Source organism: Vigna umbellata, chromosome 5, assembly GCF_029865625.1.
Source record: "Vigna umbellata cultivar VRB3 chromosome 5, Vumbellata_1.0, whole genome shotgun sequence".
Taxonomy (NCBI): domain Eukaryota; kingdom Viridiplantae; phylum Streptophyta; class Magnoliopsida; order Fabales; family Fabaceae; genus Vigna; species Vigna umbellata.
Window position 1 is genome coordinate 22,795,501 of NC_142169.1, and position 144,179 is coordinate 22,939,679.

Consider the following 144,179-nt stretch of genomic DNA (forward strand, 5'->3'; position numbering starts at 1 on the left):
AACTTTAGTTAATATTCGGAGCTGAGTTCACTTCACAGACATTTCTTAATGTTTTGTGTTGTACAAAATCATCTTAAAATCTCTTGGCTATAATACAAATAAATAAACAAGCAAGCACGGCAGAGTGGATAATAACAAAAATCCAGGGGCACAAATGCAAAACCAAACTTTAGAATATTTTCTTTTCCTTTTAAATTAATTGTGATGTCGGCTAGAAATTATGAGTGGCCCTCAAATACAATTACAGTACAAAAATAAAGAATCAAGAATTGACACGTGCTATGTGGAGAACTCGGGTACAATTGGATCTTTGGCACGTGGCAGCAATCAATAGGTGTTGAGTGTAGCTACGTATATTTCCTCCATGCAACCGATGACATCACACCTAATTTTTTAATCAGTGATTACGCCACGTGTGCGGTTCCACTTACCCACGCCTCACGTTGCTATTAGCCTAGTCTACTCATTTTTCATTTTAATACAATGTCAACATCGTTAAACTATATATTATATTATCAACAATTTTTAGTCACCTCTTTTTATAATGTATAGAAACAAAATATATGTTCACACACAATTTATTCAAATGTATTTTGTGTTATGTGGAAAATACGAAACTATTGTGAAGAAAACTGAAGAGTTTCTAGGACTTAGCCTACGACTTAAAAAATGTGCTAACCCTTGGAAGGGTTAATAGACTTTATATTATGATAATGAAAATATTTTGTAGGTGTTAGCATTTGATGTAATTGTAGAGTGAAAGTGATTGAAGGGTAGAGCAGTGATGTGGGTCATGTCACTCAATAACAAACAAAAATAGGTACGTGATTTGAAGGGAACTTGGGTGTATTAATGGCGACAATGGAACTTGTTTGGTTCAAGTTGGTGATCAATAAAACTAACCTTTTTTATTTTTTTATATATTTATTTCACTATAAGAAGGTTTCACATGTGGATATGGAGGACATTTTCAGATTGGACTGGGTTTTATCTTTAAAAATATCAAAACAATTTTTGTGAAGAGTCAAATACATGAGGATTGGAATATTCAAAAGGTTGGAAAAAAAGGATATGTAATTTTAACATTATGTTTTACTTAATGTGTATTGAAAACAACTATTTTTATTGCCTTTTATTACTTTTTTTTTAAAATAGTTAATTATTTACTTATTTTATTTTGAGGAAAATTTTCTTTACCTTTTTCACTTTAGATCATTGCAAATCTCATTCGACCCTTCGACCAGTCCACTTTAGTTTGACAATGATATTTCCTCTTTGTGAAAAGATGGGCCCAAGGCCATATGTTGATAATGAGAGAACATGGTATATTTTTTGTGGCAACGTTATTTTTCATTAATTTATAATCCATTTCAGAAAAAACAAAATACTATTATTTACGATAAGCGCAGAATAAAAGAAAATAGAAAAAAAAACTATCATTGAGGAAAAATTTTAGTGACATTCACAATATAAAACATGGTCAAATAGAAGTTAATGAGGCTAAATATAGCTGTTCAAAATGAATATATTAAACGTAACTATTGAAATTAATGAAATCTCAAGTGCAATGAATTGGTTAGAATTTAGAAAACACACTCGATTAAAATAATGATCATGGACATGCAACAATTCCTTTTGGTTAAATTCATACACGGGAATTTTTTGGTTTGACACAACATGGTTGCAGAATTGGTTCTCTTTGTCAGAAAAATGTTATGGTTGTGAACGTGATAACCATTTTTGACAAATTAAGGATATATGCAAAGAGGAATGCATTTAGCGGCGGGGAGAGTGGTATAGCAATTCCTTCACGATCACAACCTTGTTAAAAAGGCCTCGATATTGGGCAACTACAAGTACTTATTCCAGTAAGGAGCGTTCTTTCTGCACTCCCAATTTTTCTTCTGCACCTCCAAATTTAATTGTAATGAATGACAAATAGGTTCCTTATATATATAAGGTTTAATAGGTTCGGAGGTTCCTATATTTGCGGGTTCGTTTCAGTTGGGTCCTCTAATTTTAAAGTGATCAATTGGGTCCCTAATTTGGTAAATGTGATTCAATAATAGGATCTCCGTTAAATGTAGTTAACGTACGTTAACTTTGTTATGAAGTAGAAGCTGAGGCATCCAGGTGGCATCCTTCGTGGATTTTTATCATTTTTAGAAATTATTAACCAATGTTTCTCATTAATGTTCTGAAACTGGGAATCACCACCAAGGCAAGAGAAGCAACCAAGAACCCTACGGTGTTCAAGAATTTCCTGGTTTTGGTGACAGATAATGTTCAAGAGAAGCAACCAAGAACCATGAAGTTAACATCGCCGTCGCCACCGGAAAGCTTGTCCAGATCTGGCGCTCTCCGACCTTCCGCCGCGAGTACTTCCCCTTCGAGCTGGTACGCACCTTCGCCGAGTTCGACGCGAAAGTAACCACCCTCGATTGGAGCCTGGACTCCAAGTACCTCATCGTCGGGTCCAAGGATTTAACCGCGAGAATCTTGTGCTTGAAGAAATTGAATAGTGGTGGAAAGAAAAAACCCTTTTTGCTCCTAGGGCACAGGGATTCGGTTGTAGGTTCGTTCTTCGGTGTCAATTCGAAAACTAGTAGAGTTTGTAAGGCTTATACGATTACTAGGGATTGTTACTTATTTAGCTGGGGTTTTACTTCTGATAGTGGTGGTGAGGCTGAGGGTTCGGAGCCGCCCTCGCCAGGGACGCCGGAGAGGGACGCGGAAAGGAATTTGGAGGTTGTTGAGAATGATGGTGTGAAGAAGAGGAAGAAAATTGATGTTGAGGATGGTGATGAGGGTTACCTGAGTAAGGGAAAGTGGGAGTTATTGAGGAAGGATGGGTTTATGCAGGGATGGGCAAAAGTGACAGCATGTGATTATCATACGGGTTGTATCAGATGTGGTGTTTGTTGGATTTTCTAATGGTGTGTTTGGGTTGTATCAGATGCCAGATTTTGTGTGCATTCATTTGCTATCTATTTCAAAGGAGAAAATTACCACAGCTGTGTTTAACGAGCTTGGGAACTGGCTGACATTTGGCTGCGCCAAATTGGGGCAGCTGCTGGTGTGGGAGTGGCGTTCTGAGAGCTACATTTTGAAGCAGCAGAGTCATTACTTTGATGTTAACTGTGTGAATGGAAGGGAAAATAAAAATGATAAAAATCCACGAAGGATGCCACCTGGATGCCTCAGCTTCCACTTCATAACAAAGTTAACGTACGTTAACTACATTTAACGGAGATCCTATTATTGAATCACATTTACCAAATTAGGGACCCAATTGATCACTTTAAAAATGGGAGGACCCAACTGAAACGAACCCGCAAATATAGGGACCTCCGAACCTATTAAACCTATATATAACTGTTTTCATAATGAAAATGTTTAAAAGATCTTATTAAATCGTGTTTTTTAATATGTTTATTGAGTTAAATAAACATAAATGTTAATTAAAATTATTTTAATAAATGTTCAACGAATTCAGCAGTGGTTAGGTTCAGTAGTTATAATAATATTTTTAATTTGTATTGAAAAATTATTAATCAATAAATTTTAGAAGGTAGTTATGAGTTTTCCGTAACATGCATCCTGATTTCAAATTTCAAAACACATCTTTTCTCGCAACGATGTAATGTTGTTGGTGGCTTGAAGTATGATTTCCACACCTTTAAATAGATTTTGTATAAATCATTACTTTTGCTGTTCACACATTCAATCAAAAGTTTCTGAGAAAAGAAAAATCTACTTCAGAAGTTTTGTATCGATTCACTTTCAGGTCATTTGGGTTTACAATTTTATATATCTTTTTGGCAATATATACGATTTTATGTATCTATTATCGATAAATAACTTACATAGGTTATTTTTATTTTAACTTTAATGGTTTTAATGCTTTAACAATTATCAAAATTCATTCACTTATTATTGATTTTTAAATACTTAAATAAAAAAATATGATGACATATTATTGAAGTCCATGTCTTCACATTAAACTAGTAAAAGGTTGTCCATTTTAATTATTTTTATAATATTTAAATCTTTCATTTAAGTATTAATTCAAATTTTTTCTTTTAAGATTATTATAATTACTTTTTAACAATTATGTGTGTAGGGTTTTATTGCAAACTTTTTTTTTTATCTTGAATCATGTTTACTATATTTAGATTCAAATTGAATTATGGAGGTTTGTTCCGATACTGAATGAGGTTATGCTGAGATGTCCAATACACAATGAGGTTAAGTACTATATTGTCTGGCTCGACTCCACCACAATGGATAAAATGTAATGAGGAACTACAAAAGGGAAGTTCAATACAGTCCACAAAAGGAAGATTCAATACAATTCCCACACAGTACCAGGTAAATAAATAAATAAATTGTAATGTTATCGTGTTTCCTTGTTTTTTAATGTTCTACAAGATTTTATCTATATCTTACTCTTCCGACCATTTTCATAAATTATTTTCTTTATGTTTTTTTTATTTTATTTGTGATATTACCGGAATTGGTAGCTTGAAAACTCTTGTTGGTTAGGATTACTTAATAAAAAAATTTATATCTATATTGATATATTGAGTATGAATGATTACCGAGTATTTGTTGGAGAATACTAGTTGTATTTATAAGATAAATATAGATTGTGGATTGAGATTATCATTTTAGTTATATAATAATGGAGTAGTTAATAATAACTATAATACCAAACTATAAATATTAATTATGATATGTAAATATTGCTTTGAGTTGTTTCAGAGTGAATAAACTTAATAGGTCTTGTTGGATCATTCTCTTTAGTATGTCTATTGATTCAAGTAGAAAAAAATTTGCATTATTGTTTTTAGTATTTCAATATTGTATCTTATTACATCATGAAATTTTTTTCCGAAAATGTTTTCCATAATTTTGTGGACATCTTTTGTAGAAGAACAACTAAAGTAATGCAAAACATTTGGACATTTTTAATGTTGCAAAATCCTAAACATATGTTTATCTTATTCTTCTATCACTATATTTTTTTTATTTGTATTTACTTTATTTTGATACTAATTTTTATGATACAGTTATGTTTTGAGAATATTTTGCAAAAAGAGAACAATGTTATCTACGAAGATGATAAAAATTCAAGATTAAAATTTTTATGAATGAGTAGAGACATTGTATTTTGTGTTTGTGTTTGTGTTTGTGTTTTTGTTTTAAAAATCCCAATGGTGAGCCTTGTTTTTTTTTGGAGATATATGAATTTAAATAAAATGTCAAAATAATATTTACATCCCACAATGTCCTTTAATTGAAAACAATAAATCATATTTACTTTCTTTGGTTGGTTGAATTTGTTTTGATTTTTTTGTGCGTAATATGATGTGTCTTGGTACTTTTGTTTATAGAACAATACTTTGTTTCATAATTTAATAAGCAAAAGAAGTGAATTGTTTCCTTCTATCTTTAATATTTGGTGAAGAAAGAGTTATTTAAGTTCATGCATAGTTTGATCATAAGATTCAAGGTGAATAATTGAATTAAAACTTTTGAAAGATATTAAGTATTTAGGAATTTTCATTTATCCTCTTAAATTAAAGTAAGTGTACAATTATAATGTACTAAAAAATATTGATTAATCAAATAATCTTTGCTACTAATAAGGTTGCAAGTGAATAATTTGAAAACAAATACTTTTGCTATCATTATAGGTAGAAATATCATGAAAAAGTATTTATCTTCAATATAAATTTGATTTATTTTGGTTTAGAGTTTTTTTTTAAATTTTTTTTTTAAAAAAAGACAACTCCCAGTCTATTTACTATTTATGTATATGGTTTATATGACAATGAATAAATAACTCTCAAAGTCAATTATTTTTTAAGATTCAACTTCATTTTCAAGATTCAGTACGCGGAACATTCATATTAAATTTATAAAATTTATTTGTTTTCATGTACTAAAATAAAATATTTTATTAATTATTCTCAAAATATATAATATTAATAATCGTTATTTTATTTATATACGAATTATTTATTTTGATTAATTCAATTATGACATTTTATTAAAAATTATATAAATGACTTAAACAGTGAAAAAATAATATATTTTTTTTAAATTTTAAATTTATATATTAATTTTTTTCACGGTACAAACACTTTTAATATATATTCAAGAGTTTCTGTAATTAATGTTGTGGTTCTTGAGTATTTTATATTAATAGATTTTGGTTTTTGTCATACCTGATCATGCTGTGCTAGGTCACTATAGATCGAAAATAAGGGAGAAAAATTGCACATTGAGTTTGAGAATGTCTAAATATAAGATTAAAATCAATTTAAAATTCTTAAAAATGTTATATCTATTTGAAATTACACTAACTAATGGAAATAAAATATATAGATAACAAAACTTTTATAAGAATTATATTAAAAGATGTAGTAATACAAACTCTAACATAAAAAAGAAATAAGGTATAGTGCAAAAGTAGTAATATGTGTTTGTATTATGTAATAAGCTCGCGCATTCAGACTTTTATGTATGTCTTCTACTTTTACGTTTCACAAGTGAAGACAATATCTAACTGACTTAACTATATTAATGATGGACAAAACAGAGCAGTTGAAAAGAGCAAATATAGCACAACTATATTATGGAGGTCTCTCTAAATTGAAATGCCTTGACTAATAGCTCTAACTAATTTTCACGAGAGAAAAAGTGCAAAACCACAAAAAAGAAATAAAAATCAACATTATGAAAAACACATCCAGAAAATAAGGGGCTTCCGACTATGTCTGGCTCTTCTTCATAGGTTCTTCTTTTTCATCAATCACAATGTTCTTGATGTGTGATATTTTGGGCCAAAACTCTCCGACATTGGGTTCATACTTTTTATATAAGTTAGCACAACCTCTAATTTTCAAACTTTCAAGTGCAGTGAGGTAATGAATGTTATCTGACATAGATACCAAATTTGGACAATTTATTAAACCAAGTGCTTTGAGATCAGTCAGAGTTGTTAACCAATCTGGAAGGGTTTCAATATTGTGACAATTTGAAACAAACAAGCACTGTAAGGATTTGGCAGCTTCCTGAAGCCATTTAGGCAGGGCCACCAGCTGTGATAAACTGTTAAATCCAATAAATTTTAACTTCAGTTTGGGTCTTTCTTTTTCATGATCGCCCTTCCACAAGTCCAAGTCCAAATCACCGCAGTCTGCAACAATCAATGTTTCTAATTCAGGAAAATTTTGACCATCCAGCCACAATGACTTTAGACTCTGACAGTTCCGAACTACCAATGTTTTAAGAGCATGGAATTTCACCCCTCCAAAGACGGACTCCACATTATGGCATGAATCAATGACCAAGTATTCAAGCGATCCCAATTGTGCGATCTCGTTCAAAGGCAAAATAGTTTGCTTTGTGCTAAAGTCCAAAGAACGGAGACTGATTAGTTTTCTTAATCCTTTGGGCAATATTTCCAGCTTCTTGCATCTCTTAATTGACAACACTTGCAAACTTTGGAGCTTGCAAATAGAGTCTGGGAGTCTCTTAATGTTGAGATTTTCGCTTATGTCCAAATATCTCAAATGTTTCATCTTAGCAATGGCACGGGGCAAAGTCTTGCATGTCGAACCATGTAAATCCAAAACTCGCAAGCATTTGAACTTTGACAGACACGTATTTAGTAAAGCTTCATCCTTGGCAGCTGCTGCACCATTTGAAAACAGTACGGATCTCACAACTGCTGATTTTTTGGTGACTAAATTTCCGAACAAACTGCTTTCGGCAAAAGACAGATGACGAACATTATCTGGAATATTTTGAATTTTGAAATTCACATGTAGACACTCATCCGTAGCAACAAATAGGGCAAGATCATGCACCAAATCATGTATTCTAAACCTAAACTTAGTGCCAAAGGTTTCAAAATCTTGGAGAAAGGATCTTGACAAGAGTTCATGCAAATATTGATTTGCCACATCTTCAAGTGTCCTACTCGTTTTTGGTAGTGCAATGAGTCCAAGTGATCCCCAAATCGCAGCTATTTCATAACTAGGGAATGAATAATCCTTTGGGTAAAGGGAAAACAATGCAAAACATTGCCTCAAATAGGATGGCAAGAGATCATAACTCAGTTTAAGGGCAGGTAAAATGTCATCCTTTTTCTGAGGCAAATTCCAGATTTCACTGTCACTCACATATTCCCATTCACTGTCCTCAAATTTCGAGAATAGTAAACTACCTAATGTTCTCACTGCCAATGGAACCCCTCTGCATTTTTTCACAATTTCTCTGCCAATATTCACTAAGTGAGGATGTTTTTCTTCCTCTCCTTCTTTAAATGCCCACTTCACAAACACAGACAATGACTCCTGCTCAGAAAGACCTTCTAAAATGTGAGAGGGAACTGTACCCATCATAGAAGCAATGGAATGACTACGTGTGGTCACTACAACTTTACTTCCTGCTCCGCTTACTTGGATTAAATTCCTCAACTCAACCCATTTAACACGGTCTTCGTTCCATACGTCGTCCAATACGAGTAAGAACTTTTGACCGGAAAGTGTTCTTTTCAATTGCTTTTGCAGTTGCTCCAGATCCAACATGTTCAAATTCTGTTGGTGAGGAGGAACATCTTCATCATTGGCAGAATTGATGATTTTGATAATAAGTTGCTTAATGTCAAAGTCATCTGAAACACACACCCACATCTTCAATGGGAAGCACTCCTGGATCCTGTTGTCATTGAACACAAACTTTGCAAGCGTAGTCTTTCCCAAGCCTCCAATCCCCACAATGGGGATAACAGACAGACTTGTATCATCATCATTAGGATTCTGCTGCATCAAAAGCTCTATGATCTTTTCTTTGTCGTTTTTTCTTCCTATCACATCTGAATCACTGACACGGGAGTGTGTCATATCTCTCCGATAAACAACACGTGTGTCAACATCAATTATTTGAAGACTAAACTTATGCCTATGCGCTGCAACCTTGTCTAGTCTTTTGTTGATATATTTAATTTGTTGTGTCATCTTGTAGCGAAAAAGAAGTGGATTAGAAGTGGATAAGAAGTGACTTACCTTATCTTTGGTGTTACCATGAGCTTTGACCACTTTGTTTTGCAGTGTTTGACACTCAAATTCATCCAAAACATCTTCGGCTTCGGAGAAGACAGTTTTAAGATGAGTGAGCCATTCGCGGAGTTGATGGTTGTGATCTTGCTTTTGCTGAGCATCTAACAGAACAGCCTTGACTAAAGAGAGAGTCTTTCTAAGGTTTCGAAGATCGTGGTATAAACCCACCACTCGAGAAGCTTCTTGAAAAGCATGAGAAGCAAGCTTTGCTATGAGTGACTCTGCTATGCTGAACAGAAATAATTCGGCCATAGTTGTTTCCAGAACTACTCGACAACTAATGCCATTTGTTGCATTATTTTCAGCAGCGGCTAAAAAGAAATGAGAGGGCAAATGAGAAATATCTTGATATTAGTCTGGGCTTTTTTGCGGTTGTGTCCACAAATTTTTATAGTATACACCAGTGTAAAAAAGGTTTCCTGTTTTTTTTGACTTTTAAGGTCCTTTCCAACGTCAATGAATGAACATTAAATTAAGTTAGTGATATTTTATTGGTTGTTATATTTGAAAAATAAGATGATTATAAAAAAATTGTTAAAAATATATCTGATGTTTTATGGCGTCCAACTCAATCCTCTTCACGTGAATATCCAGAGGGTAAATATGATGTATCTATGAGCAAGTTAACATAAATTTTGTGAATACGAAGGAGTTGATTGAAATTCAAAGACTAAAAGTTAAGAAGTTAATTTTTAAGTCTAACTCAATTTCACAAAATTGATTTGTAAAATAAGATTTATATTTCATTTATATATTATAATTTGGTCTTGTCTCTAATAGATCTCGGCCTTCCAACTATGATTAATGTATGTTTGGCCTGTATTCTGATTTGTCTCATGAATCTGTTTAGATGCCATCTATCTAGGTGCTGATACACGTTTCTGTGAGAGATGGAATATGCATGAACTTTGACTGTCAATATTCATTGAACCTGTCGGTTTTGTAGGAGTAATAGTATGTTTATTACAAAATTTTGAGCTATAGCATAGAAAACGTTTAAAGGAGGAATAAATAATTGGAAGGAAATGACATAGATGTTAGAATTGGCCATGCCGTGTTGCTCCTCAAATTTTAAAATCTAGGACCACATACTCTTTACGGTACAAGTCTAATTGATATGGAGTGCAGAATTTTATTCCTTTTGGGCCATAATCCCATACTTTAGACATTCTTTTGTTCAATTATTTTAATCTATCACTGTATCTTGAATACCAGCCGTGATTTCTAACTATTTTTTTGTTTTGCTATAATAAATTTGTTATGGATCATGATCCTAGGAAATATTAACGAAGTAGGTTCAAGTTACAATGTACTGTGTTGTTTACTCAAGACTATACTTTTCAAATATTAAATGACCTTTCTTTCATTGCTTTATTCTATATTACAAGACATATAACCATCACTTTATAGTGCTGCAGTAAGCTTTTCAGTGTATTTTATCTAGATCGTGAACATTTTTTTTAACCTGCAGATTTTCTTAAATTTTTTTAAATGCTGCAGTGTTTTGTGTACTGTTGTTTGGAGTTGATGTAATGCATTATATTATACAAAATAAGAGTAGATTATGAATTATATATAAACGATCAAGTACTATAGAATATTATTTGTATATACATTAAAGTCATCAATTCTAGCTATTGATTTTCTTATATCTTATGAATTGGTGCTTCTGTTTCATTTAAGGTGCTTCTATTTCATTTAAGTGTCCTTTTTGGTTTTAATTAGTGGTTTAAAAGGGTATGGTATGAACGTTACGGTGCTGGTCATTTTATTTAAGGCTGAAATAATTTAACTACTGGGAAAATATATTTGGGGTGGGTGGGACATTCGAAGCTAGTGGTTTATTCATCTTGAAAGTCTTTCTTCCTTAATTCAGGGTGCTTGTAATTATTTCCAGCTCTTCTCCATTGTATGAGTTTTGGACTGATGCATTGAAATAGTTTATGGCTTAAGAAATAATCACATAGGATTGAGTAAATAACTAGTTACTGCACCAATAAATATGGTGAAATATATCGTCAAGAATAACTACATTTGTTGTATATAACAACTTCCATACTACACATACTCTTGATTGGATAACCACTTACTGCACCAAAAGTAATATGATCCTCTATTCTGCACCAAAACTTGTGAAATCAGCTTTTGACCTACACTTGTGTAATTTGTGTTTCCTTTGTGCAAGATGCACATAATTAATTGCTTTAGTTATTCTACTTTGCTATGATATGATTTAAGTCTTATTCAAGTGCAAGATTGGATGACCACTTACTTTTTATTAATGATTTCGTCAGTTGTACAAAACTAGTTTAATTCATAACCACATATTGCTCAAGGTATAACTATTTACTGCACCGTATTGTCAAGTTTTTTTTATATGAAAACAACATGATATAAAACTTAGAACATAACATACATTACATAACCACTTAATATAGCAACTGATCTATGAAGCTGCCTTTAGTATTTTATAAATTTTACTACAAAACACATGCATGTAAAGATGGACAATATTCCCCTGACAATAAAGATAAATCTGAAATACAAAACAGGAAATTATGAAAGTCCTAAAATTTTTCAACATTTAATGTTCTTGTTTGATCCACTGTCTTCAAGTTTTTCATTGTTGTCAACCGGTGGAATGAATTTGTTAAGGATGTCATCAATGGAACGTGTCGAAGGCTTGTTGGTAACAACTTGTAGTGATACACGTACTAACTCATCAATTGGAAGCACCTGCAAATACTGACAGTATCAGTGAAAGTTGTCAAAACAAGTTAACAACAGGAATCAAAACATGGCAATATTATTAAATTTAGATGGCCATACAAGCTATCAACAGGAATCAAAACACATAAACCAGAATCAATTGAAACAACACAACATATATACTTCCAATTTCCAATCCACAAATATAGCTCAATTATTATCTCTGCAGAACTTAAAAGCATCAAACATAAATTTAAGCAGCCCATCCTCTTGCTTCCTTTTACTCATTTCATAACTCAAAACACCTAGTAGTTATACAATGGTTATTAGTCAATTCTTACCACATCTACAAGTCTAATAAAAGTTACGCTTAACCATGTTTTAACTTTTATAATTTATGCACTATCAACACCACCTAAACACCACCACTCTTATCTTAGTACATCCTGAACTTGTTTCTATAAAAAGATTCACATACTAGATATTGAAGTAATAATTAAGAAAAAGAAGTTTAAAAATAGCACTAATGAAGTCAGGAAAGTTCAAGCCATTAGAGAAACGACCGGTGGCTCTTCCTGTTAGGTAGTCAATGCCATAAGGAGGAGCATCAGCTCCAGCTATAGTTGACAAATAATTGTTGTTGACATTATCTACAAGCGAGTCCCCAAACACTAGACTATGACCAATATCTAAACATTGACATTAGACTATGATCAATTCCACCTTCAAACCAAAATATTTAGTACAAATTTCAATAACATTGTGTGTGACAGTGTGGATGCTTTTTCATCCTTTTGAAAGCTTTAACTATTTTTAAGTATGAAATGCTTCTTATTCTGTTGAAAGCTTTAACTATTTTTCAGCCTTGGCACTGCCCATAAAACATCATCTTGAAGCTATATAAAGTAAATTCTTATTCATCATTACTCGTTATTGTTAAATTTATATTTCCCAGTTCATACATGTAATCTAATTTATAACACCACAAAACATGAAACCATTCTTCCAGGTCATAATAATCTCAAATACTAATACCCAACTACAATTCTTGTAATATTCATTATCTCCATTATCAAAAATCTTTTTTTTTAAAACAAACTATCATTCCAATCCCAAGTACAACCAAGAACATAGAAGAAATGATCATAGTGCTATCATCCAAGCAATTAAACATTCAAATCAAAGTATCTCTTCGTACCTTTTTCGATTTCTTCCCTTACTCCAAAATCATACTTTCCCTTTTCATCTTTGTCTCCCAATTCTAACATCTCCTCTCTGATATACCCCCACTCCCTCTCTCGGTGTTTCTCACTACCTCAACTACCAATAGCAGGTATTGCAAACTAAACCTAGAGTGAACTTAAAAAAAACGTACAAAGAAAATAAAATCACCAAAATTGGCATGCTCCAAAACCAGGTAGCAAAGATTTTCACGTCCATGCTGATAGAAATCTCCAATTTTACCATCATTCAAAATGTTAGCCTACTAATAACACCAATTTATCTTAAAATGTTTTTTTTGGCCAAGGTCTCTTTAAAATTCAAGAAACCACAAGATGCACATGTCCTTTAAAAATCAAATGGTCTAGCAAAATTAGGCAGATATAGTGTTTGCAATTGGGAGACATATGGCACAATCATCAAGCATTATTAATTTGTGTCAAGTTCATGGAACAAAGCTGCATTCTTGGTATCTTTATGAAGGTAAAAACCTTCCATCAACCGGTCCAGCATGTACCCTGCCCTTGGTAAAAACCTTCTATCAATAGGTCCGACATGTAAGCTGCCTTTTTATTTGTCCTCTAGTAAAGTGAATTTCGATTTTGAAAGCCTTCATCCAAATCTCCTCTTACGGATAATTTGAAACCATTCAATTTCCACCAAATTATTTGTCCATATGGACAATGAAAGAGGGAGGGACAGGTCCGACATGTAAGTTGCCTTTTTATTTGTCCTCTAGTAAAGTGAATTTCGATTTTGAAAGCCTTCATCCAAATCTCCTCTTATGGATAATTTGAAACCATTCAATTTCCACCAAATTATTTGTCCATATGGACAATGAAAGAGGGGAGGGACAGCCACATTTCAAACCTTGAATCACTATTTCTTGAACCATCTATTAGATGAAGACCGAGGAATGGTGCTTATCTATCAAAAGAAAAATTATGTCAACCAGCTTAACCTCCAATCCCCCAAAAATCACACAAACTTTTATTTTAGGAAATCATCTTTCAAATTAAAATAAACATAGTCATGGTCACCTTCATCTTCCTTACCTCTCTTAGTGCATAGCACAGTAAAACAAATCAATCGAATGTTAAGGGAACACAATTTATCAAACCTTCTAATCCTGAACTATCTTGTCTGGATCTTAAACTGATCATGGCCAATGCAGCATCATAGATAACATTCATATTACGTGCCAGTCAAATAAAGTAAATTCTAGCCAAAGTAGGCAGATATAGAATGTTTGCAATTGGGACACATATCCCACACTGTTCAAGGATTATTAATCTGTATCAAGATCACAGAACAAAGCTGCCTTCTTGTTATCTCTATGAGGGTTAGAAGCTTTGCTAATTGGTGTTACCAAAACTGTGATGGTAAAAACCTTCTATCAACAGGTCCAGCATGTAAGCTGCCTTTTTTTGTGCTCTAGTAAAGTGAATTTCGATTTTGAAAGCCTTCATTCAAATCTTCTCTCATGGATAACTTGAAACCATTCAATTTCCACCAAATTATTTGTCCATATAGACAATGAGAGGGGGGAGGGACAACCACGTTTCAAACCATGAATCACTATTTGTTCAACCATCTATTAGATGAACACCCAGTAATGATGCTTATCTATCAAAAAATATTATGTCAACCAGCTTAACATCCAATCCCCAAAAAATAAGACAAGCTTTAATTTTAGGAAATCATCTTTCAAATTAAAATAAACATAGTCATGGTCACCTTCAACTTCCTTACCTCCCTTAGTGCAAAGGTCAGTAAAATAAATAAATCGAATGTTAAGGGAACACCAATTATCAAACATTCTAATCCTCAACTCTCTTGTCTGGCTTTTAAACTGATCATGGCCAATGCAGAATCACAGATAACATCCATATTACATGCCAGTCAGATAAATTAAATTCTAGCAAAAGTAGGCCGATATAGAATGTTTGCAATAGGGACACATATGTCACACTGTTCAAGGATTATTAATCTGTGTCAAGTTCACGGAACAAAGCTGCCTTCTTGTTATCTCTAATACGGTTAGAAGGTTTGCTAATTGGTGTTACCCAAACTATGAAGGTAAAAACCTTTTATCAACAGGTCCAGCATGTAAGCTGCCTTTTTTTTGGGCACTAGTAAAAGGAATTTCGATTTTGAAAGCCTTCATCCAAATCTTCCCACATGGATAATTTGAAACCATTCAATTTCCACCAAATTATTTGTCCATACGGACAATGAGAGGGGAGGGAAAGCCACATTTCAAACCATGAAGCACTATTTGTTCAACCATCTATTAGATGAACACCCAAGAATGATGCTTATCTATCAAAATATTATGTCAACCAGCTTAACATCCAATCCCAAAAAATAAGACAAGATTTTATATTAGGAAATCATCTTTCAAATTAAAATAAACATAGTCATTGTCAGCTTCAGCTTCCTTAGCTCTCTTAGTGCAGACGACAGTAAAACAAATCAATCGAATGTTAAGGGAACACCAATTATACAACCTTCTAATCCTCAACTCTCTTGTCTGGATCTTAATCTGATCATGGCCAATGCAGCATAACAGATAACATCCATATTACATGCCAGTCAGATAAATTAAATTCTAGCAACAGTATGCAGATATAGAATTTTTGCATTTGGGACACATAAGCCACACTGTTCAAGGATTATTAATCTGTGTCAACTTCATGGAACAAGGCTGTCTTGTTATCCCTATGAGGGTTAGAAGGTTTGCTAATTGGTGTTACCAAAACTGTGAAGTTAAAAACTTTCTATCAACAGGTCGAGTGTGTAAGCTGCCTTTTTTTTTTGTGCTCTAGTAAAGTGAATTTCGATTTTGAAAGCCTTTATCCAAATCTTCTCTCATTTATAATTTGAAACCATTCAATTTCCACTAAATTATTTGTCCATATGGACAATGAGAGTTGGGAGGGACAGCCACATTTCAAATCTTGAATCACTATTTGTTTAACCATCTATTAGATGAACACCCAGGAATGATGCTTATCTATCAAAAAAATATTATGTCAACCAGCTTACCATCCAATCCCCCAAAAATAAGACAAGCTTTTATTTTAGAAAATAATCTTTCAAATTAAAATAAACATAGTCATGGTCACCTTCCGTTTCCTTACCTTTCTTAGTGTAGAGGACAGTAAAACAAATCAATCAGAATGTTAAGGGAACACAAATTATCAAACCTTCTAATCCTCAACTCCTATGTCTGGATCTTAAACTGATCATGGACAATGCAGCATCACAGATAACATCCATATTACGTGCCAGTCAGATAAATTAAATTGTAGCAAAAGTAGGCAAAATATAGAATGTTTGCAATTGGGACACATATGCCACGCTGTTCAAGGATTATTAATCTGTGTCATGTTCATGGAACAAAGCTGCCTTCTTGTTATCTCTGAGGGTTAGAAGGTTTGCTAATTGGTGTTACCCAAACTGTGAAGGTAAAAAGCTTTTATCAACAGGTCCAGCATGTAAGCTGCCTTTTTTTTGTGCTCTAGGAAAGTGAATTTCGATTTTGAAAGCCTTCATCCAAATCTTCTCACATGGATAATTTGAAACCATTCAATTTCCACCAAATTGTTTGTCCATAAGGACAATGAGAGGGGGCAGGGACAGCCACATTTCAAACCTCGAATCACTATTTGTTAAAGCATCTACTAGATGAACACCAAGGACTGATGCTTATCTATCAAAAAATATTATGTCAACCCGCTTAACATCCAATCCCCAAAAATAAGAAAAGCTTTTATGTTAGGAAATCATCTTTTAAATTAAAATAAACATAGTCATGGTCACCTTCAGCTTCCTTACCTCTCTTAGTGCAGAGTATAGTAAAACAAATCAATCGAATGTTAAGGGAACACCAATTATCAAATCTTCTAATCCTCCACTCTCTTGTCTGGATCTTAAACGGATCATGGCCAATGCATCATCACATATAACACCCATATTACGTGTCAGTCAGATAAATTAAAATCTAGCAAAAGTATGCAGATATAGAATGTTTGCAATTGGGACACATATGTCACACTGTTCAAGGACTATTAATCTGTGTCAAGATCACGGAACAAAGCTGCCCTCTTGTTATCTCTATGAGGGTTAGAAGGTTTGCTAAATGTTGTTACCCAAACTGTGATGGTAAAAACCTTCTATCAATAGGTCCATCATGTAAGCTGCCTTTTTTTTTGCTCTAGTAGAGTGAATTTCGATTTTGAAAGCCTTCATTCGAATCTTCTCTCATTGATAATATGAAACCATTCAATTTCCACCAAATTATTTGTCCATATGGACAATAATGGGAGGGGGGAAGGACAGCCACATTTCAAACCTTGAATCACTATTTGTTCAATCATCTATTAGATGATCACCCAAGAATGATGCTTATCTATCAAAAAATATTATGTCAACCAGCTTAACATCCAATCCCCCAAAAATAAGACAAGCTATTAATTTAGGAAATCATCTTTCAAATTAAAATAAACATAGTCATGGTCACCTGCAGCTTCCTTGCCTCTCGTAGTGCAGAGGACAGTAAAACAATTTTAATCAAATGTTAAGGGAACACTAATTATCAAACCTTCTAATCCTCAACTCTCTTGTCTGGATCTTAAACTGATCATGACCAATGCAGCATCACAAATAACATCCATATTACGAGCCAGTCAGATAAATTAAATTCTACCAAAACTAGGCAGATATATAGAATGGGTGCAATTGGGACACATATGCCACATTGCTCAACGATTATTAATCTGTGTCAAGTTCATGGAACAAGGCTGTCTTCTTGTTATCTCTATGAGGGCTAAAAGGTTTGCTAATTGGTGTTACCCAAACTCTGAAGGTAAAAAGCTTCTATCAACAGGTCCAGCATGTAAGCTGCTTTTTTTTGTGCTCTAGAAAAGTGAATTTCGATTTTGAACCCCTTTATCCAAATCTTACCTCATTGATAATTTGAAACCATTTAATTTCAATCAAATGTTAACGTAAAACCACTTATCAAACCTTCTAATCCTCAATTTTCTTGTCTGGATCTTAAACTGATCATGGCCAATGCGGCATCGTATATTACATCCATATTACGTGTCAGTCAGATAAATTCAAGGATTATTAATCTGTGTCAAGTTGATGGAACAAAGTTGCCTTCTTGTTATCTCTATGAGGGTTAGAAGGTTTGCTAATTGGTGTTACCCAAACTGTGAAGGTAAAAACCTTCTATCAACAGGTCCAGCCATGCTGCCTTATTTTTGTGCACTAGTAAAGTGAATTTCAATTTTGAAAGCCTCCATCTAAATCTTCCCTCATTGATAATTTGAAACCATTCAATTTCCACGAAATTATTCGTTCATATGGACAATAAGAGGGGGCAGGGAAAACAACATTTCAAACCTTGAATCACTATTTGTTTAACCATCTAATAGATGAACACCCAGGAATGATGCTTATCTATCAAAAAATATTACGTCCACCCGCTTACCATCCAATCCCCCAAAAATAAGACAAGCTTTTATTTTAGAAAATAATCTTTCAAATTAAAATAAACATAGTCATGGTCACCTTCAGCTTCCTTACCATTCTGAGTGCAGAGGACAGTAAAACAAATCAATCGAATGTGAACACAACACCAATGATCAAACCTTCAAATCCTCAACTCCTATGCCTGGATCTTAAACTGATCATGGCCAATGCAGCATTATATATTACATCCATATTACGTGTCAGTTAGATAAATTAAATTTTAGCAAAAGTAGGCAGATATAAAATGTTTGCAATTGGGACACATATGCCACACTGTTCAAGGATTATTAATCTGTCATGTTCATGGAACAAACCTGCCTTCTTGTTATCTCTGAGGGTTAGAAGGTTTGCTAATTGGTTTTACCCAAACTGTGAAGGTAAAAACCATTTATCAAAAGGTCCAACATGTAAACTACCTTCTTTTTGTGCTCTAGGAAAGTGAATTTCGATTTTGAAAGCTTTCATCCAAATCTTCTCACATGGATAATTTGAAACCATTCACTTTCCACCAAATTATTTGTCCATACGGACAATGAGAGGGGGCAGGGAGAGCCACATTTCAAACCTCGAATCACTATTTGTTCAAGGATCTATTAGATGAACACCAAGGAATGATGCTTATCTATCAAAAAATATTATGTCAACCAGCTTAACATCCAATCCCCAAAAACAAGACAAGCTTTTATGTTAGGAAATCATATTTGAAATTGAAATAAACATAGTCATGGTCACCTTGAGATTCCTTACCTTTCTTAGTGCAAAGGACAGTAAAACAAATCAATCGAATGTGAAGGGAACACCAATGATCAAAGCTTATAATCCTCAACTCCTATGTCTGGATCTTAAACTGATCATGGCCAATGCAACATCACAGATAACATCCATATTACGTGCCAGTCAGTAAAATTAAATTCTAGCAAAAGTAGGCAGATATAGAATGTTTGCAATTGGGACACATATGCCACACTGTTCAAGGATTATTAATCTGTGTCATGTTCATGGAACAAAGCTGCCTTCTTGTTATCTCTATGAGGGTTAGAAGGTTTGCTAATTGGTGTTACCCAAACTGTCAAGGTAAAAAGCTTTTATCAACAGGTCCAGCATGTAAGCTGCCTTTTTTTTCTGCTCTAGGAAAGTGAATTTCGATTTTGAAACCTTCATCCAAATCTTCTCACATGGATAATTTGAAACCATTCAATTTCCACAAAATTGATTGTCCATACGGACAATGAGAGGGGCAGGGACAGCCACATTTCAAACCTCGAATCACTATTTGTTCAAGGATCTATTAGATGAACACCAAGGAATGATGCTTATCTATCAAAAAATATTATGTCAACCAGCTTAACATCCAATCCCCAAAAATAAGACAAGCTTTTATGTTAGGAAATCATATTTGAAATTAAAATAAACATAGTCATGGTCACCTTCACCTTCCTTACCTCACTTAGTGCACAGGACAGTAAAACAAATCGATCGGATGTTAAGGGAACACCAATGATCAAACCTTCTAATCCTCCACTCTCTTGTCTGGATCTTAAACTGATCATGGCCAATGCAGCATCACAGATAAAATGCATATTACGTGTCAGTCAGATAAATTAAAATCTAGCAACAGTATGCAGATATAGAATGTTTGCAATTGGGAGACATATGCCACACTATTCAAGGATTATTAATCTGTGTCAAGATCATGGAACAAAGCTGTCTTCTTGTTATGTCTATGAGGGTTAGAAAATTGGTGTTACCAAAACTGTGATGGTAAAAACCTTCTATCAACAGGTCCAGCATGTAAGCTGCCTTTTTTTTGTGCTCTAGGAAAGTGAATTTCGATTTTGAAATCCTTCATCCAAATCTTCTCACATGGATAATTTGAAACCATTCAATTTCCACCAAATTATTTGTTCATATGGACAATGAGAGGGGGATGGACAACCACCTTTCAAACCATGAATAACTATATGTTTAACCATCTATTTGATGAACACCCAGGAATGATGCTTATCTATCAAAAAATATTATGTCCACCAGCTTACCATCCAATCCCCAAAAAATAAGACAAGCTTTTATTTTAGAAAATAATCTTTACAATTAAAATAAACATAGTCATGGTCACCTTGAGATTCCTTACCTTTCTTAGTGCAGAGGACAGTAAAACAAATCAATCGAATGTGAACGGAACACCAATGATCAAACCTTCTAATCCTCAACTCCTATGTCTGGATCTTAAACTGATCATTGCCAATGCAGCATCACAGATAACATCCATATTACGTGCCAGTCAGATAAATTAAATTCTAGCAAAAGTAGGCAGATATAGAATGTTTGCAATTGGGACACATATGTCACGCTGTTCAAGGATTATTAATCTGTGTCATGTTCATGGAACAAAGCTGCCTTCTTGATATCTCTATGAGGGTTAGAAGGTTTGCTAATTGGTGTTACCCAAACTGTGAAGGTAAAAAGCTTTTATCAACAGGTCCAGCATGTAAGCTGCCTTTTTTTTGTGCTCTAGGAAAGTGAATTTCGATTTTGAAAGCCTTCATCCAAATCTTCTCACATGGATAATTTGAAACCATTCAATTTCCACCAAATTGTTTGTCCATAAGGACAATGAGAGGGGGGAGGGACAGCCACATTTCAAACCTCGAATCACTATTTGTTCAAGCATCTACTAGATGAACACCAAGGAATGATGCTTATCTATCAAAAAATATTATGTCAACCAGCTTAACATCCAATCCCCAAAAATAAGACAAGCTTTTATGTTAGGAAATCATATTTGAAATTAAAATAAACATAGTCATGGTCACCTTCAGGTTCCTTACCTCTCTTAGTGCACAAGACAGTAAAACAAATCAAATGAATGTTAAGGGAACACCAATTATCAAACCTTCTAATCCTCCACTCTCTTGTCTGGATCTTAGACTGATCATGGCCAATGCAGCATCACAGATAACATCCATATTACGTGTCAGTCAGATAAATTAAAATCTAGCAACAGTATGCAGATATAGAATGTTTGCAATTGGGACACATATGCCACACTGTTCAAGGATTATTAATCTGTGTCAAGATCATGGATTAAAGCTGCCTTCTTGTTATCTCTCTGAGGGTTAGAAGGTTTGCTAATTGGTGTTACCAAAACTGTGATGGTAAAAACCTTCTATCAATAGGTCCAGCATGTAAGCTGCCTTTTTTTTGTGCTCTAGTAAAGTGAATTTCGATTTTGAAAGCCTTCATTCAATTTCTCTCATTGATAATTTGAAACCATTCAATTTCCACCAAATTATTTGTCCATATGGACAATGAGAGCGGGGAGGGACAACCACATTTCAAACCTTTAATCACTATTTGATCAACCATCTATTAGATGAACACCCAAGAATGATGCTTATCTATCAAAAAATATTATGTCAACCAGCTTAACATCCAAAATCCCAAAAATAAGACAAGCTTTTATTTTAGGAAATCATATTTGAAATTAAAATAAACATAGTCATGGTCACCTTCAGCTTCCTTACCTCTCTTAGTGCACAGGACAGTAAAACAAATCAATCGAATGTTAAGGGAACACCAATTATCAAACCTTCTAATCCTCCACTCTCTTGTCTGGATCTTAAACTGATCATGGCCAATGCAGCATCACAGATAACATCCATATTACGTGTCAGTCAGACAAATTAAAATCTAGCAACAATATGCAGATATGGAATGTTTGCAATTGGGACACATATGCCACACTGTTCAAGGATTATTAATCTGTGTCAAGCTCATGGAACAAAGCTGCCTTCTTGTTATCTCTATGAGGGTTAGAAAGTTTGCTAATTGGTGTTACCCAAACTGTGAAGGTAAAAACCTTTTACCAACCGGTCCAGCATGTAAGCTGCCTTTTTTTTGTGCTCTAGTAAAGTGAATTTCGATTTTGAAAGCCTTCATCCAAATCTTCTCTCATTGATAATTTGAAACCATTCAATTTCCACCAAATCATTTGTCCATATGGACAATGAAAGGGGGGAGGGAAAGCCACATTTCAAAACTTGAATCACTATTTGTTCAACCGTCTGTTAGATGAACACCCAGGAATGATGCTTATCTATCAAAAAATATTATGTCAACCAGCTTAACATCCAATCCCCCAAAAACCAAACAAGCTTTTATTTTAGGAAAACATCTTTCAAATTATAATAAACATAGTCATGGTCACCTTAAGCTTCCTTACCTCTCTTACTATCACTACTGCAGCTAGCTACTCACTTCTGCAAGAAAATAGAAAACAAAGCACCTTAGGGGATATAAGCTCAGCGGTAGCAATCTTAGCTAGATTCGCCATGAAAGCAGAATCAAGTCTCTTGTGTCAAGAGACCGAACGCCGAATGCCATCACTTGGAAAACTCCAGCCATGTTCCCAAACTGCTGAAAGACCAGAAAAGAGAATTAAAATAAATTAAAGAAAGGAATAATCGAGTAAAACCTAAGCAACGAATGCAAAACAAGATAGAGAGAAAGATAGAGTAAAAATGCACCTCACGTCCACCACGCGACAGGACGGCACAGCATTCAAAAACACAAAGAGAATTCCTGAGAAAGACACAAAGAATTGTGAGGATGAAATAGGAGACGAAATTGAAGAAACGCAACGAAAAAAAGAAGTGATTACAGTGGGGCAATGTTATTGAGAGAGGACATGGAGGCCTCTCTGTCGGAGGAAGAGCCATCGGCGAGCATGGAGAGAAGAACATGCACAGCCTCTGCAAGAAAGAGATTAATTGATGATTGATTGAGATTAAAAGAAGTGTGAACGAATGTTCGGAGAAGGAGAAGGAGAACGTACTGGATGCGGGAGTCGAAGTTGAGGAAGCCATGGAATTGGAAGGGTCGACAATCGCGAATGCGAGAGCAACATATATACAGAGAGGAGTGGTATGGTGTGGAGACGTACCTCTAGACGGCAGGACACAGACAATGCTGCGCTGGTTATGTCATGCCTTCCGGAAATTAAATATAGTACTCCTCTCTTCCTTTTCCCATTTAATATTATGGGTTCCGTCCCATCAACTATCAACACAAGAACATTTCTTTACTTCTTTTGTTAGAATTTAAGATGCACTCCTCCTCTTCCCGCCAAAAACAAAATTTTCTAACAGCTAAAATGATTGGAAACTGTCTTTTAACGGCACAACAACCTATGTTACAATTAATTACAATTAATAATAATGTTTATAACATCTTTATTTTAATCAATTTTAAATAATTATGACAAAAATATTTATACTCAAAACCAATCAAAAGTTATTGTTAATATCAATTTAAAACAACTTTCATAAATCTAAAACCTATTATAGATAATAATTTGTAATTAAATAATAATGAATTTGAATATTCAACACTTATTTACTCAAAAATTCTCTTTATAACTAACTTTCTTTAAAGTAAACCAAGAAACTCAGGATACATGTTTTTTTTTCCCAACCGTGTAAGTCAATAAATTTATTATTTGTGAAAATTTGTAATTACATGTCAAAAAGCAATAATATATTATTTATTTTTAACTTTTTGTTTTTGAAAGTGCTGATTTATATGATATTTTTAAATAAAATAGAGAGAGGAGTGTTATTCATAAGATTTTTCAATCATTCAAAATACCCTAAATCTCAATGAAAAACATTCAAAATAAAATTAATAACATTTCTTTCGGTTCAAAAGCTTTTACAGTGTTATATCAGAAACTCGAGTAAAACCCTAAATTTTTCCCTTGTAAACAATGAAACCCTAAATTTATTTTCTTTCCCCATACTACTACAAAATAAAAAAGGAAAGGTAAAAATTAAATATGAAACAAATTATATACAAATTAATGATATGAAACAAATTAAATACAAATTTCTAACATACCATGAAACGTTTTAAACAAGAACATTATAGTATTCATACCTCAAAATCAAGCATAGGAGGACCACTTTCGGACAACAAAGAGGCATTTAGCAGATTGTGGAGACTGCATGTACCCAAAAAAGCTATATCTTGATCTTTTTTATACCTGACATAAATAGATATGAATGTGAATCCATCTGATAATACTAGTTGATATTTTAAGTGTCTTCATATTTTAATCTAGTGAGAAATCACACATTAAATAGAAAAGAAAACGAATTAAATATGCACAATACATAACTAAAATATAAAATGCTTTAAAGACCATACTTACAAGTCCAATATTGTAGGGATAAGCCCTGGTAGGGCAGTCTTTAACTGTGCCCGTGTTATGAGACCTACCATCTGCCCCAGTGCTTCTACAGATGCCACACGAACCTAAAACGAAATAAGTTTAAATAAGAAAAAGATCAAAAACAATCAAGTAAAAAAGTCATAAATTATACACTAAAATACTCATCTATGTTCATCAACCACACAAACAGAACATGTTCAGAAACTTAACTTTTATAGATGTATCAGCAAAAAAGGATCCAGAAAATTATAAAGACTCCTATAAGGAGCAGAATGCAAGAACAAAAGTAAAGAAAAATAGTAGTGACCTTAAGGTCTCTTGAAGCTGCCCAAACTCTCAACAAAAGCTCAAAAGCTGAAATTAGAAATGACCTGCACTACATAAAGAATTAGAGATATTTCTCACCTGCAGATAAGAAATAAAGGGAACAAGATGTGTTGAATCAGAAAATAAACAAGAAGACTGTATATTGATCTCACATGACATCAGCATCTTGAGGAAAATGTGAAGGAAAGTCTATACTATATTGCCAAGACGCTTGACACCAACACTTAAATGCTGAAAAAAAATTATAAATTATGAGTTAACTGGATCAGATTACCAGTAACAATAACATCTTTGAGCAATGTTAGCCAAATTTCATCCTCCCCCGTTCACCTACCATAAAAAAATGAAAGCTCAACACAAAAGGATCATAAATTTTAAAAATTTATATTTTAAAACAATTTAAAAATATTTCAATGATGTATCGGCCATAATATAACACATTACCAACTAAACCTAGAGTGAACTTTAGAAAAACGTACAAAGAAAATAAAATCACCAAAATTGGCATGCTCCAAAACCAGGTAGCCAAGATTTTCACGTCCATGCTGATAGAAATCTCCAATTTTAACATCCATTCAAAATGTTAGCCTACTAATAACACCAATTTATCTTACAATGTTTTCCTTTGGCCAATGTCTCTTTAAAATTCCAGAAACCAAAAGATCCACATGTCCTTTAAAAATCAAATGGTCTAAAACTACAAAAGTTCCAACAAACCTTGCCAAATGAATCAAAATCCCAAACTCAAACCATCATACAACTTACAACTTCTCTTTAGCTCCTTCCTCGTTAACTTCTGAATTCTAGCAGTAATCATGATTTCTCACATGAGTCAAATAACCAGTTCGGACACCATAGGCCTAGCCATAAACATTTTCTTTGATAGAAATGTTCTTTAATACCTTCTGTACCAACCAACAATATAAGAATGATATAAACATAGACAAAGAATAAATTAGCCCTCCTTATTCCTTAATTTTGTTAGTTCCAACTATGTATGTAGTAACACTTTTGAAGTTCATAGTGATCATATTGACCAAACTCCAGCTTATGCACTGACTTACTTTAATCATCTGACGACAGCTGGCATCAGTGTGTCTAAAATCATCAACAGGTCCAGCATGTGATGCCTTTTTTTCCGGGTCCTCTAGTAAAGTGAATTTCAATTTTGACAACCTTCATCCAAATCTTCTCTCCGGGCAAATTTGAAACCATTCAATTTCCAGCAAATTATTTGTCCATGTGGAAAATAAATTGGGGGAGGGACAGCTTCATTTCGAACCTTGAATCACTTTTTGTTCAACCATCTATTAAATGAAGACACAGGAATTATGCTTATCTCTCAAAAAAAATTATGTCAACAAGCTTAACATCCAATCCCACAAAAATCAGACAAGCTATTTTTTTTAGGAAATCATCTTTCAAATTAAAATCAAAATAGTCACGGTCACCTTAAGCTTCCTTATCATCTATTAAATCATCTAACAAATTAAAATCACACAATAAAACAAATCAATCAAATGTGAACATAACACCAATTATCAACCCTTCTAATCCTCAACATTCTTGTCTGGATCTTATATTGACCATGGTCAATGCAGCATCAAAGATAACATCCATATTACGTGCCAGTCAGCTAAATTAATTTCTAGCAAAATTAGGCAGATATAGTGTTTGCAATTGGGAGACATATGCCACAATCATCAAGCATTATTAATTTGTGTCAAGTTCATGGAACAAAGCTGCGTTCTTGGTATCTTTATGAGGGTTAGAAGGATTGGTAACTGGTCTTACCCAAATTGTGAAGGTAAAAACCTTCCATCAACCGGTCCAGCATGTGAATTTCAATTTTGACAAGTTTCATCCATATCTTCCCTCATGACAAACATGAAACCATTCCATTACAAGCAAATTATTTGTCCAAGTGGAAAATGAAAGGGGGGAGGGACAACTACATTTCAAACCTTGAATCACTATTTTTTTCAACCATCTATTAGATGAAAACCCAGGAATGGTGCCTATAAATCAAAAAAATATTATGTCAACCAGCTTAACATCCAATCCTCCAAATATCAAAAAAGCTTTTATTTTAGGAAATCATCTTTCAAATTAAAATAAACATAGTCAAGGTCACCTTAGGCTTCCTTACCTCTCTTACTGCAAAGGACAGTAAAACATATCAATCAAATGTTAAGGCAACACCAATTATCAAACCTACTAATCCTCGACTGTCTTGTCTGGATAAAAAATTGACCATGGCCAATGCAGCAACACAGATAACATCCATATTAAGTGCCAGTCAGATAAATTAAATTCTAGCAAAAGTAGGCAGATATAGAATGTTTGCAATTGGGACACATGCCACACTGTTCGAGGATTATTAATCTGTGTCAAGTTCATGGAACAAAACTGCCTTCTTGTTATCTTTATGAGGGTTAGAAGGTTTGCTAATTGGTGTTACCCAAACATTGAAGGTAAAAACCATCTATCAACATGTCCAGCATGTAAGCTGCCTTTTTTTTTTCCTCTAGTAAAGTGAATTTCGATTTTGAAAGCCTTCATCGAAATCTTCTCTCATGGATAATTTGAAACAATTCAATTTACACCAAATTATTTGTCCATATGGACAATGAAAGGGGGAGGGACAGCCACATTTCAAACCTTGGATCACACTATTTGTTGAACCATCTATTAGATGAAGATCGAGGAATGGTGCTTATCTATCAAAAGAAAAACTATGTCAACCAGCTTAACATCCAATCCCCAAAAATAAGACAAGCTTTTAATTTAGGAAATCATCTTTCAAATTAAAATAAACATAGTCATGGTCACCTTAAGCTTCCTTACCTCTCTTAGTGCAGAGGACAGTAAAACAAATCAATCGAATGTTAAGGGAACACCAATTATCAAACCTACTAATCCTCGACACTCTTGTCTGGATCAACAATTGACCATGGCAAATCCAGCAACACAGATAACATCCATATTAAGTCAGTCAGATAAATTAAATTCTAGCAAAACTAGGCAGATATAGAAGGTTTGCAATTGGGAGACATATGCCACACTGATCGAGGATTATTTATGTGTCAAGTTCATGGAACAAAGTTGCCTTCTTGTTATCTCTATGAGGGTTAGAAGGTTTGCTAATTGGTGTTACCCAAACTGTGAAGGTAAAAACCTTCTATCAACCGGTCCAACATGTAAGCTGCCTTTTATTTTGTTCTCTAAGATTTTGAAAGCCTTAACCCAAATCTTCTCTCAGGGATAATATGAAACCATTCAATTTCCACCAAATTATTTGTCCATATGGACAATAATGGGAGGGGGGAGGGACAGCCACATTTCAAACCTTGAATCACTATTTGATCAACCATTTATAAGATGAACACCCAAGAATGATGCTTATCTATCAAAAAATATTATGTCAACCAGCCTAACATCCAATCCCCCAAAAATAAGACAAGCTTTTATTTTTGGAAATCATGTTTCAAATTAAAATAAACATTGTCATGGTCAACTTCAGCTTCCTTACCTCTCTTAGTGCAGAGGACAGTAAAACCAATCAATAGAGTGTTAAGGGAAAACCAATTATCAAACCTTCTAATCCTCAATTTTCTTGTCTGGATCTTAAACTGATCATCGCCAATGCAGCATCACAAATAACATGCATATTACATGCCAGTCAGATAAATTAAATTCTAGCAAAAGTAGGGCGATATAAAATGTTTCCAATTGGGACAAATGCCTCACTGTTCAATGATTATTAATCTGTGTCGAGTTGATGGAACAAAGTTGCCTTCTTGTTATCTCTATGAGGGTTAGAAGGTTTGGTAATTGGTGTTACCCAAACTGTGAAGGTAAAAACCTTCTATCAACAGGTCCAGCCATGCTGCCTTTTTTTTGTGCTCTAGTAAAGTAAATTTTGATTTTGAAAGCCTTCATCTAAATCTATCCTCATTGATAATTTGAAACCATTCAATTTCCACCAAATTATTTGTTCATATGGACAATGAGAGGGGGAGGGACAACCACCTTTCAAACCATGAATAACTATTTGTTTAACCATCTATTTGATGAACACCCATGAATGATGCTTATCTATCAAAAAATATTATGTCCACCAGCTTACCATCCAATCCCCCAAAAATAAGACAAGCTTTTGTTTTAGAAAATAATCTTTACAATTAAAATAAACATAGTCATGGTCACCTTGAGATTCCTTACCTTTCTTAGTGCAGAGGACAATAAAACAAATCAATCGAATGTGAACGGAACACCAATGATCAAACCTTCTAATCCTCAACTCCTATGTCTGGATCTTAAACTGATCATTGCCAATGCAGCATCACAGATAACATCCATATTACGTGCCAGTCAGATAAATTAAATTCTAGCAAAAGTAGGCAGATATAGAATGTTTGCAATTGGGACACATATGCCACACTGTTCAAGGATTATTAATCTGTGTCATGTTCATGGAACAAAGCTGCCTTCTTGTTATCTCTATGAGGGTTAGAAGGTTTGCTAATTGGTGTTACCCAAACTGTGAAGGTAAAAAGCTTTTATCAACAGGTCCAGCATGTAAGCTGCCTTTTTTTTGTGCTCTAGGAAACTGAATTTCGATTTTGAAAGCCTTCATCCAAATCTTCTCACATGGATAATTTGAAACCATTCAATTTCCACCAAATTGTTTGTCCATAAGGACAATGAGAGGGAGGAGGGACAACCACATTTCAAACCTCGAATCACTATTTGTTCAAGCATCTACTAGATGAACACCAAGGAATGATGCTTATCTATCAAAAAATATTATGTCAACCAGCTTAACATCCAATCCCCAAAAATAAGAAAAGCTTTTATGTTAGGAAAACATCTTTTAAATTAAAATAAACATAGTCATGCTCACCTTCAGCTTCCTTACCTCTCTTAGTGCAGAGTATAGTAAAACAAATCAATCGAATGTTAAGGGAACACCAATTATACAACCTTCTAATCCACAACTCTCTTGTCTGGATCTTAATCTGATCATGGCCAATGCAGCATAACAGATAACATCCATATTACATGCCAGTCAGATAAATTAAATTCTAGCAACAGTATGCAGATATAGAATTTTTGCATTTGGGACACATAAGCCACACTGTTCAAGGATTATTAATCTGTGTCAACTTCATGGAACAAGGCTGTCTTGTTATCTCTATGAGGGTTAGAAGGTTTGCTAATTGGTGTTACCAAAACTGTGAAGTTAAAAACCTTCTATCAACCGGTCGAGTATGTAAGCTGCCTTTTTTTCTGTGCTCTAGTAAAGTGAATTTCGATTTTGAAAGCCTTTATCCAAATCTTCTCTCCTTTATAATTTGAAACCATTCAATTTCCACAAAATTATTTGTCCATATGGACAATGAGAGTTGGGACGGACAGCAACATTTCAAATCTTGAATTACTATTTGTTTAACCATCTATTAGATGACACCCAGGAATGATGCTTATCTATCAAAAAATATTTTGTCAACCAGCTTACCATCCAATCCCCCAAAAATAAGACAAGCTTTTATTTTAGAAAATAATCTTTCAAATTAAAATAATCTTTCAAATTAAAATAAACATAGTCATGGTCACCTTCCGCTTCCTTACCTTTCTTAGTGCAGAGGACAGTAAAACAAATCAATCACAATGTTAAGGGAACACCAATTATCAAACCTTCTAATCCTCAACTCCTATGTCTGGATCTTAAACTGATCATGGCCAATGCAGCATCACAAATAACATCTATATTACGTGCCAATAAGATAAATTAAATTCTAGCAAAAGTAGGCAGATATAGAATGTTTGCAATTGGGACACATATGTCACGCTGTTCAAGGATTATTAATCTGTGTCATGTTCATGGAACAAAGCTGCCTTCTTGATATCTCTATGAGGGTTAGAAGGTTTGCTAATTGGTGTTACCCAAACTGTGAAGGTAAAAAGCTTTTATCAACAGGTCCAGCATGTAAGCTGCCTTTTTTTTGTGCTCTAGGAAAGTGAATTTCGATTTTGAAAGCCTTCATCCAAATCTTCTCACATGGATAATTTGAAACCATTCAATTTCCACCAAATTGTTTGTCCATAAGGACAATGAGAGGGGGGAGGGACAGCCACATTTCAAACCTCGAATCACTATTTGTTCAAGCATCTACTAGATGAACACCAAGGAATGATGCTTATCTATCAAAAAATATTATGTCAACCAGCTTAACATCCAATCCCCAAAAATAAGACAAGCTTTTATGTTAGGAAATCATATTTGAAATTAAAATAAACATAGTCATGGTCACCTTCAGGTTCCTTACCTCTCTTAGTGCACAAGACAGTAAAACAAATCAAATGAATGTTAAGGGAACACCAATTATCAAACCTTCTAATCCTCCACTCTCTTGTCTGGATCTTAGACTGATCATGGCCAATGCAGCATCACAGATAACATCCATATTACGTGTCAGTCAGATAAATTAAAATCTAGCAACAGTATGCAGATATAGAATGTTTGCAATTGGGACACATATGCCACACTGTTCAAGGATTATTAATCTGTGTCAAGATCATGGATTAAAGCTGCCTTCTTGTTATCTCTCTGAGGGTTAGAAGGTTTGCTAATTGGTGTTACCAAAACTGTGATGGTAAAAACCTTCTATCAATAGGTCCAGCATGTAAGCTGCCTTTTTTTTGTGCTCTAGTAAAGTGAATTTCGATTTTGAAAGCCTTCATTCAATTTCTCTCATTGATAATTTGAAACCATTCAATTTCCACCAAATTATTTGTCCATATGGACAATGAGAGCGGGGAGGGACAACCACATTTCAAACCTTTAATCACTATTTGATCAACCATCTATTAGATGAACACCCAAGAATGATGCTTATCTATCAAAAAATATTATGTCAACCAGCTTAACATCCAAAATCCCAAAAATAAGACAAGCTTTTATTTTAGGAAATCATATTTGAAATTAAAATAAACATAGTCATGGTCACCTTCAGCTTTTTTACCTCTCTTAGTGCACAGGACAGTAAAACAAATCAATCGAATGTTAAGGGAACACCAATTATCAAACCTTCTAATCCTCCACTCTCTTGTCTGGATCTTAAACTGATCATGGCCAATGCAGCATCACAGATAACATCCATATTACGTGTCAGTCAGACAAATTAAAATCTAGCAACAATATGCAGATATGGAATGTTTGCAATTGGGACACATATGCCACACTGTTCAAGGATTATTAATCTGTGTCAAGCTCATGGAACAAAGCTGCCTTCTTGTTATCTCTATGAGGGTTAGAAAGTTTGCTAATTGGTGTTACCCAAACTGTGAAGGTAAAAACCTTTTACCAACCGGTCCAGCATGTAAGCTGCCTTTTTTTTGTGCTCTAGTAAAGTGAATTTCGATTTTGAAAGCCTTCATCCAAATCTTCTCTCATTGATAATTTGAAACCATTCAATTTCCACCAAATCATTTGTCCATATGGACAATGAAAGGGGGGAGGGAAAGCCACATTTCAAACCTTGAATCACTATTTGTTCAACCGTCTGTTAGATGAACACCCAGGAATGATGCTTATCTATCAAAAAATATTATGTCAACCAGCTTAACATCCAATCCCCCAAAAACCAAACAAGCTTTTATTTTAGGAAAACATCTTTCAAATTATAATAAACATAGTCATGGTCACCTTAAGCTTCCTTACCTCTCTTACTATCACTACTGCAGCTAGCTACTCACTTCTGCAAGAAAATAGAAAACAAAGCACCTTAGGGGATATAAGCTCAGCGGTAGCAATCTTAGCTAGATTCGCCATGAAAGCAGAATCAAGTCTCTTGTGTCAAGAGACCGAACGCCGAATGCCATCACTTGGAAAACTCCAGCCATGTTCCCAAACTGCTGAAAGACCAGAAAAGAGAATTAAAATAAATTAAAGAAAGGAATAATCGAGTAAAACCTAAGCAACGAATGCAAAACAAGATAGAGAGAAAGATAGAGTAAAAATGCACCTCACGTCCACCACGCGACAGGACGGCACAGCATTCAAAAACACAAAGAGAATTCCTGAGAAAGACACAAAGAATTGTGAGGATGAAATAGGAGACGAAATTGAAGAAACGCAACGAAAAAAAGAAGTGATTACAGTGGGGCAATGTTCTTGAGAGAGGACATGGAGGCCTCTCTGTCGGAGGAAGAGCCATCGGCGAGCATGGAGAGAAGAACATGCACAGCCTCTGCAAGAAAGAGATTAATTGATGATTGATTGAGATTAAAAGAAGTGTGAACGAATGTTCGGAGAAGGAGAAGGAGAACGTACTGGATGCGGGAGTCGAAGTTGAGGAAGCCATGGAATTGGAAGGGTCGACAATCGCGAATGCGAGAGCAACATATATACAGAGAGGAGTGGTATGGTGTGGAGACGTACCTCTAGACGGCAGGACACAGACAATGCTGCGCTGGTTATGTCATGCCTTCCGGAAATTAAATATAGTACTCCTCTCTTCCTTTTCCCATTTAATATTATGGGTTCCGTCCCATCAACTATCAACACAAGAACATTTCTTTACTTCTTTTGTTAGAATTTAAGATGCACTCCTCCTCTTCCCGCCAAAAACAAAATTTTCTAACAGCTAAAATGATTGGAAACTGTCTTTTAACGGCACAACAACCTATGTTACAATTAATTACAATTAATAATAATGTTTATAACATCTTTATTTTAATCAATTTTAAATAATTATGACAAAAATATTTATACTCAAAACCAATCAAAAGTTATTGTTAATATCAATTTAAAACAACTTTCATAAATCTAAAACCTATTATAGATAATAATTTGTAATTAAATAATAATGAATTTGAATATTCAACACTTATTTACTCAAAAATTCTCTTTATAACTAACTTTCTTTAAAGTAAACCAAGAAACTCAGGATACATGTTTTTTTTTCCCAACCGTGTAAGTCAATAAATTTATTATTTGTGAAAATTTGTAATTACATGTCAAAAAGCAATAATATATTATTTATTTTTAACTTTTTGTTTTTGAAAGTGCTGATTTATATGATATTTTTAAATAAAATAGAGAGAGGAGTGTTATTCATAAGATTTTTCAATCATTCAAAATACCCTAAATCTCAATGAAAAACATTCAAAATAAAATTAATAACATTTCTTTCGGTTCAAAAGCTTTTACAGTGTTATATCAGAAACTCGAGTAAAACCCTAAATTTTTCCCTTGTAAACAATGAAACCCTAAATTTATTTTCTTTCCCCATACTACTACAAAATAAAAAAGGAAAGGTAAAAATTAAATATGAAACAAATTATATACAAATTAATGATATGAAACAAATTAAATACAAATTTCTAACATACCATGAAACGTTTTAAACAAGAACATTATAGTATTCATACCTCAAAATCAAGCATAGGAGGACCACTTTCGGACAACAAAGAGGCATTTAGCAGATTGTGGAGACTGCATGTACCCAAAAAAGCTATATCTTGATCTTTTTTATACCTGACATAAATAGATATGAATGTGAATCCATCTGATAATACTAGTTGATATTTTAAGTGTCTTCATATTTTAATCTAGTGAGAAATCACACATTAAATAGAAAAGAAAACGAATTAAATATGCACAATACATAACTAAAATATAAAATGCTTTAAAGACCATACTTACAAGTCCAATATTGTAGGGATAAGCCCTGGTAGGGCAGTCTTTAACTGTGCCCGTGTTATGAGACCTACCATCTGCCCCAGTGCTTCTACAGATGCCACACGAACCTAAAACGAAATAAGTTTAAATAAGAAAAAGATCAAAAACAATCAAGTAAAAAAGTCATAAATTATACACTAAAATACTCATCTATGTTCATCAACCACACAAACAGAACATGTTCAGAAACTTAACTTTTATAGATGTATCAGCAAAAAAGGATCCAGAAAATTATAAAGACTCCTATAAGGAGCAGAATGCAAGAACAAAAGTAAAGAAAAATAGTAGTGACCTTAAGGTCTCTTGAAGCTGCCCAAACTCTCAACAAAAGCTCAAAAGCTGAAATTAGAAATGACCTGCACTACATAAAGAATTAGAGATATTTCTCACCTGCAGATAAGAAATAAAGGGAACAAGATGTGTTGAATCAGAAAATAAACAAGAAGACTGTATATTGATCTCACATGACATCAGCATCTTGAGGAAAATGTGAAGGAAAGTCTATACTATATTGCCAAGACGCTTGACACCAACACTTAAATGCTGAAAAAAAATTATAAATTATGAGTTAACTGGATCAGATTACCAGTAACAATAACATCTTTGAGCAATGTTAGCCAAATTTCATCCTCCCCCGTTCACCTACCATAAAAAAATGAAAGCTCAACACAAAAGGATCATAAATTTTAAAAATTTATATTTTAAAACAATTTAAAAATATTTCAATGATGTATCGGCCATAATATAACACATTACCAACTAAACCTAGAGTGAACTTTAGAAAAACGTACAAAGAAAATAAAATCACCAAAATTGGCATGCTCCAAAACCAGGTAGCCAAGATTTTCACGTCCATGCTGATAGAAATCTCCAATTTTAACATCCATTCAAAATGTTAGCCTACTAATAACACCAATTTATCTTAAAATGTTTTCCTTTGGCCAATGTCTCTTTAAAATTCCAGAAACCACAAGTTGCACATGTCCTTTAAAAATCTAAAATTGTTCATCACAACTATAGTTAATACATTATGGTTTTCCAATTTTACATTTATCGGTATTACTCTATGCCTTAACATGTCATGGAATTTATAAAAAGGTGAATTCATATGCAATTCACTTAGGCTGGACCTGTGAGATATAAACTGCCCTTGTCAGCAATCTCAACAAATTCAAGAAATTCACCTACGATGCATACTAAGCACGTACATGATATGTATTCAATATGGTGATACGATTGTTCTAATAATAAATAAGATACGTTTAAGTTTAGTATGTATATCTAGATATTAATAATGAATCCTAAAACATAATAAACATATAATTTCAATTCCATCAAAATTAAGAACATACTTAATGGACATTGCTAAAATAAATAAATAAATTATAAATATTGTCATCATAAATCACTTCCAATTATTTACAAAAAGGAATAGTACTACTAATCTCATTTGGTTCTTGAAATCAACCATAAAGAGGACAGTCACCATTTTTTGTACACAAACGGACAGTGCTTCCATGGTTCCATATTGTATGTTTATATAACAACCAGCGTAGTTGTATTAGATTTTCGCACAAAATTTATAAGCCTTGATACTTGACAAATAGGTATCAATGAAGTATCCAAGAGTATCAAAATTGGTTACATATACGTGAAGCCAATCAAAGTACTATCCAGTGCTTCATAAAAGTCATCAAAGATAGAAGAAACATATCCATCAATAAAGTAACAGAAAAATCACCATACCATTTGAAAAAATCGGGCAATGCATTTCTCGTACATTTCCAAGAATTGGCAAAATTTGGGAAAGTACACCTTTCCAACGTGGAATGAACTGCATGGCTGTATCAGATTCATATGGAAGAAAAACTCATCAGCGTTTACAATTGAATAACGATCATTAGAAGCAAATTCTGCAAGGATTTGAACCATAGCCTGTACTGCTGAATTGGTCCCAGATAAATGAAGAAAAATTTCTTCCATCATCTGCAACACCAATCCAGGGGAAAGGTAGATCAAAGACATGAGATCAAAAATCCAGGGAAAACTAGGAGATGTGCAAAAAAGAGTTTATATAAAATATATATGGAAGGCAGTGGTACATCCCCTGAAAGTAAAATGGATGGGAGATATTATTTTAGCTTGATAGAAAAATACTTCAATAATTCCAAGTACAAGGATAAAGCAAAACTATGGAGTATGGACAACAGTTCTTAACTTATGATTCAACTGGTAAAAAAGAAACTGTACTAGAGTAGGGTTGCATGCAACTGATCTTTCTTTCTCTTGGTCATACTTGTTTCAATGGCTCTGTAAACCTATCTTTCCATTCTTTATCGAACTAAATTTTTTAATACAAACAAAAACCAATTTCAATAGTTAAAAAGAAAAAGAAGATATCTTACGAGATCAGGTAAATGTGAGCCTATTGCAACAAGTAGGCTTGTTGCTGCTCGTTGCCAGTCAGAGTTTAGTTCCTGCAGAAAACAACCACTGTGAATTAAATAAAGCATTAGTTGAAACTTAGCAACTCTGGTAAAGCCATAAGCTCGAATATTCTAAGATGACCATGATATCAAGAAAATAACACACAAGGGAGGATCCAATAAGAGTATAATAGACTTAGGATATGTTTAGATAAACTTCTCCATAAACATTTTTCTGTCCTATAAGCGTCTACAGCGAAGCTTATACAAACAAGCCCGTACCATCATTTCAAATAAAGGAAAGACCAGAAATATGAGGAGTACTCATCTAATAAAGGTCTCAAATACTACGAGAAAAAGAAAATCTATGTCGCATAATCATGTGGTACTAATGGTGACTTTGGTTGTGAAGAAATGAAGAGGGTGAAATTAATGTAAGCTGTTTAGCAGGAGAGAAAGATGGAGAAATAATTTTAAAACAGCGAAATCCACTTTTTATTTCTCACTTATCTCTACACATCTCTCTCGCCACGTCTCTTTTATATTTTCTTCAACCAAACACATGTAACTTTATTTCTCAGGTATTTTCAATCATCTTTTTCATTTCCATCTTTTCCATTTCCATCTGACTCGTTTCTCTCTGCCCCTCAAAAACAAGGCATAAAAGCTGACACTAGTAGTTTATTTATAAACCCAACACAACAAAACACCGCAATAAGACAATATTGTTTTATATTGGAATAAGTCCAATATAAGATAAAAACTCTAACAAATAATACCAAATCTAAAACCCTGATTTCAAAAATACAACCTATTTACTGCAACCCATTTTACATTACACGGTCATAAAGTTTGTAGTTCTAAGAAAATGTTTGCCTATGATCAATCAAACTGTATTTCATTGCCTAGAGTATTTCTTGGAAAAAAAATTATTTCCATCACGGGCACTCTCTCCCTTTATGAAAAATGAAACAGAATTGCACCATGTCAAACCTCAAACGGTTAGGAACAGAAAATCAGGCTGCACAATCCAGCATATTACTTTGCATACCCATATAAACCAAATGGTCTAAAAGTACAAAAATTCCAACAAACCTTGCCAAATTAATCAAAATCCCACACTCAAACCATCATACAACTTACAACTTCTCTTTAGCTCCTTCCTCGTTAACTTCTGAATTCTAGCCGTAATCATCTGATTTCTCACATGAGTCAAATAACAAGTTCGGACACCATAGGCTTAGCCATAAACATTTTCTTTGATATGTGTCAAGTTCATGGAACAAAGCTGCGTTCTTGGTATCTTTATGAGGGTTAGAAGGAGTGAAAACGCACCCGACGTCCACCACGCGACACGACGGCACAGCAATCAAGAACAAGAAGAGGATTCCTGAGAAAGACACAAAGAATTGTGAGGATGAAATAGGAAGCGAAATTGAAGAAACGCAACGAAAAAAAGAAGTGACTACAGTGCGGCAATGTTCTTGAGAGGACATGGAGGCCTCTCTGACGGAGGAAGAGCCATCGGCGAGCATGGAGAGAAGAACCTGCACAGCCTCTGCAAGAAAGAGATTAATTGATGATTGATTGAGATTAAAAGAAGAGTGAATTTAACGAATGTATGAACCTATGTTTGTCTTAGGGTTGTGAATGTACTGTTCTTCGCCATTCTTTTGATAAAATGTACCGCCATGATGTTATTATAATATTAGTGTTGTAACTTTCTTAAAGAAAATTTGCATTTGGTTTGTATTGTAATCTGAAATGCCTGAAGGGTGCGGTTGTGCTATTTCATTAACCTGGAATGAAACATACATAAGCATATGCATGGTTATGATCAACATATTTGGGTAATGCTAGGACCATAGGTATTGTGTGTGTGCTGGACTGAATGGATTTAATCTCTCTGGGAGCATGTGTTTGGTATTGAAATGTGTAATATTATGTCTGCTTTAAAACCATTATTTGTTATACTGATCGTACCACTTTAGTCATTATCTTCTAGAGTTGAATTGCTTGGATTAGATACCTTAAGTGTTTGATATGGGAGGTGGTATGATAGTTTTATCAAACAGGTGCATGACCATGACTTTGGGTGTAGAATTTGTTAAAGAAATATATTGGAATTGTTTAATATTTTAATCAAGCTGTAGGAACCTTTCTCTGTGGGGTTAGTAAAGTAATGATGATTGGTTTGGACCGTTTAAATAATAGTTCTAGTATATGTTAATAGTTGAATTTAGAACTTTGGGTGTGGAATTTGTTAAAGAAATATATTGGAATTGTTTAATATTTTAATCAAGCTGCAGGAACCTTTCTCTTTGGGGTTAGTAAAGTAATGATGATTGGTTAGGACCGTTTAAATAATAATTCTGGTATATGTTAATAGTTGAATTTAAAACTAATTAGTGGCATGGTGTCGTGAAAGTAGTGGGTGTTAGTGTTACTAGTATATCTATCTATCCTAGTATTACTTCATACTTATACACTTGTGGCAAAGAATTTTCTTTATAATGGGTGGTACAACATCAACATTTCCAACATTTCACGATGGCTATCCAACACTTTTAGTTTCCAAAACAGATTGTATGGATATATGCCACCTCTCCCCAAGGCCTTTTCTATTATTTTACCTGATATTGTGCAACTTTTTATATATCTTCTGTGATTTCCATGTGAACATAAACCTTTATTCCTATTCATTATTCATATTATATATTTGCAACTATGGCCAACATTCAATTTCTTGATTGACAGCTACTATTGTCCTGTTTTGCTTGCTAAGAAAGTAAGTGGCAACTTTGTTTCATAATGATTTAGTTGCATATGAAAGTACAAATACCTTGGTCATTTTTTATCTGAGTACCTTTGAAACAGATTCTTTCCTTGAATCTTCTAGTTAACACAAGAAGCTTTGTTTGTTTTGCTTTTTTATGTTGTGTTCTTATAAGTGCAAGTTTATCTAAATAGAGTCTATACCTTAATTGAAAGGTTACCTTATTTTGAAATAAGATTGATTTATGTTGTGTGGTAGGGACTATGGTAGAAACTTTTGAAGATAACAGGTACAAGTTTGGGTCTAAGATATCGGCACTTAGATTAGTGGATATTATTGGGCTTGGATCTAGGCCTAAATTGGAGAAGAAACTTAAGTTTGCAGCAGATGTTTCTTCTGGAATCATTTTTGGAAGGAAGCTTGTGAATTCTCCTGCCAATGTGCTAACGCCAGGTTCAAATTAAACTAATGTTTATATGTTGCAGATAGGTCAATTTGACTAAATTACTTACCAAGCTCTATAAAGAATGTAAAATAAAGCAAAGTTTTGAAAAAATTTAAAATTAATTCATATATCTCAACTTTAATCTTGTATTTTTTTTCATGGGTTTGGTTTGACCCCAATGTTTTTTATTTTTTTTTTCTCATTTTCTTTTAATAATATTTGTCATTTATATATCTCATTTTTTGTTTTAATACAGTGATGCCATTTATAATAAAAAAACTCAAGACTTGACTGTGGAACTTTGGCAATTAAAAGGTTCTTGCATATTGAAAGGTAATACAAGGTGGACCATGCATACACATGCACACAGGGTTGTTAAATTCTACTGTTAACTACTTACAATTTTATGTTTCAACTCTATAACAGAGTAAATGAAATAACAATATAAGTCAATACTAGATGCAATGGCCGTGATAATATATGTGCATGTTTTTGTAGTTTAATAGACATGACAAAGATATTAATGAAAGCTCTAAGGAAGACGAACCACAATGACTGGGTAGGTGAGTAGACGTAAATGACGGTAGCTCAAAACGTGTCTTTGTCGGTGGCGGTTCCAATCAAAGCTTCCAACGCTGCCAGTCACCGAAACGGACACCACTTCGTCACGTGGAACTCTAGCAGACCACGCTTGTACCGACACGTTTCTGGGAAGAGGCGAGTTAGCTGGGTAGGAGGGAGGGACTCACTCTAGGGTTCGCTTTCTTTCTCTAAGCTTGGGTTCTCTCTCTCACCTTGCCTCAGATTCAAATTCTGAAGAGAGAAAATGAATCTCTTTACTTTCAAACCTTTCCCTCAATTCTCTTTCCACGTCATTCCCATTTAAAAAAAAATCCACGTGGACCACTCACATTTTGACACGTGTTCCGTGTCAAAATGTTGTCAAAACTTATTAAAATATCATTATCCATACGAGAATGGTGTTATATGTTTAATTGATATTTAATTAATTTTTTTGTTTTGTTTTATATTTATTTAACATATAAATTGAATACGTAACATATATAATATATGTTTAAATGTTTTGGATTAATTAAATATTAATTAAACATATTAAGAATTTTATGTAAATATTTATATATTTTTAATGTTTTAGTAGTAATATAATTTTAATAAATTAAAGAGTAGCCACAACATCTTTAATCAATTAAAATTGTATATAAAGTTTTGCTACATGAGAAACATTAGTTGTAACTAATTATATTTAATATGATAAAATCTATCCACATGAATTTTTTCATATTTATATAATTAATTAGGATAAAATATTAAATTATATTTCTTAATTTACCCACAGGAATTAAGAAAAAAAACTTAATTTGATAGTTTTATCATTAAGATAATTAGTCTAATTGAGTAAGACTTTAGCCCGCAGACAAGTTTTATGTTAATAAACTCATTGGTAAAGACATGTTTGCATTGGTAAAACATAACATTTATTTTAGTCTCAAATTATATAATAAGCATGTAATGTTGAATTTGCAGTTTCTCAATCTGTGAACTTTTCTAATATCAAGTGTGATATTCTTGAGTTGAAAGGAGATAATTATAAGGTTTGGAAGGAAAGAGTTCTTCTTCATTTAGGCTGGATGGACATTGATTATGCTATTAGAAAACCAGAACCACCGGGTATTATTGAGACTAGCACTTCAGATGCCATTGATCTTTATGAAAAATGGGAGAGGTCAAATCGTCTCTCCGTAACGTTCATAAAAACCAACATTTCCGCTGGGATTCGGGGTTCAGTTGACCAGTATGAGAATGTCAAAGATTTACTAAGGGCTATTAATGAGCAGTTTACGACATCTGATAAATCTCCATTTGCTTTTGTCTGTTATGAATCTAATTTGACTAGTTTTAATCATAACACATGGTGGTTTGATTCTGGTTCTACAATCCATGTTTCTAATACCTTACAGGGTATGCAAAACCTAAGGAGACCAGTGGAAAGTGAGCAATACATCTACTCAGGGAGTAAGATGAGTTCACATGTGGAGGCCATTGGAACGTGCAGCTTAGTTTTAAGTAGTGGTTTTGTTTTGTATTTGTAAAAGACATTTTATGTTCCTTGTTTTTCGAAGAATTTGATTTATGTTTCAAGACTTATACCTTTGGGCTTTTCTTTTAATTTTTCAGATTCTGGTTTTAGCTTAATGAATAAATCTAAAGTTGTTGGTTTTGGTGAATTGTGTGATGGTCTTTATTCCATTGTTTTACAAAACAATATCGCTTATGATTATATGCACGTTACTATTGGGTTAAAAAGATGTGTTATGAATGAGGATTCTTCTATTTTATGACACTGTAGATTGGGACATATTTTCATTGAGAGAATTAAGCGATTAGTAAATGAAGGAGTACTTAGTACTTTGGATTTTACTGATTTTGAGACTTGCGTGGATTGCATAAAGGGTAAGCAAACTAACAAGTCTAAAAGAGGTGCTAAGAGGAGTTCAAGTTTACTAGAAATTATTCATACAGATGTTTGTTGTCCAGATATGGACGCAAGTAGTCTAAAATACTTCATCACCTTTATAGATGACTACTCACGTTATATGTATCTCTACTTACTTCGTTCTAAGGATGAAGCTTTGGATGCCTTAAAAATTTTTAAGGTTGAAGTTGAGCTACAATGCGGAAAGCAAATCAAGATTGTGAGGTCAAATAGAGGTGGAGAGTATTATGGTAGATACACGGAGAATGGACAAGCACCTGGTCCGTTTGCGAAGTTTCTTCAAGAACATGGAATTGTTGCCCAATACACTATGCCTGGTTCTCCATATCAGAATGGTGTGGCAGAAAGAAGGAACAGAACTTTAATGGACATGGTGAGAAGTATGAGGAGTAGTTCAAAACTTCCTCAATTCTTGTGGACTGAAGCCCTGAAGACGGTTGTGTATATATTAAACCTAGTCCCAACCAAGGTCGTCTTAAAGACACCGTTTGAGTTATTCAAAGGTTGGAAACCAAGTTTGCAACATATACACGTTTGGGGATGTTCGTCTGAAGTGAGAATTTATAATTCACAAGAGAAGAAACTAGACCCTAGGACTATTAGTGGGTATTTCATTGGATATGCTGAAAAGTCTAAGGGATATAGATTCTATTGTCCATCGCATAACACTAGGATTGTGGAGTCAAGAAATGCAAAATTTCTTGAGAATGACTTAGTTAGTGGGAGTGATCAGTTTCCAAACATTGGGAATGAAAGGGATCACTATGAAGCTCAACCCTCTAGCTCAAGTGACAGATTGGTTGTTATTCACACCCTCAAACACAAATGGGTGTTAGACAAACAATAATTGAAGCTTCACAACCTATTGAAAATGACCTTACAGATCAAGTTGCTAATGAGGAACAACAAGATAATGTTGAACAACCTATTGAACAGTTGCTTGAGCAACAATTTCCTCAAGAAAATGAAGAGGCAACATTAAGAAGATCTACTAGAGTTAAAAGGCCAGCAATTCCTAGTGATTATGTAGTGTATTGGAGCTGCAAATGATCCTGAAACGTTTTCACAAGCCATGAGTTCTAAAGAATCAAACCTATGGTATGACGCCACCATGAAAGATGAGATGGATTCTATGGCATCGAACAAAGTCTGGGATCTCGTTCAGTTGCCTAATGGTGTAAAATCCATTGGATGTAGATGGGTCTTTCAAACCAAGAAAGACTCAAAAGGAAACATTGAGAGACATAAGGCAAGACTTGTTGTCAAAGGGTTCACTCAGAGAGAAGGAATTGACTACACAGAGACCTTTTCTCCTGTATCTAAGAAAGATTCCTTCCGAGTAATTATGGCATTAGTAGCTCATTTTGATTTTGAGTTACATCAAATGGATGTGAAAACAACATTCCTTAATGGTCATCTAGAAGAAGAGGTTTATATGAAACAACCTGAAGGATTCCCTTCTAAAGACAATTAGCACTTAGTTTGCAAGCTTAATAAATCCATCTATGGACTAAAACAAGCCTCCCGCCAATGGTATCTAAAATTTCATGATGTTATCACTTCATTTGGTTTTGAAGAAAACGTCATGGATCAATGTATATACCAAAAGGTCAGTGGGAGTAAGATTTGTTTCCTTCTATTATATGTGGATGATATTTTGCTTGCAACCAACGATAAGGGCTTGCTATATGAAGTGAAACAATTTCTCTCCAAGAACTTTGACATGAAGGATATGGGAGAGGCATCTTATGTCATTGGCATTAAGATCCATAGAGAAAGATCTCGAGGCATTTTGGGTTTGTCTCAAGAGACTTATATCAACAAAGTTTTAGAGAGGTTTAACATGAAGGATTGTTCACCAAGTGTAGCTCCCATCGTGAAGGGTGATAAACTCAATTTGAATCAATGTCCAAAAAATGGTTTTGAGCGGGAACACATGAAGAATATTCCATATGCTTTAGCTATTGGAAGTCTTATGTATGCTCAGGTTTGCACTAGACCTGACATTGCATATGTCGTTGGAGTTTTGGAAAGATATCAGAGTAATCCAAGTGTTGACCACTAGAAAGCTACAAAGAAGGTAATGAGATATCTTCAAGGGACAAAAGATTACATGCTTATATATAGACGAACTAAATGTTTGGAAGTGATTGGCTACTCCGATTCAGACTATGTTGGCTGCGTTGATTCACAAAAATCAACATCTGGTTATATTTTTATGTTAGCTGATGGAGCTGTATCTTGGAGAAGTGCCAAGCAGACATTAACTGCTACTTCTACTATGGAAGCTGAGTTCGTTTCTTTTTTTGAGGCTACCTCGCATGGTGTATGGTTAAAGAGTTTCATTTCTGGGCTTAGAGTTGTGGAATCTATTTCTAGGCCATTAAAGTTGTACTGTGACAACTCTGTTGCAGTGTTTATGGCTAAGAACAATAAAAGTAGATGTCGAAGTAAGCACATTGACATCAAATACTTAGCCATCAGAGAACGTGTTAAGGAAAAAAAAAGTGGTCATTGAACACATAAGCACTAAGTTTATGATTGCTGATCCTTTAACTAAAGGCATGCCAGCAAAGAATTTTAAGGATCATGTAGTGCAAATGGGACTTGGTTCTACGATGTAATTTCATTATCAGTACATTTATTCTTTTCAATGAAACTCTTATTCAGTTTGATGTTTTTCTCATATGTTTTTGTGCACATTTATTTTGAGAAGATATCATTTAGTTTTGATCTAGCATAAACATATGGTTTATGCATTAAGTTGAGAGCTAATGTTGAGAAAAATATATATTTTGGTACATGGAAGATAACACTCACTATCAGAGGACCTATCGCCAGGACTCGTATATATTCTGTCACTTGTTGTCGTTAATAATTGGATAAATTTAAATATAAAATAAATATTATAGCATTTTTAGTTCCTATTTTTAAGGAACATAAAGTAGTTCATTAAGCCATTATTTTTATCCTTTTAACTGCATAGAGGTTATGGAGCAGTTATTAGTTTTGTTTAAACGTAAAGCCTATTTATTTTAAACCTGTGATGGATAAGGGAATGAGTTACTCTCAGTTTTGATCCTCTGTTTCTCATCTGAATGTGTTACTGTGATGTTAATATAACATGTTTAGATCAATTTTATACTCTGCTATTTTATCATAGAGATATTGTATTTTGTGTTTATTTTTTATATTTTTTTTAAAAGTCCCAATGGTAGGCATTGTTTCTGTTTTTGGAGATATGAATTTAAATAAAATGTCAAAATAATATTTACATCCCACAATGTCCTTTAATTGAAAACAATAAATCATATTTACTTTCTTTGGTTCGTTGAATTTGTTTTGATTTTTTTTTTGTGCGTAATATGATGTGTCTTGGTACTTTTGTTTATAGAACATTACATTGTCTCATAATTTAGTAAGCAAAAGAAGTTATTTGTTTCGTTCTATCTTTAATATTTGGTGAAGAAAGAGTTATTAAGTTCATGCATACTTTGATCATAAGATTCAAGGTGAATAATTGAATTAAAACTTTTGAAAGATATTAAGTAATTAGGAATTTTCATTTATCCACTTAAATTAAAGTAAGTGTACTTATAATGTACTAAAAAATATTGATTAAACAAATAATCTTTACTACTAATAAGGTTGAAAGTCAATAATTTGAAAACAAAAAGGTTATTTTTGTTATCATTATAGATAGAAATATCATGAAAAAATATTTACCTTCAATGTAAATTTGATTTCTTTTGATTTAGAGTTTTCTTTAAAGTTTAAAAAAAGACAACTCCCTGTCTACTATTTATGTATGGTTTATATGACAATGAATAAATAATTCTCAAAGTCAATTATTGTTTAAGATTGAACTTCATTTTCAAGATTCAGTGCGGAATATTCCAATTAAATTTATAAAATTTATTTGTTTTCATGTACTAAAATAAAATATTTTATTAATTATTCTCAAAATATATAATATTATTAATCGTTATTTTATTTATATACGAACTATTTATTTTGATTAATTCAATTATTACATTTTGTTAAAAATTATATAAATAACGTAAACAGTGAAAAATAATAATTTTTTTAAAATTTTAAATTTATATATTTATTTTTTTCACGGTACAAACACTTTTAATATTATATTCAAGAGTTTCTGTAATTAATGTTGTGGTTCTTAAGTATTTTATTTCAATGGATTTTGGTTTTTGTCATACCTGATCATGCTATGCTAGGTCTCTAGAGATCGAAAATAAGGGAGAAAAATTGCACATTGAGTTTGAGAATGTCTAAAATATAAGATTAAAATCAATTTAAAATTCTTAAAAATGTTATATCTATTTGAAATTACATTAACTAATGGGAATAAAATGTATTAGTTCAAACTCTAACATAAAAAAAGCGATAAGGTATAGTCCAAAAGTAGTAATATGTGTTTGTATTATGTAATAAGCTCGCACATTGAGACATTTATGTATGTATTCTACTTTTACGTTTCACAAGTGAAGACAATATCTAACTGACTTAACTATATTAATGATCGACAAAGCAAAGCAGTTGAAAAGAGCAAATATAGTACAACTATATTATGGAGGTCTCTCTAAATTGAAATGCAAAGAGAGAAAAAGTGGAAAAACCACAAAAAAGAAATAAAAATCAACATTATGAAAAACACATCCAGAAAATAATAAATAGAGAAAATAAGGGGCTTCCGACTATGTCGGCCTCTTCCTCTGATTCTTCTTAGGTTCTTCTGGTTCATCAATCACAATGTTTTTTATGTGTGATATTTTGGACCAAAACTCTCCAACATTGGGTTCATATTTTGTATATAAGTTAGCACAACCTTCAATCCTCAAACTTTCAAGTGCAGTGTGGTGATGAATGTTATCTGCCAGAGATAAAAGATTTGGACAATTTATTAAACCAAGTGCTTTGAGATCAGTCAGAGTTGTTAACCAATCTGGAAGTGTTTCGATATTGTCACAATTTAAAACATACAAGCACTGCAAGGATTTGGCAGCTTCCTGAAGCCATTTAGGCAGGGCCACCAGCTGTGATAAACTGTTAAATCCAATAAATTTTAACTTCAGCTTCGGGCTTTCTTTTTCATGATCGCCCTTCCACAGTTCCAAGTCCAAATTACCGCAGTCCGTAACAACCAATGTTTCTAATTCAGGAAAATTTTTACCATCCAGCGACATTGACTTTAAACTCTGACAGTTCAGAATGCGCAATGTTTTAAGAGAAGGGAATTTCACACCTCCAAAGATGGACTTCACATTATGGCATGATTCAATGTACAAGTATCCAAGCGACCCCAATTGGGCGATCTCATTCACAGGCAAAATAGTTTGCTTTGTGCTAAACTCCAAATGACGGATATTGATTAATTGTCTTAATCCTTTGGGCAATACTTCCAGCTCCATGCATCCCTTAATTAACAACACTTGCAAACTTTGGAGCTTGCAAATAGAGTTCGGGAGTCTCTTAATGTTGATATTTTCCTTCCAATCACATCTGAATCACTGACACGAGAGTGTGTCATATCTCTCCGATAAACAACACGTGTGTCAACATCAATTATTTGAAGACTAAACTTATGCCTATGCGCTGCAACCTTGTCTAGTCTTTTGTTGATATATTTAATTTGTTGTGTCATCTTGTAGCGAAAAAGAAGTGGATTAGAAGTGGAGAAGAAGTGACTTACCTTGTCTTTGGTGTTACCATGAGCTTTGACCACTTTGTTTTGCAGTGTTTGACACTCAAGTTCATCCAAAACATCTTCGGCTTCGGAGAAGACAGTTTTAAGGTGAGTGAGCCATTCGCGGAGTTGATGGTTGTGATCTTGCTTTTGCTGAGCATCTAACAGAACAGCCTTGACTAAAGAGAGAGTCTTTCTAAGGTTTCGAAGATCGTGGTATAAACCCACCACTCGATAAGCTTCTTGAAAAGCATGAGAAGCAAGCTTTGCTATGAGTGACTCTGCTATGCTGAAGAGAAATAATTCGGCCATAGTTGTTTGAAATACAAACGGAAGAGATGAGATTCCAGAACTACTCGACAACTAATGCCATTTGTTACATTATTTTCAGCAGCGGTTAAAAAGAAATAAGAGGGCAAATGATAAATACCCGCCAATAGAAATGGTTAAACAAAAGACTTTTGATATTGGTTTATTTTTAATTAGAAAATTTTTTAAATAGAAATAAAATATGCGAATAAATGAATATTGAGTAAAAGGAGTTAGTTTCTTTGACTACTCTGAACGTATTTTCTAATCCAACTCAAAACGAAACAAAAAAATAAAATAGACAAATTGTAACTTCACTCCAACGACATTTAAAGGCTAGCTGAATACTCTTTGTTTTGACTGATTCTTAAGAGCTTCAAGTCTTACCGGTCCTTTTCTCAAGTGAGATAAAATCTAAGTTAGGTGAGAATAAATGTTAGAGTAACCCATTGAATTCACTATTAATACGTTGTGTTGGGCTTTTATCTTTTTTTATGAACTAATCATGCTCTATATATGTTATTGTATAGTATGATATCTAGGCCGAATGGTTAGCATCCAAGATCGATCGGTTTATCTACAGTAGTCGTGCTCGTCAACCAGGTCAAATCAGGTTAAATGATGTTGGGTCACAATGCTCATCAACCAGGTCAAACCATGTTAAAAGGTGTTCGGTCACAATCGGGACAACATTTAAGTTATTGGACTAATAATGCAGCAGAAGATAAAATAATGAAAGATATCTGATCAAATATATTCATAAAGCTGTTTATGAGCAACTAACCGAATTTTAAGGTAAATCTGTTTAAGGTAAGTATGGTTATATTTTATTAGGCTTGTGATAACCTATAAATACAGGGTCAAGGCTAAAAGTTAGATACGTTCTACTCACACTCAAAAATACTCTACAGTGATGACAAAATCACTTTCTTAAGGGTTAAGGCTCCATAACCTAAGCCTAACTTGAGTGCTTTCTGCAGGTACATCCCCTTGCATCAAAGGACAAGTGAGTAGGAAAGCGAGCGACATAAACGTCCAAAGGCGACAAAGACACGTCAACAAGGTTAGTCTCTCAGTCCTACAAATCCCTGTCCAACACCTTTTAACCTGGTTTGACTTAGTTGACGAGCGTTGTGACCCAACATCATTTAACCTGGTTTGACCTGGTTGACGAGTGCTGCTATATTAAATAAACCGATCGGTCTTGGATACTAACCGTTCGGCCTAGATATCATACTATACTGATATAATCCTCATTTCATGCTTAATTTGTGCGTTAAGTTGCTAATTATGCTTTACCTTCCGTTAATAATGTTAGATGTTGGTCTATCCATTCAACCAAATGGCTCATCATCAAGACCGATTGATCCACTTGTTAACCAAACAAGGAGTCCATACTATACACTTATATTCCAGATTCAAAAACACTTTCCAGCAAAGTCATTCTGAAATATAAAAAAAATTCTAAACAAGTTTTCCGAAAGATATTTTTCGGATCCAAAAATACTAAATACTATCCAGAAGACTCATTTTGGAAACTCTTTTATATTCCAGATCAAGAAATAACTATTGGAATAGTGATTTCAAAATATAAAAAAAAAAATATTTTAGAATGGACGTTTCAGAAAATATTTTTGGATTTAAAAATACCTTTCGAAACATCCTAGAAGTATTTATTTTTTTAAATAACCCAAACAACCACTTTTCCATGGTTAATTTTCTGTTAAATTTCCTTTCTTCTACAATCATTCACCTCACATCACACGTCGAGTGGGGATTTCGCTTTCAATCTTGCACATTTATGTGTAAAAGAAGAAAATGAAGCGAAAGGGAGGAAGGTGCTAGACATTTCGCAACACAAAGAAGGAAAGGTAATTTGAAATTAGTAATTTAGAGTTTTTAATATTTTTAATAAAAGGTAAAATGAGGATATTATAATTTATAGGGATGCAGGAAGAAAAAAGTGAGAGTGTAGGATGTAGTAACCCAGAGGCCACATATGGATTGAATCTAATGGTCCAATTATGAGCACATAAACCAACTCAACTCAAACCTAAGGTCCTATTTTAACTTTTCCCCACAAACTGCAACACTAATTGATTCAGCCAAATAAACATGCTCTCTCTCTCTCAACCCTCTCCACTTCAATATTTTTTATATAAGTTAGCACAACCTTCAATCCTAAAACTTCCCAAGTGCAGTGAGGTGATGAATATTATCTGATATAGACAATCTATATAACGAAGCGCTTTCAGATTAGTCAGAGTTGGTAACCGATCTGGAAGTGTTTCAATATTGTGACAATTTGAAACAAGCAAGTATTGTAAGGATTTGGCAGTTTTCCAAAGCCATTTAGGCAGGGCCATCAGCTGTGATAAAATTGTAAATCCAATAAATTTTAACTTCAGCTTGGGGCTTTCTTCTTCATGATCGCCCCCAACAACCAATGTTTCGAATTTAGGAAAATTTTGACCAACAATGACTTTAGACTCTGACAGTCCTGAACGCACAATATTTTAAGAGAAGGGACTTTCACCCATCCAAAGATGTTCAAGTATTCAAGCGATCCCAATTTGACTATCTCATTCATATGCAAAACAGTTTGCTTTGTGATAAATTCAGAAAAACAGATACTGATTAGTGTTCTTAATTCTTTGGGCAATACTTTCAGCTTCATTCATAGGTTAATTGACCAACACTTGAAAACTTTGGAGCTTGCTAATAGAGTCAGGGAGATTTTTGCTAATGTCCAAATATCTCAAATGTTTCAACTTGACAATGCTACAGGGCAAAGTCCCCAATGTCAAACCACTTAAATCCAAAACTCGCAAGCATTTGAACTTTGACAGACACTTATTCAGTAAAGCTTTACAGTTGGGATATGCTGTACCAGTTGGAAACATTACGGTTCTCACAGCTGCTGATTTTTTTTATGACTAAATTGTCAAACAAATTGCTTTCAGCAAAAGACAGATATCAAATATTTTCTGGAATATTTTGAATGTTGGAACTTACATGTAGACACTCATCTTTTTCAACAAAAAGAGTTAGATCGATCATGCACCAAATCATGTATTCTAAAAGTATCAACAATGCCAACATTTTCAGAATCTTGGAGAAAAGATCTTGACTGGAGTTCATGCAAATATTGGTTGGCCATATCTGCAAGTGTCCTATTCGTTTTTGGTAGTGCAATGAGTCCAAGTGACCCCCAAATCGAAGCTATTTCATTACTAACGAATTCATAATCCTTTGGGTAAAGTGAAAACAATGCAAAACATTGCCTCAAATATGATGGAAAGAGATCATAACTCAGTTTAAGGGCAGGCAAATGTCATCTTTTTTCTGAGGCAAATTCAGGATTTTACTATCACTCACATATTCTCATTCACTGTCCTCAAATTTCGAGAATAGTAAACTACCTAATGTTCTCACTGCCAATGGAACCCCTCTACATTTTTTCACAATTTTCTCTGTTATTTTTTGATTTCGTGTTCGAAACAGTTGGTTCTCTTAAAAGGATGAAGTTTTAACTCGCGTAAGTACGTTAATATTATCAGAAGAAACAAAAACAATAAGTCAAAACATACCAAACTCACCAATAAAGTATAGGAAAACATTTTCGCAACAGTGACTAATAACTAACCTTTGATCTTGCTCGCACTCATCTTCAAAAACGCATATTCAAGCAAAAATGAAAATGAAAGTGCAAAGAAATAGTGGGAGTGAGTTAAGTTTTTGCAAATGTTTACAAGTCATATGAAGTCGGAAATAGCGTAATTTCGATGTCTTATAGATAATTGACTGTTGGAATCTAGGGCTTTAGAAGTAAATTGTTACAACTCTGCCAGCGAAAAATTTTAATGTTTTCAAGAGAATATGACGCTAGAATTCTCCACTTTCTGGCGTCTTCTTGCTCAGTAGGCAACCTAAAGGTCTTTGTTCAGATGTTGAAATTTTCACACAGGACATATGACGTTGAAATTACTCCTTTCGACGTCTACTTTTCAATGGGCTACCCAAAAGTCTTTGTTTTTAGGTTGAAATTTTCACACAGGACATATGATGACGTCAGAATTCTCCATTTTCCAATGTCAATTTTCTCATAGGACAAAACAAAAGAAAATGACACTTGAACAACCATTTTTGACAACATTTAGACACGCGCACACGTGTCAAAATCTGAGTGGTCCAGTTGGAAAAATTAAATGAAAATGGACCACTCAGATTTTGACACGTGTGCGCGTGTCTAAATGTTGTCAAAAATGGTTGTTCAAGTATCATTTTCCCAAAGCAAAAGGCAATAAATTCTTATAATTGCATTTACATCGTTCGAAAGTCATATGATATGCAAATATATAACGTCTAGAAGACTATTTTCTGACGTCTAATGTGTTAGGCTCAAAAATATCACTTTCACATTCTTTACATTTCTTATCTCTTAAAGTTTTCCTATTTAACGTATTGAGAGTCATTTTTTAAGTTTTCCTGTAAATATCTCTTCTAGTCAGTTTTTAGAAAACTTGTGTCATCCAAACCAAATTTGTTGTCTCTAGATGTCAAACTACACCTTCATCTTAACAAAACATATGCATTAATATACGAAATGAATAGTTTTTTATGAAGATGGGTGTTGTTTGGAATATGGAGACAAGAAAATCCTGTTTAGATGATAGAAATGTTATGAAAGTTTACTAGACATCTCTAGAAAAATTTTGAAAATTGCTTACAATATGGTCAATAAGGATACTTTAAAATACAAAAAGTGATCGAAATTTAACCTTTCGACATTGAAATGGTTCAAAGATTTCCTTCATGATTACAAAACTTTTATACATACGCGAAAAGTATACAAACAAGAAAAAAATAGATTTTGTAAACATGAAAAAGATGTTTGAAATCTAGTGATAAATTGTTTGAAATCCATACCTAGTAATTTTCGGTCTTTGAATTTCAATCACTCCTTCAAGGTTCACAAGGTCTATGTGTAAATATCATGAATCTACGAGCAAGAAAAACATAGGTTTTGTGAACATGAAAGAGTTGGTTGAAATCCAAAAACAAAAACTCAATGATTTAGAAGTTACAAAGGTTTCAAAAGCTCTTTAGGAAATGATAACTTTGGTGAATCAGGTGGGTTGGTGGAAGATATTTATCTTGTTTTAGACATCATTTATTCCGACATTATATTGGTCTAGATACAATAAGAGTTGATTCAAGCAACAATACAACATCTGAAAAGGGGAAAGTCCAATGTTGATTGATGTTAGAATGACCCTTTTCCAACGTTAAACGTCATATGACCTCAAAATGTGGTATTTTATGACGTCTAAATTGGACAATTATTTACAACAATGTCACTTAACATTTTTAACATTGACTTTTTCCTTATTGACGTTAAACTGTATATGCTAAAATCCTTTTTTGTACTAATGTCGAGAAACTTAATAAGTCTTGTTGGACCTATGTCTATTGACGGTAGAAAAAAAATTGCATAATTTTTTTAGTATTTCAATATTATATATTATCTTTCCATCTTATTACATCATGAAATTTTTTCCGAAAATGTTTTCCATAATTTTGTGGACATCTTTTGTACTTATCTTGAAGAACAACTAAAGTAATCCAAAACATCTGGACCACTACAATAAAAGCGTGTATTACCGAAGGTTAATTACCGACGGCCTTCGGTAATGTATTAGTGAAATTAAATACCGAAGGCTTTTGCTCTTCGGTAATGTCTCTGATGCTTTAACTTCAAAATTTGAGCATTTGTTCTTCAAATTTCCCAAAAGTAGAACAACCTCCCTACCTTTTGTCGAACTCACTCCTTGACTTAGGGTTGCGACTTTGGTGGCGGTCAGCCGGTTCGATGCTGTGGTTTGATGGCGCGAGTTTGGTGGTGTGGACGCTGACGGAGGTTCGTTGTTGGGTGGCGCTCTTCCATTCCCTACTCTTTGTTCGAAGCGGTTTTTTGGTTTAAAGCGTGAGGTTGTCGTCCTAAGGCGGTTTGAAGCGGTTGTTGTTGTGGACGCTGACGGCGGTTTGTTGGTGGCTGGTTTGCGGCTAGGGTTTGGGTTTTGGTCGTTGTGAGTGTTGCGACAGGGGTGGGGGTTGTTGGGGGTTGGCGTGTCGAGGGTGTTGCAGTGAAGTGGTGTTGGTTTGGCGAATTGGTTTGGGATTGGGCCGCAGATGTTGTCGGAGATGTCAAGGCGGAGAAGGAGGCGGAGGTTTTTGTGGGGATCGAGGAAGCGGAGGTACACTAGTGGGAGAGAGAATCAATTGGATCACAAAGGTCGAGGGAAGGGAGGAGAGGCCCACCACTCTGCCGTTTGGGGAGCACTCGGCGCCGAGCCACGCGGAGGACAAGCGTCGACTTTGGTCCAGTTGGAGAGAAGGTTGCCGTGGGTGTCGGTTTGGAGGCGAAATTGGGTAAGAGCGAGTATATCATTTTGCCTTGCAGTCTCTACAACACAGAAGATGGTGAAGACCAATGCCAATGGCAACAATGTGTTTGTGACCAGAAGAAAGTGCTCATTATTTGGTTTGGTCACAGCTCCTACTTTTTCCATGTTGAGGAGAAAAGAAGGGTCCTCTACTTTAAGTCATAAACAAGCAAAGTTTTGCTGATTTAGTTACTCTGTTAGGTTTTGAAATTGTGCATTGTGTTTTATATGTTAAATAAAACATCATAGACTATTGGCCAGAGTTACACAGACTATGCAAGCAAAGTCAAGTTCAAGCTTATACCTTTTATTTATTAGTTGATCTCCCGAAGTTTAGTCAGTCATCAAAATCTGGTTGTAGTGGAAAGTTTAGGCAAAAGAGAGTGTCAATTCTCAAAATCTAAGTGTATATCTTTGTCTCCTCTTTTCTTTTTTATACAACATCTTTGAACTATAATGTGACCCTTACTATATACTTGTGATTTTATCCACTGTGTAGTGCATTATTGGCCTTTTCCATTTTCTGCAGTTCATAATTGATAACAGTCTACTATTTCAGTTGTAACTATGGGCATAAATAATTGTCATCACTTGCAACTTGTTTTACTTGATACGCACTTGATGCCTTTGTATAATATTGAAATTACAAGGGATGGAAAGGGAAAGCCATGTATGGTGTTGGGTAGCACTGGAGATGATAAAAAGAAAGGAAAACAGGTTTGCTTTACTTGGTGTCAATTTCTGTCCATTTGGAATTACACTATCACCTCTATGTTTCTGAAATATTTTGTTTATTGCTTTCATATTATGTGTATGTTAACCATTTCTTTCAATTAAAGTTTGTTTTAAGTATTTTATATGAACTTGTTGTTATTTTTATTTTCTAAATTGTTGTGGTAGAAATAAACCAAATACAAAAATGATGGCCATAGTGACTCAGTACTTGGTCTTGCATGGAACAAAGAGTACAACTTTATTACATTTCAAATTGTGTTTTACTGTTATTTCTTTTCTGTTGAGTGTTTTCTACATCATAAAGTTTTCATGTAGTAATTTCTTTTAACTCTCTTCATTGGCATTTATTCTTATTGCATAGGAATATAATTGCAAGTACCAGTGCTGACAAGAAAGTGAAGATTTGGAATGTCGTCAATGGGAAGTGTGAAATTACGATGGGCCATCACACAAATGAGGCAAGAATTAAACTTTTATTGATCTGTACTATTTTAAACTTTTGATTCAATCACTTTTATAAATCTCCCATCATGTTTAAATTATAGTGTTTTTAAATTATAGTGTCTTTAAAAAATTAAACATTTTTTTTTACAATTCTGTATTTCTCGACTTAATAACTTTTTATATAATATCATATTATAGATATATTGCTAATATTTATGTTACCAATTTGTTTTATATGTTAAATAAAATATGTCTCTTTCTTCAGGTTGAAGCAATTAAGAATATATCAGAGTATGTGGTTCAACTGAGGAGGGTTGGAAAAAAGGGTCACAGTATGTTTTGCTACCGTTACTTCTCATATTGGTTGAACAAATATACCTTTGATGTACATTTCCAACAGTATGGTAATTTTCTCCCAATACCTATGACTTCTACTTACATTTATACTTTATGGTTTGCAGGTGTGTGGCACCTTGATCAAAGTCTGCTTCATCATGCCGCTTGAACTTCGATAGTCTTTATTATTAGTTCTCGTTTACATTTGCTCTTAGAATTTAAATGTTTTTCCTATGTACTGAGATGTAAAAACTTGTAGTGTTGTAGTGTTGTGGCAACAAGTATCTTATGTAAAAGACTACAAACATATTATGCAATATAATTTGATATCTCCTTTTCAATCATCCATCTCCAATAGAAATATCAGTGGTTAGTTTGACTTGATGTCATGAAAAATTTCATAATCTAAACTAGTGGAATAAAATTAGGCCTCTGCACTTCGGTAATTACCGAAGGCCTCTACACTTCGGTAATTACCGAAGGCCTCTATCCTTCGGTAATTACCGAAGGACACAGGCCGTCGGTAATGGTTAGCGACAAACGATTTACCGACGGTCAACTGATCGTCGTTAATCCGTCGGTAATAAACATTACCGACGACTTTAGGCATTACCGACAGCTTTAGGCTGCTTTTGACGGTTTCGGGCCGTTGGTAATGCCCTCTTTTTTGGTAGTAGACATTTTTAATGTTGCAAAATCCTAAACATATGTTTATCTTATTTTTCTATCACTTTGTATTTACCTTATTTGTTTTTATATTTTGATACTAATTTTTATGATACAGTTGTGTTTTGAGAATATTTTGCAAAAAGAGAACAATGTTGTCTGCGAAGATGATCACAAACAAGAGACTTGAAGATTAATTTTTTTACGAATGAGTAGAGATATTGTATTTTGTGTTTATTTTTTATTTTTTTTAGAAGTCCCAATGGTGTGCATTGTTTCTGTTTTTGAATATATGAATTTAAATAAAATGTCAAAATAATATTTATATCCCACAATGTCCTTTAATTGAAAACAATAAATCATATTTACTTTCTTTAATTTTTTTGTGTGCGTAATATGATGTGTTTTGGTACTTTAGTTTATAGAACAATACTTTGTCTCATAATTTAATTAGCAAAAGAAGTGAATTGTTTGTTCTATCTTTAATATTTAGTGAAGAAAGAGTTATTTAAGTTCATGTACTTTGATCCTAGGATTTAAGGTGAATAATTGAATTAAAACTTTTGAAAGATATTAAGTTTTTAGGAATTTTCATTTATCCACTTAAATTAAAGTAAGTGTACTTATAATGTACTAAAACATATTGATTAAACAAATAACCTTTGCTACTAATAAGGTTGCAAGTCAATAATTTGAAAACAAAAAGGTTATTTTTGCTATCATTATAGGTAGAAATATCATGAAAAAATATTTATCTTCAATATAAATTTGATTTCTTTTGATTTAGAGTTTTCTTTAAAGTTAAAAAAAAAAAAAAAAAGACAACTCCCTGTCTACTATTTATGTATGGTTTATATGACAATGAATAAATAACTCTCAGACAATTATTGTTTAAGATTGAACTTCATTTTCAAGATTCAGTACGCGGAATATTCATTAAATTTATAAAATTTATTTGTTTTCATGTACTAAAATAAAATATTTTATTAATTATTCTCAGAATATATAATATTATTAATTTTTATTTTATTTATATACGAATTATTTATTTTGATTAATTCAATTATTACATTTTATTAAAAATTATATAAATAACTTAAACAGTTAAAAAATAATAATTTTTTAAAAATTTTAAATTTATATATTAATTTTTTTACGGTACAAACACTTTTAATATTATATTCAAGAGTTTTTGTAGTTAATGTTGTTGTTCTTAAGTATTTTATTTGGTTTTTGTCATACCTGAAATGCTAGGTCACCAGAGATCGAAAATAAGGGAGAAAAATTGCATTGAGTTTGAGAATGTCTAAATATAAGATTAAAATCAATTTAAAATTCTTAAATATGTTATATCTATTTGAAATTACACTAACTAATGGAAATAAAATGTAAAATATAAAATATCTAGACAACAAAACTCTTAGAAAATTTATATTCAAAGTTGCATTAAAGCAAAAGGAAAATATCTTTTTAACAACTTTTCTTTATAACTATTTTACAATAACCTATGTGGTGGCTTGTGATTGGTTCGTTTTAAATGTAAAGATCAATATAACACGCATAATTTATCGTCAAAAAGTTGTTAAAAAAAGTTGTTAACATATCATGATCCATAAACAAACTCTAACATAAGAAAAAAATAGCGATAAGGTATAGTGCAAAAGTCTTATAACATTTGGACTTCTATATGTATTTTATTTTTACGTTTCACCCGTGAAAAGAATGTCTTATAAAAGGATCATCATATTTTAACAATTTTTTGACAATAGATTTTGTATCACTATTTTATTAGTCTGTATATTTGAAATTGACTAATCACAAACTAACATTTGTTGTAAAAAAGTTGTAAAAAAAATTGTTAAAAAATATTTTCCTAAATAAAATACTGAAGTATGTCAATATTAATGATAGATAAAGCAAAGCAGTTAAAAAGAGCAAATATAACACTATTGCACAACTATATCATGGAGGTCTCTCTAAATTGAAATGCCTTAACTACTAGCTCCAACTAATAAAACTGGAAATCGACTACGTCCGGCTATTCTTCTAATTCTTCTTAAGTTCTTCTGGTTCATCAATCACAATGTTTTTGATGTGTGATATTTTGGGCCAAAACTCTCCAACATTGGGTTCATACTTTTTATATAAGTTAGCACAACCTTCAATCCTCAAACTTTCAAGTGCAGTGTGGTGATGAATGTTATCTGCCAGAGATACCAGATTTGGACAATTTATTAAACCAAGTGCTTTGAGATCAGTCAGAGTTGTTAACCAATCTGGAAGTGTTTCGATATTGTCACAATTTAAAACATACAAGCGCTGCAAGGATTTGCTAGCTTCCTGAAGCCATTTAGGCAGGGCCACCATCTGTGATAAACCGAAAAATAATACAAGTTTTAGCTTCAGCTTCGGGCTTTCTTCTTTATGGTGGCCCTTACACAGTTCCAAGTCTAAGTTACCGCAGTCCTTAACAAGCAATGTTTCTAATTCAGGAAAATTTTGACCATCCAGAGACAATGACTTTAGACTTTGACAATCCCCAACGCATAATGTTTTAAGAGAAGGGAATCTCACACCTCCAAAGATGGACTCCACATTATGGCATGATTCAATGCTCAAGAATTCAAGCGACCCCAATTGGGCGATCTCATTCACAGGCAAAATAGTTTGCTTTGTACTAAACTCCAAAGAACGGATACTGATTAGTTTTCTTAATCCTTTGGGCAATATTTCCAGCTTCATACATCTCTTAATAGACAACACTTGCAAACTTTGGAGCTTGCAAATAGAGTCTGGGAGTCTCCTAATGTTGAGATTTTCGCTAATGTCCAAATATCTCAAATGTTTCATCTTAGCAATGGCACGGGGCAAAGTCTTGCATGTCGAACCACGTAAATCCAAAACTCGCAAGCATTTGAACTTTGTCAGACACGTATTTAGTAAAGCTTCATCGATGGCAGCTGCTGCACCATTTGAAAACAGTACGGATCTCACAAGTGTTGATTTTTTGGTGACAAAATTTCTGAACAAACTGCTTTCGGCAAAAGACAGATGTCGAACATTATCTGGAATATTTTGAATTTTGAAACTCACATGTAGACACTCATCCGACGCAACAAATAGGGCGAGATCATGCACCAAATCATGTATTCTAAACCTAAACTTATTGCCAAAGTTTTCAAAATCTTGGAGAAAGGATCTTGACAGGAGTTCATGCAAATATTGATTGGCCACATCTTCAAGTGTCCTATTTGTTTTTGGTAGTGCAATGAGTCCAAGTGATCCCCAAATCGCAGCTATTTCATAACTAGGGAATAAATAATCCTTTGGGTAAAGGGAAAACAATGCAAAACATTGCTTCAAGTAGGATGGCAAGAGATCATAACTCAGTTTAAGGGCAGGTAAAATGTCATCTTTTTTCTGAGGCAAATTCCAAATTTCACTGGCACTCACATATTCCCATTCACTGTCCTCAAATTTCGAAAATAGTAAACTACCTAATGTTCTCACTGCCAATGGAACCCCTCTGCATTTTTTCACAATTTCTCTGCCAATATTTACTAAGTGAGGATGTTTTTCTTCCTCTCCTTCTTTAAATGCCCACTTCACAAACAGAGACAATGACTCCTCTTTGGAAAGACCTTCTAAAATGAGAGAGGGAACTGTACCCATCATGGAAGCAATCGAATGACTACGTGTGGTCACTACAACTTTACTTCCTGCTCCACTTACTTGGATTAAATTCCTCAACTCAACCCATTTAACACGGTCTTCGTTCCATACGTCGTCCAATACGAGTAAGAATTTTTGACCGGAAAGTTTTCTTTTCAATTGGATTTGCAGTTGCTCCATATCCAACATGTTCAAATTCTGTTGGTGAGGAGGAACATCTACATCATTGGCAGAATTGATGATTTTGATAATAAGTTGCTTAATGTCAAACTCATCAGAAACACACACCCACATCTTCAATGGGAAGCATTCCTGGATCCTGTTGTCATTGAACACAAACTTTGCAAGTGTAGTCTTTCCCAAGCCTCCAATCCCCACAATGGGGATAACAGATAGACTTGTATCATCATCATTAGGATTCTGCTGCATCAAAAGTTCTATCATCTTTTCTTTATCGTTTTTCCTTCCAATCACATCTGAATCACTGACACGAGAGTGTGTCATATCTCTCCGATAAACAACACGTGTGTCAACATCAATTATTTGAAGACTAAACTTATGCCTATGCGCTGCAACCTTGTCTAGTCTTTTGTTGATATATTTAATTTGTTGTGTCATCTTGTAGCGAAAAAGAAGTGGATTAGAAGTGGAGAAGAAGTGACTTACCTTGTCTTTGGTGTTACCATGAGCTTTGACCACTTTGTTTTGCAGTGTTTGACACTCAAATTCATCCAAAACATCTTCGGCTTCGGAGAAGACAGTTTTAAGGTGAGTGAGCCATTCGCGGAGTTGATGGTTGTGATCTTGCTTTTGCTGAGCATCTAACAGAACAGCCTTGACTAAAGAGAGAGTCTTTCTAAGGTTTCGAAGATCGTGGTATAAACCCACCACTCGAGAAGCTTCTTGAAAAGCATGAGAAGCAAGCTTTGCTATGAGTGACTCTGCTATGCTGAAGAGAAATAATTCGGCCATAGTTGTTTCCAGAACTACACGACAACTATTCCATTTGTTGCATTATTTTCAGCAGCGGTTAAAAAGAAATAAGAGGGCAAATGAGAAATATCTTGATATTATCTGGGCTTTTTGCAGTTGTCCGCAAACTTTTATAGTATCCACTGGTGTAGAAAAGGTTTCCTGTTTTTTTTTGACTTTTAAGGTCCTTTCCAATATCAAATAATGTTGGTGATATAATATTTTATTGGCACGTATATTTGTAACAGTAATACAAACTAATTATTACTGTTATAAAAAAGTTGTTAAGTCGTTAAAAATACATTTTTCTAGTTGGAAAACCAAGTAAACTGACGTTTTACGGCGTTCAACGCAATCCTCTTCAAGCTCGATATCCAGAGGGTGATGTCTGTAAAATGGGAAGAGGATATTTGACGTTCGAAAATAGGATCACCGACGTTAATTTTGTTGAGCCCCACTTTCACGTTTAGCGAAATTCTTTTTCTAGAATGACGTTGCAAGGGAATTGACTTCGTGATGTTCCATTCAACGAAGTCATTTTGTATGTTCTTTCAGGCAATTGTATTTACCTACACATCATCATTTTTTGAATTTCTAATTTTACCCATGTTTATTTTCTTTAAAGTTTTCTCGTTATGTTTATGGACACAAAGGGACGACGTGTATTTTTATATAGTTTAATATGCATGTTAAAAAATATGATTCAATAAGATTTTTTTTAATTTTTTTTATAATTTGATTATATCATTATTTATTATTTTATTATTATTTATTATATCATTATTATTCTCTAAATAACTATTATTTTAATAAAAATATTTATGTTGATCTTACTCTCACTTATATATTAAAGAATCTTTTGTTTGATGGATATTTCTTGTCTCAACAAAAACAAGTTCTTTCTACATAAAAAAATAATTAAATCACAATTAGAATCTTACCACATATTGATAAGATCATGTTGAATATATTAAGGTACGAAGGGGTGAGAAATGATTTTTCTTATTGTTGTTTTCGGAGAAATAATGTATAAATTCATAAAATTAATTTTGTAATAAAATTGATGAGTGTTTTTTCAGAAATGATATTATGAAAATATGTTCCAAAATGTTTATTTGAGGAAAATATTTCGAAAAGTGTTTTCTAATAATATATTTTCTATTTCCAATTCCGGAATATGAATTTTATGCCTACACCTCCTCCATTAGAAAAGTCTTACCTACGTGTTGTCAACCGAATGCACTGCTGCAAGTCAAGGTGAAGAAAACACAACTGTAAACTGTGCATAGAGGGTGGAATTGGTGAAGCTCCAAAGTGAAGAAAAATGGAGATAAAAAAAAAATTAGGCTTAAATTAAATAACCATAAGATTAATTTTAATAACTCACATAATTGATGGGTGAAGGAAGACATTTGAGGGGGTGCAAGAAGCAACTGATCTTCTTCCATTCAAACAAGCCCAAAATCTCCATCAAGCCCAAATAAATACTCCATTAACCAAGACATTGTGCTGATGTAATGTACTTAAGCAACAAAACACCAATTAAATAATAGAGCATTAAATATAGGAACAAAAATTCTTCCAACTTGCAAGAATGTGTAGAAGAAGTTTTTTTTAAAAAAAAAAAACAAGAAAAAGGTACTAAGATTTTTATTTTTCCTTCTAAAAGCATCTTCACATGTACTGTACAAAGATTTTAAACATACAAGAATTCTTATTATTGAGAAAAGGTACACAAAATCTTCAAGTGGAAAATAATAGTTATAATAAGTTAAGAAAAATCATACAACAATGCTCTCAAATAATTAAAAAAAGGGACACACAAGAATATTACAACTAGAAAAACCTTTCTTTCTCTTCATATTTTCAACATTCAAAATTGAAAAAAAAATCACCTTTATTATGAGTTATAATTTAAAAATCAATATGATCATTGACATTAACTTTATTTAAATTTATTATGTATCAAAATCTAAATTTATTATGTGTCAAAAACTTAATTACATTTTATTTAAAAAATATTTCATGTCAAAATAAAAATAATTTCAAAATAAAAAAAAATTGACATATTATATTACGACATTTTTAAATTGTAATAAAGTCAATTTAATAAAATAAATGATATTGAAGTTTTTACAAAATTAGAAAACAAATACGACAGCTGCATATGACCAAATTATTAATTATGCGTGTACATGATATGATATGGGCGAGAAAAACGTAACAAAGCAAGGTGGAGCATGTCTTGACTTTATTTGGTATCCACATGGTTTCACACCCTTAGTAGCCTCATGGACAGGCGCAGCCCATGCTGCTTTTATACCTCTTATACTCATGCTATCCTGCCAATAAAACACAAATAATCAAATCGCAAATAAGAAAAATAAAATTTTAAAATAATTTTTCTGGCAAATAGATAGTTAAATAAATACTTTTGTTTCGGAGTTTTGTGATATTGTCATATATATATATATATATATATATACACACACGAGTTGAGCTACTTTCTATATTGTTTCCGTTTTGTTGTTTAGTTTTACGTCATTCAAAGTCTGTTTAGTTTTACGTCATTCAATGTTATTATGTATATTATATCCATGTTTTTGTTAAAGTTAAACTTAAAATTTTATATATACAACATGGATTTTTACTTTTTTTTTAACCTAAAGTCAAATCCAGTAATACATTAATTTATATAAAGAGGTTGATTCATCATTATCATTATTAATTTGATCATGTTATAATGGATCGACCATGTAGTTTGGTCATGGTGGTCGGTAACTCATTATTACCATTATCAATGTGACCATAGTGTAATCGGTCAACCATATTGTTTGGTAAGGATGGCCAGTCACTCATCATTATCATTATTAATCTAACCATGTTGTAATCAGTTGGTCAGGGTGGTTGACCACTCATCGTTACCATTGTTAACAACTATTTTATAATTGATCAATCAGAGTGGACAACTCGGACGAGTTGGCCAAAGGAGCTCTACGCGATAATGGTCAATCTTGAAACTTGGTTTGGAGGAGCTTGGTTTGGAGGAGCTTGGTCTAGAGAAACTTGACCTAAATGAGCTCAGCTTGGAGGAGCATACGGTACACAGGTTCCCAAGCGCGAGCATTAAATAATGTGCGAATGGGGGTTTGGATTAGACCGTTAGATACACGACATTCATGTATGATGAAGTTGTAACCTGATTGAGAGGGGTCCATAGTTAAAGTCGTGCCTAAGCATTGATTATGCATTTTCTTATACGTTGATTAGATGGACTTCAACCATTTTTAAGATGAGTGATTTGTCAAGGGTTGACCGAGACTGTGCGATAAAGATTAGACAACCAACCTAATGAAGTAGAAAGGTTGATGGATGTTGGATGAGACCGTGCGGTAGAGATTGAACGATCAATGTACTAAAGTCGTAAGGCTAATGGATGTTGGATGAGACCATGTAGCAGAGCTCAGATGGCCAATATACCGATGCCGAAAGGCTAATGGACGGTGGATGAGACAGTGTGCTAGAGACCAGGCAACCAACTTATTAAAGCCAGAAGGCTGGTGGACATTGACTAAGACCATGCGACAGATACTTGACAACCAACATATTGAAGTTGAAAGGCTGATGGATGTTGGTTGAAACCATGCAATAGAGCTCGGACGGAAAACATGTTGAAGCCAAAAGGTTGATGGACAATGGCTAAGACCTTGAAGTAGAGATTGGATGACTTTGAACGAACGCTTCCTTAGCTGAGTTGTTGAGGTTGAACACTTGAGACTACACGTGTTTCTTTTAGAACTCTTCCTTAACCAACTTGTTGCGATTGGATTCAGCGACATGGGTTATTTGCATAACTCTTCCATGACCGTCTTGGTGCTCCATCGGTAGGGGTTTACTTGGGTGAATTTTCCTTGATCTACTTGTTGAAGGGTGCGGCAAGGGTTCATCTGGGCAAACTCTTCATTGACCAACCTGTTGTGATTGGATCGAGTGGCAGGGGTTCTTTGCAAAACTCTTCCTTGACCGTCTCAGTGCTTCATTGGTAGGGGTTCACTTGGGTGAACCCTTCCTTGGCCAATCTCCTGAAGGGTGTGATAGGGGTTCACTTGGTTGAACTTTTCCTTGACCGACCTGTTGATAAGCTTAATAGGTCGAGCTGTTGAAACCAAAAGAAGCTAAGATATTAACGCTGAATGAGGTTGTGTTGAGACTAGTCAACCAAGCGGATGAGACCGAACTACTGAGATGTAGATGAGGCTAAACGACCGAGCTCTCAAGATGAAAAGGTTGACAGGTTGAGGCTGAAACAGGCCAAGATGTAGATGAGGTCGGATAGACGTGTTGTCAAGACTTAAGAGTTGACAGGTTGAGACTTAAACAGGCCAATATGTAAATGAGGTCGGACGACCGGGTTGTCGAGACTTAAGAGTCAATAGGTTAAGGTTGAAGCAGGCCAAGATGTTGATGAGGTGAGATGGCAGGGCTGTCAAAACTGAAAAGTCAACAAGTTGAGGCAGAAATAGACCATGACATAGATGAGGTTGGATAACCAGGATGTCAGAACTTAAGAGTTGACATGTGGAGGTGAAAATAGGCCAAAATGCTGATGAGGCCAGACGGTTGAGCTGTCAAGACTAGAAAGTTGACATGTTGAGGCTAAGAGAGGCCAAGATGTTGATGAGGCCTAGTGACCGATCTATTAAGGCTGAAAACTCGACAAGTTAAGACTGAAACAAGCTAAGATGATGATGAGGTTGGACAGTAAGATTACAAAAGTCAAAATGAGGCTAAGATATTGACATTGAATAAGGTTAAGATAGATTGACAGAGACCGTACATGAGAGGTTGATGGTCAATCGTGTTGAAGCTGAAAGAGACTTAGAAGAAGCCAAAAGAGGTTATGATATTGAGGTTGACTAAGACCTTATAGGATATGCCGAATGGCCAACATGTTGAAGCCGAAAGAAGTTGAGTAGAAGAAGGTCCTTGATCGGGCTTATGGTTGTCGTAGACCAAACGATTTGTGTTGCAGACTGGACAGGTGGAGCCATTCCTTAGGTTGCTTTTGTTTTGCTGCTCAGTTTCCACATCATCTAAAGTCCACTTGGATGATACCTGGAGAAGGTACTCCGATGCTAAAGTCAGTAGATGATCATTCGGTTAGCTATCAATATTGTGATGTATATTATGTGCATGTTATGTTAAAGTCATAACTTTTATATATAGTAATTTTTGTGGACTTTTACCTTTTTGTCGGTCTAATCACGATAAAATCATATCTGAACTTGCATTAATAGGTTGATTCGTCATTACTATTGTTAATCAGAGCATGTTATAACTAGTCAATCATGTTGTTTAAGTAAGGTGGTTAGCCACTTGTCATTATTATTGTTAATCTGACCATGCTGTAATCGATCGATCATATTGTTTGATCAAAATTGTCTGACACTTGTTGTTACGTTGTTAACGGCCATTTAGTCACTCCTTGTTACTATTGTTAACAACCATTCTATGGCTGGTTCATAGTGGATGGCCAGAACAAATTAGCCAAGAAACTATGTTCGAAAATTATTGGCGAAACTTGATTTCAAGAAACTCAGTTTGGAAAAGCTCAATTTAGTGAAACTCGAACCTAAAAAAATTCAATCTAAAAAAACTTAACCTATAGAAAAACTTTACCAAACAAACTTCGTACAACTTTATTTTTTACTCTTTAAAGAGTAAATAGTGTACAGAGGTACTGTTATACATGTGATAATTTAGCGTTTTATTTTATACAGTATAAAACCTATATTTTTTTCGTTAAAATCTTTGACAAAACCATTCATTCATAAAAAAATGGTTGGTCTGAATAGACTTAGTCTGTTCAAAGAAAGTTCTAAATTTAAATTTCACAAATAAAAAAAATATAATTAAGAAGAAATGTTCATTAAAAGTAATCAATAAAACTTTTCAGTCATTAATTATAAGCAAAATTAATAAATGTTTTTCACCAATATAATTATTAAATTATGATGTTTAATAACATAACTTAGCTATATATGGATAGTCACGAGGCTGTAAGGATAAAGTAGAAACTTATGCTAATTGCTTCTTATTTTTAAGACTTACTCCTTTGATTGTCTTGCTTGAAAAGTTTTTGTTTATTTTTATTTTAGAGTTTTAATTTTTAAAAAAATGACTTAATTAGTGTTTTATAAATGATATGTTAAAAATATATTATGCATTAGTTTGTGTTTTTTTTTTTAATTTTCTAACTTTTCAATTTTTTTTTAATTTTTTTTACATATTAGATCTTGTGGTGTGGTGTGGTGTGATACATGACACAACGACAAGATAGTAGCATGCTATTGGTTTGTATTCCATTCAATTCCCACATATATGTTTTTGATTAAATTCAATCCAATTTTATTTTTTAAATTTAACAATGTTATTTCTTTCCAGTTTTTATTAAATTACTTTTGCTAATAACAATATTAACAATAATTAAAATTTAATCTGTAGATATTAATTATTTAAATTATGTATAATTTTTTTATTTTTTAATTATATTGTATTAATTATCTTTTTTAATTATTTTTATTATAAATTTTAACATTTTTAAGATAAATATTTTTATATATTTTATTTTATTTTAAGTCAAACATTATTATCATATAAATATTATGATATTTATTTGTCACGTCTCATTTATTACTGTGCTGAGTCACCACTGTGCTTCCATAAATGCACCCACGCCCCACGTGCAGTGCCATTAAAGCACACTCACATTCTCTGACTCCTCTCTGCCATGTGTCAAATTAGAATGTTCTAAATTTGATAGTGGGAGTCAGGTGTCAGCGCAAGAGAGAACGTCCGTTTGACTTGGGAAGAGAATTGAGTTTTCTGAAACACTCTTCCCCTTCTCTGCGTGCACCTTCATCCTCCTCAGAAAAATCAAACCTCCATTTTCTCCTTCTTCTCTCTAGAACCCTACTTCTTCTCTCTTCGGTAACTTACCACCCTTTACTCCGTTCACGTTTCAGCACCGTAGAAACGTTCCCTGCACTGTGAGCTTCATCTTAGACCGAACAACTTCCCGTTCTGCAACCGGTAAGTTCCCCAACCTAGACGCTCGTTTCTGGATTTCCTGCAAACCCAGAATCAGTTGCATGCAAGGGTGTAAACTAAGTTCTTTCGTTTTCTTTTGGTTAATTTTAGTCGAAGAGTTTAAGAGAAACGTTGGGAATAGAAAGCCACTTTTGGACGAGTCAAGACCACTCACTTTTAGAACGATTACTACTGATCCGGGTAAGGGAAGCTTATCAAATTTAATTCTTGAGTATATTGTGTTGCATGGTTGATCTGTGATGTTGTACTGTGTTGGATGCATGTTCTGTGAAATTATTGAGTATGATTTATGATATTGGATTTTTGGTATATGATTATGATCCGAATTGATGTATGGAAATGATGAAATGTTCTATGGTTTGATTTAAATTAAAAATGAGCTGTATGATGAGATGATGCATGAAAAAGTATGGATTGGTACTACGATATGAGTAAATTGATGTATGAAAGTTTATACTGAAAAATGTTTCTACTGTAAGTGAATTTGAATATGTAAGTCTATGAAAATGAACGTTCGTTATCGAAACGGTCTTTGACCGTTCGGTATTCTCGGTAAATTCTTTGAAATAGTTGGATCCTTTCATTTGGAAAGGATTCTATTTGAGGACGAACGCCCTCTTATATATAGCTTTACGTTTGAGCGTTCGGCCAAACGTAAATATCTTGAGAGTTGTGTGAGAGATTTTAGAAGCCTGAAAATATATATTCAAACACTTAGTCATATTGTTAAAAATGTAACTTCACCATTATAACTTGTGAAAAATCCTATTTCAAATATATTGAATCAGTGATGGGTCTCAACCCCAAAGCGTACGTCTTAAGTGGCGCTCGGTCTTATACCGAACGCTCGTCCCAAAAGCGTAAGTGATAAGTAGCGCTCGGTCCTATACTGCACGCTCGTTCTTTCCGTAATTATCAAGGAGCTGGAATAGCGTTCGTCCTGAATTAGAATAGCGTTCGTCCATGAACTTAAATAGCGTTCGTCCCTAATTTTAGTAAATTCTCGTAAACGCGTTCGGTCATTCACTGGCAATCGTTATTCCGACTAAATTGTACTTAGTACATTTTAGCACTCGTATTTTTATATACATTCAGTTGAATGGAATCTGAAATCGTGTCAAGTGAATTATTCTAAGTGTAAGTCGAATTGTTCTAGAATCAGTTCATTTAACTGATTCAAATTGTAATAATGTTCGTCATGAAAGATGGGTCAGCTTTATCCCTTTGGAAAAGAAGTTCCTTCAGTCTTGCTCTTGACGTTCGTCCTCGATATGAAGAGGACTGAACGCTCGTCTTTTAAGGAAGTGGAACAAAGAATGAAAATGTTAATAAGAGAAAGTATTGAGATGTGCGAACACTATAAGAACTGAAATTATGATTGTGGTTTTTGAACGAGCGTTCCAGGGAGGAACGACTCTTGAATGGAAATTGAGATTTGTAAAGTATGAACGTGGTAAGCTTAGATGGTGGTTCATCCTCATATTCCGTGAGTGCTCGTTCTCAAGTAGAGAGGAGTATGTCATGTGTGGGAATGGCAGGAGGTCTAGTCCATAACTGTAACTTGGACAGAACAGACTAACCTCAGGTGACGACTGATGAGCATCCCAGTTATTCCACCTGTGTGCACGAACGCCTTAGCTACACAGGATTCATACAGTCCGGACGGTCGGTCTAGTATCAAGATTTGTATTGAATTAATGAATGAATTGAAGTATGTATTGTGACTTATTTGATGTGTAATTGATATGATATGAAATGTATGTTTTACTTGAATTAAATTCAATAAGTTTACCCTTGCGTTTCCATTGTGTTGTCTGTATATGTATGTTTGTCTTGTCAATGCAATGATCATCCATGTGGATGTGAGCAGAGGGAGATGCTTCTCTGGAGCAAGCGCTTGAAGAGGAAATCATAGCTGAGGAGAATCTCGTAGAGGTCGAGGTGAAGGCCGAACAGTAGGACGTTCGGTTATTGGTTAGTGTAGTTAGGCTAGCGGGCCATTTTTGGAGCGAACGCTCTTTTGATTTGTGTAAATGCTTAGACGTTCGGTATTTAATTTTTGTAAACCGTTCGTACTCAGTAGTTTGTGAACGCTCGTAAACTCATGTATATATGTGTAAGGCCGTTCGGCCACTTGCGAACCTTTATTCCGTTAATTATAAAACTGTTTTGCCATATTAATACATGTGATTATTCTAAGTATATAGTTGATGACTGTATAATTTTGGGATGTTACATTATTAAATAAATTAATGTTTTATTTAAAAAATATTAAGTATTTAAAACTATAATATTAGTAATTTGTATTTTTATAAAATTAAAAATAATTAATTTAAATAAAATACAATAGAAAAATGTTACTTTTTGATGTGTTTAAGTGGTTTTACATTTAAATGATACACCCCCGTAAGTTGGAATGAGTGGATCTCAATCATAAGGTGAGGTAAAAAGATAATAATAAGGGTAAGTTCTTTGAGAGCTGGAAGACTTGGAGTTCGTTATTTGGGAGAAGGCACTAGTGTAAAAAGAAAAAGTTTATAATGTTATCATAACCACTTACAAGTAGTAAATTTGAAGTTAAAAAAGTATGTGAAATGTTTATAAATATTTCGTCTAAATTTAAGACTAATACTAAAATCAAATTGACATTTATTTTGTTTTGGGTAAATCCAACTTTAATCTTTCTTTTAAAATTTCATAATCAGCGTTATAGTTTTTATTTTTCTTTTTAATTTAATTAATCTTAAATTTTGTAAATTTCAAATTGTCGTAACTTTTGGTATGAACTACAAACAAAAATAGTTCAAAAATAAAAGTTGTTCGGAAATGAGGCGACGAACGCGCTAACCATCGTTTAAGATTTTTTTTTTTTGAAACGTTCTAAAATTTTTAAAATTTCATAGTTTAAGGTATACTTTTATTTTATTTTATTAATATTTTTTTTTCATTTTGTATATACTTTACATCTTTATTTTAGATACCCATTCTATTTCCAAATTTCTAAAAGTTTTTGTAGTGTATTCTTATATTATATATTGAATTTTTATTGTTTCAGTGGAAAAAAATATGAATAAAAAAATTAACAACAAAATAAACACACAACTTGACGTCCGTTATTCATGCAACATTTATTTCAAATACAATAAGGAAAATGACACTTGAACAACCATTTTTGACAACATTTAGACACGCGCACACGTGTCAAAATCTGAGTGGTCCAGTTGGAAAAATTAAATGAAAATGGACCGCTCAGATTTTGACACGTGTGCGCGTGTCTAAATGTTGTCAAAAATGGTTGTTCAAGTATCATTTTCCATACAATAAAGATCTGACTTCTCTCGCTGTTACGTTTGACTTTTAACAAATATCAAAAACTTAAAATAACCTACTTTAAAAACAGTCAGTGAAGAGACAGAGTTTTGTTTCAAAACAAATTAGGCGACGTGAAGATTGGGGGATTTTGGAAAGAAATTTGAAGAGAAACGCACTGCATTGGTGTCTGGTGTAGTAAAGTGAGTAGGGTTCTGTTTGGTGCACTGGGAAGAAGTGGAACTGCTGTGGATTTTCAATTTGGGATTGCAATGGCGAGGGTTGGTTTGTGCACTGTGTAGAAGGATAAGCGCACTACATGTGGTATTTGGGTCATCGATTGGCGAGGGTGTAACTGCAATCCCCTAAATTTTTCTGTTGTTATTTGGTTTTTAGATCTTTTTATTTTATCCTCAGTACTATTTGTCTTAAAATAGATATCCAGAAAGATTATTGAGTAGTTTGAAATGGGTGTGATTTTTGTTATCAGGTGATGCCTTAATGTTGTCATTTTTGCCCCAAGCAAAGATGCACCCATGTTTGTTGTTGGTGTCAACGACAAAGAATACAAACCAGAGCTTCACATTCTTTTCAACGCTACAGAGTTTTATAGATGAACAGAGACAGAACAGGCCCACCCCGTCATCTCTCTTGGATATATGTTTCAGGAGTATCCTAAAAAATGGAAACTTTTTTCTCCCCCAGCCAAAAAAGTATTAATTTTATAGCTGCACATTTTAAAAAAGTATTAATGATGGTTTTGCTTTTGAATAATTTTATAAGTATTTCGTTTAATTAAAAATAATCTTTTATACAATCCAATACAAAAAGGTTTCTAATATATAAAAAAAATAATTTTTTGTGTATATTCTAGACTACTAGAAAGCAGGGGAAAGACAAGAGTTCTATTTACAGACCAACATGTAGTATTTACTTCGTGTATGAAAGACTTATATTTGCTCCCTTAAAATCTTAGCAAAAGCACGTTGGCGTGTGTTAAAACCTACTAACAAGTTGTCTCTCACTCTTATATGTGCAATTATGCTGCGCTGTTTTTATTCATAAATCCAGTTTATGTTGTAAAAAAATAATTTTGAATATTTTTCTTTTGGTATCTATCTGTTAATAGAATTTTAGTTTAGAACTTTTTTTAATAATTGTGCAAATCCAGTAATAATACTTGTTTTCTAGATTATATATCACTGTTATATACGTTTACATTTTTATTTACTTATATTAAGTTTGAGTATAAGCTAATAATTTCTAAAAATTTGAAATCAAATAAGGAACAATCGAATTTTTTTAGATATGAAAGACCTTGTTTGCAACATGTAAAAATGCTTGAATAGAATAAGTTAGTTTCGGGAAACTTGTCTGCTTTCCAAAAATCAATAAACTCCATATTTTTTTTGTTAATATTTGTTTTATGGGGATGTAATAAAAGCAAATACTTGTAATGAAATTGCATTGTTAGTTGTCTTCGGAATAGATTACTTGAAGAGATTCAAATTTGCTAAAGTTACTTGTTCGAGATGTTAAATTGCTTACCAAAGTCAACTTGAGCATTTGTGTAAGGCAAAGTATTTGGCATATGTGAATAGACTATTAATAGAGGGATAAAAGTCATGTATAAAATCAATTCCTTTTGTATGGTTATTGTTTATTGCTGTGAAAGTTAAAATGAGTAAGACATTATTATGACAATTGTGTAGTAGGTGGTTAGAGAGGGGAGAAGGATTTCAAGTTACTTCTGTTTTTATTTTATTTACAAAGTTATATGTTTGTTTATGTTTGAGGGTTATGGTTGATGGAAAAATGTTTAAGTTGTTTAAAGAAGATGTCCATTGTCATATTAGGATATTATTTAAAACCGATATTAGCACAGAGAATGTTTATAAAGAACTTGAAAAACGTTTGAAGGATACTGAAGGGGTTGATATTTGCATATTATACATACAGTTATGATTGAGTGAGTTTTTGTTGCCAAATAGATTTAGAAAAGTTCATGTTGGATTATTTGAACTATTAGATGATTTATCATGTAATGAAAAGTATATATGGAGGAATGTTATTTATTAATATTTGGTTTCTAGTTTGTGTGATGTTGCATTGTGTGTAAGGAAGAAAGAAAATAGATCACATTGTCATGTTGTAAGTTGTGTATGTGTTTATACTCAAGGTAAATTTGTATGTTTCTTAGGAAATTGAATATGATATAATTTTGTTTGTGTTAGTTATTTTACACTTCTTATTGTCTATAAAATAGATTTGGGCAATGAAGCATGTTTTATTTGGTCACAAGTTGGCAAAAAGGAAAAATAGTTTTCCTACAATTCTTCATTGGATTCATGTTAAAATTGGTGAAGTAGGAGTTGAAAAATATTTTCTTATTAATGAGGTGAGATAATTGTTGCTTCTGATTAATTACTTTTTTATGGATTGTTTGTTGATTTGAATATGATGTTTTTGTTTATTTTGTTTTGAAAAAATTATTATGGATATGTTTGTATCAAATGAAGAGATGTCTAGTGACATTGTTAAAGAAACATTCAATGACACTTTCAGTGCACCTCATAAATTTTCCCTCTTCATTTATGTTAGGTTTCTTTTTATCCATCATAATAACTCTTATTTTTATTATAAAAATGTCACCTATCAATTTATTATGACAAGTGGACTCACTCATTGTAATATATCTTCATTTATTTATCTTTTTTTTATCAGTAAAGAAAGCAAGATGGAGCATGTCTTGACTTTATTTGACATCCAAACAAATCAATATTCTTATATCATACTTATTATTATACTACTAAATAAAATATATAATATATAGTTTAATACAATTATTGATTATAATCCATTTATTAATTAAAAGAAAACTTATACCATTTAATAAAACAGTACTAACATAATGTGATACAGTCTCAAATTCAACAAAAAGAAACATGAAATCTAATCAAAATGTGAAAATATTAGATTAATTCTAATAAAAATCACACTAATATTTATTTATAATTACTATATATATATATATATATATATATATTATTAATGAGAAATAAATAATTGTAAGAATTTAAATATAAATTTAAGTCATACATTAAGAAAAAAGAAAAAAAAATATAATAAAAATATCCATAAACTTATTATTCATAAATTCATTATTTTAAACTTTCAAAGAGATTTTATTTAATTTTTATTCAAATTTAGATAAAAAAATTTACAATAAAATTAAATAACTATCTCATTATTTTAAAATACGTTTAGCTAGTAAAAAAAATTAAATATGTTTATTCAATGATTTTAACATGATATATTATTATGTATTTTTTCTATATAAGCAAATAACTATATTTATTAAAGCCTATTATAGAATTTATGTTAATTTGATTAAAATATTAGTATATAGTTATTCGATAAATTGAAAACATTTATATTTGTGAGAGATTAGGAGTTAACTTAATTTTTTTCTCATATTTAAAATGAATATTTTTTTCCTAAAAAAACTCATGAGTAAATTTTGACTCACACTACCTTTATGTATATTTTGATGTTATGAACTTTTTGAATAAAAAGACATTTTAGTTTTATGAGTTTTTTAATTTTAACCCGTGTAATGAAAACAAAAACATATAATTAGACTACCTTGATAAGTGTAATTATATTTATACCTAATTAATATATAAAATTTTGATAAAAAATAAGTACAAGTGCATAGAATAGTCAAATGAATGGGTTAATTTCTGATCCGGCGGCCATCCCGTCCAGTTTGTAAAACAAATTGGATAAGTAAGTGCAGATAATATTTAATGGGAGATTGTTTGGCTGTTTCTTGAAAACGTGTTTGTGTTTTGGAAGCTTTTTGTCAATTAGCATCTAACGTTTGGGAGAGGTGAATGATGATAGCTACTCTGAAAGCGATTTTAGGTTTAGCCAAAACCAAAACTCATGTCATGTTTCATCATTAATTATCCACCCACTTTCATTGCCACTTTCTCACCAGAATAATCCTAACCTCTCTTTATGCGCTCTTCCAGTACACATTAGATACATGCTTCAAGACTTTGACTAAAGAATCTTTCCAGGAGGAGCCTTAGATTTCAATCATGCAACTTTATGTCCAAATCTTTCTTACACAAAACTATAAGGAATCTTTCAAATCAAATACTAAACAAAATCTCTAATATCTTATAACTTATTTCAGATTATTTCAATATTTTTTATACTATTTTAAAATTTTTAACTAGGGTTTCATTTTCTTTTAAAACCTACTTTTACTTATTTATCAAATATCGTTAAGAAGGTGATTATATTAGTATGTTGTTGATATATGTTAACATGTTATATAGCATTTTAGAGAGACATACATCAGTATCGTAAACTATAATAATTGTATACGAATATAAAGGAATGGTTATTTAAAATTATTCTACATGAAAAAGTTATATTTTTTATTTTATTCATTGGCTGATACTGTATTGACATTCTTCATAAAATGTTTTGGATCATCCAAAATGCTAAAGACATAATAAAGTTGCACAATTTGTAAAAGGTATGTTGAGTTATTACTATAAGGAAAAAACAATAAAAAGTTGAGATTTTTTGTCTTTGCTCCACCTCCACCAATCTTTTTGGTTATTTAAATTTAAGTGCCCTATTGACTATCGGCAAAATCCTAGAATCAAAAGCGTATATATCCACCTGAAATAGTGTTTTTACAACTTCTAAAAATTAATAAACTATTATTAAGCACTCAACATCATTGAAATGTTTTAGCAAAATTAAAGTGAATAAAGTAAAAAGCACTCCAAATGAAAAGTGGAAAGTTGATTAGAATAATACCACTGAAAGAAAATTTATGTGTATCTTTGGAGCATTTGGGTGGCTTTAAGACCAACTATTATGATTTATTATATAAACATGTAATGTTATAATTGTCGTTTTTCTACAATTGGAATTATTTATTAATTTTATCCTCTAAAATACGCTGCTCATTTTAGATGATTTGGATTCAGCCAGCATAATAGTGAATTTTTTATGATACTATTTTTTAATAGTGAATTTTTTATGATACTATTTTTTATAATTATGTTATTAATATTCAGTAGCTATCTTAACTAACTTTATTGAAGCGTATTATTCAAATCAACAATTTATTAATTTTATATATACTATTTAGTTAATAAGACATATAAAAATTAAAAATACAATGCTATCATTGATCACTAAGAAAAAAAACAATTAAAGTATTTTACACATCCATATATAATTTATACACAAATAATATCAGCAGATATTTCCATGTATTCCCTTTAAAGTGAATTACTTGTTTTAAAAGAATATAAAATACAAAAATAAACTAGCAATTTTTTTTCAAACCTACGTATTTGAAGGCAAAGAATACGTTGAGATATGCTAAAAAAAAATACATAGTTTAGAAATGGAGATAAAAAATAATTATAACTACTTTTTTTTATTAGTTCACACTACGACATTTTTTTAGATAAACCAGTGACAGAGTGAGTCACTTGATACCAAGGTGAACTATACTTGAGATGCTACAAGATAAGATAAAATAAACAGAGACATGTTAATTTCAGCTAATGTTTAATTTTACAGTGACTAAACTATATGAAATTGAACTTGGAATCTGCTACGATTTATAGAATAAAATACATGGTTAGTTTATGGTTTCGTATTTCTCAGTACTTATCTTTTCGGATAAACATTCCCATATTCCAAATAATATTCCTATATGCCAAACTCTAATTGCAAACTTAACAGAGTTTGGCTGCTGGCACAAAATCTAACCTGCGTATAATACAAGGCACTGTAAATCTGGACTATGGTGAAATGTTAACCCTAACTATATAACATGACTGTCATGAGACAATAGTTATATAGTAGAAAAATGGTAGCACCATATCTCCCAAAACTCTCTTTTGAATACACTTTTTTATGTGATAGATAAAATCCAAATGATCCTAACTTAACATCTAGAGAGTATATATATGACATTTTTCAGTAACAAGACGTGAGAGAATAATGCTGGAATAAAAGTGTCTTTCGGAAAGAGATGACTCCATCTACAGAACTGAAAGAGCAAATGAGTTTGGGTTGCTTTCTTTGTGGGTCAACTGATATAAAAGATCAAAGAAATTGGTCACGCATGCTCACACTGATCGAGAATTTGTTCATTTGACTCATTCTGCCGACTTAATTGAAGAAGAAATTGAATTGTTCTCTGTTTCAGACAAAGAAAAAAGGACTAATTAAACTTTGGTCAACTGAAGGGAAATTAATTAAAGGAATTCCTCTCCCTGTCATATAATATGCACCAGCTTCTAATAACACCAAAACAAGATAAAGTTTCCTTACAAAACCTTAAAAACCATGATATATTAACAACTTTTTTAACAACCTTTTTATAATATAATGTTATTATTTTATTGATATGTATATTTAAAATGGATCAATTACAAATTATCACAAAAACTATTATAAAAAAATTATGAAAAAAAATTGTTAAAAAGACCTTTTCCAAACCTTAATTATAGCCAAGTGTACAGTGAGATTTTAGTTTTAACGACTAGAGAATACTTGTACACACCACAGCTTTTCCACGATCAGAAATTTGTGGATAATATATTTATAGAAAACGTTTTGCGGAAAAAGTGACAGCTCTCTGTTACAAAATATGATATCATAGGTAATACATATAACGAAGTATTTAAGTTGTAAAGTTAAGTTATTTATAACCATATCCATTATAATGATTTTTTTTAATTACTAATGGTTATTATTAACGACAACTATAACTATGGGAAACTTAAATTTATTGACAAATTTTTTTTATGGATTTTACAATTTATTTTACTTATAGATACTTCTGTCCGTGTATTAGACTTGTCGATAAAAATTTTGTTAATAACTTAACATTATAATTATCGATGGTATTTTTGGTCGTTAAATCTATCAAAACTTGGGCGACACAATTTTCTCTAAATTGATGAAGTATTTTGTATTTAAGAGGAGATGAGTGAAAAGAAGAAGATAATAAGGAGAGAGAAGGAGGAGTTTGAGGTGGAGAAGGAGGATTAGGGGGTGACATGACGGTGGCTCAATAATGACATATAGGCACACCAAGAAGGATCGTCAGTGACAAAGAGATAGACAACCATTGCAAGAGTTAGAAAAGGAAGAGAAAGAGGATGAGAATGAGTTGGAGGTGATGATGGTGGCGCGCCAACAACAATGGCCTTGCGCGGAGGATAGGAGGAAGTTGAAGAAAAAAAAGAAAAAAAATGAAGAGGAGGAGGAAGAGGAAAAAAGAGATTTAATCACATTTTTTAGAACAAATGTTATCAATGATATGAATATATCGATAATTACTAATTAAAGTTTACTAACTATCAATTTACCAATAAAATTTTTATTGTCAATAATTTTACCAGTAAACAAGATTTATTGACGAATTTGTGTTAACACCAACAAATTGTACTTATCAATAATATGTGATTTTCTTGTAGTGATGTACTAAGAGGTTCAAAAGTGATGATAAATAGAGAATTAATACGTATATACAAAGTACATGTTATAAAGTTAGTATGGAAGGAGTAACTTAATTTCTAGAGTTTCTTTGGTGATAATTGAATTAGAATAAGTTACCTTTTAGATTTAATACCACTTTTTGGTTTCTATTTTTGTTAACTTTGTTCAATATGAGATTCATTTTTTTTAGTGTCCAATGCGGTCCTAATTTTCGTAATTTATATTCAATTTGGTTCTTTTTCATGATGTCGTCTAAATCATAAATGTATAAATATTGTATGTCATATGTTAGTCTATGATTTTTTTATTTTTTAATTTACAAAAATTTGTTCACATGTCAAGTCCATATTTTGTTATGTGGCAATTTTAGTGTCAAGTTAATGTTAGTATCATGTGTCAAGTCACTATCAATGTCACCTATCAGTGTCTTATATTCAATATAGTCTCAATTTTCGTTAATTTCGTTCAATTTAATCTCAATTTTTGTTAATTTTATTCAATTTTTTTTCTCTTTAAATTGAGATTAAATTTCACATTTTTATTAAATACTTCTTCTTTCATTAATTTTAAACCAATTCTAACTACATTATTAGAATATAATTATTAGATTTATGTTTGATATTTTTTTTACATGTAAAAAATAGGGTTAAAGTTAGTTTAAAAATAATGCATGATACTTCTTTTAATTTAGAAATAACATAATTTTCATTATAATTTTAAAAATAAATTATAATTTTTCTTTTAATTTTAGAAATAAATTATAATTTTCCTTCTAATTTTAAAAGAAATGAAGAATTTTCCTTATAATTTTAAAAATAATAAAGAAATTTACTTCTGGTTTTAAAAATAATGAAGAATTTTACTTATAATTTTAAAAATAATGAAGAACTTTCCTTCTAATTTTAAAAATAATGAAAAAAGTTTTCTTTTAATTTTAAAAAAAAAATTCATCTAATTTTAAAATAATGAAGATTTTTCCTTCTAAAATTTAAAATTGGGATTGAATTTATCAAAATTAACCATATTTGAGACTAAATTGAAGGCAAAAAAAGAAAATTTGGACTGAATTAAACACAAGACATTGATACGTGATACTAACACCAACACGTGACATTAATACTAACTTGACATGTGACATTGATACTAACTTGACAGATGACACTGACATTGTCATGTGACACTATTAACTTGACATGTGAATAACTTATTTAAAATTAAAAAAATATATATAGAAAATACTAAAAAAAATATAGGTTAACACCCTCAATGATCCTCATATATACATAAGAATCTCAATTCGGTCATATAGTTTGAAGTTCTCTCAAATTAGATCTTCAATTTTGAAACTGTAAGAAACAACATGAAGACATGCTGACTAGGATGATTTTATTAATTGTTTCTATCATTTTCGTACTTTTTTCTTGAGATCGATAGCAATTTTTTTTATTAGATAGTGTGGTAAAACAGTGATGAAATAAGAATCAACAATGATAAATTTGAATTTCTTTTAGATTTTTTTATTGTTTTTCAAACTATAACATTGTTTTGGTTTCTACAAATGTTCTGGATTCGAAAAGACTTTTGAACTTTGGAATATTTTTAACTCTAAGAGTTATATTAAATGTATAAGTTAGGATTTTAATTCTTTAGTTATTTATTTAGGAAAAGTCGTAATTTGGTTAAAATTTTATTTGTTTCTTTCATTATTTTTTTAAGATCCATTCACATATTTTTCTAAAGTAATTTTTTTTTTCAAACTCTATATATACAAATTAAATTCTTGGATATTACAAGAAATTCCATAATTATTGACATGAAAATAAATATGTTAGTAACAATAAATTTAGTTTTGATTTTATCGACAAATTTTAAAATTTTAATTACAATAAAAATTTTAAAATATATATATGTTTAAAATAGGTATTTTTAAAATTTAAATTATAAAAATAAAATTATTTTCAATATTATGACATATAAATTCTAAAAAATCATTATATTATGACATATAAATGAAATTTGTTGATCAGCGAGCTAACCTAAATAGGAAAATATTTTTTGTGATGCTCCAAATATGGTTAAATTAATTTTGATGATGTTTAAATGTTCCTGATGAAATTAACTAATTGTTAAATCTTTTAAAATGCATGTATTATAGGAATTAGGTTTTAACTGGTTCTTAAATAAGGTAATTATGTATGTCAAGAAAGGTTAGCTTTTTGTTTTAATTGATTACGTTAATTATATAATTGATAAAAATTATTAGAAATGTGTTTCCATATAAATGAGTGTGATTTGTTTTCCAAAGTACGAAACAACATTAATTTGTGTAGAAAGAACATCCTACGAGCATTCTTGGAGAGCAAGAATATCAATGAGGTGAAATCAAGACTACAAACATACAATAATAAGTGGAAAGAGCTAAGGAGTGACTGTTTCTAGTTTTCCATGTAAAATATGCATTAGGGGTGTATATGTTTCTTTTACTTTTTGTGTAAATTTTGATTAATATTGTATCATTGTTGTGTAGGCAAGGTTCATTGGGTAAGTGTGTAGCCTCACTATAAGAAGTTGTTCTTGTTTGATTGGAGATTTAGATTACATAGGAGATATTGTAATCATGTAATCTCAACTTTCATAAAGTGAATGAGTAGTAGAGTAAAGTGAATGAGTAGTAGAGTTCAGGATGGCTACACAAAAATGAAACAATCCTTATCTCAAGGAACACCTTAGTGAAACACACATTCCACATGATTCCCTCCTTGGAAATCACTACCTCATCACTTTCATACCATGATTTAACAAACTCATATTCACAACAATATCATTATTCACTAAAATACTATAGTACTTGTAAACATACATAAAGTACATTGTGAATTCTATCTCAAACAGACATGGAATAAGAAATTTCAAGCATACTAGCACTCAGAAGTTGCACTGAAAGTTAGGCTTCTGATAAGTGTGAAAAAAGAGTTGTTTTTATACTTATAAATGAGCTCAATCTTGTAATTTTTCATGTTGTTCCTCATTGAAAAGTTGTAATAGGTAGTAGATTGTTATGTAAAATATTGTACAGGAAATGATAATTATTTAGACTTTGTCCGCCAATTTTCGCAAAGCGAAAGCCAAAATTCGCACTGCCAGAAGAAGGAAATTCGCATAGCGCACAGTACCTGTGCGCTGAGCGAATAACATCAGTTAAAGTGCAGCAGTTAAGAAAATTCGCATAGCGCACTAATACATGTGCGCTTAGCGAATTAATGAATTTAAGTGGCTTTAAAAGACGTGACAGAGCGACAGAAACATCTTCTTCGGATAGAAGTTCCGGACAGAAGAAAGAAACGAAAAAATCTCAGGAACTTTCGGAGACTACTTCAAGGCATGAAGACACCATTGTTGCAAGGGATTGCTTCAAATGTGTACGTTTTAGATGACTAGGAGTAGTTAAATTTCTCTTTCGTTGGGATTGGATGTAATGAACTCACTGTGATGCAATTTTCCTGTTCAATATATCGTTCTTCGTTCATATGCTCTTTCTTGAATTTATTATCATTGTATGAAAATATAATGTTATTTGAATGTCTTTGATTACTGGAAAGTAACTTTGAACATGAACGAACGTAGATAGAGCACTTAAGTGATTTGGGATCTAGGGATAGACTCAATAACTTGATCATTCGTAACATCGGACTTAATGCAAATTGTATATTAAATTGACTAAGGGATTATCATTTTAATATATTAATTTAGAACTAGTTGCTAAGGAATTAGGACTAGTATGCCTTGATGTGAATGTTTGAATGAAGTAATGAAATATTGAACAGAGTTTTATATTCATATGATTCATGAAACCCAATTCCAACGAAGTTTCTTTTAAATATAAATTTCTTGCACACCAACTGTTTGATAAAATACCAAAAATAGTTTCTTGTGTTGTTTTGTGCATTTTGATGTCTAATTGAGTTATAAAAGGAAGAATTGTCATGTGTTGCACAAGTCCCTTGGGAGACGATACTTTTACTTATTCACTGTATTACTTGGAACGATTTGGTATACTTGCCAAAAAGTTATCAAGTTTTTGGCGCCGTTGCCGGGGACTTGTGTTCCAACACAAGGTAATTTGGGCATTTATGTCTCTTTTAGACTTTGTTGTGAATTTTCCTTTTTAATGTTGTTGTGTATGCAGTTGGCTTTAGTTTTTTAAGACTTTCCATTGATTTAGTTTGAACTTAATGCCTGTCTCGGGGTACGCTTTAGAGCTTGATGTTGTTATTGAAAGTTCTTAGGAATGAGATTTCAGTAGCGAAACTAACTAAATCAAACCAAATATGCAAATCACCAGGGATGGGGTTGTGTGTTTGGATTCACTGTTTTGAAACTTAAGACAAGTTTGATGGACTTCTTACACCAAGGGATTGGGTGAGGGTTTGTCATACTTAGGTAGGCACAACAAGAGGGATCTGAGTGTCCTAACTTCAGAAAACAGGGAAAGTGAAATTCTTTGCCAATTGTATGTCTCTTTTGTTTGAATTTCTTTTATGCAGTTTGCCTACATATGTTTCTAGTTGTTGGAAGATCTAGGGATGGGATTTCAACAGCTGAAAGGGGAGTACTAAGTGATCTTGCAACAAGAGGAATCTGAGTGAGGTTATTTAGGAAATCCATTTCAATCATTTTGCATATTGGAATTGATGTTTGTTGGTGTGCTCACGTTCTGCAATTTTTTTTTTCTTCTTTTCCTTATTTCTTTGTTTGTGTTTTTATTTTATTTTTCTATTTCACTTCTCTATATGATACTTTTTGCAAGTGCTTTATATGCAGATGATGATTATGCAGGTGTAGATGAAGTTATCTTCAATGTTTAGTTATGTTATTTATGTTTTGTAATATGTTTTGAATTATGTGTTAGTTGTAAAGACATGTGAATTTTTGATTTAATGGTTATGCATTGTCTCATTAAGTTATGTGATTCTTGAGGATGATGACATGTATGTTTGTGGTTACTGTGCTTCAAAATTTTTATCTGTGTGTATGAATATGACCAGATCTGTGAGTGTTGAGAGCATATATATTGATTGAGAGATATTGAGTTGTCTAGATATGGAATTGGCTTTTGCATGATTTTGATTCTACGTATATACACACACTTTTTGGTTAAGGATGAAAAATGCCCTGTTTATTATTGATTATATAGCTACTTGGCCAGATAGCCAACCTTTAGACACTGTGATACATTTGTGAACCCTTTTGAGCCTTGAAATTTTTTTTCCTTCCACCTTGAGCCTATTAGATGATATCCTACCTTACACCTTAGAAGAGAACATGTATTATGCTTTAAAAGATGTTAAGGTTGAATTCAAGTTTCTGGGAAGAAAAGTTCAATTAAAAAAATATGATAAAAAAAGCTCAAAATGAAAAAGAAGGTTGAGCTGTGAAAGAAAATACTATGTGATGAATGATATATTTTGGGATTTGAGTACTGGATTGGGAATTGAAGTTGTTCTCTTCTTAATTGGTGTCTTTGAATCCAAGAAAAACCATGATTCTTTTTCTAGCCAAGCCAAGCCTTAACCTGAAAAGACCTTTGGACTTAACCAATAGTGTGTGAAGTGTGTGAATCAAATGAAATGCAAAAGCTGATGAAGTTCTATGTCAATTATACTGTCATGTGAGGACTAATACTTGAGTGTGAGTAATGATAAATGCTGATCTGGTTGTTCATATTCTATGCACAGATGATTTTGTGAGTGATGCACCATGTCATACTTGTTTGAAATATTTGGGAATGCATGTGATTATTCTGATGTGCAGAGCCATTTTATCAAAATGTCAAATGTCTGTTGTGATGTTCATTTTCTTATGTGATTTCATGAGGGCATGAAATAGTTCAAGTTTGGGGGAGTTGATAAGTGTGAAAAAAGAGTTGTTTTTATACTTATAAATGAGCTCAATCTTGTAATTTTTCATGTTGTTCCTCATTGAAAAGTTGTAATAGGTAGTAGATTGTTATGTAAAATATTGTACAGGAAATGATAATTATTTAGACTTTGTCCGCCAATTTTCGCAAAGCGAAAGCCAAAATTCGCACTGCCAGAAGAAGGAAATTCGCATAGCGCACAGTACCTGTGCGCTGAGCGAATAACATCAGTTAAAGTGCAGCAGTTAAGAAAATTCGCATAGCGCACTAATACATGTGCGCTTAGCGAATTAATGAATTTAAGTGGCTTTAAAAGACGTGACAGAGCGACAGAAACATCTTCTTCGGATAGAAGTTCCGGACAGAAGAAAGAAACGAAAAAATCTCAGGAACTTTCGGAGACTACTTCAAGGCATGAAGACACCATTGTTGCAAGGGATTGCTTCAAATGTGTACGTTTTAGATGACTAGGAGTAGTTAAATTTCTCTTTCGTTGGGATTGGATGTAATGAACTCACTGTGATGCAATTTTCCTGTTCAATATATCGTTCTTCGTTCATATGCTCTTTCTTGAATTTATTATCATTGTATGAAAATATAATGTTATTTGAATGTCTTTGATTACTGGAAAGTAACTTTGAACATGAACGAACGTAGATAGAGCACTTAAGTGATTTGGGATATAGGGATAGACTCAATAACTTGATCATTCGTAACATCGGACTTAATGCAAATTGTATATTAAATTGACTAAGGGATTATCATTTTAATATATTAATTTAGAACTAGTTGCTAAGGAATTAGGACTAGTATGCCTTGATGTGAATGTTTGAATGAAGTAATGAAATATTGAACAGAGTTTTATATTCATATGATTCATGAAACCCAATTCCAACGAAGTTTCTTTTAAATATAAATTTCTTGCACACCAACTGTTTGATAAAATACCAAAAATAGTTTCTTGTGTTGTTTTGTGCATTTTGATGTCTAATTGAGTTATAAAAGGAAGAATTGTCATGTGTTGCACAAGTCCCTTGGAAGACGATACTTTTACTTATTCACTGTATTACTTGGAACGATTTGGTATACTTGCCAAAAAGTTATCAGCTTCTCATAAAAGGTGGCGCTTGACGACATTCTTGGCCACTCAGTGCCATTCTTCTTGTAAAAAGTCACGCTTACCAACACCTTCTGTCACTTAGTGTCTAGGAACAAAATGCTCCAGACTTACCGTGAAAGACGGTGCTCGATGATGTTCTTCTACCGCTCAATGCTAAAGCATTCACATTTTATTGTGCTTAACCGTAGAAAACTTACGCTTAATGTTATGGAGATAAAATGCTCGTAGACCTACACAATAATGACGTTCAACATCAACCTATCACTGCTCAACGCAATATTAAATATCAAAAATAAATTTCTATGATTTGAAAAAAAAACAAAAACATGTTTAAATGATCATATTAGTATTTCTTTCTCAATACTTTGGTTAAAAACAGTAAATGTTAGTGCATAAGTGACTCAAATGATAGAATCGTAAATTCCTAAATCAACACAATATCAATTAAGAACATCCAACACAAACTAAATTCAATAGATCAAACATCATCATACCACTCAATCATACAAAACAACATTTTAATATATAACTTAAAAACAAATGCAGTTGGCTTCTCTTACTCGACCAATCGATCACAAGACCCTAACTAGCGAAACTCCTCCCAACTTGTAGGATATTTTATCTACACATAGAAACATTACAAGGATGATCAGGACATACTATTATGATCAAGAGAGACTCATTTAAAAGACTAAAAAGACACATATAAGTGAAAGAAGACTCACATGCAACAGAAAATAAAATAAAAAACAAGAAAAAGAGTTGAAATTCTACTTACACAAACAAAAAACGGTCCATATTGAAGAGTTCGCGACAAAGATTAATTTCTACTATTCTTCTATTAAACGAGCAGGAAAAAAAAACTCTAAACAAACAATTTTTAAAGATAATATATTTTAAAATAATATTATTATTTATAACAAACTATTTATATTAAAATATTTTAACATTAAAATAATCTAATCTTATTATTTTTAAATCATAATCTATGTTAAAATGTCAATTTTGTAATCTTTACATCAATTATATATTTAATGTTTTTTTTAATGTTAGATCTAGTTCAACTAACTTGTACATTACTCCATGGGGCTGGTTTTGAAATATTGTGAATTACGGTTTCTTAAGCGTTGAAAATCTTGACAGCAGAAATTTTCATAAATGATAAATCATATAATCATCTATATTATATCTTTGCTGTCACTTGTCAATAACGTGCCATGTCCGTTAAGTTTTTTTTGTCAGTTAAAAATTTATTTAACTTTATTGATATTGTTTGGTACACGAATATATTTTCTATCTATACACTAGTTCAAAAATAAATACCTATTTTAAAAATGTTAGTTTTGTATTTTTTATATTTGTTTACTTATTCCAAAACATATATTCGGTAATATTTTATTATTATTATTTTCTTTTCTCCCACTTATATGTTTGGAGTTTATTAGTTTGTTTTTATATAAGATTAATTTTTTTTTATCTCATAAGATATTGATAGTGGTATATAATAAATAATTTTCTGATATTTTTATATGTCATTTTTATTTTGACAGTCATACTGTTTTATATTTTATTATTATTAGACTTTTATATTTTGATGTTAATAGATGATTCCTTACACTTATTTTTTACTCATTGCATAAATTAATATGGTGAAAAACTACGATGTTTATTTAAAAGTGCGATATATTTATTTTATTGTAAATTTGGCTAAAATATTTTAAGATATAGTTTAAGACGAATAATATAATATAATATAAAATTAAAATTATAAAGATAATTTAAATAATGGATAGTTAACTAAAAAATTTCAAAAAATTTATAATTAATTTAAACTATTAAATACATCAAAAAGTCTTTTTATTAATAAAAGTTACATAAAACAAAGATCGTTTTTTACATGTTTATTTTTATCCTTTTATATTTAACAATTATTTTCATAAATAAATTTATTAATCATTCATAATTGAATAAGTAAGCTTAAAATTTTTCAGTTACTTAAACTAGGTTTATCAATCAAATACGGAAGAGATGTAAAAATCATGCTTCTACGATTGAATTTTGAATCCTATAGAATTTAATTAGAACTAAACTAATAAAGTAAACTTAAATGCAATTAAATTGTTATATGAATGAAATTGCGTATGAGATGGAGCATTTAAAAACTTGGCCATCACGATTGACCACCACTTTTTAGATAATAAAGAAATAATGAACGAATTAGAGATATGTGGCAACAGAACAAAAAAAATGAATGACTTTTGAGACTATGAGAAATACAAATATGAACTCATTAATTATAAGCTTTTAATTAAATTTATTTTCTGAAAAAAAAATTCACAAAAATTCACAATAATAACCTTTATTATAACTCCACTATTTAAAATTATGATTAAATTAAATATATGTTTAATAACATCTAAAATTACAAGGTTTATTTAATTGAATTTTTCAAATTAAATATCATCACAATGTAACATATCAATTTTTATAATGTTTAATTATTATATAATATATTACTTTTTTAATAAAACACAATAGTTGATTCAAGAAAAAAAAATATAATTGTCATTTTAATTATCCAAAATAATATATAATAGTAAAATATATCTATATGCATTGTCTTACACTACAAGAAAATATATATTACACTACAAGAAAATATATTACACCGAACCAAAAGTGTACTATAAATTTTACAAACTAAGAAGGAACAACAAAACGTCATATTCTAAGCTTTAGCTCCGCCACCAGGTGGCTCTTGCTCACTAGAGACATCCCCTAAGCTCACACCATTACGGTGATCTTTGCAAAAGAAAAAACAGACACATACACGAACAAACAAAGACATCAGAGTAAGTTAAAGTACCAAAAGAACATACATATATTTTAAAACATTAATATCACATTCATAATATAAATCAAACAATATAGAAATAATCCCATCAACCCTAAACTCCAATCATCTAGATATATGTATTGATGTCAGACTCATAAGGAACATGCCCCATGTGTGGTGAAACAACTTTCCCAAACCATAATACCATACCATCAAACTTCCATACACCAAGGTTAATCCGTTGAACATTCATATAAAATCTGATGTTATAGAATGACTAGAAGAATTTACGTTATTCCTATAATCATTCCTTTTGGTTGCTCTTTCTTATGTCAACATTTGAGTTCAGTTTCCAATAATCACAAACATTTAGAATTTCATTATACTTCCATATAATCATAGTAAAAACAAGAAGATCATATGAACACATAGATATATTGAATAAGAAGATTACATCATAGTGAGTTCATTACATCCAATTCCAATGAAAGAGAAACCTAGCTACTTCTAGTCATCTAAAACATACATGTTTGACACAATTTAGTGAAGAATGATGTCTTATGTCTTAAAACAGCCTCCTTGGAGTTCCTGAATATTTTTCGTATTTTTCTTCAAACCAGAACTTCCTATTTTTTGTCTTTCTCAAACTAAAAATCAATCCAAAAATATATAATTTGCTCAGTGCACATATATGCATACGCTGAGCGAAAACTTAACTGTTCCTCTCTTAACTAATCCCACTCTTTGAGTGAGTCATAATGGTGCGTTGAGCGAGTTGTCTTCCTTATACCTAAGCACATGATGATTGGCTTAGCGAAAACCTGCTGACAGAACTCCAATGATGTATAAGGTTCCTGTACAAAGAACTACACAAGCTTTCCTAATAACTATTACATCTTTTCTATGAGGAAAACACATAATTCATGAATAGTCACAACTTTGAGCTAATTAATAAGTATGACCACCAAATCAGTAGCTCTTTGACTTTGAATTTGCCTAAATAGTACATGCTCGCTCAACGAGTCTACATAATACTATAAAAATAGGATTCTGCAGATTTATGTCATACCAAACCTGTAAGACCAATCTACCAAACCAAAACAATCATTAATTACATAAAACACGAATCATTGAATCAATTCACCTAAGATTTACTACTCATTTGTTCAAATGACCAACAATTCAATACATTCAAATCAAATTACTATCCAAAAACGAATACAACATATTTCACACATTATAAACCAGATTTTAGGGAACTAAGTGGCTAACTAAGTCTTAATTGCCTCAAAGTAAACACCAAACAATCACTTTTCTCATAAGACCCTTCCTTCAAGATTTCACTTGTTAAAACCCTTCTTTCTTGGCTAAAACTAATCCCTACACTGTTCTATTGGCAAACCAAAACTCTAAAAGCTCATATACCATATTCTAATAAAATCTCATAAGATTTTGTTGAACTAAAAAGCTACACAAGTCTTAAATGGCCTAAAAACCAACCCTAAAGAATAGTTTTCTCTCCAAAACCACTTCTCAAGAAAATCACTATTAAAACCCAAAATTAAACTCAAGACTAGCGAAAACTTTCACCTTCCATTAATTCAAGGCTAAAGAATAGTTTTTAACCAATTACCACCTCAAATTACAACATCTCAAGTGGTCAAAATAGATAATATACAACAAGCATTCATTGCAATCATCTCCCAATATCAAAGATCACACATATAGGTCAAGTCCAAGCAATTGCACTACAACACAACAAAATATCCACAAGTTAAATCTCTTTAATCAAACTTTGACATACCAAATTCAGATTATCAAAGTATTAACATAATAAAAAAATGTATTTTACTTCTCTTACCGGTTAACAACTGAATGATCCTAAAAGAACCTAAAACTGCCTCCTCAACCCAAATAACTCATATGTACCTACAAACCACAAAATCATGATCAGGATACACAATTAGAACAACTTATTAGGAGAGAACTTAAAGGAAAGCTTAGATGACACATCAGTGGAAAACTACTCATATGCATTGGAAAATGTGAAAAGTAGAGAGAAAAAAGTAGAAACTAATTACTCTTTTACAAGAACTATTCGATTAGATTAGAATACTTGGCGCATTGATTACTTTGGCGCCCTCTGATCTTCAAACAAATGACTCAATAGGTAAAATACTTAGAGATAATGAAGAGTGATAAAAGAAGTTATTTTTAAAGAAATGATGTGACTTGAAATAATAAAACTTGTCTTATAAAATTTATATTTACCTTTGTACTTTTAACATTAAAATATTCGAGTATTATTACTTTGGCCACACTATTAGTTCTAAAAACGATTTTGTGGGTTAGATGTGTCATCAATATTTTTAATATAATATTAAGATTATTCACATATAAAAAGAATTATAAAATTAAAAATACTTTGTACAATAATTAACATATTGAATATGTTTAATAATACTTTTCTATTCTTTATATTAATAATGATGATTAAATTTTTATTTAATGCATTTTTTTTATTTTTTAAAATATTTAAAGTGGTTTCTTATGTTATATTAACTTTATCATTATTTAGAGAATATTAAATTAATATTTATTAATGCAATAATTTACCGTGTGTATTGCTTAGTTTTAAAAGTAAAATAAAAAGAATAACATTAAAACTTATTTAATATAAGAATCACATTAATGTTTTTGTTATAAATAAAGATGAAACATTAAATTATTATTAGTACTAGATAAAGAACACCATCAAACCTAATTAAATAATATCACGTACATTAAAAAGTAAAAAATGAAATTTTATCCTGTTTCTCATATATATATATATATATATATATATATATATATATATATATATATATATATATATATATATATATATATATATAAGAAAAAGTTGTACAGGAATTTTGTATTCATAAAATATGAATATAAGAAATATACAATACTTTAAACAATGTCAAAGTTAATTTCTAAAAAAATAAACTACATTATCAGTATATTATTAACATAATTTTTCTAAAAACTGAATTTAATATTAATATTTTATTTCCATAATTTTTTTAGAAACTGATTTTGATAATAACAGTAACTGATTTTGTTATATTTTATTTTTTAATCTTTTTATAAGATTATTTATATCTTTATTGCAATATACTTAATTAAAATTATCTACTATAATAAAATATTTTTTTATCACATATTTAATTACTAAGATATACTTTATTTAACTAGTAAACTCAATCAGTTGTAGCTAAACATTCAACCATAATCGTATCACAAAGAATTTAATCTAAAATAGCCCTACAAAAAATATAAATAAGAAAAATCAATATAATCAATTAAATTTGAGGCATTAGTTAAGAATATAACTTAAAGTTTAACCCTTTTAAAAAATAAAAAAGGTGACATATGCAAGAAAAAGTCCTTCCTTATTTTAGTACTAAACGAATCTCATGCCAAGTAACAAGTTGCATAGTCTAGTTCCAATATATCTTCTATGGTTTTTCAAATTTTATCCCCTTTTTTTTTTTTCAATTTTAATTTTGTTAAATGACAACAGAAGTACTTTGGCTTGATTGTTGGTCCCAACCAACCTACAAAAATTCAATCAATAAATTAATATATTGAATTCTTATAATTTTAAAATATTAGATAATTCCTTTAAATCTTTTAAAAGATTTCAGTTAAATACCTTCAAATTTTGTTATCACTAACAACATTTTTAACTAGCATTTTGGTTATAATATTTATGAAATTAATTTAATATAATTTACTTTTTATTTATTTTTAATGTATTACTTATCTCATTTGAAAATTTAATATGGTTCCATATTTTAAATTTATTTAATAATGTAAAAAGTGATCACATATCAATATTCTTTTTTGTTTTCTTTACAATTAAACTTTTTGGTTTTTAGTTGGAGGTGAAAAAAAAAGTGAAGAGTCACTGGATGAGGTATATGTGAAGAAGAGAAGTACTGAAGGTACTAGAAGGTGAAGAAAGAAGAAAACAAAAATAATCAAAAATAAAAACAAAAAAGTAAAATCAAAGCAGCAATATTCGATCATTTTCTAAATGTTATTAGTATCAATTTAATTGAAGACACCGCATTAAATGTTTTCAAATAAAATAAAAAATCAACTGAAAATAAAAAAAATTGAAAAATTACATTAAATTAACTTTACAAATATTGAGATTAAAATATTAATTAAATTTTAAAAATATATTATTAAATAGATAACTTTTAATATTTGCAAATTAATACCACAAAACATTTTTATAATTCTTTTAAAATATCATGAGTGTCAATTACATAACTCCACAGTATAATTATAATCATAATCTTACTTTTGTAATGGAAGATCATCATAATGGAAGATCATTATTGCTGTATCTCTAAAGTAGGTCATCTTATTTTAAGGGAGTGAAATTCAATTACTTAAAGATAAATTTTTAGTTCACTGGAAATCTCAAATTAGAAAATGATGTTTTTCAGGCTTGATCTATATTTGGGAAGATAGCATTTATTGAGTAACACTTTTTTGGTAAAGTTTCCTTCATTCCAATTTAAAATAACTTTTTTACTGTAAAAATACCATACTTATCTTAAACTATGTAGCATGCTATTTATTTATTTTAACTACAAAATAGCACTATTATTTGATTTCTAGAAATTTTATGTAAATATTTTGTAGAAATATATTTTATCAATCAAATAAAATACAATCATCTTTAAAAATCGCAATTTTCAAATTTATAATTTATAAAGTAAATGTGCGATACTGTCGAATACTTACATATTTATTTTAGTGTATAAAAATATTATAATCTTCATATAAAAATATTAATTTCGTTACTTTTAATTAAATTAAGTGAATATAGTAACTACATACATAATAAGTACCTAATCATATCGATTATTAACATAATTTAAATAAAAGTAACATAATTAAATTTGTTTATATAAATAATATAATATTTTTAGTATACTAAAAGTAAAATATATTAATACTTATTTATTAAACTGATTATACATCCTAATTTATATTCTAAATTACAATTTCCACGAGAATTGTCATATAATCTTCTGTGGTTAGGGTTACTGAACAGGTTATGGACGGAAATTCCAAAACTTAAATTAAATGAATATTTGGAGTGAGATTAACTGACAGATGACAAATATTAAATTTGGCTAACAGTATTTTCAGAAGAAATCGGATTTTTGATTTTTTTTTTCACAGCAAAAATAAATAAAAGAGCGAGAAATTTCCAAAATGAATAAAAAACATAAGATGAAGAAGGAAGGTTCTCATAAGCACACGGCAAAAGAAAACGAAAAGAGGTCATTCTCCCTCCTTCTCTCATAATCCAAACCTGCCCCTTTTTTTTGTTTCTCTGCCTACAAATATGAATCCTCTCTCACATTTTCTTCCACCTCCACCTTCCTCCTTCTCTCGGTTTTGTTCCTTTCTTCCTCTGTTTCTTTCTTTTTCCTCTCAACGACTCTTTGCTCTCAACACACATCCTTTACAAGGTTGTTAATTGCTTACCCTGCAACTCTTTCTTGTTCCCCCTTTCCCAGGTTTATTTAAGGTTGTCGGTGTCAAACTCTTCCAGATTTCAGATTTTGTCGCATTGCGATCTGGGTTTTGTTCTTTTTATCCTCTTTTTCTCGTAGCGTCGTCTTTGCTTCATCTCCTTCTCTGGGTCTTATAAAGTTTTTTATTTGTTTGACCTGCTGGGATTCTTCATGGTTGTTCGCTTTAAAAATTAATTTAAAAATTGTGTTATAGTTTTTCATGGTGCGGGATCAGACAGATAAATTGAGAAAAAAAAGTAAGCTTGATGAATTTGTGTCACGTTTTTATATAGTTTTTGTTTCTCTGGAAGATGATGAAATCCGGGTTTTTTTCTGTAACTTTTTTTTTGGGGTGTTTTTGCAGTTGATTTTTTTGTTACAATTTGTAATGGAACTTCTGGACTGTAATTTATTCACATTGGAAGTTTGCATATATTGTTAGATCCCTTGGTTATTTATATGGTATTAATCACTATTTATTTTTTTGGTTCAGGGTTTAAGCTTAAACCAGGATTGTAAGCACAGAATTCGCTATGGTGAGCTTCCTTTTTTTCCTGATATTTCATCAAGGATTGGAATTTTTTTTTCAAATGTGGATCGAGGTGGTTTTGCTTTAATGTGTCTAATCTCTTTGGTTGTGATCGCTAGGGAGAAGCACCAGCATTGCTTGTTGATGACCTGCAGGATGGGGCTCACAATGGCCTTGAATTGAAAAACGGAATTTGCAAAGCAACTGCTACCGTTGGTGATAAGACGGTGAGTTTATGCAATATGCTAATTTGAAGATAATTTGTATGTATGTTGTTGCTCATGATTAGATTAGTGTCTAGCCAAATCTTCTTCTGCCTAAAGCAAAAAGTGGGCCTCCATTTTTTTGACAGTATGTCATTGGTGGAGCTGATGATGGAACTTTGTCCATTGAAGTTCAAATTTTTGACCGTAATCTTGGAGAATGGTCAGTTTAAGGTTTCTCCGCTTCATAACTGTTGCTCACATGCTTTCGTTGCTGATATCTATTTGAAATTTCAGGGTTCGTCCAACTGTGAGGGGCACCAAACCCGTATCGTGCAAAGGCCTTTCAGCAGTGGCTTTGGAAGACAAAATACTGATTCTTAAGAAGGGTTCTAAGCCAGATGATCAAATATGGTTCCTGGAGGTTGGTGTTTCCCGTACACAATCCTTGGCATATTCGTATTTTAACAAAATATTACTGATGCATGGAAACACCAACCGTAGTAGATTTCTCATTATTGCCCAATATAAATTAAATGTCTCAATATACTATTGGCAGGTTGACACCCAATATGTTAGGCAGCAGCAAGAATATTTGGGGACTGAGGTGGTTGCATGGAGTAAAGGTGTGGTAGGAAATGCTGAGAAGCCTGTTGTAATTAGTGGTCCTTCTGGAGTAGGCAAAGGAACATTGATAGCAATGCTTATGAAGGAGTTTCCATCTATGTTTGGTTTTTCTGTGAGCCACACCACCCGTGCTCCGAGAGGTATGGAGAAGGATGGGGTCCATTATCATTTTACTGAGAAGAGTATAATGGAGAAAGAAATCAAAGAGGGAAAGTTTCTTGAGTTTGCTTCTGTCCATGGTAATCTGTATGGAACAAGTGTTGAGGCTGTGGAACTGGTGGCAGATGCAGGGAAAGTAAGTTGCCCGTGCTTAACTATTATTATGACTCGTTTATTTGAAACATTTGTTATTGTATTATTATTTCCATGTTGTAAGATTGTTGTCCTTTAGATATTATTTTTAAATTCTCATTATCTGAGATAATGATTTTGTTTTTAATTGTTTCAGAGATGCATTCTTGATATTGATGTTCAAGGTGCAAGATCTGTGAGGGCTAGTTCTCTTGAAGCCATATTCATCTTTGTATGTCCCCCGTCAATGGAGGAGCTGGAGAAGCGCCTTCGTGACCGGTGAGTTGTTGTACATGGTGATGATTTTTAGTTTTCAACGAACCATGATTTTGTGCTAAATTCAATGCTTTGAAATCAGAGGCACAGAGACTGAGGAACAGATCCTGAAGCGACTAAGGAATGCCGAGGCTGAGATTGAGCAAGGCAAATCTTCTCACATATTTGATTTCATCCTGTACAATGACAAACTTGTTGAGTCTTACGAGAAACTTAAGGTAATTGTTTCTAAAACGAATACCTCCTTAATCTCCTAGATGTTTTATGACCATTAATTTTCTTCATTATTCACTGGTGCAGAAACTATTGGGACTTGATGATTTTGTCACTACTACTAAATCAGGTAAGAATTATCCTAGTAAAACACGGCATGTGGTTTCGCAATTTTAAAGCCACGAAGATTAATTGACGTGTTTAATCTTGTCAATGGAGCAGGCCATGGAGAGATTGATCTACCAATTGACCATTCAGTGTCAAAAATTGATAACAAAGTCATCATAAACCGCATCTCCTCGGGAGAGAAGGAATCAAAGAATTTGTAAGTCTTTTGAACAAAAGTACTCATTTCGCACTAAAAGGTACCAAACTGACTTTTCCTTTGTGTTAACAGGATCATATTAGATGTTTCCTCGCTAAAAGGAGGTGCACCTGGACGGACCAGAGGCCTAAATTTCCAAGCAATTGGCTCGTTCTCCAATGGCTTGACTGAGATAGAAGGACTTAGCTAACATTCAATGGACTCGGCCAACTAACTTGGTGTTGAGAAAATGGGGCACGTGATAAGGCTTTAGATTCACGTCTTAAAACATTTTTTTTTACCCTTGTTGCTTTCTTTGATTGTTATGACTATTGAATTGATTTTAGAGTTGTGGATCACTCAATTATTATTCTCTGCATAGGCAATGAGATTACTTGTTCTGTATCCCCCCGCCCTACCTGTAGATTAGGTCTTAGACTACCCATGGATGTTCATTTCTAGCCATATTTTTTACCCCTTCAATTTGTTGGAGACACTTGTTGTATGTCATGAATGTCTTCAGTAAATTCAAACAGTTGTATTGCGCTAGTCATGCAAACATCCATTTACATTTTTGGTAACGACACATTCACTTAGTCTTCCAACCTCAAAAGGGCTTTGCCCCATTTAACTTCTAGCCCCTATATGTAGTTCGTTATTCTCAATCATTTCATATCTTTCAGCTTTTAGTGATAAAGAGCTCGAGCCTTTTCAACTTCACCTACCATTCGGTGGTCCTGAATCAATTAAGTCTCCAACTGCTGCAGGCTATTTTCAACCGACAGAGACATACATTGATAAATTTGGAGCAGGTTTAAATGATGATAAGAATTACGGTGATGTAAAATGACTAGATATTTTTTTGTGAATTGAGCTCTGGGAAGAAAGTAGTCGATCAAATTTTGTACAAAGTAGTTAATTATGCAGGATGGGAGAGTATTTTCAACCATGATATTATGTCAAAGTGGCACGCTTATAAAGAATGATCACGCTTGGTCATACGACGGAGAGAAGAGATTGTAATGTGGCTAACTTATGGAATGTCTGACATATACCTTTTAAAAGGACAAGAAAAACGTTTCCTTCCTGTTCCACTTTCCCAAGCTTTGGCTTATTATGCATTTCGGATTACGTGGAGAAAAGTTGCAAATTATATTCCAGAACTTCTGTTGATATTTTGAAAATTTCAACGCATGTTAAGAACATGACAACGCTCCAACCAAACTATACTATGAACGTATTACACGAAGCCAAGTTTCTATGGATCTTCAAAGTCTACTTGAACTACCTGTTGTCAATGACAAGTGACAGCTTGGCCCAGAGGAAAGTTTTCAAGATTAGATAAAAGGTCTGTTATTGAATACAAATACAAGTTGTACACGTATCAGTAAAGTAACTAAAAGTTATTTTTCACTCGTACACGTCATTTCACTTTTCACGTAAAATAAAATCAAAAGGCTATAGAGTATGATATTATACTGTTTAAAATCTAATCGAACACCAATTCATGATTTTGATTTTACAAGTTGGGGGACAGAGTGAAGAGAATAATTGGGAAAGGTGGTTAATGCAGTTTTCAGTTGAGAGTTGTGGAGCAACAATGCAAAGTGGAGTGATAATGGGTTGCGATACCGACACAAGAGAGAACAGAAGATGGGTTATGTCGTGCGAGGTGATGTGTCGCTTAAGTGTTTGGTTAAGAAGGCTGTCACAGGTCGATCGCTTGGCCGAAGCCATTGCAAGTTGTATAGAAGTCTTTGCAATTGCAAGGTCACTATTTTTCCACATAATATTTTATTGTGATAATTATTATGTCAACAAGGGTAGGCTTTTATTTTGGGGTTGGGTTGAAGTTTGAAGGGAAAGATAGGAATGAATGGGGAAGGTTGGTAGAGTACCCCACAGTTGTGTGGTGGTGCAAGTTGGTACCTTTTGGGATTTGTGTGGCGTGGAAAGAGCTTTACGGGACAAAGTTCACACGCGTCGCAATTCTCCTTTTCTTTCTCGTACCAAAAGCGAAAGCACAGACAAACACTTGGGCTATGGTGCAGGGTGGGTTACTTCTTAAACATTTTCCTGCACCCCCAACTTTTTCCTGTAGTTACCATTTTATCCTTACAAAATTATATTAAATAAAAAATAATTATCATGTGTTATATCAGATGTATAAAATAATTTGGGAAACACACCCGAAATTCAGGACTCCATTACGAAATTCGGATAACAAACACCAAAATTTATATAACCGTACTTCAAAATCTGATTTTATATATATATATATATATATATATATATATATATATATATATATATATATATATATATATATATATATATATATATATCACATGGGTTGTAAACGGATTGTTTTATGAGAAGGATATGAAAAGTTATTGGGAGATTTAATGAGTATAAAGACACATAATATCATAATACCATCGAATGATTTAATTGTTCTTTTAGGTTTAACGGTGTTTTTGAATTCTTTAAAAATCATATTTTGTCTGGTGAAGTCTTATTGTAACATATGAAAGACTTTCTTTTATCTAATTAGTGTGTGAATTGTGTAAATAAGATGATGAAAAAATTTGATGAAGTATTTCTATGACATACTGATTTTAAGTGATCATTGATAAACACATGTGTAGAATGAAATACTAATTATTTGTGAGCTATTTTAATTTTAATAGTTGGTTATCATCTCTTATATTATTTTCAAGATTGGAGTAATAGAAAAATTAGAGCTGTTAAACCGGATCATCCGGTCCGACTCGACCCAGTCCATCACGAGTTTGTCACTTAGTGAGTCAATTCAATCCGGCTCATTTATTAGCGAGCCAGAAAAATTTGAACCCGGCCCGACCTACCACGGGTTGGTGGGTAAACGGGTTGATTCACTGGTTCACTTAATTACAATTTTTTTTAAATAAAAAAATTACAAAGTTTCTATAATTCAAATCTAAATAAATTTCACTCCCACATTTCACTTCCTCAACATGGCTGTTTAATTAATTTTGAAAATAAGGAACTTAAATAATTTTTTCAAGCAAAAACAAAATAATAAATATTTTTTTATAAAATTAAAACTAAATTTTAATAAAATAAAATTAGGTAGGTGGGTTGGTGGGCCAACCCGACCCACCACGGGTTCAACCCGCATGAGCCGGGTTTAAATGAGTCGGGTTGAAATCTGACCCACATAAAAAAAATACAATTTTTTCAAACCGAACCCGTCTCAAACCCGTGGTGGACCGGGTTGATCCGCGGGTTGTGACCCATTTTGACAGCTCTAAGAAAAATCATGTCATTCCATCTTGAGCTTTGAAGCTACAAGTGAAATTATCTTCTACTGCCTTATTAAAATTGAAAAGTCATATGTTATTTTATTATTATGATAGGTTAACCTCAGTTATTTTTTTCTTTCTATTTAGTTTTATCTTTCAGAAGGAAATGAAAAAGTTCAAGTTTGGGATAGTTTGATAAGTGTCATTATCAATGTTATTTTTTATGTTTATTTTTATCTTTTATTGGTATTTTTATTATTGCTTTTCAAATAATTAAGATTTTATTCAATAATTTTGGAAAGAGAAGTATTTGATTTTTATTTTGTAGAATATTTTGTTGATAAGTGAAAATCTCAAAAGATTGAATTAAATATTTAGGGTTCTCGTTCAATTAAAATTCATTCAACTACATTTTCTGGGTCCATTTTTATGATGGTATCAAAGCTCTTCTTTTGAAGAGCTCTATCACGCCAACTCTGATCTCTCTTCTCCTTTCTTTCGTTTTCTTGTGATTTTTTCCCTTTTTCTTGCATTATGAAAATAACTATTTCTCAAGTTTCTTGTATCTCTATCCTAACAAGAGTTCCGCTATCTTTCTGGTTTCTCCCCTTCTTTATTCAAATAATTACCACGCATGGAGCAAATCTATGGTCACTACATTGAGTGCCAAGAATAAAGCCTAGTTTATTTATGGGACTGTTCTCGAGCCACCCAAAGAAGATGTTTCCTAAGTGCTAGGAAGAGGTGTAACAATATGGTGGTGTCCTGATTGGTCCACTGTCTCACCAAACATAAGACAACATTCTTTGGATGAAAAATGCCCGAGTCATATGGGATGATATGAAATATAGATTCTTCCAAGGTGATCTGTTGTGTATCACAGAAGTACAAAATGAAGTTGCCTCTCTAAAACAAGGAAATCACACAATTACTGAGTTGTTCATAAAGCTCTGAGTCATATGGGAAGAGCTAGAGAATTTTCACTAGTACAAAAATAGCGTATAACGTCACGCGTTCAACGTCCAACCACTGAATAGCCAACGTTAAAAATGATCGGTGACATTTTTGTAAATAAATGCAATTATTAAACGTCATTTAGAATTGTAATTCGACGTAAAAGGATATAAAACGTCGAATGCCCCAGTGTTAGACGTCAAAAGGTTAGTGAATTCAATACAAATTTGAGCGAAAGATTGAAAATTCATTAACTTTATCTTAGTGCGCGAGACCTTCTTCTCTTCTCAAACTTTTCTTGAACGAAGTTTGACGACCATCACATGTAATCTTTCTTTCATTTGATACAAATGCATGTTAATTAACTACTTTATGTATGATTTTCGTTTGTTTTGATCAATTATTTTCGTGCTCTTGTCCTTCATAGGCGCATTCTGCTTTCTCTATGACTAGTGACGACACTTTATTCCGACGAGCCCATCTTTTGAATGTTAGTTTTCGTTTTCGTTTTTGTTTTGAAGAACTTATTTGTTGTTTTTTTGTTGAACTTGTTTATTGTTGTTTGGTTGAACTTGTTTGTTTTTGTTTAATTGAACTTGTTTGTTGTTGGTTATTGTTGTTTGTTGTTGATACTACACTACACGTTCATAGTTCTTGCTTTATAAAATACCAAAAACTGAAATTTGTTTTCTGCTTTTTAGGTCTTGTAGAGTTGTAAAAAATGATCACAAATAATTAAAAAAAATTTGATTAACGTCGTATATGACAAAATTCGATGTTAAGTTAACGTCGTATATTGACAAAATTCGACGTTAATTTAACGTCAAATTTTTTAAATTCAACGTCAATTTAACATCTTTTGATATGACGTTGTTCGCGAATTCGTCGTTAAAAGCCCAAAATATTCGACGTTATACGCGATTTTTGTACTAGTGTTTTGTCCTAAACCTATTTGCACATGTGAGGTGTACACAATGATTTCAACCATTTCGCAAAGGAAACATGAAGATCGTGCCTTGTAGTTTCTTAGAGGTCTGAATGAACAATACGCTAATATCCAATCCATGTTTTTCTAGTGAATCCTATACATTATGTTTGCTTCAAGAAACACAGTTTTCTTACTAACAAACCCTTACCGAATAAGAAATCATGTTCCCATTGTGGCAAGATCGGACATATTGTTGATGCATGCTATAGAAAGCATGGGTTTCCTCCCGGTGACAAGTTTCATAATAGCAAAAGGTCTTCTATCAAGAAGTCAAGAATCTAATAATGACATACAAGGAGAGACTTTTAATCCTGAGGTGTGCCTCACAAAGCAATAATACCAGACTCTCATGGCTTTCATCAATACCACTAATGACATAGATATTCATCAAATCCCCAAATCAGTTCAATAGTCTATAATTCTCTTGATACAGGTAAAAAAATTTTAAGTTTTAGGTTTAATCAAATAGGTCATCGTATTTTAATTGATCTCAATTAGGTCCTTCTTTTTGTAAAATTTACTCAATTAAAACCTTGTCGTTAATTGGACTGAACGACGTTAAAATTACTGTGTCTTGGCTTGCTGATTGCGTAATTTTTAATGACGTGGCAGTGTGGCTTGCTAACTGGATGACGTCTGTTAGAATATTTATCTATTTATCATTACTATATTATGTCTAGGGTTACCCTATTTATCATGATTATATTGTGTCTAGGATTATCCTATTTATCATGATTATATTGTGTCTAGGTTATCCTATTTATCATGATTATATTGTGTCTAGGTTATCCTATTTATCAGGATTATATTGTGTTTAAGGTTACCCTAATTTTCATGTACTCTTGTATCAATTTATTTTTATAAATAGAAAATTATGAGAGGGATCATTCAAGTCCTCTAGAATTATTTCTTTTCAATCTCAAGTTGGTATCCGAGCAGGTTGTTTGAGTCTCTTCCTACTCTGTCTTTGTTGCCGCCGGTGCCAGCGCCGCCACCGGCGGCCTTAAAAATTTCATCTTTTCTTAAATACCTCGATGAGTAGTCTCACTCTCCTAATAATCTTAGATATTTCCAATGCCTTTTTTTTAGCTGTTTCCCATCGTCTACCACCATCCGCTGCCTCAATATGTAGTTCGACGACCAAGTTGATATGGATCGCCTCCTTGAGCGATAACCAATTCCGCTGGTGTCGAGGGCTAGTTCTCATCCTGGCGCCGCCACTCGCGCCACACCTATCTGACGTCCCTCGCCGCCGTCACGTTTTCTCCGGCAAAGTTAGGGGTTTTGTCCCCTCAAGGAGCGTGACTCATCCTTGGTGGTTGCTGTCTCATTCTCCTCCACACGCACCGTCACAAACGACTTCTCTCCGATCAACTTTCGGCGCGTGTTTGTCACAAGTCACCTTCCCAATGTCAGAATCATATCGCGCCACTGCCGTTCGTCTCGCTGGACCAAAAGAAAAAAAAATCTTTGTTTCAGCATTGTTCCTTAGCCTCTTTCATAATGTGTGTTTAGCTTTGCATATTGTAGCAGCTATGATGTTCCTGATGGCTTGTGTCATTTATTTACAAGTCTCCAAGAAGAGTCAGTGCTATTTGCTGGTTAACACCAAGGAATTTCAACACCAAAGTCATAAATTTAAGGTTCCTCATGGCATGAGGGGGAGTCTATTTCTGGAAAGATTCAGAATCTTAGTCAAACAATTTCACCAGTCCCTTGTCAGATCTGTTTTTGGATTCTTTGATGAACAAAGGAGACCATTATGATCTTCCACCTTTATGATTTGTCATCGGCGCGTCGTCATTTCCATCGTTTGCCGTGAGGGGAGTATGTTTTCAACCATTGCAATATGTTTCTAGCCACTACATGCCCCATCAGTCAGTGATGGCAGTCCCTGCAGTTTTGTCCTTTCAACCACTGTAGGCCCCCATCACCTCGTCAGTCAGTGATGGCAGTCCCTGTAGTTTTGTCGCTTCCAGCCACTACAGGGCCATCAGTCAGTGATGGCAATTTAGTCCCTGCAGGCTCCATCAGTCAGTGATGGCAATTTAGTCCCTGCAGGCTCCATCAATCAGTGATGACAATTTAGTCCCTGTAGGCCCCATCAGTCAGTAATGATAATTTAGTCCCTGCAGTGAGGGGGAGTATGTTTCCCGCCACTAGTCAGAGGCCCCAACTAGTAAGAGATGACAGTCCCTGCTTTTAGCCACTACAGGCCCCAATTAGTCAAAGATGACACTCCTTGCAATTTTGTCGCTTTCAGCCATTGCAGGTCCCAACTAGTCAGAGATAGCAGTCCCTGCATTTTTGTCGCTTTTAGCCATGCAGGCCCCACCCTTACTTGATGGCAATCCAGTCTCTGCAGTTTGTCGTTGTCTACCACTCATCATTCACTTTTGATGGAAATCAACTTTGTTAAAGTCATCTTACTTGAAGGTTCATGGTGCTAGATGAAGTTCCGTGGTTGTCCAATATTATTCTCCATAAGCTTATGAGGAGTCTCTTTGGTTATGCTGGTTTGTGAGTCCAATTTGGTTTATAGACATTCTCTCTTGATGATCTGAAGCATATGTGCATCTTGTTCAAAGCCAAAGTTACCACGTCTATTGTCTCGACATTTTAGACAAGTTGATTTTGTTGGATTGAGTTTATTTATTCCAAGCTTGGGCACATACAATCTGTATGCTCTAGCTTGAGGGGGAGTGTTAGAATATTTATCTATTTATCATTATTATATTATGTCTAGGGTTACCCTATTTATCATGATTATATTGTGTCTAGGATTATCATATTTATCATGATTATATTGTGTCTAGGTTACCCTATTTATCATGATTATATTGTGTCTAGGTTATCCTATTTATCATGATTATATTGTGTCTAAGGTTACCCTAATTTTCATGTACTCTTGTATCAATTTATTTTTATAGATAGAAGATTATGAGAGGGATCAATCAAGCCCTCTAGAATTATTTCTTTTCAATCTCAAGTGCGTCAAAAAAGGGCACCACGTCATTTCCTTTTTCTTCACCTTTAATGCTACCTTCCACTGTTCAAAACATTTTCCATTCTTTCAGATATCAGAAAATGGATCTTTACCTTCTTCGTTTGGATTCCAACTTCCCAAATATGAAACTCACATAGAATATCTAGCTCAACCCCGTTTTTCATTTTTGTCCAATTCAAAGTCCTAACACTCCAAAAATGTTATCACCTTTAACCTATCCTGTGGTGGTCGACGAGAAGGATTTCGACGATACCTCTGCCTCACACTCCTCTTCCAAGAGAAAGGCCCTTGTCTCCGCCAAACCCCCACAACGCCATAAGAAATAACTAAAGAAAAAAAGAAAAAAGAAGAAGAAAACTTTAAAAACTGGGAGCATTAGATTTAACAAATCCAACAGAAACAAAAATGGTGATGCTTCTTCGCAAAAAGATGCCTTGTTCCAGGGATCAATTATAAATAATCTAGCAAGACAGGAAGTGTGACATATACTTGGAATGGAAAAGCACTCCACAGTGCACTATATTTTCCTCAATTTTCTTTGTCATCACCCAAAAAGGAAGGATTTTTAATGCAGCCCAGAAACTTACCAGCATTTGCGAATTAAAAATCGGGAACAGACATTTGAAGATGGATGTTTAAAGGTCCTTTCTTTTTGGAAAAGTAAAGAAAAGTCGATTTAACTCAAACAACCTTCTCGAAATCAAGTACAATCCCCCAAATAAAAAGAAGAAGAAACAAGTAATAAAAACAAAAATCTTCAAAAGTTGCATACCCATAAAAAAGCACGAGATAAACAGTGCAACAAATGTTTAAAAAACAGAACTTTTTCATATATTGCTAATTCCATCAACCTTAATCTCTGTACTAGGAACTTTACGTACAATCAAAGAGGTGTATGCGACGAGGTGGTGCAAGACCGATGGCCCTACCTCCCGCCTGATGCGCAGGAGCTAAGCTGCTACACGGAGGTCTCACCGAGGCGGTGCTTCGTGATGAACAAAGCAGAGGAGAAGGAATAAATTCCACCTAAGACGACCCCATTGTGTCACATTGTTAAAAATTGCACAGTCAGTAAGTCAAGACACAAAAATTTTAACGTCGTCTAGTCCAATTAACGACAAGGTTTTAATTGAGTCAAATTTACAAAAAGAAGGACCTAATTGAGGTCAATTAAAATAAGTGGACCTATTTGAGATGAATGTGTACAAATAGGGACATCCGAAATGATTAAACCTAAGTTTTAATTCAAATACTGATATAAGTATTGTGTCCTGGATCCTAGACTTTGGTGCAATTGATCATGTTGTTTCCTCTCTTAAACATTTATATTTATATGAAAAAATTAACCTTGTCACTATTAATCTCCCTAGTGGCATCGTCACTAGAGCCACCCATAAAGAAATTGTTCAAATCTATGATAAGCTCTATCTAAAAGGTGTTCTCTACATTCCAAATTTCTACTACAATCTCCTTTCCTTATCTAAATTGGTTCTGCATAATAATGTTCATGTGATATTCACTAATACAACCTATTTTCTTCAGGACTCCATAACACACAACAAGATTGGTTCAGCTAACCTACATGCTGACTTATACGTCTTTCATGGTCTCAACAACATTACTACCCTCTTTATTAATTTTTCCAATGAACAACACATACATGACCATAAAAATCTATGGCACAATTGCTAAAAACTTGATCCTCATGCTATATGACAAGCTTTCTTCCTTTCTTCTCTCTCGCACATTTACTAAAACATATGGTAATCACTTCTTATTTACTAAACATAGTGGTGATACAATCACCATCATGCTAATCTACCTAGATGATATAATTCCCACTAGTAATAACATACATGAAATTGATAATATCATTAATTTTCTAAATGCTCAATTCAAAATTAAAAATTTGGGTAACTTATCTTACTTTTTGGGTTTCGAGGTTGCCCGTAATCCTTATCACAACGCAAGTATGCCATAGACCTCCTCAATGGAACAGGGATGCTCGATGCTACCCTTGTCAACACCCCCATGAACTTCTCCACCAAAGTTTCTTCTAAAGGAGACCTGCTTGTTGATTCTGCTACCTTTTAAAGACTGATCGGGAGACTCATCTACCTCACCAACACTCGCCCTGATATCACTTATGTCGGTCATCGCTTAAGTCAGTATGTTGCTTCTCTAACTCAAGCTTATCATCAAGCTGGTTTCAGAATCCTTCGATAATATCAAACAAACTCTTGGTCAGAGAATATTTCTAAAGGCAACCAAGAACGTTACTCTGAAGGCTTATAGTGATTCTAACTAGGTTGATTGCCCTGACTCATGAAAATACATTATTGGCTACATTGTTTATCTAGGTGATTCACCCATTTTATGAAAGTCCAAAAAGAAGTCTACCATTTCACGCAACCTTTCTAAAGACAAGTATCGTGCCTTAGCTCAAACCGTTTGTGAAATCCAATGGCTCAATAATCTCATGTATGACCTTCGCCTACCCTTCTCGCAACCTGCTACCATCTTTTGTGACAATCTCTCCACCATCAAAATTGGCACTAATCAAGTCTTCCACGAACGAATGAAGAATATAGAAATAGACTGTCACCTTATATGAGAGAAAGTTCAACAAGCCATTTTCAAACTCCTCCTTATTCATTAAGCTTTACAACTCACATACATTCTTACCAAACCACTCCCTCCTTCCACTTTGCACAATATCAATTCCAAACTTGACACCATCAACATCTATGCCAAGCTTAAGGGGTTGTTAGAATATCAGATCCTAACCTCCCTAACCTCCATCCGTTTTTTGTTTTTTGTTTTTTGTTTCTCCTTTTTCTCCATATATATATATATATATGTATGTATGTATGTATGTATGTATGTATGTATGTATGTATGTATGTATGTATGTATGTATGTATGTATGTATGTATGTATGTATCCTCTTCTTTCTTCTATGATACAATAATATTCACATAATACACATAAGCTCTTTTCATGTTCTTCTATTTTTCATCTTCTCTTTTCTGCTCATACTCGTGGCTCTTTGTTTCTTCATCATGTACAAACACATGCATGTTTTGCAGGTTTGCTTGTAAATGCAATACATAAGCCACCTCCAACGCAGCTTTTCTATGAGTTATTGTTATAATATAAATAGTAATTGAAAATATATATTTGCTATTTCTTAAAGGAATATGACATGTTTGATTTTAAGATACAATAGTCCAAACTTCACTCAAACTCAAAACTTGTATGTTGGTTAATTGAATCGAACTAAAGTTTGAATTGTTTCAATTCAAAACTATTAAATCAAAATTAACAAGTATCATGTGTACACTATTTCACTTTTTGGTTAGATATTCCATCACAGAGCAATCCATCTTTGGATTCTCATTTTGCTGCTGCACATGCCGTACTTTTATTTCCATTTTCTATTCTTTTTTCAACACTGTCAAAGGTATAAGGATGGCAATGATAATGATAGGCAACATTTTAATTTACCACTCAGGTCTATTCTTTCTAACAGATCTGCAACTTTAATCATATAAAGTAAACTGGACGCTTCTGAGTTCATGCACAGCCGCATAAAGAACATATATACCTATCTATAATGAGACATAATTACACTTCCTATAACATACATTGTTTCTGCATTATCTGTGGAGTGTGTTATTGCAAGTTTGGCATCAACTCACAAAATCCAAATATATTTTATTACCATATTTTTACTTCACTGAAATTAAATGTTTCTACTCATGTTTATTGAGGTAGATGTTGAGCCAGTAATTCTTCATTTAAACAATGTGGCTGGTTTCTACAGAGTGCCCTTTTATCAGTGTTGTAGAGATGACAAAAAGAAGCATGAAAAGAGGCATAGAAGGACCAGATGAAGGAATATTCAAAATCAAAAGCATTCACTTCCACATTCAAAAGTTGCTTTTTTTTCCTCCTCTTTCTTTATATATAGCGTGGAGATAGCACTAGCAAAAGAAAAGTAATATTATTAGACTGGTTTAACTTTAGAAAGATATCATATACATGGACACATATTCACTGAGCAAAGTATCTTTTAACTAGTCTACTCATTATAATAATACAAATTTCTCTGATGAAGCCAAAGACAATCAAATTCTTCATCAAATGGTTTATGTGATACAAATTGAAACTGAATGCCCTTCAGGAATTCATACCCTTGGAAAGGTAGAGACAATTTTAGATAACTGATAAATCAATTTCACACAAAAAGAGCTTCATGTCTTAGAAATTTTGATTTGTTGCACCACACACTAGCCAGAAAAACTAAAGCCAAAACCAGAAAAAGGTACCTAAATAAAAAAAAAAAAGTCATGCCTAAGTAATAACAATCAGAGTACGTAAGTGCACACTGCAAAACAGTCACAAACTTTGTCTCTTCCAAGGATCAGCTATTTTGACAGTCAGCAACTGAACTGAGCTTCATACTTTCTTGGAATTAGATTGAAGCTTCAAGCTGAAACATTTCTGAGTGCAGAAAAGAAGAACAACTCTATATCCGGTGAAGCAAAAAATACTACTGGAGATCTATTTGATGAGCAATTGGGTATTACCAGTGCCCTTCTCTTCTTTGGAGCAGGTGGACATGTTAACACCTCTGGTATTCTGGACCTTTTAGCCTTTGGTGTAGCACAGCCACTTGAACAAACACCTTCACTACCATCTTCCTCAACATTCGTAAAACCTTGTTCTTGGGAGCGAGAAGAAGCAGTAGAATGATCACATGGCCTTCTCATTGATCTTTGCTGCTTCGTTTCCTCAAGCTTCTGCCACTTGATTTGAGTTCTTGTGATAGAGGTTGACGCCATATCAGGCTCTGCCACAGCAAAATCTCTAAGGGGTGCAAGCTAAAACACCAGCACAATTTTTCTGTGTGTGGAAAAGCTCAGTTTGCATATCTAGAGTGGACACAGAATAAGACTCTAACTTTATTTGGTTTCAGCCAAAACCAAGGGTTGTTTATACAGAAAGTGAGAAACCATGGATTGATCACTCAGCTGAAAATACATAGTCTCAGTATGAGAAACATGTGAAGGAATTTTCAAAGCATAAAACTATTTGAGAGGTTGAAAAGTTTCTTGGCCTGCCATAAAATATAATACATAATCAAATATATAAATATGAAATCCTGAACTGCTACCACTGGAAAATTTATATTAACTTTTATTCAAAGTGTATTGTTGATAAGATGGAAAACTCTCGTAGAACCTGGGTCAGCTTACTCTTCTCTATGAACAGGAATCACACCTTTTTGCTCGAGGTTATATATATAGGGTATAACCCTCATTTAGTACTGCAAATCAGGGGCGTAATTACGTTAACAAAGTGTCTTAAAAGATACTTAATCAAATGATACAACTTTTAATGGAAAAGTTAACATTTCAACCAAAAGTTACAGAAGCCGCAGCCAAGAAAAGATAAAGCTTTTAAAAAACAATCATTTTTCTCTTCCCTTTGAGTTGAGGATTAAAGAGATTTTTTTTTAATAAAGTTTTAAAAGTGATTTTAAGATTTTATTCTATCAAAAATTACTTTAAATGATAATCCTTAGCTAGATGATTGCATAATTTTGTTTATATTGTCAGTATATTCGCATTCAGGTGTCTTTGTGATGCTTAAGTTTATTTAATTTTATATAAAAAAGAATTATATATATTTCAAATTTTCTCTAATCAGATTTATTGAAGATGATGTCGGCATTTCAATTCCCTTGATTATACTTTTGAAATAATAAAATCATGATTGAATTAGGTAAAACTTGTTTCTATTTCGATTTGCTGAATTTGAACATTTTTTAATTTATATTTGAGGTAAACAAAATTGTTTATAACCATGTCATTGGTTGTATTGTATGGGCTGGAAATCTTAGAAAGTGTTTGATTTTTGTTTCCTGTCAAAATCAAACTTATTTTACTGTAAAGTATTAATGTTTAACAAATTAAAGATTTGAGAAAAACTATATATAATCAGTCATTTATATATCTAGAAAAATATAAATATGATTGGAAATGGATTCATAATTTTCAAATATTGTGATTCTTGGATAAAAAATTCTCCAATACCAAACATGTCTAAGTTTGTTCCAAATCAATATGATCTTCGTTTATTTTATTAACTTCAGTTTAACCAAATTTAATTTTACATGTTTATTGCAAAGATATTTTCAGTTATTTTAGGTTCACTCCATTATTAAATTCCAAATGAAAAAGTAATGTAAAAGGATAATTTATGCGCTAAATTTGTGGAAAAACATATGTATTAATTATAATTAAACATTTAAAGACCCATTTTCAACTAAATTTGTAAAGAAAAAGTCATTTGTGAATTATATCTAAAATTATACTAAGTAAATAGATAAATGAATTAAATACCCATGAAATCTTGTTAGAAAAACACAAACAGTATTTTTCCCGACTATATGATCTTTAGAATCATAAAAAACTTTAGGCTATTTTACCATGCACTTCTAAACATTTTATCTGCATTTCCAATTTTTTTAAAAATAGTCCTAAAATTACATTTTTCTTGGTCGGATTTTAAAACATGATAAGAATTTCTTTTAGATTTCAAAATCTAATAAAGGATTTTTCAAAAACTTTATCAAATTTTAAAATTTAGTGAAAAAATGAAAAACCTTTCATTGAATCTTGAAATTTGATAAAAGAAGATAGTAATTCTTTATCAAATTTCAAAATTTAATAAAAACAATTTTTTCACTAGATTTCAAAATCTAATGAAACACAATATAAGGTTTTTTGAATTATAAAGACAGTTTTGAAATTTAAAAATTTTTGGAAGTGAAGATGAATTGATTGGGAGTATAAGATAACACAGCCAAAACTTTAATTTTCCAAGTTCATGATCAAAACTTTAAATTCATATTAAGTATTTCATCCTACACCTCCAACATCTCATCTCACTTCCAAAATTTCATTTTTAACCTTTTATCATTTCATCTTATCCTACACCTCCAACTTTTTCAAAAAATTATCTTTTAATTTTAATAAATATTTTTTATTTTCTTTTTTTTATTATTAAAAGCACTATACACCACTTTAATAATAATTAAATTTAAAATTCAAATATTATTTAATATAATTTTATATTTTAATAACTATTAAAATATGATTTATAATATAATAATAGTTATATTAAAAATATAAAAATAAAATAATAAAAATAAAAATAAAAATAATGACAATAAAAATAAAATTATATTAAATAAAATATTTAATATATTTAAATATATTAAATCATATTAAAATATTAAATTAAATTAAATAATTATTAAAATAAAAATAAAAACAAAATTTCAAAAACAATTATCTATCAAATATAAAAAAATTATATTGAACAAAATATTTAAATATATTAAATTATATTAAAATATTAAATTAAATTAAATAATTATTAAAATTAAAAAAAAAACAATTATTTATCGGAGATATGAATATATAACTTATCGGATATCCGATTAACAAATTTTTTAAAATTTTGTTTTTGTTTAAACTTTAATAATTATTGAATTTGATTTAATATTTTAATATAATTTAATATATTTAAAAATTTTAAATATTATTTTTATTTTTATTATTATTACTTATTTTAGTTATTATTATAATTTTTTTAATAAAACTATTATAAAAATATAAATTATATTTTAATAATTATTAAAATATAAAAGTCTAATAAATAATATTATAATTTTTATTTAAATTTAATATTTATTAAATTTTAAATAAAAAGAAAAAGTGTTAGCATATGTTACGAATTTTAATATCTGATAAACACGTTTTTTAAAATTTTGGCTTTTATTTAAAATTTAATAATTATTTAATTTATTTTAATATTTTAATATAATTTAATATATTTGAATATATTAAATCAAATTTATTATTATTATTATTATTATTTTTATTATTTTATTTTTATGTTTTTAATATAATTATTATTATAATATAAATCATATTTTAATAATTATTAAAATATAAAATTATATTAAATAATATTTAAATTTTAAATTAAATTAAATTATTATTAAGGTGGTGAAGAGTGGTTTTAATAAGAAAGAAAAAAAATGGAAAAGTATTTATTAGAGTTAAAAATAAAAATTTTGAAAAAATTGGAGATGCAAAATGAGATGTTAAAAGGTTAAAAGTAAAATTTTTAGAGGTGTAAGGTAAGATGTTGTGTAGGGTGAAACACATGTTCATATGGGTGTTACTCCCTCCACCACCACAACTTACTTCCTCCACCACCACAACTTACTTCCTCCACCACCTCATTCCCCTTTTATCCTTTTTTTTATTTTTTCATTCCTAGTTTACCCTTATTAAAATTTTAGGGTTAATATTATTTAAAATTTCACGTGGACATTTATTCTCTTTATCATTCTTCCCTCTTTCTCTTTATTATTTTTCTGAGGTTGTCTCTTACGCTACTTCTTCTTCTCTTTTATAGAATTGTGACGTGAGAGTGTGGTGGACTTTGTGTTTAGTAAGATTGAAAATGGGAAAGCAATTCATCTTCAGCCGTGAGTGTGGTGGTGCTAGTTCAGAGGCGTGAGAGGTTCAGAGGCGTGAAGGTGCGTAATAAAACCCTAAAATATAAACCGTATAATCTTTAAACGGATGTGAGCATCCGTCAATGGATGTCAACATCCGTTTAAGGGAAAACGGATGTCAACATCCGTCGACGGATATCGACATCCGTTTCAGATCCAAACGGATACTCGACATCCGTTTTTGGCCTGGTTATCTTCTTCCTTTCTCCCAACACATGCACACAGCAAAAAAACGCAGAGCACAACACAGAGATATATGCATTACATTTAAAAAAAAAATCAAAATATCATCACTAACCTTGTGAGGAAAAATGGAAGATGATAAACAAATGTGATGGAATTTGGGTGAGAATCTGAGAGGGTTGGGAGGTGGGTGAGAAGAGGTAGAAAGATAAATTTTAGGGTTAAAGTAAATAATTAGGATTAAAAAATAAAAAGGTTATTTGTGTAATTATAAAATGTTAGTTTTGTAATTCAAAAAATATGTAATAAAATTGGGGAGGTGGAGGGAGAAAATGTGGTGGAGGGAGTAACACCCGGTTCATATTTGGGGCTACGTCAAAACTATATGGGCCAACTGCAATGAACTCATGGATATTGCTTTCTGCACCCATCAATTTCTAGCTACACTCCATTATTTTTTAAAATTCCATTTTTACCCATGTTCATTTTATTTTGGGGAGGTGCTTGCTAGGTCCCGGAGATGTGCTGGTGATTTGTGACAGGAATATTATTGAGGTATGAGTTATGCATATACAATTACTGAAATGTGCAGGTAAGTAGAAAATGATTTTTTTGTTTCCAGAAACGTAATCTATATTTCCGGAAAATTAAAGTCGTAAAAGTATTGTTTAGTCTCTTCCGGAAAGATATCTGGTGTAAGTTTCGGAAAAAATAGTTAGAAAGTGCTTTCCGAAAAAGTCATTTCGAAAGATTGAAATTCTCCTTCTGGAATTTTTTCTCCCACCCACTCACCTCCTTGGACCCTTCACTATTTCACTGTCATATATATATATATATATATATATATATATATATATATATATATATATATAATTTAGTAAAATTAAAAAAATACTTTTATTTATATACTAATTTATGTAAAAAAATTTAAAGGAGTCAAAACTCCCTTAATTAACCATGAAGCTCCGCCAAGAATATACATACAAGGAGATGTCAGATCCGTTACATAATCGTTATTAGAGCAGCTAAACATAGCTATGCCTTACACTTTAGATGAACACACAACACACAGTATGCTGAAACTAAAATCCATATATCATAACTATATAACCAGTCTATATCTCAGGCCAAAGCATTAAGAGCAAGAAAAAAACTCAGATCACAGGTATCGACAGACGTCAACTTTGGCAGAGGAGCATCACAAAAACTTGCCGGCCATGACAATTTAAACTTGCGACTTGGCTGGCATGTCATTGATGTTCCAACCTCAATCAAAATGGTATGGAGAAGTCAACTGAGTAATCAGAAGCGCCATCAAAACTGCTACTTCTCACATTCACGCATCTTATCTATGTCTTTATATTTGAAGGTTGTCATACCCTGGAACATCTACAAAAGTGCAAATTAGGTTGTCATATAACACACTAGGTTTTGTAAATGCAACAATTGATAGTCTCAAGAATGGTATTCAAATTGCTTTTGGAGTTCTTCGTGGGGTATGAGTACAGTACTATATAGGCTTCCCTTTTCCCTCCCATCACGTTATCTGCAACGGCAAAAAAATAAATAAATATAAAAAAGATTCAAAATTACCACGATCTATACGCGGCGAGATAGCAAAAGACAAGTTGAGAGTTGATGCTACTCTGTTCCTCCTCTGCCACTGAAAATAATTTGATTTGTTCAGTGACTCTCATGTTATTTATCACCTTGCCATCATCACCAATAATCTCCGCATGTACATTTTCCCTCCTCAAATCGATGGAACCGGTTATTATCCCTCACAATGATTACCCTTCCGGTACATTTGCTAATAAACTTGATGGCAGTGTGGCAATCACCACAAACACGCAAGTTCTTCATCACTCTGATAGGTCGCTCCTGAGGAAAAGTAATAAGTCCAAACGCTATGGCCAACCTTTCACTATGATACCTTATAGTTTGACTCTTCTCATCTCCGTCCACTTCTTTTAACACGAAAGACGTGTCTGCAACGTACCCAGCTTTCGCAATTTTCTCTCCCAGCTCCTCCAACTTCTCATAAATTTCCTTGGTCTTCCCATGAGACCTATCCCCAGCAGCAAATGTATGAACCCTGTTACCCTCCTCCACCCAACTCAAACCAGTTTCTTTCTTTATTCCCTGATCCCTCAGCATTTTTCTCGCTCTCGCCGCCTCCTCCCATCTCCCAGCAGCAGCATAAGCATTAGAAAGCAAGACATTAATCCCAGAACTTACAGCACCCATCTCAAAAATCCTATCAGCCACAAATGAAGCCCATTCAGTGTTCCCATGAATCCTGCACCCAGTCAACAAAGCCCCCCAAACAGATTCCGTTGGCTCCATAGGCATGCCCTCAATCACCCGAAACGCTTCATCCAACTTCCCAGCACGACCAAGCAAATCGACCATGGTTGCATAATGCTGCGATCCGGGTTCAATCCCATGCTCCTTCATCAACCCAAAGTAATGCTTCCCCCTCTCCACCAACCCCGCATGGCTGCACGCATAAAGCAGACACAAGAACGTGATGAAATTCGGCTTCACCCCGACACTCCCCATCTCTTCAAACAGCTCAAACGTTTTCCCCGTGTGAGCATGCTGAGCACACGCAATCAACATCGCATTCCACATGCCAAGGTTCCTAACCTTCACCTCCTCAAAAACTTTGTAACCCCCTTCCACAACTCCACACTTGGAGTACAACGAGATCAATGAACTAGCCACAAAGCAGGACGAGTCAAAACTCGTCTTAAAGCACAATCCATGCACTTGCTTGCCCAACTCAAACAAAGTGGAAGCACTACAAACCCTCAAAACACTAGACAATGTAAAATCATTAACTCGAATATCATAATCCTGCTGCAAAGCACATTTAAAGAGGTTCAAAGCCTCCTCATCGAGACCCAATTGGGAGTATCCATATATCAGGCCGCTCCAGGAGACAACGTTTTTATGAGGCATTTCGTCGAACACCTTGCGCGCGTTGTTTATTTCGCCGCATTTAGCGTACATATCGACGAGGGAGCTTCCAACGAACACGTCGAAGTGGTTGGCGCTTTTTATGGCGAGGGCGTGGAGGGAGTGGGCGGTGGGGAGGGACGAGAGGGCGGCGCAGGACTTTGTGGCGGTGGGTAGGGTGTGGTCGTCGGGAAGGAGGCCGTGGCGGAGCATGCGACGGAAGAAGCGGAGGGCGAGGTGGGGGAGGTCGTTCTGGGCGAAGGCGGAGATGACGGAGCTCCATGTGGTGGCGGACTTCTGGGGAAAGGAATCGAAGAGTTTGTGCGAGGAGTGAGGAAGGTTAGTTTTGGAGTAGAAGTTGATCAAATGATGGCAAACCAATGGAAGAGCTTCAAACCCTAATTTGATAACGTATGCATGGAGTTGAAGACCCTTGGGGAGTAACCTTGAATGTGTTAGACACACCAGCACCTTGCAAATGTCTCTGCAGTCACTCTGCGGAGGGAGCATTACAGACGGCAGTGAAACGGGACCAACACGCTGCGTCACATCTTATTTTCCTTTTGGGCCTACATTAGGCCCAAATATGAAAAAATAAACAAAAACTGACATGACATTCAGTTCATTGACGTCGTCTGGTTCAGTTGAATAAGTGTAAACTTGACACCAAGGTAGTAGGCATAGAGAAGAATGGAGGGAGAAGAAGAGTTGCTGTGGAAATCGGAGCCACAACGCGAGTCCATCGTCTCCGTCACGCTCGCACGTGCCATCACTTCTCTTCTCACTTCCCGTCCTAAGAAGCTTCACGACTCTATTTCTCGCCTCTCCTCACATTCTTCGCGCTCGCACACTTCACTCGTTTCCCTCGAAGACTCTCTCTGGTTTTTCCACAGCTACGTTGCCGACGCTGCGACCAATAATTCTTCCCTCGACCAAGTCCTTCTTCCAATCATCGACAGCGTATGCATTTTCTCCTCCTCAATTTGTTTATTTCGGATTCTGCTTTCTCTTCGTTACGATGTGTTTTTCGTGTTTCCAGGTGTTAAAGTCCAAGCATGGTGACCAAGCTATGCTTCTGTTGAACTGGCTCTTCCAGGACGAGCTTCTTTTCCAACCCGTTGCCGAGGCTCTCGCTGGCGTCGTTGCCAGAAAGCACGTGCACGACCGCTACTTGTTGCTTGGTTGGTGCCTCCTTCTTCGGAATCTAGTTGAATTTGAAAGTTCCGCTCATCAATCCATGTTAAGTGGTGAGTTTCTAGTACTTGAGATCTAAAACTGAGAAAAATAGTTCTGAAGGGATTAGAAGACCCTTCTCAATTCTCTTATTTATATAAATAAACTCTGGTACAATAGATAGATGGAAGATGAAGAGATTGTCCTAGCTAGGAACAATCATTATAGATAACCCAACACACAACTACCTACTTTAGGCCCTGCTACACTAATCATAGGGAGACTTAATAATTATTCTAACACTCCCCCTCAAGTTGGAGCATACAAATTGTATCTACCAAGCTTGGAACAAATAAACTCAATCCGAGGTCCCCTTAACGACTTAGTCAACACATCTGCGAGTTGGTCATTTGATCCAACAAACTCAGTACAAATTTCTTTTGACAATAATTTTTCGCGAACAAAATGACAATCAATTTCTATATGTTTGGTTCTCTCGTGAAACACTGGATTTGATGCAATGTGAAGAGCAGCTTGGTTATCACAATACATCTATGTCACAGAAGTTAAGCTCTTGAAGGAACTGCTTCACCCATATAAGTTCACATGTTAATGAAGCCATTGCCCTATATTCAGCCTCAGCTGTTGATCGAGCCACTACATTTTGTTTCTTACTTTTCCATGAGATAATGTTTCCTCCAAGGAAAACACAATATCCAGTAGTAGATCGTCTATCAATAGGAGAACCTGCCCAATCAGCATCACAATATCCTGATACCTGAAGACTTCCTTTTTCTTCATATAAGAGCCCTTGCCCGGGAGCCTTTTTCACATACCTTAGAATGCGAATGATAGCATTCCAATGGCCAACACATGGAGCTTGCATAAACTGACTAACCACTCCAACTGCAAAAGATTGATCCGGCCTTGTAATAGTGAGATAGGCTAGTTTTCCAACTAGCCTCCTATATCTCTCCGGGTCGGGGAATAATTCACCTTCTTCTGTTGTTAATTTTTGATTTGGATCCATAGGGCTATCAACAGGTCTACAATCAATCATGCCTGTTTCTTGCAAAATATCCAGAGCATACTTCCTTTGGGAGATTACAACTCCATCTTTTGACTGAGCTACTTCAATGCCTAGGAAGTATTTGAGGCTCCCAAGATCCTTGGTTTGGAAATGTCTACACAAATACTCCTTCAATTGAGATATTCCAGCAGTATCATTTCCTGTAATAACTATATCATCAACATATACTATCAAGTAAACACATTTCCCGGGAGACGAATGATAATAAAAGACTGAATGATCTGCTTCACTGCGTTTTAGCCCAAATTTTTGAACAATGGAGCTAAACTTTCCAAACCAAGCACGTGGTGATTGCTTGAGCCCATATAGAGATCGGTTCAATTTACAAACCATACCAGACTCCCCCTGAGCAACAAACCCTGGAGGTTGCTCCATATAAACTTCTTCCTCAAGATCACCATGGAGAAAGACATTTTTGATATCCAACTGATGAAGTGGCCAATGACGAATGGCTGCCATTGCAAAGAACAATCGAATGGTAGTCATCTTTGCCACGGGAGAAAAGGTGTCACAATAATCAAGAGCATAAACCTGAGTGTACCCTTTTGCAACCAGCCGGGCTTTGAGCCTATCAATGTTACCATTAGGGCCGACTTTAATTGCATATACCCATCGACAACCAACAGCCTTTTTTCCCGGGGGAAGTTGGATATCAAAAATGCCTTTCTCCATGGTGATCTTGAGGAAGAAGTTTATATGGAGCAACCTCCAGGGTTTGTTGCTCAGGGGGAGTCTGGTATGGTTTGTAAATTGAACCGATCTCTATATGGGCTCAAGCAATCACCACGTGCTTGGTTTGGAAAGTTTAGCTCCATTGTTCAGCTTTGTCAGAAGGTACTTGGCTTCCATCCTGCTCGAGGTGGTCATAATGTCCTTGACCAAGGAACCACATTTCTACAGCAGCAGACCAACATAGATAATTCTTTCCGTTTAGCTTTTCGGAAGTGATTGAGGGACTTCCAGAGAAAGAAAGAGCACTTCCAGACGCCATTCTTTGATAAAAAGAGGAGAAGGAACCAGAAAAACCGTGAAGAACCAGAAAAACCGTGAAGAACCAAAAAACCCTAGGGGGGTCTTAGGGTTTTTTTAAAGGGGAGCTTCTGGACATACCAAAGTAATATTTTGAGGGGCAGAACGGACAGAGGAGCAGAGGGCGACAGCTATGGAGGTGGCGCGGCGACTTTCCGGTGAGCAGAGGGCGGCGCGTGGACAGCACGCGCCTGTTCGCAGCGCACAAAGAGGCGGCGCGTGGAGGAGAATCAGGCGAACCCACCGGTGGGGTTGGCTGTCGCGTGAAGAGGCGAACCAGATCCAGTGGTCGCCGGACGGAACAGTGACGGCGGACGGCGGCGGACGGTGGCAGACGGCGGCGAACGGCGGTGGACAGCAGCGGACAAATGCGAGGTGGCAGACAACCAAGTTGAAGAACTACAAACTGCAGTTGACAGCTGCAGATAGTGGCGAGACAGCCGCGGACAACGGCGAACGGCACCGGACAGATGCAAACAACAGTGACAGTGCTGGTGGACAACCCAGGACAGAAACCAGAGCAGGATGAACCTGCTCTGATACCAACTTGAGATCTAAAACTGAGAAAAATAGTTTTGAAGGGCTTAGAAGACCCTTCTCAGTTCTCTTATTTATATAGATAAACTCTGGTACAATAGATTGATGGAAGATGAAGAGATTGTCCTAGACTGCTAGGAACAATCATTATAGATAACCCAACACACAACTACCTACTTTAGGCCCTGCTACACTAATTATAGGTAGACTTAATAATTATTCTAACACTAGTTTTCACTCTCGCTATTTCAACTCAAGTATGACAGAGAACATATTTGGAAATAGGAAACCTTTTTATTTTCAATTCATTTGGATTAATTAATTAACTTGTGTTTGTTAGGGATACGGGAGAGGTATGGAGATTTGTTGAAGATACTCTCCTCTTGTCTTCCGGATTTGGCCAGTATTGTTAATAAAGGAAGGTATTGTTCTTTCTCATGCATCTCTTGTTTCAAAGTGTAATGTAAACGGATGTTCATGTTGTTTAGTGGTAGATTTTTCCCGTGTGCATTCAGCATTGGACTAGTGTAGTTATCAAGATAATTGTCTTTTATATTATTGTATGTTATGTAAACGTATATATGTCTTACATTGTATATTCAAACATTCATCTAAATACCCCGCTCTCTTTATAGGCTTGAGTCCTGATACTGTCAGGAGCTACCATTGTTGGCTAGAGGCGTTTGATTGATTATAAATGTGTTCAATGATAAGTCTCACTTGTGCACAGCTGCTCCTCTTCATAAATTCATCTTTTCATGTTTCCTGTTGCAGCATTGTACCCATTTATTTTACCAATAATGTCAAGCCCATATCTCTCCCATTTGTTCTTTTTGTGGATGGTATCATTATAATGTTCTTTTATTAATTCAGTGATTATTCCTCAATTTTTCATTATCTGACCACTGGCTTTTCAGTACTTTGCAGGATGGTTTTGAGTTGCCATCTCGCCTTGGAGTGTCTGCGGCTGATTGTTTTTTGTCCCTTTCGGGAGCATTAACAAAAATGGCGGACAATAAAAAGTTGAAGTTAAATGCTAGAGCAAAAGATCAGGCAATTACTTTTGTACATTCTCCTACTACTGACAAGAAGGAGAAATTGGATTCAAAATTTTTTATGTCAATGATCGAAAGGGACTTTACTCTGTGGCATCATTTAGATGACATTATTTGTTTGGTTCGAAGACTCCTTTCTGTAAGTTATACGGTCTTTGTTCTTAATTCTTTGATTGATATATTCATCATATGCAACTGTGATATACTATGAGGAAAATCATATTGAATAAGAAAACATTAGAAAGTGATGGCATTATTTAACTACATTGTGAATAAGACTTTTAGACGGTCAGCTATGGCAACATTTCCTGTTACATTGAATTTGGTAAACAAAACCTGTCCTGATTTTAGGTTCATGATTAACCCTTTTTCAATGTTCCTTTTCAGAGGGGCAACTAAGGTAAAACTATCTTCAATTTTGTGATGGGAACTCATTGCTTCTGCAGAAAGTATAATCAGACACAAACTTGTAACTGAATTCTAACTGGCATACAAAATTACTGCTATGAGCATGCATATGTGACAAGAATGTAAAAAAGATGGTTCAAGCTGTAACTTCTTCCTGTTGCTTTCTGTTGAACTTTGCACTGAACTTATTCAGTTGTTTAATATTCAACTCTACATTACAGTGGAGCAGGAAAAGTCGTTTTTTACATGCCAAAGGCTTGGAACAAGTTCTTAAATGGCTGCAGGAGATAAAGAATCACCACGGATCCTTTCAACTAGAGGCAGGTTCTGGAATCAATACGTTTTTTTTTTGTCTATTTGATATTCAATTCAGTCACTTACTAGTTTTCTATGGACCATAATTTTTCTTTGTCTGCGGCATTGAAGACTGATTCTAATGCTCTGAAGACTGGAGATTTACTGCTCTGTTCTTGCTGGAAGCATTATAGTGTGCTACTACACCTGGAAGATAAGAAGTTCTCGCAGCATTACAAGGAACTGTTGGACCAGTATATGTCTGGCATCCAGGTTATATACAGTACAGAGTAGCTATATATTTATAATGATGTCTTGAAGTAATTTGAGCAACCACCTTATGTCCCAGTTGATATGGATGGCAAGGTGTCTCTATTTGATGTTGCGAGGGGTGATAAAATTGTTCTTGTTTTAGCACTTCTGCTAAGAAAAATATATGCTGTCTGACTTCATCATATTGTATAGATATTTAGGCTTTAACTTACGGCATATATAAAAGGGAATTTTCCTTTGACTATCTGGATAGTGTCTCTTGTGCAATTTTTGGCAGTCTTGTGGTAAGTAAGAGTGTTTGTGGCATACATTTTATTTAGCACTTTGTGAAGCGACAGTCTCATATTAACTCTGTAAAATATACTCAACGATATCTCCATTCACCACCAGTTTTGTGGTGCGTTTTACTTAGATTTGAGCATATCTTATGGTGAGTTTGTAACTGTTACTAGCTAGAGATACATCAATTCAAATTAATCAGAAAAAGGTCAGTAGGTGATAATATATTTGATATGCTGACATGATAACTCAATTATTTCTGGTTTCATATGATTGTGCGTGCTGAAATTATTTTTGTTTCTGATGTCCATGCAAATTGCAGTATTATATGGACAACCACACTGGTGGTGGCCATATTGACAACAATGATGGTGGGTTGGAGACCAGAAAGTTCTTTTTGAATTGTTTATGCCTGCTTTTGGGACGTCTGGATATCAAGAGATTTGAAAGCACAGTGTCGGAGTTTGGGATGAATATCTCACGCATTCTAGTACCACAGGTACCTCTAATTGAGGCCTTCTTGGGGAAATATATTGCAGATATATTTTTAAACAAAAGTGTTACACAACCATTTAATCATGCGAATGAATGTGTTATATTCATTCTCCTTCAAAATCAATTTTTTTTCCCTTGCATGGATCAGGTTTAGCACTCAATTTTAGTTAGAACAAGGATACCATCTATTAGTATTTTTATTATAGCCTTTTCTTAGTTCTGAACTTGAATGACATGTTGACGTGGATTTTGCAGTGCCTTTAATACAGTAATAATGTCCTTTCATCTGATAGAAAGATCAATGCTGTTATTTTCAGCAGTAACTGTCGGTTGAATCTGACATTTGTTTTTCTAACCATTCCATAGTTAATTAACATTGTTTGTTTACCAATGATGCTCTGTCAAGGCAGAGTACTGTTTTTAATTTTACAAACTGAGTCCAGATGTACTTGATGTTTTACAACTTTAAGTTCACATATTTGATACAGGCATTGCCATCTGTTATGTGTAACCTGGGTTATGCTGCATATTGGCATAGAACTATAGTTCGTGCATTGCTTATTATCGACATATTTTTTAGTTATGATGTATTTAGAAGTCAATGATTAATCAAACTGTGATTTGGTAATTTGTGTCTAGATTTCCTTACCAGTTTGAAAATTGAGCATTTATACCTTTCCTTCTTTTTTCTGTAGCTTAATTGCACTGATGAGGATGTTATAGCTGGAGTTGTTTCAATATTCAAGGCTATCATTCTGAGGCCAGATTACTCACAAGAAGATGCACTTGCTGACAGTAGGAAGGCAAATAGTGTGATTCCTTTTCTGCTACACCTTTTAGATGAGCGGGATGGTACAGCTAGAGCTGTTGTTATGTTGATAGGAGAATACTGTTCAATGTAGTCATTTTATTCTTTCTCTTATGATACTGACTAAAAACACTTTTTAAGTCTAAAATCTTTTCTTTTAAATTTAGAACTTATACATATAAGGATTCTCCAGGAGCAAAGATGATCACTGTCTTATGGAAGTTCTGAAGCGCCTTTCTTCTGGAAACATTTCCCAGAGAAGAAATGCTATGGATGTTATATCAGAAGTCCTACGTATATCATCAAAATCACAAAGTTTAATGTCTTGTTCTGCTAGGTATGACGCTTATGTTGTTATACCAGTTTTTAGTTGTTGTATATTTATTTGTTGAAATGTGTATTTTAGGCAAGATATAGCCAACAAATTGCTAGAGCGGCTTGGAGATGAAGAAATTATGATTCGTGAACAGGCATCCAAATTACTTCCAATGATAGGTTAGCATTAAAACTGAAATGTAAAGTGTCATTTTTTTTTATACAGATTTCTTATATAAATTGGCAAGTATTAGCGGGTCTTGTATTGGCTGGAGCTTTATGGATGATTGGTTCTTGATGTGGTGCTGAACCTTCTTTTCCCAATTGTTAAGCACCATCTTTTTGGTTTTTAATTTTAATTTAAAGCAAAAACTATTGGTGGCCTATGTTTTATTCTCACATAAAGTCTATAGAGCTTTATATCAGGAGGTTACAAGGTGTGTTTAAGATGTGTGATTAAAGCAATTTATAAGCTTGCATCTAATAGCTTTAACTTATAGGTGGCTTCTTTGCATTTCCTTTACTTTTTTTTCTCTTTGAAATGATTCCTTCATTGTCTTTATTTGTTGTGCTCCTCTCCTTTAATGAGTTGCGCATTTTTTTAAGCCATAATGTTTTCACTTTATTTCCATATTTGTTACGGTGATCTAGAAAATATCTTGTCACAAAAATTTTACAAATGCGTGTGACAATTTTTATTGGTGAATTACTTTTGCAGACCCTTCATTGTACTTGCCTGCACTGGTTGGTCTTGTCTACTCTTCAGATGAGAGACAATCAATTGCTAGTGATTCCATCATTGAGGTCCTCAAACATCACAACCAGAGAATTGAAGTCATATTCTTGTTTCTTGACTGTCTTAGGTATGTCACCTTTCCTTTGCTCCTTCTACTGGGCCTCTAAAGTTTGGAGCTCAACTTATAGAAACTGTTTCTAGAGTTGGAGTTCAAAATCTAATAATTTTTTATAGGTGAAGATATCATTCATTCTTGGCTAAAATTTTACCTTCTTATCCTTGTAGCAATACCAGTATAAGCCTAGACTTTCCACAGTCCGATGGAGATGAAGGTACTTTTTTTCCCTACTTCCATCACTGTTTGAAATTTCATTGCATAGTTCTGTATTTTATATTAACCTTTATCGAATATAGGTTGAGCATTTATTGACTGCTGTGTAATACTATCAGTGGATTAGTTTTATGTTGTTTAACAACTTCTCAAGTGGCATTTGATACCATAGATTTGTGGATAATTTTGTTTGTAAAATTCCATACCAATTTCAATCAGCTTTTTCACATCTGTATCTCCTAAAACTAAAGTTCATCAAGTTTTCTAACACAGTTTAATATGGAAAGTAATGGCCGCTTCCTTTGAAATTGTTCAAGATCATGCACTATCCAGACATTGTAAATATGAAAATCACATTCTGCTGTTGAAGCAATAGTGTAAGATCACCAAATTCTTAATAGTGCTAGCTGATTTTCACTGGCATATAATATAAGGATGCATAATACTGCGCAATATGCATAACTACATATCACTTTAATGTGTTATATTTTCAAGATGCACATCAAAGTACATGTACATAATTACATTATAGGGTCCACTTCAAATTGTGATAATTTCTTATACTTTTCCTTGTTCACCACTGTGACTGTAAATATTGAACAGTTTGTAATATCTGTTTCTTGTTTAATTGAACAGTTTGTAATATCTGTTTCTTGTTTATCCACATCCGTTTTATGTTAAAAATACTGCATTTATTATGTTCTCATTTTTTTTATCTGGTGTCAGGGTCAAAGTTGGATACTGACCGATTACTCAAACTGGTTCCAGTATGGTCTAAAAGTGTAAGATGGTAGATTGAGAAATTATGTATGGCTGTAGGATTTGGTTCACTCTAAGGTTCAGAGTAAATGCATTGAATTATAACTGTTGATAGGAAAATTACTACTGATATTTTAACTCATTATTTGTCATGCATATGTATTCTGTCACAATTACAACCATTGACTTTCCAATCAATGACTGCAACTATATACCTTTTCAGAGTGCATGTCCTGCATTCCAATAAACGGTTATAACTTACGGCCATTACCTGTTTTGCTTTCTCTCTCCTTTTGTTTTTGTTTTTTAAATGTGGGAATTGCTTCTTTTTCTTTCTATGTGGAAATATGACCAAGAAAATGGAAATAAATGACTGATGTAATTTTTGCTTAGGTCAAGTTCGTTAATGGGATGGGAACTGTAGACTTTTTAAGACTTAATATTTGTGATAAATAGTAATAGATTATTTCAACATTTAAAGACTGCTAATTTCTGAAGTGATGTGCTACTGGAACCCAAATAATCCTAAAAGCAATGTATGTATACCTAAGAGTGATTGTTTATCTCTAATATTCTCCCTTACGTTGAAACCCTTTGTTCTCAAATCATGGACAATGACATAGTACTAGCCCTCATGACCTGGTTAAAGTTAAATTCTATGATGATTTGGGGAGGCTACAAGAAAACTCTTAGTATTTGGTAGAAGTTGCTCTTGCCCATGTTAAGAACCAAAGCAAGCTAAAGTTTAAGCTATTGGGTACGGGGTTACCATTGTCTTTCTTACTCTAAGCTCAGTTCTTGAAGAGTTCAGGTTTGGCCGTTTTTTTTAATTGATGGTGACTGTTTATTACTTTTGGTATATCTGTTTCCCTTTACATGTTCACCTGTGGCTTAACCATGTACACTTGCATTTTATGTAAATATGTTGGTTTACTGTTATCAATTAAAAAATATACTCCAATAAATGTATTTTCAGTACAGGAATCAACACTAACAAAAAATATTCTAATTTGTTATTTCCAATATTATCAGGTTCAAGACTGGAACCTTTTAATCGGACCACTGGTTGACAAGATGTTTGCAAATCCATCAAATGCAACTATTGTCAAATTCTTGAGTTATATAAGTGAAAACTTGGCAACTGTTGCTGATCTTGTATTGCATCATGTTATGTTGCATGTTAGAGACCAGAAGCAGTGAGTATATGAAGTACAATGTTTTAAATATCAAATGTTATCTTTGATCCTTAAACCAAATATTATAGCTGTTATGTTTTCCCCTTATTTATAATTTTGATCTCAAGAGCCTTAACTGCAGAACCAAAGACCCGTGTGCTTGTGACAAATACTGGATACAATGAAAATTCACTTCATAAGAACTTTTAAATCCAATGGATGATAACCTGATGCATTCCACATTGATTGAGAGTTCAAAGAAGATATTTGAATTATGCTCTAGTTTATTGAGCTGAAAGGCATGGTCTCAGTGTGGAATGTTGCTTGGTTGGCTGGTGTGTTATAGAAGTCAAAGACTTAAGGAATCCATAATTTTTTCTGATCTTATTAGCCAAGCTGTTAAAGCATGAAAAGATAATGAAGAATTATGCTCTTATTTTATGGTTGGTTTTGATTTATCATAATAGTTTTTCTTTGGTAAATTAGGATGCATTAGTAACTCTTTCCATCTCTCTTCAAACACAATTTATGTAATTACAGCACCGGACTTTACAGTGGCTTGACATTACTTTGTTGTTTGGAATGTCTACATTTGTTCTATTGTAATTCAAGGAACAGCAGTGTTTTAAGTCTACATTTGAGAAACGGTCCTTCCTACTGATATATTTGTCCTGGTTGTATTGCATATTTTTTTTGTTTGTTTTGGGACAGCTGTCAAGTTTATGATGACTAATAATTTATGGTTGGTTTTCTTTTCTCATACGAATGTTGCCCCTTGGCTTTTCTATTCATCACTTATCCACATGAAGTGCACAATATATGCATTATTACTGGCCAAGTGATCAAAGTTTTATTTCTGCTTCAGTTTCTTTCTAATATGATTGTAGTGTGTAATGATTGTACGAGATTTATCATGGTCATATACAATATTTCCAGTGTGTAAAAGTGTTTATTTGAGTCAAATGGGACATGCTAATCTCATTCATAATATCATACTGTGTCTTCATTTGGATTATTATAATATTAAAATCTTTTTGTCCTTATATTCTGTCATCAGAGTGAATGTGTCTATATAATTGTCTCAAAAGTGGGAAAATTCTAGTGTAAACTAAATGCATTGACAATGGATGTGTAATCACTAAATGTAATGTGGCACAAAGACTTGTGCAATTATTTAATTTGTTGGTGATAATTTCTTTCGTGATACATTTTCAATTCTGCTGCAGGATTGGTGAAAGTTTCGTATCAAGATGGGAGCAAAGAACCTACACAAGTGAAGAATTTGAAGAAATGCAGCTATCTCTGTTCGAGCATCTTTGCCCTTTGCTCATAATTAAAATTCTTCCCTTGAAAACTTTCAACGACCTCAATTCATCAATTATGTATGGGCATCTCAGTAAAAACATAATCCATGGTATATATTTCTGCCTTGTATCTGCCTGCCTGATTCTCTTGATGGCTATATTGATTCTACCATTGCCCAATTATTGTTCGCATGTCAAGGATTTATAGAGTCTGCTACCTTTTTTTTTTCCACATGCAGATCTTCTCTTTTAGAGGTTTGCTTTTTCATTATTTTTTCTTTTGTTAACAGTTATCCATTCTGTTTTACCTGGTATTAAAACCTGTTTATCTAATCTTCTGATGTGCAAATTTAAAGCTCATGGAATCAGATTTTGTTCCTGTTTCTATTTGCTCAAGACTAAGGCACATCTAGAATTTGGTTGCTGAGCCCATTGAATTAAGATTACTGTGGTTTTTTAATGTTTCCAAAAGTTGGATGCAAAACTTAACTACTATGTGATTCCTTCGTATAATAAAATCTTGTTCTAGTTTAGTTTGACACTGTAAGATGTTAAATATGGACTCTACTTTTACATTTTGTGGATATTCTGCTACTTTGTTTAAATGTGTCCCTAAATGATCCAACACTTAGTAGACTTGTATTGTAGACTGTAGTTAAAAGAATGACGGATGGACTGAGACAATACGGCCACTTAGAATTTTTTAAATTCTCTCTTCCTTGCCAATGTTGTCAGAAGTTCATCTGCTCAAGGTGCTTAAAACTATACTAGTAGTAACTGATATTTCGCATAGATGAAACTAAAAGGTAGACAAAAGAAGTCTTACCACTAAACAATTCATTGTTAAGGTTGTTAGTTTTATACAGTCATGATTCTGGACTCCAATCCTAATACAATCTCATGTTCTTGAGCATCGAACATTAACTACTATGTTTGTCAGATCAGACATTGTATCATTTTTCGTTTAATTCATTGAGTTTTTCTTCTGAAGTTATTACAAACTGTGTATATTTCTTCCTTGCGAGGTAGATGCAGCAAACAGAAACACTGATATTGATTGTGATTGTATCGCTGCTTTCCTTCTAAACAGGTTGGTCCTTGAAGAACATAGCCTGTCTCCTTCAACTAAACATTACAGGAGCCTGATGCATATGTCCTTTATTCATTTGTTTCAGGGCTTTTTGTGAGTTTGAATTTGAAGATGTTCAGAAGCTCTCTGCTGAGCTGTGTGGACGCATTCATCCACAAGTAATGTTCTCTTCCCAATCCCCCTCTACCCTGGAATTTTACAGGAAAGACATCCACGAGAACAACCTTGGTTTTATTTACATTTCAGTTTGAGTTTTTCTTTACACTGTCTTGTATACTACATTATTAGGGTGTAAGCCGGTTGCACCTAACCTGCAATCCTTTCTAACCCAATCCAATTGCATTTTTCTGGGTTGGGTTGGGTTTGGACGTTTTTGTGCACCCAATTAAAATTGGTTGAGTTGGGTAACGGGTTCGAATTCCAAACCTAATAAACCCGACCTAATCCAACTACATAAATATGTAATAAAAATATTATTTGTCCTATTAATTTACTACAAAAATGATTTTATAATATGAATATTATTTATAAATTTGTTATAAATATTGTTTATGCCTTATAAATATTAAGAAACATTGAAAATATTTATGTTGTGATATTTCTTAAAAGTTAATAATATTTTTAAATTATTCAACCAATGACCCAAACTGACCCGATTATAATTGGATTGAGTTGTTAAATAAAAAGAGGTAAACCCAACCCAACTAAATTTAATTGGGTTTGGTTGGAAATTAGATTAAACTCGACCTAACTTGAACTACTTACACCTGTACTACTTTACAACATAATTGAGTTTTAGATGAAATTCTTCAATACTATTATAATTTTTGTTTTGATGCAGTTCTTAGTTCTGCCAGTTTTCGATAATCAATTACATATTCTTATAATAATCCTTGTTTCTTCTCTTTATGACTGACATCTAATCTGAATCTGGCACCACAGTAAACCTTATTAGTTGTAACCTATTGGCAGTTTATATTTATTAAAATGTCCCTTCAACCTTTCTATGCTTTCTGATTTTTTAGGTTCTGCTCCCATTTGTTAGCTCCATATTAGACGGAGCTGTTGCCTCTAAGAATATACTGAAGATAAAGACCTGTTTATTTTCAATCTGCACATCACTTGTGGTAAATATTTCCCCCCATCATTATTTAGATTTTTTGGTGCTTTTTACTAGTTTGTTTCAGTTTCTGGCATTTTCTGCATCAATTTGGCTGGCAATAAGGTGCCGTTTTTGGATTTACAGGTCAGAGGATGGGAGACACTCTCTCATCGTTCAATGTATGCAATCAGAGAGATGATTGAAACTGTATTGTTATGGCCTTGTCTGAACGCTGATTCAGGTTTGTAAGAATTTTGTTTCTAAGTTTCTTTCAATTTTATTTGAACCAAATCTAATTGTGATGATTACGTTTTCTCTCAGTTTCTAAAGCACAACACGGATGCATTGATTGTCTAGCACTAATGATATGTGCTGAACTACAAGCTAAGGAATCAATCACTTCCATGCCTGGCAAAATTAGGGCCCTTGGAAAAGAAGGTATTATTGATGTGTTTTAGTGAATTTTAAGCTTGATGCTCCAGGTTAGTTGAATGTGACTTCATCTCAGTTCTTTTGAGTCTTCTGCTGCAGGGAAGTCTGTTGTCAGCTATGTGATCAATCAGTTCTTTAACTACAAGAATGAACGAACTTCAACTCCTGAGTTTGGGGATGAAAACTCGGAATTTGTTCCTGCTTCAGTTTCTCTCTCTTTTCGTCTGTGTATGGGTAATGTTCTCATTAGCACTTGCCAGAAGATACCTGAATCTTGCAAGAAGCCCTTTGCAGCACAAGTTATTCCTTTTCTCCTTCAATCTCTTGAGGTAACAGTGCATATTAAGATCACATTTGCCTGATAGTACTCGTTTACTAGAGTTTTAGTTTTTGAAACTTCAACAATCTTGATTAGTTATGAAACTAACTATATTTGGCTAACAGTTTGAAACGAAGTCAGAGATTAGAGCAGCATGCACCCAGGTTCTATTTTCAGCTGTCTATCATTTAAGATCTGCAGTTCTTCCCTATGCATCTGACCTTCTCAGAATTGCCCTAAAAGCCCTAAGGAAGGAGTCAGACAAGGTAAATTACCTTTGTCATTCACCATTAATAATGCTACATATGTTCTTCTGATAATCAATGTTAACATATATGTAAATTTATCAGAATTAATAGTTTTACACAAGTTTCTTATCTATCTACTTGCTGCATCTTGGGTTTGGTGTATTGACCATATTGTTGGTAGGTGGCTTAATCGTGGATTGAAACTAATTACTAGGTCACTTAAAAAGAATTTTATCGACTTTGGTACCATAATATTTGACAATAAAAATTTATGGTTGTGTTCTTTTTTGTTGGCGTTTTGAATGTTGTCAAATATTTATAGCAAGCTTCACAGGTAAATTGTATCACCCACTCACCATTGTAATTTTATTAGACTGTCATATCTGTTAGCATATAGCTGAAATAATGAAACATGTTAGAATCAATATTGTAGGGTTAAATATGTTTTTATTTCCTAAACTTTGATGCAAAATTAGAATTCATTATTTTAAACTTTGATATAGTTTGGTTTCTAAACTGGAAAAATTAATAGATATAGTCCTCTTAATCCAATTTCGATAAATTTTTTTGACGTGTTAAACACGGTTTTAGTATGGTGTTTGAGTCTTTTATACCAATTGAAACGTTCCAATTCAAATGTCAGCCTGGAACACCGTAACAAGTCCAAAAAAATTAATATCTTTGGGTTAAAAGGACTATGTTCATTCATTTCTAAGGTTTAGAGACCAAAATGTATTAAAGTTTTGGACAAATGTGAATTCTAATTTTGCGTCTAAGTTTAGGGATTAAAAACATATTTAACCCTAATATTTTATCTTCATGATGTTTATGAGTATCTTAGGACTTCAATTATATCTCAAAACTGGTTTTCCATGTATTTAGATTATCTGTTAGGAATAGTTTCCCTATTTTTATCTCATGATTTGTCTCCTTGTTTAATTTTAATTTAGATTACTGTTTAGTCTATAAGTAAGGGTTTGAGCTTTATTTCTTATCATTGAACTGGAAAACACACTATTGAATAAAGTCATGAACTCAGTGACCACTCTCTCTTTTGTCCTTTGCCCTCACTACTTTATAAAACCCCATAATTTCAATAATATCCTTGTTGAATTGAGGCAAATAAAGTCGCATTAAATTTCAATCTGAAGTTTATTTTAATTTAATTTCTATGTATGTATGTATTGACAGTGTAAAACACAGAGACTATTTATTTATATTTATTGGTGTGGAAAATATTTATTGAAATTAAAAGGAAGGTAACCAGTAGAATTGTGGTAATCAAAATGTTGGGAGAAAGGCAATGGATGACAGCTTGGTATAAAGTGGACAAGTAAGAAAGCTGATACGGCTTTCTTTTGAATTTGAGTGTAGCCGTATTATTTCTCATAACGTGTGAGAAAATGTCGTATTATGTTTATGCATTTTTAATGTTCAACAGGAAAGGATAGCAGGTGCGAAGCTCATAGCATCACTTATGGCCAGCGAAGATGTGATTTTGGAAAACATATCTGTTGGACTATTAGAAGCCAGGTCTGTACTCTCAACCATATCTTCGTCAGATCCTTCTCTTGAGTTACAACAGCTTTGCCGCAAGTTGCTAGCATGCATATCTTCTCCTTGAGTTGCAACGAACTCTATTGTAGGCTTGTAGCGGTATATCACTCTTTCCCCCCTTTTATTATTCAGTGTACATAGTTCACTTTCGTATGCGCAGATAAAATATTTTTGAAATAGGTTCGTTGCATACTTGTATGAGACAAGAAGAATACATTCCCATGATCATGTTGTATACAACATCTGTTAATACCCGTTAACGTCAAATTCAGGGACATGCATGCAGACTTCCATATCTTTTGTTTTTTTCAGACAATTGGCATCCATCCATTTCGTCCATATCGTGTATTTTTCTGCTTTCGCTCCTTTCTGAAAATGAAACGTTTAAGATGAGGTAAAAAGCTACATCACAGCTGTATGCTGGAGTTCAACTTGGCAATAGTTTTCTTATTGAAAAACAAGGTTTATTGAAGAGTGTGGTATGGAAGAAAAAAGGCAAGAAATTGTACGGGATAGTATTTTTATGGGGATTGACAGGGTACAGGGTATACTAAGTGAGAAAGACAATTTTATACGAGAATGGGTAAAATTAATTTGGGCAATGAATATGCAGATGATCGGATTAAAAAATTTTCAAGTCGCATAATAAATAAAAATATTAATTGCTCTTAACTTTAAGAAATTCACTTCAATCGTGTATTTTTATTTCAATCTTTCACAATAAGATGTAGTGATAAATGTTAATGATATAACTATATTTTGATGGAGTTGAGAATTTTTTTTTTTGTTCATTTGTGAAAATGTTTTATGTAAGCTTTATTTGTATAGATTAACTTTAAAAAGAGATTTGGTGTTGTGAAGAACAGAGCATATTTGCGACATTTCTATAAATGAGATTTAAAGCAAAAAAATAAAAAATAATTTTGACACACCCATACATCCGTCCCATTCCAACATCTTGGATAGTAAAAGTTAAACCTCTTTTGTCACTTCAAATACTGTTCAACAAATAGTACAGAAAAATAAAAAATGTAAGTACTATGTAATAATAAATTAAAAGTTTTCATTCGAAAAGGTTTTTATATTCTTGTTTGACTATGTTTGTATCATAATTATTATGAAATATAATTGAAATTTTGAAAACAATACAGAGAAATAAGAAGTATTGGAGTGTCATAAAAGTGATTACTCTGTAAAATTTATCGTGTCATTACTCTTTCATTCCGAGCTTGAATGACAGAATGATGAGCATCTGATTTGAGTGCTGGTCCCTGTAATAAATTATTTAACAATCATGGACCGATCGTAGAAAAAAAAAAAGTATCTGAGCGTTGATTACTACATTTTTGCATTAATTTAAAAATATATTTACCCTTATAGAATATTTTCATGTTTTGCCCTTGAGAGACAATATAGTTTCATCTTCATTTCTATTCGTTTGACTTAATATTTCAAAATTTTTATTAAGATTAAATTAATATTAAACATGCATTCAACACAGAAAATTAATTAAAGGCCAAATTGTTCTTTGGAGATTAAGTTTAATAATATTTTTTAAAGAATCAATATGTCCCGCGAGATATTTTTCAGGAGTATCTAGCTAGCTAGCAGGTGCGTACGCCTAAGTTATTTTAACAATCTAAAGTATCTTTTTTATATAAAAATAATATAATCCTATTCTACCAGCGACATATTCATTCTTTTTTTTTTCTCAGTCAATAGTCTTAGCATTTCACTACATTTAATCCAATACAATTCTACCTCGCAATGCAAATTGTTCAATAATTGCACAATCAAATTCTAGATTTTCTGTATTGAGATGTAAAGTGTTTTACTATTCCTTATTCCTCCAAAAGTTAATTTTCAAAATTTAAACATAATAACAGAAATCAATATATGTTTGCTTTGATAACAGTTCCGGAACGACTTCCTGATATAAGGTGAAGAAGCTATGTGCGAAGTGAGTGTAATTTATCCTATTAGATTTTTCCTCTTTAACTAATTTATAAGTAGTTTTTCTTCTCTCTTTTTTTCTGTTGCTAAGCTCTTCATCTGGTATCTTTAATATCTTCTGTTATTCTCTCATCTTGGGATAACATGATCGATCTCCTATCATTGTAGAGGTAGTTAAACGTGTTCCACACCAACATGGTAAAATAACAATTCCTAAATTTCTTTTCTGAAGCATAATTATTTTTATCTAGAAAATTATTATTTTTAAATTGCTAGAGAAGAAAAAGTAAATTGTTTGAAGAAGTTAGACAATTGTCAAACAAAGAAGAAAAAGACGAGAAATAAAGCAGCATAGTAAAAGGGAAATAAAAGAAGTAGTTTTGAAAAAAAATTGGATTGGTACGAGGAAAAGGACGTGATTTGCCACCGTAATATTTTGTTTGCAGAATATAAATACAATCTTAACCACCTTTCACTCATTTATAATCCCACATCGAAAGTGGCTCTCTCACTCTCTCTCTCTCTCACCAAAAGAAAAGAAAAGGAAAAAAAAAATGCTCCAACTGGTGTTCGCCGTGGCGTTCTCCGCTGTGCCGCTGACTCTATACATTCCGCCCATACGGTGCTTCAATCTCTTCGTCCACGCCCTCCAGAGCTTTCTACAAGATTCCTCTATCTTCTCCTTTCGCGCCTTTTTCCGCATCAGACTCGCTTTCTCCCGCATCTTCAACTCCTTCGTCCACGTTGCCTGGTAGATCCTCTCTCTCTCTCTCTCAAGAACTTCAAACGTTAGGGTACCGATGTATTACGCCACGTGTAACTGCTTCTTCCTGCCATGCCATCACATAATTCATTCGTCCATCCATCAATAAACAACAACTTTTACTTGTATAATCTTCTCTCATCTTGCTTTCTTAATCTCCCCTTTCCACAATTTCCCCCTCTTTTCTTATTGCTCATCAATTTTTATGTTCGATTGTTGCGACTTCAACCAATTGCAATTTTGCTCCATAGGATTCACTCGGATCCAAGCAAATTTTTGCCTTACTTTTTACTCTCTCAAATACTATATTTCTTCTATTTTGCTTTGATGTATTTTAATCTCGCACAAATTGGATCTCGGATATCATGATCATGCAATTTTAATCTCTCTACTATCTCTACTATTTTTTATGCTACGTCAACATTGTGATCGTCTTACGGGATCTTAATGGTATCTGGAAGGGAGTGAAGGAACAATTAAACCGCATTAACATTCATGTGAAATCAGGCAACAGTAAATTGCCACATGATTATTCAGTGTCGTGTTAGCAAATTATAATTAAATTTAAAGTATTTGACTGTGTAAGTAAAAAAAAACTACAATAGGAATTTTTCATTTTTCATATTATGAATACGGTTATTCAATAAAATGTCATTTTTATTGTAGATTTTAAGGTAGTTATTATAAAATTTAATAACTTTTGTCATAAAAAATAAAATACTAGTGATGATAATTGTATAATAATCATTAACGGTTATCAAATTCTCGATGCTTCCGTGTTAACTCGGAAGTAAACATGTTTCCAGACATGTTTCCGAGTTTGGAGCGATTCTGCAAGTTTGAAAGAAGAAAAATTAAGAAAAACGAGGTCGTTTGAAGTTTAGGGTTTCATGACCTGATTATTACTATCTCTCGCACCCCTCTGTCTCTCCGTTGCTATCGATAATATTTATTTTTATGAACAATATATCTATAAATTTTATTTATTTAAAGTTATATAATTTTGTAGACTTATTTGAATTAAGATATTATTTATATAATATTTTTTATCTGAAGTAAACACTTACGAGTCGAGCTTACGATTCGAGCTCCTCTCACGATTCGAGCTTCTCTCACGAGTCGAGCTTCTCTCACGAGTCGAGCTTCTCTCACGAGTCGAGCTTCTCTCACGAGTCGAGCTTCTCTCACGAGTCGAGCTTCTCTCACGAGTCGAGCTTCTCTCACGAGTCGAGCTTCTCTCACGAGTCGAGCTTCTCTCACGAGTCGAGCTACTCTCACGAGTCGAGCTACTCTCACGAGTCGAGCTTCTCTCACGAGTCGAGCTTCTCTCACGAGTCGAGCTTCTCTCACGAGTCGAGCTACTCTCACGAGTCGAGCTACTCTCAAGTTTGATAACCTTCACCATTAACTTACAATTTCACCATATAAACTATTTATATCCCAAATATTTGATCGAGGTTAGAACACAGGTAAGTCATGCATTACTATTCAATTATATAAGTTTATTGTTTTAGATGGTTATTTTAAAAAGTATATTGATTGATATCTAAAAACTGAATAGAAAGTCGATGGGTATTTGGCTGTATAGATTATGCAACGCGTTTCTATTAAGTAGTTTATAACTTTTATACTGCATAAATAAATTTTCTTTTTGAAGAATGGGCTTTTTAGTTTTTACATTGAGCTAGGAATAGGACAAGAAAGGGCAAGTGGGGAAAAAAAGATGTGTCATTTTCTATGGAGGGGTTGGTTGCTTGGTTCCTTTGACGATTTGGTTTGATTTGTGGTTGGCCTTTTTTACATGATTTTTCTCGTGTTTGACGGTTGCAGTTGCAGAAGCCTTGGTGCATGTCGACCAGGGCAACATTTAAAAACTTTTGCGTTTACTTTTCAACCTACCAACGCCAACTTCCCTCTCATTAAATCACATCAATTAATAGTCAAAAATCTAACTTTCATGTTTTATTTGAGATGAAAACTTTGGTACAAAAGACAATTTCACTTTAGTTGAATGAAGTATTATAACTAAAATTAAGGGTTAAATATGTTTTTAGTCCCTAAATTATTTGTTGTTTTTGGTTTTCGTCCCTCTTTCGAAGTAAGGTACAATTTGGTCCTCATTCTTTTTGAAAACGTTCGTTTTAGTTCTCGAAAACTAACACCGTTTAAAAATTTGGTCCTCATTTAGGAACAAAATGAGAACTAAAACCAAAGTTCTGAAGACTAAAACGAACGTTTCGAAAAGAATGAGGACCAAATTGTACCTTATTTTAAAAGAGGGACGAAAACCAGAAACGGTCAATAGTTTAGGGACTAAAAACATATTTAACCCTAAAATTAATTATATAAAATTTAAATTATTTTTCTTTGGCAATGATTGATCAGGGTATAATTAAACGAACTAATTACCACGCATACGTTTTGATGTTTATTACCTCTTCAATTTTGTTCTCAAATTTTTTTATTTTTTACAGTTTTATACTCTTATTTATATATGCATACATATACGTGTATATATTACGGTAGTTTCATATTTTAATTTTTAGTATATATATTAAATGCTGATATTTTAGATTAATATATCATTTGTTATTATTAATAAATGTCTATTGTGTAATACTTTTAAATATGAAGAATTTAGAATGGAGGGGGAGTATGGGATTAGTGTTTTGTTAGGATAATGACTCTGACTTTTCTTAGATATAGTTTTCTGATTTAGAAAACATTTATTTTGTCTTTAGTCACTTTTAAATAGTATCTTAATCATGGTTGGCACTGTGTCCTAGTGCCATATAAGTGCAAAATTGAGTGATGAGAACTAAGATATTGTTGGAAGTAAAATAAAAACAATACCTTATTTAATATTGCTGATGACATTAGATAGCAGGTGGCGTTATTCCCCTCATTTGACCAATATTTCCTTACAGTTGTTAATGATTTAGATTAAGAAGTGAGAACTTAATGGTGTTCTTTCTTCCCACGAAATTATTTATAATATAATAAATTACTCTCATAAAATAAACTATGAGAAGCAAAAACGTTATCTTCTCTCCTGTGCTCGCTGAGTTTGCTTGAAGAAAATAAATTTTTCTAGCAAAGAAGTATTAAAACTGATGAGCCATAAATATTTAAAAGAAGGAAAATGATACTTGAACAACTATTTTTGACAACATTTAGACACGCGCGCACGTGTCAAAATCTGAGTGGTCCAGTTGGAAAAATTAAATGAAAATGGACCACTCAGATTTTGACACGTGTGCGCGTGTCTAAATGTTGTCAAAAATGGTTGTTCAAGTGTCATTTTCCTTAAAAGAAATATTCAAAAGTCCCTTTTATTTTGTTCTCTCCTATCTTCTCAATTTCTCTCACATCTAAAATGCTTTAAAACTCTCCGTTTATTATCATAAAACATTCTTAAATATTTTTCCTTTATAATTTGTCCCTTAGCATTTATTATTAACATTTCTCTTATCTACCGAATTTTTTTTATCCACATATAGATGGTAATCGGTCTGTTGATTTTATGAATGACTTACTTTCACACATTCCCTTTAACTTTATATTTAAAGAACGTAAGATTAAAAGTGTCATTTTCAAGAATTAACATAATCGGTCTAGAACTTATTACCACATCGTCACTTAATCTTAGTATGTGAAAATGTAAGGCTAAAAGAGTCTTTTTCAATCATTAACATAATCAGTTTTGGGCTTACCATCACATATCCCTTTAACCTTAGTATTAGGGTTATAAAAGTTTTCTCTTTATCCTTTTGTTATGATACTTTTTACTTTGTTTAATAATATAAATCATCTTTACTAACATTTTGATAAGTTCACTTTCATCTTTTTTAGGATTGTTATCGGTTATTTAAACAGGTCAACCATTTGCTTAGTGGGAGACTAATGTTTATCAATTTTTTAAGGTACCTTATGAGGTTAGTGATTGTCTTTAGGAATTGATGCTTAACCAAACTTTTGAGAGACTAACGCTCACCAAATTTTTGAGAGTACTTTAAGACGTTTATCCTATCGTCTTTTGTGAGATTAACACTCAACTAATCACCTTTTAGGAGACTAACATTCAACCAAATTATTGGGAGCGTAATGTTCAACCAATTATGAGTTAGGAGACAGATTGCTCAACCAACATATTGCATTTTGAGAGACTAATGTTCAACCAATTATGAGTTGGGAGACTGGTTGTTTAACCAGCATATCGCTATTTGGGAGAGACTATTTGCTTACCAATTATGAGTTAGGAGATTAGTTGCTCAAACAAAATATCGCCTTTTGGGAGACTATTACCAATGATGAATTGGGAGACAGGTTGTTCAACTAAGTAATGTTTAACCAATTATAAGTTAGGAGACTAGTTGTTCAACTAACATATCGCTATTTGAGAAACTATTAGTCACCAAATATGAGTTAGGAGATTAGTTGCTCAACCAACATATTGTTATTTGAGATACTATTAACTCATCAAATATGAGTTGGGAGACATGTTGCGTAACCACTATATCACTATTTGGGAGACTATTTAAAAAGATTTGCAAAACATGTAAACTTTATTTATGCCTCATTGAAAACATTACATACAACAAGTAAAAAAAAGTACAGTGCACCATATAATAATTTGGCTATAGTAAAAGTTCATATTGCTTACATTCCTAGTCCTTGAGACTCGTCTCCCATTTAATGTTTCTAACTCGTATGCTTCCTTTACCAAGACCCAACGTATTCTACAAAGAGTTTAACTCATTTTGTCGATAGGTTGTCGTCAGTATGTTATAATGTTGTAATAGATTCCTCTAATAAGAGTTGGGATTGCTCCTTTTCCCTTATGAGGTCTTCATGCTGTCTTTGGAACTCTTATATAATTGTCCTAACTTTCTGGTTCTTTCTTCTCAACTTTCCATCATTTTTGTCAATGCTAAAATATTCTAACCAAAAAGTATTAAAACTAATCAACTAGAAACATTCAAGAATAATCTTTTTTCCATCTCCAATAGTTCCTTTTATCTTGCTCTCAAATTTCTCTCACTCTTTAGGTTGTTCTAAAACTCTCTATTTATTATTATAAAATAATATTTCTCCTTTATAATTCGATTCTTTAACTTCTAAATTGCACTTTCATTAATATTTGTCTCATCAACCAATCTAATTTTTTTTTTATATTCACATATTTTATTGACCAATCAACTTTTTATATATCCACATAAACCTATCTCATGAATATCAACCACATAAATAAATAAATGAAGAAAATAGAATAAAAAATTATACTAGTTTAAGCCAAAATAATTAAGTGATATATATATATATATATATATATATATATATATATATATATATATATATATATAATTTCATTTTGGGTTAAATATGTTTTTAGTCCCTGAACTATCAGACGATTTTGTTTTTAGTCCCTACTCAAAACTTTGATGGTTTTTAGTCCTTATAGTTTTGAAACTCTGAGTATTAGTCCTTAAAAATGGACGGTGTTAAGTTTTTGTGGATGTGGCAAACGGCGATGCCACGTCATCACTGATATCTGCCTTCACTCTCTGCCACGTGGGATGTTTAACTGTTGAAGTTAGATTAAGTCAGTTAATCGGAACAGTTTCACGCGTTTAAACCTAACACAATCGTAATCGGAACGTTCTTCTCCCAAAACGCACGTTATAAAGAAGTCCTTTCTCTCTTCTTGTTCTTGGATTTGCAATCTGTGGTGAAATCTGGTTCGGAATTAGGTGAAGTGGAATCGAAGAGTGTTTCAATGTCGGAAGAGTTTGCGATCGAATTGCACTTGGATCCGGCGTTGGAGAATCAGGTGCTGAAGGCGTGGAACGTTCTCGCGCGCCGGCAAATCACCACTCACCTCATCGAGATGAAGTCGCGCCCTCACACAACGCTCTTCTCCGCACCCTTTCTAGAACCTTCCAAGCTCGAATCACTTCTCAGAACCTTCGCATCCAAGCACGATCCTCTTTCTCTCTCCTTCTCCTCCGTCGGCACCTTCCCCAACCACGCCGACAATCTCCTCTTCCTTGCGCCCACGCCCTCCCTCTCCCTCCTCCAATTCCAGTCCCACCTCTGCGACGCCATCAGAAAAGAAGGTATTGAGATCTCCGACGACTTCGCCTTCGATTCCTGGATACCTTACTGCTCGGTCGCACACCACGTCGCCAAAAACAAAATGCCCGAGGCTTTCTCTCTCTTGCGGGAACTTAAACGCGTGAAACTGTTCCGATTAACTGACTTAATCTAACTTCAACAGTTAAACATCCCACGTGGCAGAGAGTGAAGGCAGAGATCAGTGATGACGTGACATCGCCGTTTGCCACATCCACAAAAACTTAACACCGTCCATTTTTAAGGACTAATACTCAGAGTTTCAAAACTATTAGGACTAAAAACCATCAAAGTTCTGAGTAGGGACTAAA

The 144,179-nt window shown here is 33.0% G+C and overlaps 11 protein-coding genes across 28 annotated transcripts; 4 read left to right on the forward strand and 7 right to left on the reverse strand.

The window, feature by feature from the left end:
* Window positions 1-6,775: 6,775 nt before the first annotated feature.
* Window positions 6,776-9,495, reverse strand: LOC148197942 (putative disease resistance protein RGA1). The gene is given in 2 exon segments (XM_088092119.1): window positions 6,776-6,988; window positions 7,053-9,495. Coding segments are annotated over 2 exon segments (2,412 nt in total). The 5' UTR covers window positions 9,387-9,495; the 3' UTR covers window positions 6,776-6,910.
* A 2,033-nt stretch (window positions 9,496-11,528) lies between these two features.
* On the reverse strand, window positions 11,529-33,705 carry LOC148197943 (protein SHOOT GRAVITROPISM 6-like). 10 transcript variants are annotated; one of them, XR_015779739.1, is made up of 15 exons: window positions 33,503-33,705; window positions 33,329-33,419; window positions 33,195-33,249; window positions 26,959-33,081; window positions 25,317-25,395; window positions 25,145-25,208; window positions 24,817-24,920; window positions 24,543-24,648; window positions 23,443-23,666; window positions 23,269-23,359; window positions 23,135-23,189; window positions 22,894-23,021; window positions 20,740-22,232; window positions 20,051-20,150; window positions 11,529-11,870 (listed from the first exon to the last, which is right to left on the reverse strand). XR_015779739.1 is itself a non-coding variant. In XM_088091498.1 (10 exons), exons 5-10 carry the CDS (start codon window positions 25,979-25,981, stop codon window positions 23,756-23,758), a joined length of 444 nt encoding a protein of 147 aa, XP_087947624.1. In that variant the 5' UTR covers window positions 25,982-26,069; window positions 26,229-33,081; window positions 33,195-33,249; window positions 33,329-33,419; window positions 33,503-33,705; the 3' UTR covers window positions 23,663-23,755. The 10 variants fall into 10 exon arrangements, 3 of the variants coding, with proteins under 3 accessions (XP_087947624.1, XP_087947621.1, XP_087947623.1); XR_015779740.1 differs by lacking the exon at window positions 20,740-22,232; XR_015779743.1 differs by lacking the exons at window positions 20,051-20,150; window positions 20,740-22,232 and having other exon boundaries at window positions 23,551-23,666.
* Window positions 33,706-33,726: 21 nt separating this feature from the next.
* On the reverse strand, window positions 33,727-39,240 carry LOC148197944 (protein SHOOT GRAVITROPISM 6-like). 6 transcript variants are annotated; one of them, XM_088091491.1, is made up of 11 exons: window positions 38,966-39,240; window positions 38,808-38,885; window positions 38,482-38,728; window positions 37,318-37,389; window positions 36,808-36,898; window positions 36,659-36,754; window positions 35,377-35,455; window positions 35,205-35,268; window positions 34,877-34,980; window positions 34,603-34,708; window positions 33,727-33,854 (listed from the first exon to the last, which is right to left on the reverse strand). In XM_088091491.1, the coding sequence occupies exons 5-11, from the start codon at window positions 36,896-36,898 to the stop codon at window positions 33,816-33,818; spliced, it is 579 nt and encodes a 192-aa protein (XP_087947617.1). In that variant the 5' UTR covers window positions 37,318-37,389; window positions 38,482-38,728; window positions 38,808-38,885; window positions 38,966-39,240; the 3' UTR covers window positions 33,727-33,815. The 6 variants fall into 6 exon arrangements, with proteins under 6 accessions (XP_087947617.1, XP_087947619.1, XP_087947615.1 ...); XM_088091493.1 differs by having other exon boundaries at window positions 36,842-36,898; window positions 38,808-38,896; XM_088091489.1 differs by having other exon boundaries at window positions 38,808-38,896.
* A 5,917-nt stretch (window positions 39,241-45,157) lies between these two features.
* LOC148197945 (secreted RxLR effector protein 161-like) lies at window positions 45,158-45,592 on the forward strand. The gene has a single exon (XM_088115686.1). It carries the CDS (start codon window positions 45,158-45,160, stop codon window positions 45,590-45,592), a length of 435 nt encoding a protein of 144 aa, XP_087971812.1.
* A 1,985-nt stretch (window positions 45,593-47,577) lies between these two features.
* LOC124844393 (putative disease resistance protein RGA1) lies at window positions 47,578-49,181 on the reverse strand. The gene has a single exon (XM_088091717.1). The coding sequence runs from the start codon at window positions 49,088-49,090 to the stop codon at window positions 48,515-48,517; it is 576 nt and encodes a 191-aa protein (XP_087947843.1). The 5' UTR covers window positions 49,091-49,181; the 3' UTR covers window positions 47,578-48,514.
* LOC148197946 (uncharacterized) lies at window positions 47,790-48,503 on the reverse strand. The gene has a single exon (XM_088115687.1). The coding sequence runs from the start codon at window positions 48,501-48,503 to the stop codon at window positions 47,790-47,792; it is 714 nt and encodes a 237-aa protein (XP_087971813.1).
* Window positions 49,182-59,557: 10,376 nt separating the features above from the next.
* LOC148197947 (putative disease resistance protein RGA1) lies at window positions 59,558-62,507 on the reverse strand. Its single transcript, XM_088115098.1, is given in 2 exon segments — window positions 59,558-59,960; window positions 60,025-62,507. Coding segments are annotated over 2 exon segments (2,412 nt in total). The 5' UTR covers window positions 62,359-62,507; the 3' UTR covers window positions 59,558-59,882.
* Window positions 62,508-95,533: 33,026 nt separating this feature from the next.
* AGK2 (guanylate kinase) lies at window positions 95,534-99,651 on the forward strand. 3 transcript variants are annotated; one of them, XM_088091507.1, is made up of 11 exons: window positions 95,534-95,552; window positions 96,283-96,325; window positions 96,438-96,545; window positions 96,671-96,744; window positions 96,819-96,945; window positions 97,081-97,443; window positions 97,597-97,718; window positions 97,798-97,933; window positions 98,016-98,058; window positions 98,151-98,253; window positions 98,326-99,651. In XM_088091507.1, the coding sequence occupies exons 2-11, from the start codon at window positions 96,323-96,325 to the stop codon at window positions 98,441-98,443; spliced, it is 1,197 nt and encodes a 398-aa protein (XP_087947633.1). In that variant the 5' UTR covers window positions 95,534-95,552; window positions 96,283-96,322; the 3' UTR covers window positions 98,444-99,651. The 3 variants fall into 3 exon arrangements, with proteins under 3 accessions (XP_087947633.1, XP_087947632.1, XP_087947631.1); XM_088091506.1 differs by lacking the exon at window positions 95,534-95,552 and adding an exon at window positions 95,569-96,045; XM_088091505.1 differs by lacking the exon at window positions 95,534-95,552 and adding an exon at window positions 95,570-95,744.
* Window positions 99,652-116,197: 16,546 nt separating this feature from the next.
* LOC124841265 (putative pentatricopeptide repeat-containing protein At5g52630) lies at window positions 116,198-118,724 on the reverse strand. The gene is made up of 2 exons (XM_088114975.1): window positions 116,844-118,724; window positions 116,198-116,639 (listed from the first exon to the last, which is right to left on the reverse strand). Exon 1 carries the CDS (start codon window positions 118,719-118,721, stop codon window positions 116,970-116,972), a length of 1,752 nt encoding a protein of 583 aa, XP_087971101.1. The 5' UTR covers window positions 118,722-118,724; the 3' UTR covers window positions 116,198-116,639; window positions 116,844-116,969.
* A 169-nt stretch (window positions 118,725-118,893) lies between these two features.
* LOC124840323 (ARM repeat superfamily protein) lies at window positions 118,894-135,346 on the forward strand. 2 transcript variants are annotated; one of them, XM_088114973.1, is made up of 23 exons: window positions 118,894-119,171; window positions 119,251-119,458; window positions 122,381-122,462; window positions 122,958-123,234; window positions 123,725-123,823; window positions 123,930-124,070; window positions 124,672-124,848; window positions 125,540-125,742; window positions 125,846-125,989; window positions 126,059-126,147; window positions 126,686-126,830; window positions 126,989-127,035; window positions 127,761-127,816; window positions 128,826-128,989; window positions 130,195-130,382; window positions 131,302-131,362; window positions 131,448-131,520; window positions 132,388-132,489; window positions 132,609-132,705; window positions 132,786-132,902; window positions 132,996-133,225; window positions 133,341-133,481; window positions 134,905-135,346. In XM_088114973.1, exons 1-23 carry the CDS (start codon window positions 118,902-118,904, stop codon window positions 135,085-135,087), a joined length of 3,294 nt encoding a protein of 1,097 aa, XP_087971099.1. In that variant the 5' UTR covers window positions 118,894-118,901; the 3' UTR covers window positions 135,088-135,346. The 2 variants fall into 2 exon arrangements, with proteins under 2 accessions (XP_087971099.1, XP_087971100.1); XM_088114974.1 differs by lacking the exon at window positions 118,894-119,171 and having other exon boundaries at window positions 119,444-119,458; window positions 122,968-123,234.
* An 8,166-nt stretch (window positions 135,347-143,512) lies between these two features.
* LOC148197949 (uncharacterized) lies at window positions 143,513-144,004 on the forward strand. Its single transcript, XM_088115688.1, has one exon. The coding sequence runs from the start codon at window positions 143,513-143,515 to the stop codon at window positions 144,002-144,004; it is 492 nt and encodes a 163-aa protein (XP_087971814.1).
* The last annotated feature ends 175 nt before the right edge of the window (window positions 144,005-144,179 follow it).

Bases quoted from the DNA above. Each gene is read 5' to 3' on its own strand.
- AGK2 (XM_088091507.1), top strand. The intron at 97,719-97,797 runs GTGAGTTGTTGT...CTTTGAAATCAG, and splicing joins GAGAAGCGCCTTCGTGACCG to AGGCACAGAGACTGAGGAAC. The intron at 97,934-98,015 runs GTAATTGTTTCT...TCACTGGTGCAG, and splicing joins AGTCTTACGAGAAACTTAAG to AAACTATTGGGACTTGATGA.
- LOC124841265 (XM_088114975.1), bottom strand. From the start codon at position 118,721: ATGCTCCCTCCGCAGAGTGACTGCAGAGACATTTGCAAGGTGCTGGTG.
- LOC148197943 (XM_088091495.1), bottom strand. From the start codon at position 27,028: ATGAAACTTGTCAAAATTGAAATTCACATGCTGGACCGGTTGATGGAA. The intron at 24,649-24,816 runs GTAAGTATGGTC...TATTTATGTCAG, and splicing joins ATCCCTACAATATTGGACTT to GTATAAAAAAGATCAAGATA. The intron at 23,795-24,542 runs GTATGAATACTA...ATTGTAACATAG, and splicing joins CTCCTATGCTTGATTTTGAG to GTTGTTGTGCCGTTAAAAGA.
- LOC148197944 (XM_088091491.1), bottom strand. From the start codon at position 36,898: ATGATGGAAGAAATTTTTCTTCATTTATCTGGGACCAATTCAGCAGTA. The intron at 35,456-36,658 runs GTATGGTGATTT...ATTTTTTTTCAG, and splicing joins TTGCCCGATTTTTTCAAATG to CATTTAAGTGTTGGTGTCAA. The intron at 33,855-34,602 runs GTATGAATACTA...ATTGTAACATAG, and splicing joins CTCCTATGCTTGATTTTGAG to GTTGTTGTGCCGTTAAAAGA.
- LOC148197946 (XM_088115687.1), bottom strand. From the start codon at position 48,503: ATGGAGCTGGAAGTATTGCCCAAAGGATTAAGACAATTAATCAATATC.
- LOC124844393 (XM_088091717.1), bottom strand. From the start codon at position 49,090: ATGGCCGAATTATTTCTCTTCAGCATAGCAGAGTCACTCATAGCAAAG.
- LOC148197949 (XM_088115688.1), top strand. From the start codon at position 143,513: ATGTCGGAAGAGTTTGCGATCGAATTGCACTTGGATCCGGCGTTGGAG.
- LOC124840323 (XM_088114973.1), top strand. From the start codon at position 118,902: ATGGAGGGAGAAGAAGAGTTGCTGTGGAAATCGGAGCCACAACGCGAG. The intron at 124,849-125,539 runs GTACCTCTAATT...TTTTTTCTGTAG, and splicing joins CACGCATTCTAGTACCACAG to CTTAATTGCACTGATGAGGA. The intron at 133,226-133,340 runs GTAACAGTGCAT...TTTGGCTAACAG, and splicing joins TTCTCCTTCAATCTCTTGAG to TTTGAAACGAAGTCAGAGAT.
- LOC148197945 (XM_088115686.1), top strand. From the start codon at position 45,158: ATGAGATATCTTCAAGGGACAAAAGATTACATGCTTATATATAGACGA.